Genomic DNA, 121,896 nt, shown 5'->3' with positions numbered 1-121,896 from the left:
ATTACCAGGCACCTCAATCGTCTTTATCCATCATTTCATTGGAATTTTGCTCATCCCCTTTTTAGCATTTACCGTTAGGGTCAATTTTTATACAACTTGTAAGCTGTTGCTTATTCATTCATTTTAACGACATGGTCTAGCCACCGTGATCGTATTCCTGGCAAGCCGTTATTTCTTTGCGAACAGACCACCTCCCTATAATACTCACCATTGACCAACCACCCGATTTCATAACCCCTGAGCGCCAGACGTTTATCAGTCAGAAGAATTCCGATTGGGTCGGATTTAGAGAAGACACCCCCTCAAGTGCGCTAGTTGCCAAGATTTCCACCCGATTTCATAACACCTGAACGCCAGACGTTTATCAATCAGAAGAATTCCGATTGGGTCGGATTTAGAGAAGACACCCCTCAAGTGCGCTGGTTGCCAAGAGGAAATTCCGAGACATCATTAACGCAGCAGCAGATGCTCGCTTTATACCAGCCGATCGAATACCCCAAGTGCCGTCCAAATTCATGGCGCAGGCAGCAGTACTCGCAAGGGAGACTGATGGGATTCGTGGCGCGACACCACTACCCCCAGAATCAGCGAGCTTAGGCATAACCACGGCATTCGATAACGTATTCGTTTTTGCTTCGAACAAATTGTCGATACGAAAAAATCACAGCATTCGATCGAAGCGAATAAGAAACAAAACAAATAGGAATATTTATTTATCGACGGCAGGGAATCAAAAAAAAATATTTCCTTGCTTTGTAAATCTAAATGCAGAAGCTACTTGCCGCTTATCAAAAGAAATCCATCTTGATGACAACAAAGCAATCGAATATTATTTCGAAATAACGAAACTCGTTATCGACTGTCGTGATTCGAAAAATGTTTTAAGTAGTTTTTTAACTTATGTTAGAAAAAGTACGTCTTATGCATAGTGTGATTATTTATAGGCCTGATGGCTTCGCATTGCATGAAATGAAATAAATAAATAAATAAAATTTACAATTCGATTGAAAGATCTCGAACTTGAATGCCGTGATTGGTCCCCTGAATCTAGAAATAAACAGAGGTCTCCTGAATCTAGAAATAAACAGAGGTCAGATCTGTCAGAATGCCGCTCTTCAAATTGCAACGAGATGTCTCCTCAGTTCTCACGTGGACCGACCCCATCATGCTGTCCAAGCAATACCTTCTGGGTTATTATCGGAAAGACCATTCAAAATATTATCTTATGGATAGGTATCCACCGCCCAGAATCTTTAAGGTGGGTCTACATTATCTAGAGCGTGAGGTTCAGATCTGTCGGAAGGTCGGTCTTCGAACTATGGACCACCTCCGTCAGGAGACAAATATCCTACTCGTGCGAAGACATAACTACATGCGGTCCAAGCAATGTCATCTGGGCTGTTATCACAGGAACCATCCAAATCATCATCTTGTGGATAGGTATCAACAGCTCAAAAGCCTTAAGATGGATCTTAATGATCTACAGCGAGGGGTTCAGCGCTACAAAAGAGAACCTCAAGCGGTTCTAGACAACATTCATGCAGACACAGAAACGGTAAAAAGCTATTGTGTACTCTGAACACACCCCGCCTTAGTCGCAGAGTTCCTTGATCTGGATATTCAACAGAACCAAGCAGATGAAAGATGGAACGCAACACTCTGCTACAACAACAGTTAGTTGCTTTTTTTAAGCGACCCAGGGTACCATCCATAATCCAGCCATACACGATTGAACCAGACAAATAGTGTTTACAAGATTCACATAAAAAACACATTAGTAACTAATTATCAGCAAATTGCCTGTTGATGTATTTCAACTGCTATAAAAAGGGATTTTCCCTCTAAATACACAATAAATACCTGAGTCGGATTTCCAGTCTCACCACATTATTATCTTTGTAGGCTTTTCTTTGGTATCAATCGATTATTAAAAGACAGTTTTTAAATACCATTTTCGCAATGTTTATTTGTATTTTATGTATGTTTGTATATGCATTTTAAGAAAGAAAAAATTTACATCATCTTCTTGTACAGAATAGCAACAATTCTAAGATAATTAACTTACTAACGATATTTGTTTTTGTATTACTATATAAGCACAGGTGAAACTTGGTAAGTATTTTGTGTCATACCTCTTTGCATTTGAAACTACCATTCGGCATCACCATTGGATTTTTGAAAGACATAATCTTTTCCGCCTATATTCATGATGCCATCTTTAAGATAGAATTTCCATTTGTTGCGAGAGCGTGTTATCTACGACAATATGAAATGTGAGTATTATATTCAACTTTTGAGTTTTTTTTACTGTCAACAACAAACCTTGTCATATTGACACACTATGACATTATCAGTATCAAACAGATCGGTGGCATCCTCATCGGTAACATCGTCTTCGCTATTCAATGGCTCTTCCTCAGCACCACCCTCATTGTCTATATCGGACTCGTCATCCTTGTCCACATCATCGTTGTCATCGTCATCCATATTACCGTCACTCTCTTCACTCTCATCTTCGTCCGAGGTATCCAAAGCGCCATCCAATTGTTTAGATGTATTAAAATTTTCTATTATAAACAAAAATCGAAACCTCATTTAATATTAGAGAACGAACTCGTAAACAAATTTATTTGGTGTACAAACTTTGCATGTTTGCGTTGACCAGAGCCGCATTCACATGTTGCTGTAGCACTGATGATGCCAGTGTTGTAGGTAAAGACATTATAGACGATATAAGATGGGCAGTCAATATTTGTGTCAGTTGATTTTCTTGTAGTGCTGAAGCTGGCACATGTATGGTCAGAACACGAGATTCAGAGTTCATAGTACCAGGTTGAGCGGGCAAAGTAATCTGAAATGAAACGAATCAACATCAATCATTTTCATTCCCTACATTTATTTTCATTTATCTCATGACTTCACATACACCCACACTTTATAATCTAATTATAAAGAAAAGGCTTTGCCGAAATTGAACAACCGGTGATGTCGACCTATGCCTGTGCGTTCCCCCGGCGATTGGGTGTAGCATCGGAATTACATTGCTTCCCAAAAAGAGCATGCCAAGGATCGCAATCCTACATTCATGTATGTGGCGACAACAACAACAATTGGGCAGGATGTCCATTTCTATTCATACCTGCGCATTAAAACCCCTTCTCTCGATGATAGGTATGAAAAGATATGGAAAAAGTTCGGCCTACAAAATCTTACTAATTTGCTGTACTACCAAAACCAGTATTGTTCAAATACCGTTGGTCCTAAAGGACTGTCGAAAGCTGTTTTGAATTCAACGTACATATAGAAGCGTCCTTCTACTTCTTTTGACCTTTTTCCCAAATATGTGACTTTTGACAAATATGTGGTTTGGGTGGAATGGAGGATAGGTTAAACAGTGCCGGAGATATCATCCCACCTTGGGGAACTCCCTGTATCACTCTACGGTGATTCGACTTATTATCCCTAAATTCCACAAATGATTGGCGACCATACAGATATTTCGTGAACCAGCGTTTCAGGCTAGGGTGGAGTGGCGTGTAAGCGATATCCTCAAATAGTTTTGCATGGTTGACCGTGTCGAATTTCGATAGGTCTAGTGCCATGGGGTGATTGAAACCATGGCAAATGTGTGCGGTGATGGCATGCAAAGCAGTTGTTGTGCTGTGCAATCTTCAGAACCGTGCTAATGCAACAAATAGAATTTCTTAAACCAGGCTTTGGAGGAGTCCCCAAGCGTCTTGGCTATTACCGAGAGAAGGGAAATCGTTCTCTGGGACTCTTCCAAGAGTCCTGCAGCATGTAAACGAACTGGCGATTTGTGTATTCTGTGAAGCCGTCCGCATCAGCCTTCTTCTGATTGATATATGTCCAGCGCTAAAAGGTATGAAATAGAATGGTCGGTCAATGTTAAGAATTATAAAAACGGTGGTCACAATGAAATGACGGCTTGCCAGGAGACGTCTTTTACTAAGTTATGTTGTTGTTGTTTTTGAACCACATTTTTCTATGTGCATAGCTGGTGCCGCCCGGCTTCCGACTGAGACTCTCCACTCAATACCGCTGATTGTTTGAGAATGCAATTGTAGCTACTCCATACACGAAGCATAATGAACACCAAATCGGAGCTTAGAGTTCCAGCCCGTGTAGTGCTCATGACCATCCCGTGCCGGGACTAAACTGACGAGCTGCTGGAATTACCCGTAAATCTGTTGGGTGCGTCCTTAAACAACTCAGAATGCTCTGCCAAAACCATGTGCCTCGGGTCGGTACCTGGAGGGATAACCATAAAGGATGGCGCGCATTAAAGTCCCCTATTACCAAGACAACAAGCTTCTGATGCTGAGCTTATAATCTTGGTGCTAACTGCTAATTGGCGGTATTTACACGTTGTATAGCTCTATCTAGGCATTGTCAGGCCTGATTGCTATCCCCATACATTCCATGTAGGGGACACTAACGTCAGGTGCGGGCGAGATTGGTCTATACTGCACGAAATAGGGTATCAAGAAAGCTGGTTGTTGTTGTAGCAGTTTATTGTGTTCTATCTTTCGTCTCCGTGATTCTGTTGAGTATCAACACCCAAGAACTCTGCGACTAAGATGGGGTGCGTCCACAGGGATCTGGGTCTGGCCGGGCAGTTAAACAGGTGACGTGTATGGTGCGGTCCCTGGTTACAATCGGGACATACATCTTGCACGTCGCCATCAATCCTAGCTCTGTAGGAATTGAGGCGGCTGCATCTGCCGGAACGATTCAAAAAAACCTACTATCTCATCAATCTTGTCTCGAAGACCATTGTAATTAAATAGCAAGAACGACGATTCCCAAGCCCTGGAACGGAATAGTAGCACAACACCTTGCAAAGTAATAAGTATGACTGTACTCCCGAAGTGACGTCAAGCCAGAGCGCGGCACCCAAAAATAAAAATTTTTTACCTGTTTTTGCTGAAATGTGCTACAGTGATAGGAGGACACGGTAACGCAGAGGTTAACATGTCCGCTTAGGACTCTGAATGCCTGGATTCGAATCCTAGCGAGAACATTGGACTAATTTTTCAGCTGTGCTTATCCCCTCTTAACGATGGCGATATTTGTGCGGTACTTTACTATGTACCAAATTCTCCCCAAAGAAAGGCACTGCGGCACGCCGTTCAAAACCGCTATAAAAACGATATCCCTTATCGTTGAGTATAAACTTGAACCGTCCAGTGCTCAATGATATGTAAGAAGTTTGTCCTGTTCCTTAATGGAATGTTCATGGGCAAATTTGCAATATTTTGTTGTTGCAGTGGGTGGCATACGACACTTCAACATATAAGGGGAGTAAGGTCAATATAGAACCATAAAATAGGCATTCATTTTCCGATTTCAGTGAAATTTACGGTTACAGTGTGTTGTAATGAGACATGGCCACCTATGTCAAGTATGGTACATATTAGAATTTTTTTATATAGACCGATATCCCTATTTGAAGTTTTGAGACCTTAAATGGGGCATTTATTACCCGATTTTGTTGAAATTTCCAACAGTGAGTAATTTTTCGACATCCGCCTTGCCAAATATGGTCTGGATTGGAGTATTTTGATATATGGTAGCTGCTATAGTCCGATCTCCCCATATAAGGTATTGAACATATAAAAGGCGCATTTATTACCTGATTTCGTCGAAATGTGGATCAGTGAATTACATTAGACCTCTACATATCCTTGCATTATATGGTCTAGATCAGACAATATATGGGTATAACTGTCATAAAGATCGATTTTCTGCCTTAAGATCTTGGCCCCATAAAACGCGAACCTATTACCCAATTTTTCTCGTAATTTTTGGATATAGCGACTAGTACAGAGACTGATCTTCCGATCTACCAATTTCAAGTTTTCGGCCCGCTATGTAATGTTATGAAAGAAGAAGCCCAGTTTTTTTTTATTAAATATTCATGGGCTAATTTGCATTTGCAGAAAATAATATTTCGATTTATCAAAGATAATTTTCTGAGCTATTAGATATGCGTAGCAAATCCTTTTGCATTTGTTTTCCATATTTCTACTTACATTTACAGGCATAATACGATTCGGATCTAAAGCTGCCACAATAGGTATAGTCGATGATTGTGGTTGATTACTGCCACCAGAACTGTTGCCGGATGGATGTGACTGCTGATTATTGCCACCTCCACCACCAGCAGCACCAATGGCTTGCTGCTGTTGTTTCTGCTGTTGCAGCAGTAGAGCTGAACTCGAAGAGGTAGGGTGTAATGGTGGCGGATGACTTTGAGGTTGCGGTTGTTGTGAAGATGTTTGATGTTGGGGTTCTTGTTTTATTGTGCCATTAATAATGGTGTTTGCCGATGATCCAGCAGCCGCTGATGTGGGTCCATTCACCGCCTGTTGTAATTGAGCAAGGTTTGGCTTAACATCTATCGATGAGTTAGTGGTGTTTGAGGCTGCCCCATTGGTGTTGCTATTTAGCTGTGAAGCAGCCGCTGCTGCCGCCGCTGCTTTTTTGGCCTTAGCTACTTGAGCCTATTTTTGGAAAAAAAAATTATAAAACTATAATTTGGGAAACTATGAACATACGTACCTTTGTTGGCTGATATTTGAATATATTTTCAATGCAATAGTAAAGAGTTTTGCCAGTGCAAATGTCATGGCGAGTAAATTTTTGTGTTTTTAGTGGGACGAAGAAATGTTTATAATTAGCATATTAAGTTTAACTTAAAGTCATATTTTTTTCTTACCTTAGGATTATTTGCAACAATTTGTGGAGGTTGTTCCGTCGGTGGATCTGGATTTACTTCTACTGCTTTACTAGCCAATAATTTGGACCGCCATATCTGTTTCATTTCCTGCAGAACTTGTTCGTCAACACCATCGTCAAGGAAAGCATCACGAACACTGGATATGACATCTTCGATAACTGCATGATAGACTTTTAGCTGAAATGTTCAATTGAAATAAGCTGTAATACATTTATATATATATAAAGGAGTGGAAGTAAATGGAAAACAACTATCTTATATGGGTTTAAGATTAAACAGAGAATTATGATATAGTATTGGCTAGTCCTGTCAAAAGCGATTAAACCATAACCCTTTAACCAAATCCTCTGTGATAACCCAAAAATACGAATTTTGTATAAAGTTTGGGATCAAATCACCTGGGGAAACCTCTACTCTAAGTAAATGGGTAACTTTTCGAGGAATTAATATTTAATTAATTAATATTTGAAACGCACATGCATGTATGTCTCAAATGAAAGGTTTTTGGAAGTGGTATACGAATGAGTTAGCTTGAATGAGCTTGTTTTTCAAGAAAGAAAAAACTCATGAAGAGGTTTTTTCGCTAAGAATATCTCATTCGATCCAGTTTCCTGTTTAAGATTAATCCTTAGTATTTGACCTTGTCTAATATCGAAATCTTTCTGTTGAAGAAACGTGGTGTGTCAAATTGACCCACTTTCTCTTTCTTGTGAGCAGACAGTTTTCAGTCTTCTCTGGAGTCTCAGTGTTAATCCAGAGAAAATTGAAATCCGCCTGTTCACAATGTGGCAATCTCAAACATATTCGTTAGCAACTCTGTAATTGAGTTTGTTGATCGGCATAAGTGTTTGGGGATTATTATTATTGACTCCGAGTTATGCTTTCAATCTCACATTGACGCCTTGACTGGAAGGGTTTGGGCCTGTCTCCGAAAGACGTATTCTTCTGCCATTTTTCTATCTTTTCATGTAAGACGAATTCTTTCTTGATTGTTCGAAAAACACTTAAACGATCTAGCCACGTCTATAGCTGCCATATAGACTGATATCTCGATTTAAGGTCATGGGCTCATAAAAGCCACATTTATTGTCTGATTTTGCAAAAATTAGGGAAAGTGAATTGTGTTATGCCCTTCGAAATCCTTCTTCAATTTGGCCCAGATCGGTCCAGATTTGGATATAGCTGCCATATAGGCCAAGCTCCCGATTTAAGGTTTTGGGCCCATAAAAGCCACATGTATTATCCGATTTTGGTGAAATTTGGAATAGTGAGTTGTGTTAGGATAGTCGACATCTCTCTTCAATTTGGCGCAGATCGGTCCAGATTTGGATATAGCTGCCATATAGACCGATATCTCGATTTAAGATCATGGGCCCATAAATAGCTCATTTATTGTCCCATTTCACCGAAATTTGGGACAGTGAATTGTGTTAGGCCCTTTGACATCTTTTGCGATTTGACCCTAATCGGCCGATGTCTTGAGTTAAATTCTTTGCTCAATAAAAACCGCATTTACAATCCGATTTCGCTGAAATTTGACACTTTTTGACATGTGTTTCAGATCGGTCTATATTTGGATATAACTGCCAAAGAGACCAAAATTTTGAACAGTTGTTGTTAATGTGGCAGTGTGTTGTACAATGAGGCGGCAGCCCTTGCCGATGACGGACTTCATCGGGTCAAACCGGTATATACAACCGGCTGCCATGGGATTGATTTTGAGCCACGACTCAATGTCCGTGCCGAATTGGGTCCAAATCGGACCATGTTTTTATATAGATGCTATGGGGGAGTAAATTGTGCATTTTCAATTGTGCATTTATGAGGTAAGTTGGTTTACCCGTGGTGGTATCCAAAGTTTAGCCCGGCCGAAGTTAATGCATTTTTACTTGTTGATTCTGATTGTTGCTTTTATATCACGGCTTTTTGTGCACTGGGACCAATATTGCAACTCCCGATTTTTCGGCGTCTATATAGTGTTTTGTTTTTGAAATTTTTTAGATGGAAAGTCAATGCCAATAGTTAACTAGGTATTATGTTTTATATTTTGGATTTAGATTTAACTAGACCTTAGAAAGTACTCAGGTTGTGTTATCAATGTAATATAATTATAGGCCTTATAGGCTTCATATTACAAAGAATGATTAATAAAATGAAATAAAATGAAACCTCGGGTCCAGCTAACAAGTCTGATTTTTCAATATTACTTCATTGTGTACTTCGATCTCTCAGCTTCAGTTATATAAAAATGTTATAGCTGCCAATAGAAGGAATTTTTTTAAAAGTTGTATTTAATTTCCCTTATACAAGTTAAAATTCAATTTGAATTGAAAATACATTTTTAGATTATTTTTAATATACCTTTATATGCATATTAATCATTGCTAAAAGGTATTATCACAGCGTTATAATTATTTTACATATTTTTTTTTTCGTTATAAACACTAATTAGGTATAAAGCGAAAAATGTTGTTTATCTATATTCAATCTGTCACGCGGCACATCTTAAATTGAAATATTGGTATGCGGTAAAATTGTGCAATATTTTTTTTCTGTTGATTATTTGCGTCCCATTATCAGAGGGGCGCCGTAGGGAGTTTTTTTTTATACCCACCACCATAGGATGGGGTATACTAAACTAGTCAATCCGTTTGTAACACCTCGAAATATTGATCTAGGGCCGCATTAAGTATATATATTCTTGATCGTCTCGAAATTCTGATCCGAACTAGCAATGTTCGTCCGTCCGTCTGTCGAAATCACGATAGCGGTCAAACGCGTAGAGCTAACCGCTTTAAAATTTTTGTATATTGGTATAGGTCGTTTGTTGTAGAAATACTCCAATCGATATTTACTTGTTTAGTTATTATTCTAATCAAGTATGCTTTTCCTATACATATATTATTTTCAGTCAAAAATAACCCACCTTTGAATTCTGTTCGTTTAATAAATCTTCAAATTAATTTTTACTAAAATAAATTTGTCAATCCCGTGAATTCTTAATTACAAGAGGTTATGGGCGAAATCAAGGAAGTTCATGGAATTCCCCAGTTTAACGGCCAGGGATTTGATGATTGGCAATTTAGAGTGAAAATTCATTTGGACTCTCTGGATCTGTTGGAAGTTCTCACCGGTGACCCTCCAGATGATGCAACTAAAAAAGTTGAGTTCAAGAAAAAGGACAAAAAGGCAATGGACAGAATAGTGAGTTTCCTACATGCGGATTGCATTAGTTTTGTGCGTGACAAAGAAACAGCAAAGGCTATGTGGCAAAGCCTTCAATCTGTTTTCGCGAAGAAGTCTGTAACGAATCAAGTTCTAATCAGAAAACAATTGGCCAAGATGAAAATGAATGATGGAGACTCAATTGTAAGTCATGTAATGGCATTTGAAAATTTAATACGAAAGCTGAAATTGTCCGGAGCTTGTGTGGAAGAAAGTGACGTTTTAGCACAACTGTTCTTGACGTTGCCCGATAAATATGACCCCCTGGTTACAGCTATGCAAAATATGGAAAATGGGCAATTGACATTTAACATCGTGAAAGAGAGACTCATTTCTGAAGAAGCAAAGTTCTTGGATCGTGATCAAGCTAATGTGGAAGAAAAAGCTGCGTTTTCAAGTAAGAAGAATGCTTTTCGAAAAGCCAAACCCCGATTTAATGGAAAATGTTTTAAATGCGACAAGTTTGGGCATAAATCTAAAGACTGTTGGCAAAGAGAAGCACGATCTGCAAAGACAAATACGAAAGCAGTCGCGTTTATGGCGTACAGGAATAGAACCAGAGCAGAGAAAGCTGAAATTGTCTTTAAATTGGATTCTGGTGCGAGTGACCATCTAGCAAAAGATAAAGATATTTTTAGCACAATGTCTAGCCTGGATAATCCAGTTGAAATTAATGTTGCCAAGGACAATGAGTCAATTGTAGCTAAGAATGTTGGTGTTGTGCAAGGTGTGAGTAACAAGGGCATAGATATAACAATGAAAGATGTACTTTATGCCCCAACATTGAGAGATAATTTGTTGTCGGTGAGGAAGTTGACTAAGGCCGGACTTAAGGTAAATTTTGTTAAGAATAAGGCTATGATTCTTAAAGATGGCGAAGAAATAGCATCGGCATACTTGCGTGGCAATCTTTATGAATTAACCTTAACCCACAAAGAAAATGGTGCTTTCATTTGTCATCAAAACAATTTCGAAATTTGGCATAAAAGGCTTGGACATATCGGAACATCAGGTATGAAAAACGTATTACAACAAAATTTGATAAAGGAAAACATAAAGCCAAACGTTTTGGGGTTCTGTGATATATGTACTGAGGCAAAACAGTGTCGTGAACCTTTTGATGGAACTAGGTCTAGATCAACAAGATTACTTGAAAGGATACATTCTGACGTATGTGGGCCAATAACTCCTGTGGCCTGGGATGGTTCCAAATATTTTGTTTCATTCATAGATGACTACAGCCATTTTGCTATGATTTTCTGCATAAAGAAAAAATCAGAAGTCTTTCAGAAATTCAAAGAATATGAGGCCATGGTGACGACAATGTTCCCTAATGTGAAGATATCAAATCTTACAATAGACCAAGGTACCGAATATTTGTCTAAAGCACAGCTAGAATGGTACAAATCAAAAGGAATACAAGTTGAACCCACCATTGCATACACACCGCAGCAGAATGGAGTATCTGAGAGGTTCAATAGAACCGTCACAGAAAAGATAAGAGCCATGATATTGGACAGTGGAGTTCCTAAATTTCTTTGGAACGAAGCAGCTCTTGCCGCCGTGTATGTTATAAACAGAATACCAACAAGGGCTTTAAATGAAATGGTAACACCGGCAGAAAAGTGGTTTGGGAATAAGCCAAATTATGATAAATTAAGAATCTTTGGTACAAAAGCATATGCTTGGATACCAGATAAATGCCGAAAGAAATTGGATTCGAAAAGCAAGAAAACAATTTTTATTGGCTACGCTCCAAATGGATACAGGCTGTGGGATATGCAAGCAAGAAAGGTAATACTGGCTCGAGATGTTAAATTCGACGAAAATTGTTTCCGGTACAAAGGTCTCGTTAATGAATCAAGTGAACCCAAAATAATTTGGAGCATCCACGAGCAAGAGGGGGAAGACGGTAATGATGCTGTGTCTGCTGAAGAGAATAGTGCAAACAACAAAGCGGAATCTGAAGAACCAATTGCACAAATGAATGAACAGAATGAAGTAACGTCTGATGAAGATGATAGCCAAAATTCAGCTGAAGAAAACGACCCGGATATAGGAAAAAGACGCAGCCTAAGAATTAAACAATTTCCAATGAAATTTATGGACTATATAACTGGACATGAGGCGAATGTGGTTCAAAATAATATACCCGAAAGTTTCAACGAAATCTTCAATAGAGATGATACCGATAGCTGGATGCAGGCTGTTAATGACGAATTGAATTCTATGAAGAAAAATCATGTCTGGGATTTGGTTAAGCCTCCAGTAGGTGCAAAAATCTTGAAGACAAAATGGGTCTTTAAACTTAAGGAAGACTGTAATGGGAATCTTACAAAATATAAGGCAAGATTAGTTGCAAAAGGCTTTCTCCAGAAACAACCTATGCCCCCGTTGCTAAGCTAACAACTGTGAGAATTGCATTAGCCATTGGTGTTCGTCACGGTTATCACTTTCACCAACTAGATGTAAAAACAGCTTTTTTACATGGAGATTTAAAGGAGGATATATACATAGAAATTCCCCACGGCGTCAAAGCAGACCCTGGTCTGGTGTGCAAATTGGCAAAATCTTTGTATGGCCTGAAGCAAGCTCCTAAATGCTGGAATGAGAAATTTAACGTGTTTCTTCAATCACTAGGATTTTCAAGATCCAGGCACGATTATTGCCTGTATTTTAAAATGGATACCGATAAAGCCAGTGTTCTTATTCTTATACTATATGTTGACGATGTATTGGTGGTTGGAAATAATATCAATCGAATAATGGACTTAAAAACTCAACTATCAAAACATTTTGAAATGTCAGATTGCGGTCCTTTAAAACATTTTCTAGGTATGAATATGGATTTATGTAATGGAGAATTAAGCATATCGCAAGAAGCAAGCATTTCCAAAATCCTGAATAAGTTTGGGATGACAGAATGTAATCCTGTAAAGTCTCCCATGGAGAAAGGCTTGCAATTGCAAAAAGGTGAATCTCCAACAAACCCGAATCTACCCTATCGGCAACTTTTAGGGAGTTTAATGTATATTATGGTATGCTCTAGACCTGACATTTGTTACCATGTTGGATATTTAGGTCGATTTCAAGAAAACCCAAATGAAATTCACTGGCAACATCTTAAGCGTGTACTGAGATATTTAAAAGGTACAATGAAGATGAAACTGAATTTTAGAAACTACTCTGATGAACCAGTAATTGGATATGCCGACGCTGATTGGGCCACAGATTTGTCAGACAGAAAATCTGTTAGTGGATACATGTTCAAGGTCTATGGATGTACAGTATCATGGTGCAGCAAGAAGCAACAAACAGTGGCAACTTCTTCTTCCGAGGCAGAGTACATAGCTCTAAGCATGGCTAGTACAGAAGCTTTGTGGATACGAGGTGTATTAGAAGATTTAAGGGAAATTAGCGGATATGCAGTAAAAATTTTTGAGGATAATAAAGGCTGCATTGGAATGTCTAACAATCTTGAAAGCAAAAGGGCAAAGCATATTGACATCAAGCACCATTTTGTTAGAGACAACATTATGAATGGAAACATAGTGGTCGAACACATAAGATCAGAAAAACAGTTGGCGGATTTATTTACCAAATCCTTGGATGCCAATAAATTTCAGAAGCTACGAGTTGAAGCTGGAATAATCGATTGAGAGGGGGTGTTGTAGAAATACTCCAATCGATATTTACTTGTTTAGTTATTATTCTAATCAAGTATGCTTTTCCTATACATATATTATTTTCAGTCAAAAATAACCCACCTTTGAATTCTGTTCGTTTAATAAATCTTCAAATTAATTTTTACTAAAATAAATTTGTCAATCCCGTGAATTCTTAATTACAAGATCGTTGGTGATTACAAATGGGCCATATTGGTTCAGGTTTGGACATAGCTCCCATATAAGCCGATCCCCCTATTTGACTTCTTGAACCCATGGAAGCCACAATTTTTGTCCGAGTTGGCTGAAATTTAGCACATGGAGTGTTGTTATAATTCCAACAACTGTGCTAAGTACGGTCCAAATCGGTCAAGAACCTGATATAGCCCCCATATAAACCGATTTCCCAATTTGACTTCTTGAGCCCATGGAAGCCACATTTTTTATCCGTCTTGTACATGGTGTTATGTTATGAATACCAACAACTGTGCCGAGTACGGTTAAAATTGGTCAAGAACATGATATAGCTGTCATATATTTTGGACCATTTATGGTGAGATTTTTGTAGTATAAAAAGTTCAACTCCAAACTCTATTTGTATCTGAATACAAACGGCGAACCAAAAACGGACGCAAATATGTAAAAATGCGCATAATTTTTTGCTAATATTTATGCGTTGAAAAATACACACTTCTTACCAGAACGATTTTTTCCTTTAAAATGTCCGCCCATAGGGCCCATATTTGGTCGAAATATTCTCCTGGAATAATTAATATTAAAAAATACTTACATACAAATGTATGTGTGTTTGTATATTTGCATAAATTTCTTGGTTTGAGCCATGATCTGCCCTGGTCCGAAAAAAACACTGGAGTAACATATGAAAATTAAATAGGAAGCCCCTTCAAACCCTTTTGAAAAAGTCCAAAAACAGTGGAATATGAACTCAAGAGATTTCAGAAAACTAAACGGGATGCATGTGCTACACATAATGTAAACAGTAAAATCATCTCTTAAAAGAAACAACCTACTTCGTTTGTTCCTCTTTGGAAAGTGGTAAATTTTTACTTTTTATTCGAATTTCGCATTTATTAATCATGATCTACCACATTTTATAAAATTTTAGATATATTTTAACAACAGATTGAGAGTTGTGTTTATGTCACTTATATTGATAACAAACTCAGCCAGAATTGTCAATATGTGTGGATGTGCTTTTCATTTTCTTTGTTACAGCAAAATAACCCAGACGGCAGTGGCTAACAAACGTCGGAGTGAGTTGCAGTTTGTTTTTGCAAAAGCACAAGACAACCAAGAAAAAAAAAGAAGCTCTTAAACCACACAATTCAGGCAGTCGTTATAAAATGAACTTTCACTTAATAGTATTCCATCGAACTGCACCGTAGGTTTCTTGATCTTGACAAAATAACACATAAAAGAAACATTTAAAGGTTGCATTTTCTTCATAAAAGTAACGCGTATGAGTCACTCCACACAAAGCGGTGATTTATAATAATAAAAATAAATAAGTAAAAAATTAAGAGACTTTGAAGCGCATCACTATTTATGGCAATCTCTCTAGAAAACGACCACTGGGACCTGGATTTAGCTGAGCAAATAGTTAGATCCACATTTTGCATTTCACCAGGCAGCTCCATTGCTTAAACCGACATGTTACATGACGTATTCTGGCAACCCGTTATTTTCGCGGCGATCAATCCTTTGGACCAGAGCGAGCATATTCACCTATGGAACTTGAAAAGAATACAATAACAACAACACCTCTCTTATATGTACTTTTTGCTAAGAGACATCATTAATGCAGCATCCGCTCTCTTTTTACCACAGGTTAGGAGTATTTCCCGACTGAGAGAACTGAACATTTGAAACACTGCAACTTAAACAGTGTATGTTGTTGTTGCAAAAATGTGTTGTACACTGAGTCGGCAGCCCTTGTCGATGAAGAGCTCCATCGGGTCAATCCGGTACGTACAACCGGCTAACATGGGATTGCAGACGTTGGTATTGGTAAGCAGTGGGCAACAATGAAGTTAACCTCGAACCCCAGCAGATGGGAAGATAGAACCAATATCCTGATGCTGAAGAACCTGCATGTTTCGGGAGACTAGTAGCAGGCAAGAATCTGATCAGTTTCCGGACATTCTTATAGTTTCCCATGTCATTAAAATTGGCCAAGTGATCCTTCTGAAGTCCGTAAAAAACATTTTGGTTTATCTGAATTTGCCTACACTGCATCTCACCCACTATGGGTATCTACATTGTTGTTGTAGGAGTGCGTTGTACACAAGGCTGACTTGATGAACGACTTCATCGGGTCAATCCGGTGCGTACAACGGACTGTCTTTGGATTGGGTGTCTACATTGGCGCTTCATAGTTTATCACCTACTGACCTATTCAATAAATGTAAATATATTTGTATTTAATATGCGGCCATTAGAGCACTTTAAGAAGTTAGTTTATATACATTGAGTCCCTATTGGAAGTTCTATTTTCCTTTATGGCAAAACTTGCAGTTGCCTTAACTTGCCATTATTTTCCATATGGATAGTATTACCGATATGGCCAAACCTTCCTTAAAAGGTTGTACTTAAAACTAACAATCAAAATGTTATAATGCGAAGACCTTCCAAGATTTCAAACATAAATCCGGGGTTCTGATCTTATAGATAGCATATATAAACCGCATAAATCACTTGCGAACCAGACCGACAAATCTCAATTAATTTTCGTAACCAATTTAGGGTTTGGTTTTCATTGCTTACAATAATAGAGGTAATTCACATATGGAAAGTATTTTCCAAATAAGACCTTTCACACAGCAATTATAAAAGACCAACTTAATCTTTGCCTGGTCTAAATTGAAAATAATTTGTACTTTTAAAAATTGTCAAACTGTTTTTGTTTTGTACAACTATAATCATATGTACTTACCACTGAAGATTGGCATAAAGCCTGCACCTTTTTCTCCGCCAGCTTGAGGCTGTTATTCTGAGCAACTTGTGTGGAAAGAAATTAATTTATTATATTTACACGCAGAGAGGCTATGTTGTTTTTGTATTGTTTCTTTGTTTTTGTCTGTCCGTTAGGCAATTTTTGCTCTTGGCAGAGACTTCTTAATTTTCAGTTTTTGATTTAAATATAGCGTTGTCGACGGCGCCGTTTTTCTTAGTGCTGCTGCTCCGTCTGCTACTAATTTGACCGAGATTTTCGGCATGCAACAAGCAACAGAGTCCACCAACCATATGGAAGAGACAATCTAGTGATGTCGGTAGTAAGATTGAATGACGAGTGTTAATTCAAATACAAATTTTAATACAATGCTGCTACTTTGCCCCGAAAAAGGGTGAAGAGACCCGGACAACGACAAAAAAAAATCAAAACACACAGTAACGACGTAAGCAGAGATAATGACGACTACTCAAGTTAAGGTAGTAAGCAAAAAAAAAATGCACAGAAAATTAATAAATGTTAGTTAATTATAATTAACACGTTCACTACCACATATGACATATGTTGTGGGTTCCACAACACCACCACGAATGAGGGTACCACTCTCGTAATTATCGAGTTATTGCCCGATTCCTCGAAAATCCCCGAGTTGTTAACATCCAATAAAATCTCAAAAACTGATATTTTGGAATAATAGTTTTTAACCAAAATTGCAAAATTGCCCAGCTCCGTTGAACAATTTGTCAGCCGCTTTCGTTGACTTCAATCTACGGAATGAATGCAATTTTGTTGTTGTGTTGCGACGATGATTGTAAACGACATCGTTGTATTTTCGAGTAGCATTTTTCGTATCGTTCATCATTGCATGTTTAAAAACAAAGATATAGCAAAACGTGAGGCATCCTTGCCACAAGCATGTAGAAAGAATTCTAATAATTAATTTTTGTGCCGAATTTTGAAGTTTCAAGCTGGAAAAATTAAATTTTAAAATGCTTTAAGTACAGAATTTTACAAACATGTAGTTGTTGTCTCGTCCTCTATCTCTGTCTCTTTTCTGCAAGAACATATATTCAAACTCATTGAGAGTGTGGTCGTGCGAGTTTAGTCACATTGGAGAGAAAATAATAAATAATTTTTACAATATTTAGACTTCTTCCCCAAGCGTATGTACCAAATAAACGAAATTATTAGCACATGGCATGGCCATTTTTGAAACGACCAACACAGACCCCACGTCCTAATAAAATTGCTTTACGAGATCAACGCAAAGCTAGCTGACAATGAAATGAGACTCCTTTTATACATGGCAATCATTTTTATTTGGTTCACATGCACACACACCAACATTAATTTCAATGCATGTGTGTGAGTGTTTTCGGTATACGTGTATGGCAGCTGCGCTGTTCGTGATTTTTATTCCGTTTGTGTTATAAGATAGCAAGAAAAAACTATTTGCAAAGAGACATGTTAAACAAACTGGGGGTTTAAGACGAGGAAAGCATATAAACTTTTTAAATAAAATAGGGTGTTTGTAAATTTTTAGTTTTTGAAATGGAAATTCAACAATAAACTAAGTATTGTGTTGCCACATGAAAACATAATTATAAGAGAACAGTGTTTCCTAACTTTTGGGAAGATGTAATGAAATTGTATAAGAGTTTAAATCCAATCAAAGAGTCAGACTCGTTGTTTTGCATGCATATTATATGTAGTGGAATTCAATTGTTTTAACGAAAAACGTTTAGTTAATGAGCGATAACAGAAAAGTTACGAATTTGGTATTCAGCATGGTTGAATAAACAAGGTTGGCTCACTTGTCCAGCAACAACGAAATCAACTTACAACCCTCTGGTGTTGGTGGCGCAAATTGCCACTAGGCAGTCAAATTTCTGGACACTTCCTAATTGACATTCTAGGTTTTATTTGCGTTATCATGTGTAGCAGCCACATGATCAAAAGATTTATGATTAAAAACGTGTAAATTATAAATTAAAATGTAAAAGAGGAAATGGGGAAAAAATTTAATATCCGAACCAAGCATTTGATGTTCTAGTGGGATTTGAAAACAACTCTGGAGTTGGACAATTTCATCAGCTGGGCAAGTGAGCCAACCTTCTAAATTCAACCATGGTATTCAGTAGTCATTTTGAACCATTATCGACATCGTTAAAATCAGCTGTTTTCGCTAACAATTTCTATTCGTTGACTTAACGACGGACAATTATTTGGTGTTTACTCTAACGAAATAAAGATAAATAATTACGATTTCTTTAGAGTATTTTTCTCTGGTTTTTTCTTAAGTGCATCCTGGGCTTTATGTAAAACATCTGTCGTCAGGATTGACATGATATGTTTTTCACAAAAAGTCTTGGTATTCTATTCTACTTTCGTAACAGTCGCGGAAATTTGTAATTGTTCCACGAGAGGAGTTTGACAGCGATCAAATATTTTTGTTTCCATACCAAACCGCTTCATAAACAGACTTGCACTGGAAACATCGTTTGCGTGGTATTTTTGCTCTTCACGGCTTGTCTATGCAGTACCATGGCGAAACAATTAAATGTGGTCTCATCTGTACAACAACCACAAATCATTAGGTGCAATCCGCCACCAAACTGATCGACGTTTTGCCAACACACATAAAGAAATTTGTGTGCGTGTGTGTATGCGTGTTCGTACATGAGCAGAGAATATGCGAGAAAGGAGAAAACAACAAAGAGAATGCAAACAAAAATCTGTCATCTTAATACCATCAAACCTGGCCAGCTGCAAACAGCTGTTCGCACTAAAATAAAACACCATTTTGTTTTGTTTGAAGAAATACGGATAACCATGATTGGTTACTATTGTCATTATCCGATTAAAAATATTTTTAAGTTGTAAACGTGACATAAGAATACAATTTTTTCGCCCGACGCCAACGTTGTGGCAACCTTTGTAACGCTATATACTTTTTCTACGGCAGAGTTTTTGGAAAAAGAATCTTATTTTTAAGTATTGAAATAAATTAAATACCAATTAAAATAATGATGGTGCCGTCGCGCTTGCTTACACCGCAGCTTTTGAAGCAAGCTTCTTTTAAAAGAATTGGTAAGACTTGCGTAAAAATAAATGATTACAAAACTTGCCTCTGAGTCGCATAATTGCTTATGTTTTGCAGTCACGTTCTCCACAAAGCACTTACACAAGGAGACAGCTAATGCGAACGCTACCAATACAGCCAAACATCCTGGCGGCAATGCAGATTCGCGGAAATCTATTGCCCCAACAACATACCGGTTTATTTATCCAGAATTTTTACCTGACCCCAAAGTGGAATGGCGTAATCCAATAAGGGAAAAACTGGAGCGTATGGATATGATTGATAGACGTACTCAAATAGAAATACCCGAATTTTATGTGGGATCTATACTTGTAGTCACCAGCTCCGATCCACATGCAGCGGGAAAAATTAGTCGCTTTGTTGGTAGGTTGTAATTAAAAATTGCCTTACCGTCATAGTACGTAACATTTCGTTAAAACAGGTATATGTATTCAACGTGAACGCTGTGGACTAAGGGCCCGTTTCATTTTGCGTAACGTTATTGACGAACAAGGTGTTGAAGTCCTTTATGAGATGTATGACCCTACAATACAGAAAATTGAAGTTCTTCGTTTGGAAAAACGTGTCGATGATCATTTATTGTATTTAAGAGATGCATTGCCTGAATATAGCACATTTGATCCAAATATGGAGGCGGAAGTGGTGGAAGATGGTACCCCTGTGCCTATAAATGAAATTCAAGTGCGTCTACGACCACGTCCCTGGCTGGAGCGATGGGAAAGGCAAAATTTAAAAGGTATTTCAAATATTGATGAATATCTTAACGACAAAAGAAGACGAACAGCTTTGGAACACGAAAAACCATGGGAGAAGTTTGATCTTATGAAGCAATATCGTTCTACTATACCTGAAGAGGAACAAAAAGAAATTTATGCTGAAGTATATTCGCAATTGCATCAAATGGAATTACAACGAAAGAAAAACAAACGTAAGAGGTCTTTTGTAAAGCCCACAAAATTGGCATAAAATGTCGTTGTTTGAAAAAAAAAATAAATATAGGAAGAATGTTTGTTGAAAATATTTTCTTGTTACTACATTTGTTGTTGTTTATATAATAGAATTTTTCAAATCGTCGAATGAAGTTAGACATATGTATATATATAGCAGTAAATAAAATATATCGCAGGGTAAGTATATAATGAAACAACATATTACATTTTTCTTTGTGTCTGTAGAAAACGTTACTTTAATACACACGATACTTATAGAAATCTATGAAGGCTACGGTAACATTCCAACTAATAATTAAAGTGATTAAATACAAAAGAAAGATAATGGGCAGAGGAATGAGAATCAGGCGTGTATTCTTTAAGTGTGGAATACCTAAAATAATTATGAAAAACACGTTAGTTACGAATAGGTAGGACTTGCAATAGGCGTTTTACTTACAATTATATCCCAGAAATGTTATATAAACATAGTAGCACAAGGCCAGCAGCCAAAATGTGTTGCCTAAAAAATTCGATAAGAACCACGGTTTGCTAATCAACCAATTGTAAAAGAATAACTGAATGAAGTGCAAGAGCATGAGTGGCGGAAAGAAGGCATTTAAGTGCACATCAAATGCGTAGCCCCACTCCACATCGGGTTCTAAGTTACTGGTTCGTAGATATCGATTGGTAACCAACCATAAAAATGTGGCCACCACAATACCCGCAAAAATGCAGTCCACAAAAACTACATAGAAAATGAATGAGATACTTTGCCAAACATTCAAGCCTAATACCCAGGCAAATCCCAGAGAAGTAACTGAAAATTGAGTTAAGTTATTGAACTGAGATACATTTTCTTTACAAGAGGTAATAAGCAAATTTACCGCATAAACAGACCAGGAATAAAACTAGAAATGCGGGATCGTCTCTCGCAAATTGTGATTTTGTCTCTGCCAATGAAAGGAAAACAATTAGACTAAAAATATTACTTATTTTATTTTTCTTACGCTTTCTATAATTGAAATTTCTGTAGACTTTTTGTGGTGCTATAAACAGATAAATCATTTGCCATAGTGCAAACTCAAAGTCCATCTGATTGAATTTTAAAAGTCTCCTCAAGTATTTGTAGCTTTTTGTTGTAGCCGATAGACAGTTCTTCTTATAGTTGACCGGTGGTGGTAGAGGCGACTGGCCCCTAGAAGCTACATAACTGGACACCACAGAGGGTGTGGGCGATGTCGATTGCTTCATGTTGATATTTTCGTACACCTATTATTTCGCATATGACCTATTTACACGCAATTAACTTAAAACTTGTTCAATCTTGCATTATTTACTCGATTACTTTTATATTTTTTAATACAATTTAATTTTTATGGAGGTTTGCTTTGACACATCACTGATAGATTGTAATCAGCTGTTTTATACAAACCTATAGTTGCCAACAAGAATATTGTGTTCAATAGCATTTTTCGCGTACCTTTTCAGGGAAAATTGGCATTTTTGTTTAGCTAGCGTCATTAGCATGGCGAAACAATTAAAGGTGGTCTCATTTGTACAACAACCACAAATCATATGGTGCAACCCGCCGTCTTACCATCAAGCTGAGCGACCTTTTTGCCAACACACCCAAAGAAATTTGTGTGCGTTTGTGTATTCGTGTGCGAATACACAAAATCCTTAATTGTTTTCCATACCACGCTCCTAAGCTGATTTACCAAGTCAATATTTTTGCCAACACACACAAAGAAATTTGTGTACGAATGTGTACTTGAGCAAAAAATATGTAAATTAGAGAAATTCATTTATTAAAATATTATTAAACCATATCATTACCAATTTCCATCGAAATTAAATTTTGAAATGGCAATGAAAAGCTCATGATATGTATTTCAACCAAAAGAATGTGGGCGCATTAGATTGCTAAAGTACGCATGAGTGCTGCGCTTGGTATTTAATTTCAGCTTAATTTATTAAGCCATGGCTTTAAACCAGTGTCGGGCACACTTTTACAAATTCTTCCAAGCTTGCTTTTGCTCATCACTGATCTACACATACTTTCCGCAAGTTTTTGGTTTTGCTTCGATCCCTGTACGTTGGAAAATGGTTTGGCAACACTTTTTGAATTTCGAAAGGAGTTGTTTTATAAAGGGAGTTCATCAAGCTTTTACAAATAAATTCAATGAAATTGTATTAATTTTATTACAAATCAGTTAAAAAATATTTTCCTGTAAAACTTTAATTGCCATAAAAAAGCGCTCTCTCTTCAATTTTTAGTAATGTTGTATTGTTCTTCTGTTAATAATAAAAAGTTTAAAAGTAAAGATTCCTGACATCACTTGGTATTGATAATCGCTTTGCATTTCTAATTAGATTTGTTTATTTTGCTGACTTTTTTCCATCAAAACCTGCAGACAACTCATACCTGTCGTCCTGTTTCTTTACATTATAAATTGATTAGTTTTGATTGATTCAACAGGTAAAATATAATGACTACAGCTACCATTGCCGATGAAGATCGTTTGCATACTAATTGCATTGGTTTTTTTTCTTTCTGTTTTTTTTGTGCGTATGTGTATTCAACATAAACAAATGTTCACAACTTTTAGATGAGTCAGTTTATCTGAGAAGATGTCTGCTGCCGCAACCAAATCTAAAGGATCAAGTTTGGCTCGTGTACAGCCTTCATTATTTATTTACGATCTACCTTTGTCTAAAACTCAAGAATTATGTGATCATTTGGATGCTTTGGGTGTATGGATGCAATTAGCCAATCGAATGGGATTCGGGGACGACGATATTAAAGTGAGTATTAGTGTGTGTTTGGGTGTTTCTTGGAATTTCGGTGATCAGTGCATAATAATGCAATACAGTTTATTTTCAAGCAAAAGCTATTTTTAGATGAAAAAACAGGATACAAGGAATGCTATTTTTGAAAACAATATAAATACGATAACATTCCATTACACAGGAATATTCACTTTATTTATACCACTTCAAATTTCGACTCTAAAATTGACCAAAAACGCACTTGCAATGCAATTTCGATTCTAATGGGTTTAAAGAGCCCTATTGGTAGTAGCCTCATATTTTAATTTGGATTTAGCCCTTCTGCTAGGTGAATCAGCTCATCCCGTCAGTAGGACCGATCGTCGCAGTAACGTCATAGCCATTGGGCTCCAATAACTCGCCTTGTCAAATCGATCATCATAGTCACTTAGTATTTAAGTAAGAGCTGAGATTCTTGTTATAAAGATGAACACCACACAGATCGAAGCTCAAGTGCCAGCGTGTGTGGTGCTCATAGTTATCCTGTATCGTGCTTATATATTCATACGTCCAGATAGATATACGGTGGGCACATTGATGGCTAATAAAATTTTAATTTTTTTTTTATAGAATATCGGTAGACGGATAAAATCTACTGGTGGATCACCAACTTATGAATTACTCAACATATGGGGAGGCAAATATAACCATAAGGTTCTCGAACTGTATATAGTGTTGCATAGGTAAATGAAATTCATGTACGATTTTCTTTACTTCCAAATGTTAATGTTAAACTTTTGTAGATTAAAAGCATTTCATGGCATGCGTATCATTAAAGACTTTGTGCCGCGCGAATTTCAATTACTGATTCCTGATAGTGGACCAGCCCTTAGTAAAATTTTACCCTCTAATCCAGCTGTAAAGCGAAGCAACAACAACGAGGGATGCACATCGTCTGGTGTTACCTCGACAATAAATACGAATAGTTCCACAATTGTCTCATCCGATGACAATAATATACATCAACAAAGCAATTACAATAATAATTCTTGGAAAAGTCGATCAAATTTGCACCATCCATCGGGACGCGAACCTCACCAATTGCAACCACAATTAAAATCGGTTAAGCAAATTAATAATCATCATGAAACAAGTCTACCGGAACTAGATTATGAAGAAATTACCAATGGTACCGATAATTGGAATGAAAAATTAAAATTGGGTGAAGGTGGTTTCGGTGTGGTCTATCGTGGCGTTTGGAAGCACATCGATGTTGCTATTAAGCTAATGAGCTACAAAGGAAATGTAGGACGTGAGCGTGCTAAAATACAATTGCAACAAAGCCGCAATGAATTGAATTGTTTGTACAGATTTCGTCATGATAATATCTTGCCCATCTATGGTTATTGTGCACAGGGTGAGAAACCATGTTTGGTGTATCAGCTAATGAAAGGAGGCTCTTTGCAGGATCGCTTCAATACGAACAAATATGCTCCGTTGCCAGTGCAAAAGAGAATAGATATATGTTTGGGAACTGCACGGTAAGTAATCAAAGAGAGGGAAGGTAGAAAATAAAAATATATTTTGTAATATCAAAAAGATTCATTTTATCAAGAAACGTTCCTAAACAAAACGATTTCAATATCCGAAAATATCAAATATTTTGAAGTAATCTTGCAGAGGAAACAGAACTGAAAGTGTCACATCGGGGTGCGTACTGACAAGGCTCACAATTATGTAGAATAAGGGCACAATTATGCAGAATAAATGCGGCAAGGGACAGTATGTGTAGGGCATGTTAAGAAGATGATGAGACGTTGCAACATTTCCTAAATCAATGCCAGGCTTTCGCGGCTAAAAGACTTCATTCGGAGACGTCTGGTTTATTGTGTTCGTTCTAGAAAGAAATGTTGTTATTGTAGCCACATTTTCATGTTGAGGTGGCAATACTCGTCGAACTCCTCTAGGTGACCAAGCTCATTCCGGTCCAAAGGACCGATGTCCGTGGGAACATGGTGGCCATAAATTATTTAAATTTGCCAATAACCCGCTCGAAAGAAATGAAATAGCCCAGTGGGAAAAGGCGACTACTTTGGGGCCTGATATCATTCCTTGTTTTGCATCTGCAGGGCCTGAACTCCGAATACATGTTCATACCATGTTGACATTGAACATCTTAACAAATTTTTTTAGAGGTGGTTATCCCCTCCTAATGCCGGCGACATTTGTGAGGTACTATGTCATGTAAAAACTTCTCTCCAAAGTGGTACCGCACTGCCACACGCCGTTCGGACTAGTAGTTAAAAAGGAGTTCCCTTATCATAGAGTTTAAACTTGAATCGGACAGCACTCATTGATATGTGAGAAGTTTGCACCTGTTCCATAATGGGCAAATTTGAACAATGAATGACTTGTCTTTCACGATAAATACATGGACTTACTGCTTAAAAACATCAGAAGTGAAATAGACACTCACATATGTCCCTTATATTTTATGGGGTACTTCAACTTTTAGAAGTTGCAGAGTAATCCTGATGGAAGCTTCATTTTAGAAGGCATATGGTTCTAAGCAGGCCTTACTAGTTTTCGTACTGGTAGTAGAGAAGAAAGAAACGAAAGCCGTTAGAAGAAGATAAAGATAAACGAAAAACCGGCATAGAGACCGAAAGAAGTCTCAGCGAATAGAGGGCCTCGCGTCAATTATGCAAGGCCCTTACAGAAGTCTAGAATGAATCGGGGATCAAATGACTGCATAGAGCTCAGTGAAGACAAGATGTGTTCACTCATAATCCTAAGCTTTCTCTTCGGGGCATTTACAAGCAGATGCTCAACCGTCTCCAACACCTTCTCATCCCTACAGACGTTCAGCGATCTGACATTGCTGTGGCCAGTCAGAACTTCCACCAACAATACAAGGTCTCGCTTCCCCAGATTGAGAACAATCGACGTCCTTGTACCGGAGAACCTCGGCCACAGGGCCTTGGCAATATTGTTTTTACTTTTGGGGGTTGCTTTTGTGGGAGTTGTATGCATTTTTGCAACCAAAGCTCAACGCGCTCATTCTGTTTCGGCCTTTAGAGCAGTCGTCCTCTGTACGGAGAACAGGGATTTCGCTCGGCATGCTGCCTGCAGTGTCTGGACCCATAGAGGAGGATGCTATTGAATTTCCCCATTAAGAGCCTGTGCCAGCTGGGGAGAGGTCCATTTATGTTAGCCATCAGTCGACTGAGTTGCGCCGTTATTGTCGCTCCTTTGTTATCGCTTGCCTTAATTATTCTGCATAGGTTAGCATTGTATACAGTCGGATCCCTAGATAGTTGACCTATCTCTTGGCCTTCGCCAGTATGTCGTCTAAGTGCACATCCACTTCCACTGGGATATTTTTTTCCCGTTATGTGTAGAAACTTGCTCTTCCGCATCACAAGTTGCAAGCCGTGAGAGTCCGGCCAGTCTTTTGTCCTTAGCCTTGCTGTGATGACTGCGGCGACGCCAACAGCATATCCCTCTAAAAAATTTCCGTCTGGTATTTATTTTCGCAGTATTTCATCATAACTGGCAATTCAAAGATCCGATCCAAGTATGGATCATTGCGCCGCTCCTAATATGTTCTTATGTTTCACATACTCGCTCCAACCTGAGAGTTATAGAGAAGTAGCCTGTTATGGATGTAACTTCTCAGTGTTCTTATTAGATGCGCCAGGATAATAAATTCCTCTCTGAGTGCTGGGAGAACGTCAGACTATCTGAGGCTATTAAATGCGTTCATCAAATCCAGCGAGGGCTAGAGTAATGGTTCCTCTGACTAGCCTCCTCTACTATTTCCACCACATCTCTGAGAGCTCCGATCATGGACATTCTTGCCCGTAAGCCATGTTGTCTCATTGAATGTCCACCTCCCTCAATGATGGCGTCCTGAAGCCGTGGCTTTATAAGTTGCTCCAAACGCTTGCAGACCGTATCCAGCATACAGAGTGGCCTGTATGTAGTGTATAAGGATGGGGATGTTGGGTTACCTTTGGCCTTGCATCATCAGCATCAGCTTTTGTCTCTTCCATACCTCCGTAAAACCACACTCAAATAGGCACCGGTTAAACATTCTGAGAAGAAAATCAGGTCTGTTTTCAGCTATCCTATTCCGTCGGGACCGGGCGCTTTTCCGCTTTGGAGGCTGCGGGCTGCATTCTTTAGCTCCCTCTATCGTGAACGGGCTAATGTTGTCAGTGTGCATTTCATAAACTTCATGTTCTCTACGGTCGTGAGGGGGAAGGGTGCTTGGAGTATAATTTTCCATTGTTCTTCCATCCATCACCGCTGTTGGGCTCCGTGTACTGAGTTTTTTCATTGGAATTTTCCATCCGATGCCCCAAAGGCCAAAACAGAATTAGCGTGTTGAGTTTCGGTTTTGAGCGTTGCCTTGGAAAATGCAACTCTGCAACCAAATCCCACAAAAACAGCACGTAAAAGTTAAATAATTTTCAACCTTTACGACTGAAATCGAGTGTTATTCTGTGTTGCCATATGTGAAAAAAGGACCGATCCACGATGAAGTGCAGCTGTCGCTCTCCTGTGTGGCTAAATTGAACTGGAAAATAAAGGAGTGTTTTTAGACGTGACCGTTAAAAATTTGTTTTTGTGGGATTCATTTGCAGAGTTACATTTTTCAAAGCAACGCTCAAAAACAAAGCTCAACGAGCTCATTCTGTTTTGGAATTATGGGTTTCAATTTATATCTTCACTTTATTCCTCACACTTTTCTTTCTTGCTCCTTTCTATTACGCCAGCGATGAACTTTTTTGTCTCCTTGCAAAGAGTGTGTTCTGCCTCCTCCGCACTCCTGCGGCGAGCTCTCGTCTATCTGCATCTTAGTTTAATGCAGTTGTTTCGTGGCTAAGCTGTAGCGTCATTCCATCAGTGGGCTGCGGTTCTTAAGTCCTGGCATTGGTTTGTTACATCCGCTCTCTATGATGCCCATCACTCGTCCCACTGTCGGCAGAACGCATGCACTGACCGCTGGACTTGCCAGTTAATTTCCACTAATAGTTTCGAGGTGTCTAGCTTGTTTATGTTCCCCTTTCGTATACTTGTACTAATTCTCTAATTAGCTGCGTCTCTTCCAGTATTAACGGAAAACAAAATATACTGGTTGTTGTAACGAGGAACAACAAGCTCGTTCCGGTCCAAAGGACCGATCGCCGCGGGTACAGGTCGGCCATTGGTTATTTAAAGTTCCCAATAACTCGCCTTGAGCATCATAGGTACTCATTATTTGTGCAAGAGCCGGTGCCGCCCGACGTCTCGCTGACACTCTCCGCTCGATACCGCCGATTATCCGCGACTGCCGTTGCAGCTACTCCGTTTGGAGCATTCCACTATCCGCAACCTGTGGACGCGCCCGGTAGCATGCAGCTAAGCTTCTTGTGACAGCAATGAACACCACACAGATGGGACCTCAATGTTCCAGCCTGTGTGGTGCTCACAGCTATCCCGTGCCGGGCAAAATATACTGGTGGTCATTTGCTGTGAATGTTTCTAGTAACCTCCACTCTTATCTTCCCATCATTCGTGTGAGTGTACATTGATTCAGTAGCACGATCGGAGATGCCGGAATCCAGCAAAGCCTGAAAGCCATCCCAATGGTGCTAGAAAGCTTTTCGTATCACCTAAGCGGTTTAGAGCCTGCAACGCCGCCTGGCGCCCGTATACCCATAGTCCTTTTGGGTACTCGCCACTACATTGACATCCAGTGCTTTCACAATCGCGAAGACCTCCTTGGGTTATACGTTTGGGCCGTCTAGAAGCCTACGGCCCAAACTTCCTACGAAGTTTCCATTAAGCAACCGGGTGCAAACTGCTCTCATATTAGTGAGTGCTGTACGATTCAAGTTTTTACTCAATGATATGGGAACTCCTTTTAATAGCCAAGTCAGAAGGTGATGTCGCTTACCGACACCTCTTCATAGAGAAGTTTTAAAAGAAGTCAAGCACCGTTGAACAATTTTCTTTCCTTATACCTAGGAACATAATAAATACTCTTATCCGCTGATGCCATCCAATTTGGAGATATACGTGTATTTTAAACAAAGAGTATATCTTCTCTTCGGCTGAATTATTGGCACATTTGTATATGGCTCATTATACAACGATGTGAATCAAGGATACGTCGGCTCTACTCCCAACTTTGCGTTCCTATCATTTATTTTATATATATTTAGAGGATTTATTTATTTATTTATTTTTCAGTGGCATATTTTTTTTACACACCCTTCTACCCAACAAATCTCTTATACACTGTGACATTAAACCCGGCAATATACTTCTCGATCAATGTTTACAACCGAAAATTGGAGACTTTGGTTTAGCCCGTGAAGGCCCCAAGGATAATTCATACATTGAAGTGGCACATGTTTGTGGAACAAGAGCATATCTACCACCGGAATTTGTCAATTTGCGACGGCTGAGTAAACATGTGGACACCTACAGTTTCGGTGTAGTGCTACTTGAAATGTTCACGGGGCTACGTTCAATAGAAAATAAGAATTTACTCACAAATAACATTAAGATTCTGCTGCAAAAAAAGACCACCGAAGATTTGGTGGATCCGCGTATCGAACTGACGCCAGAGGAGAAAAATCTATGCAAAATATGCATTGACTTGGCGATTCAGTGTATAAAAGATGATCCCCTACAAAGACCAAATATGGAAGATGTGGTGACAACGTTGAATAGTTATGCCACCGATGATTAGAATTTGTTACCTATTCACATCACAATAACAAAAATTAAAATTGGCAAAAGTATCTAACATTGTAAAAAAAACCATGATGTACATAAAACAAAAGTGTTTGCACATAGTTATGTAAACAAATATTCCTTTTAAAATTTACAACTATACATTTATATCTTTTGACAAAATCATATTGTTTTTTATATATACATTCCCTACTTGTTAAAATATGCACACATACATATATTTTTTTACAAAATAAAAATAAATTCTTCAAAGACCCTGAAGACAAAAATTTAAGTTTTACCTTAATGTGAAGTCTAGTGAAATAAAACCATTTAATTGTTCCACGCACGCAAATATCAATGCAAAACGACTAACTGAATATTAACACTGTTGTAAGATCTGTGAATGTGAAATTTTGATTTCCGTTTGACAAAATTTTTTATAAATTTAAAAAAAAACTACAATATAAATGAAGAGACCTTCGGTGTACATCAAAATTAGCTCTATTAGCGCAATAAAAACAAGTAAAAAGGCATTAAGTTCGGCCGGGCCGAACTTTGGATACCCACCACCTCGGGTATCTATGTAAACCCCCTTTCGTCACAATCCGGTGAACATTGGTTTAAAACAACTCACTATATCAAATTTCATCGAAATCGGATAATAAATAAAGCTTTTATGTGCTTCAGACACTTCATCGCCATATCGGTCTATATGACAGCTATATTTAAATACAGTCCGATCTTTACCATATTTGAGTCAGATGGCGGGTGGCTCAAAACAACTCACTGATTCAAATTTAAGCGAAATTGGGTAATGCAAATTTTGCCCATGAAAATTCCACTAAGGAGCACGGTCTTACTTCTCACGTCCCCACGTATCAATAAGTGCAGTGCGATGATAAGGGGCCTCCTTTTTATAGCCGAGTCGAAATGGCGTGCCGCAGTGCGACATCTCTTTGGAGAGAAGTTTTTACATGGTATGGTACCTCACAAATGTTGCCAGCATTAGGAGGGGAAAACCACCGCTGAAAAATGTTTTTTTCTGGTGGTCTCGCCAGGATTCGAATCCAGGCGTTCAGCGTCATAGACGGACATGCTAATCTCTGCGCTACGGTGGCCGGTTGAATAATAAATGCAGCTTTTAATGGGTTCTAGATCCTTAAACGGCAGATCGGTCTATATGGCAGCTATATCTAAATATAGTTCGACCTGAAACATATTTGGGTTTAATGTCGGGAGACTTAAAACTACTCACTGCTTCAAATTTCCGCGAAATCGGATAAAAAATAAAGCTTTTTATGGGCTTAGACCCTTTATCGGCAGATCGGTCTATATGGTAGCTATATCTAGCTAAAGTCCGATCTGAACCATATTAAGGTTGGATATCGGTAGGCTCAAAACAACTGACTCTTTAAAATTGCAGCGAAATCGGGCAATAAATAAAGCTTTTATGGGCTTCAGACCCCTCATTGGCAGTTCGGACTATATGGCAACTATATCTAAATATAGTCTGATCTGAACCATACTAACGTCCAATGGCCTCCTAGGCCAAACACTACTTACTGTTTCAAATTTCAGCGAAATCGGTTAGTAAATAAAGATTTTATGGGCTTCAAATCCTTTATCAGGAGATCGGTCTACATGGCAGCTTTAACTAAATATATTGTCCGATCTGGACCATATTTAGTTCGGATGTTGTGAGGCCCAAAACTATTCACTGTTTCAAATTTCAGCGAAATCGGATAAATAATAAAGCCCTTATGGGCTTCAGACCCCTTAGCGGGAGATCGGCCTATATGGCAGCTATATCTAAATATAGTCCGATCTAAACCATGTTAAGGTCAGATGACGAGAGGCTTAAAATAGTTCACTGTTTTAAATTTCAGCGAAATCGGGGAATAAATACAGCTTTTATGGGCTTCAGACCCTTTATTGGAAGGTCGGTCTAATGGCAGCTATACGGCAGCAACATTGTCCAATCTGAAACACATTTGGATCAGAAGTCGGGAGGCCTAAAACTACTCACTGTGATTTGATTGTAGAGAAATTGGAGGTCTTCCACAGGGAGGTCAAGAAGGAACGAAGTATCCTTGTTGTAGGCACATTTTCATGTGGAGGTGGCGATCCTCGTCATGCTCCTGTAGGTCGGCAAGATCGTCCAATGGGCCGATCGCCGCGGCAACAGGTTGGCCATTGGTTATTTAAATGCGCCAATTAATCGCTTTGACATATCAAGCATCATAGGCATTCAGTATTTGTGCAAAAGCCGGTGCCATCCGACCTCTCAATGAGACTCTCCACTCGATACCGCTGATTGTCCGCGACTGCCGTTGCAGCTACAATCCGCAACCTTTCAAATGCGCCAATAAATCGCTTTGACATATCAAGCATTATAGGCACTCAGTATTTGTGCAAAAGCCGGTGCCATCCGACCTCTGAATGAGACTCTCCACTCAATACCGCTGATTGTCCGCGACTGCCGTTGCAGCCACAATCCGCAACCTTTCAAATGCGCCAATAAATCGCTTTGACAGATCAAGCATCATAGGCACTCAGTATTTGTGCAAAAGCCGGTGCCATCCGACCTCTCAATGAGATTCTCCACCCGATACCGCTGATTGTCCGCGACTGCCGTTGCAGCTACAATCCGCAACCTGTGGACGCGCCCGGTGGCTCGCAGCTAAGCTTCTCTCGACAGCAACCAACAACACACAGAACAGACGTCAATGCCAGATTGTGTAGTGCTCATAGCTATCCCGTGCGTGTGTTGTGTTTTATCTTTCGTCTGCTAGATTCTATTGAGTGTTCACATCCAGGAACTCTGCAACTAAGATGAGTTGCATCCAGAGGGATCTGGGTCTGAGTCGAGCGGGTCTGGTTGGGCAATTAAACAGGTGACGTGTGTCGTGTGGTTCCTGGTCACAATCGGGTCATACATCTTGCACGTCGGCATCAATCCATGCTCTGTAGGAGTTGAGGCGGCTGCATTTGCCGGATCGTACGACGACTTAAAAACCGACTCTCTCAATATTGGGAAGACTAGAAGAAGCAAAGATTCTAATACAAAAATATCAGGCAGTGCAGGGACGAGACACTCAACACAGTCTAACTAACACGGACCAGACGATGGAACTATCAACGACTAGGATAGATAAAAAAAAATCGATACATCCTAACAAACAGGGAGCAGACGATGAGACCATCACCTACTCTCAAGAAGCCCATTTACTCAAGATTTAAAAGACTAGACAAAAATCCTAATATTAGAATATCACTATACTTAAAATTATATAGGACTTAGTGGGTCGATAATGGTTGGCAACCCAACTTCAGTTGCTTTGCCAACGGCTTAATTTGTTACAGAAATTTTAATTTTTTTATTAAATTGCGTACTTTTTAGCAATGGCTTAGTAGTTGAACTTTAAAAATACTGATATTGAATGAAATTGACAACAATTTCCAACTTTATACTAATTTTTACTACGTGGTTCTGGTTTTGTTGTAGCAGTGTATTGTACACTGAGGCGGCAGCCCTTACCGATGAAGCACTTCATCGGGTCAATCCGGTACATACAATCGGCTGCTTTGGGATTTACGTGGTTTTGTCTCCTGGCAACGCAACTGTTGTCGAGTTGCAATCCATAATCGATCCATTAAGTTCTGGATAATTTCATGTATAGAGAAATAAAACAATTTAATTGCCGCCGTGGCACAGAGGTCAATGTTTTCTTTAAATTTGCCCACGAATATTCTATACAGAAACAGGGGACACTTCACTTAGATCAAATTGGTTGCTTTAAAACTTTTTTTTTTGTCAAATAGCCTTGAAGTCTTGAGTTCAGACTTTTGTAATCACAATGTCAAAAGGAAAAATAATAAAAAAATAAATAAAAAAATATACATACATATATTAACAGAAAAACATTTATTTTGAATTAGCCAATCCCTTATATTGCAAAAAAAAAGCCAACACAACCATCTTCAGTTGTTGTTAAATCTCTATACAAATCACAACAATATGAATCTTAAAAAGTCAAAATTTTTTAAACGCATTCAGTCACTGCGTCGCATTGCCAAAGAAAAATTAAGTCGAGAAAAGCAAGAACGCCATCGCATCAATGATTCAGACTTAGAAGATATATTTTGTGAACGAAATGGTGGTACTCAATTATGCTGCCAGACAGATAGACGCAATGATAATATCATCACCAATGTAATGAAACAATCATCCATGACAAAGTCAAAGGCTAATGGCCTCGCATCCGATGCAGCAAATACTGTGGAAGGTTTTATTCATATCAATAAAGCATGTTATCGTGTGAAGGTGCCAACTCCTCCAACATTCAAGAAAAAGGAGAATATATATGAGACGATGCCCACAATAAGGTTTGTTGAAAAATATAACGCACAAACTGTTTTCAACAGTTGGTTGTTTGAATTCGGTGTTCCATAGTATGTTATCTTGATAGTTTCGAGTAGTTTAAACTTATAGTGGTATCTTTTGATCACACATCCGTACCAAACTAAATGCACTAGGGGTTGATAAATAAACTTCCTCTATTAACGCCCTATGACAGCAGGCTACACACCAAAGTTAAGCAGTGCATGCTCTGTTACTAAAGTATCCAGAGGATGGTTGCTAGTGTGACTTGGTTCTTATATCTCGATGGTCCTAACAAATTCATATCAGACTGTGTATGTCGGGCGTCCCTTTAGATAGGTATGGTGGTTGGTAGCTGGGTTATAGGAAATTCTGAAGGGGGTTTGAACTTCTTCTTGCCTTGGGCTAGAAGACGATCTTACACAGAAAAAAAATCGGAAAACATTTTTCAATTAAAAATTTAATTAAAAATAAAATCGTTTTTAATTAAAAACGTAATTGATACAATCATTTTTTTACTGAATATGATTTTTTTTTCAATTACAGTCGTGATTGAAATTTTTGCAACTTTCAATTAAAAAATCAATTCATTCAATTAATTTTAAATTAAATCCGAAATTGTTTTCAATCACAAACGCAATTGAACATTTTTTGTAATTTTCAACTAAAAAATTCTTTGATTCAATAATTTTTTAATTGAAACATAAAAAGTTTAAAAGTGGTGCTTAAGTAAATTCAATTAAAGACTATTTTGTCCCCTACAATATAAAGGGAAGAAGATTTTGAAGACCCATACATACGTGTTACAATACCATGGCAGCCGCTCTTACGTGCCGGATAAACCCGATGGAGTCCTTCATAGGCCATAGGCTGCCGTCTCAGTGTACAACACACTGCTACCACAACAACAACAAATCTATAGGGAACTCCTACCCAACACTCGAAATTTTTTGAAGAAATCCGCGGGAAAGTTTTTTTTTGTATATAGGTGCCCACGGACCTTTGCCCAAACAACGCACCTCAAGTTCATGTTCCAGGAGGTAAACATCTGTGTTCCAAATATAGAAATTAATTGGAATTTTAAACAAATTTCAATCATGTTTTAACTGGATCAATAAAAAAAAATTAATGAAAAATTTTAAAAATTTGAATCATTTTGGGTCAATTAAAAAATTAATTGAAAATTTAAAAATTTTCAATCATTTTTTAACTGGATCAATAAAAAACGTCAAAAATTTTTCAATTGATATGCAATTTTTTTTTAATGTAAAATTTTTTAATTACATTTTCGAAAACGGTGATTTTTATTATAATTTTCCTGATTGAAGCAATTTGAATTAAAAAATTAATTCGAACAATTAATTTCGTAATTGAAACCGATTTTTATTTTTTCTGTGTACTTAGTTGATATCTTTTACAAGTCTTGTTGTTGTTGTAGCAGTGTGTTGTACACTGAGGCGGCAGCCCTTGCCGATGAAAGACTCCATTGTGCCCATCCGATACAAACAACCGGCTGGCATGGGATAGCTCACAAGTCTTGCCAAGGTGCTTATGTTGGTTCTAAGAACTACTAAAGCTAACTGATTTTTTTCAATTGATATGCAATTTTTTTTTAATGTAAAATTTTTTAATTACATTTTCGAAAACGGTGATTTTTATTATAATTTTCCTGATTGAAGCAATTTGAATTAAAAAATTAATTCGAACAATTAATTTCGTAATTGAAACCGATTTTTATTTTTTCTGTGTACTTAGTTGATATCTTTTACAAGTCTTGTTGTTGTTGTAGCAGTGTGTTGTACACTGAGGCGGCAGCCCTTGCCGATGAAAGACTCCATTGTGCCCATCCGATACAAACAACCGGCTGGCATGGGATAGCTCACAAGTCTTGCCAAGGTGCTTATGTTGGTTCTAAGAACTACTAAAGCTAACTGATTGTCTATAAAAAAATCTATAACTTGTATGATGCAGCTGCTATGTAGCAAATGCTTCTTATATCCTGTTTATCGCGCAATTCTATTCAGGTGGTTCATGTGCTTGGCATGTTCAAGTGATTCACAGAATACCATGTGCCTTGGCAAAGCCTTTCATGTGCTGCCTAAGTTTAAACTTGTACGAATATGGCCCCCAGGTTTCACTTTGGTGGTAAGTCTTAAATGTCTTTAGCGATTCTACGGCTCAGTTGTCCCCTCGGAGGGTACCTTTTTCGAGTGTTTCTATGGCCACCACTTTTGGTATCCATGTAACTTTTTTAGGCGGAAACAGATTTCTTTGTTATTGTTGTAGCAGTGGATTGTATTCTATCATTCACCAGCTTTGTTCTGTTGAATATCCAGATCCAGAAATTCTGCGACTAAGGTGAGGTGCGTACATAGCGATGTGGATCTGAGTCGAGTAGGTCTGGCTGCGCATTTAAACAGGTGAGGTGTATCGTGTGGTACCAGGTCACAATCGGGACACACATCCTGTCCGTTAGCTGTATGTGCCGGAACGTAGAGCCAGACTCACTCTGGTTTACCGTGGGAGTTCAATTTCTTCAGGAGCGATTGGTGGCGGTCGTTCTCTAAGGACCACGTTCACACAGTAAAGATCTGAATATAGTTCCTCTTCGTGTCACATACGTAGTCAACAAGGTTTCTTTGTCAGCACTCCAAGTTGTTGTTGTTGTTGTTGTAGCCACATTTACATGTGGAGGTCACGATCCTCGTCAAGCTCCTGTAGGTGAGCAAGCTTGTTCCGGTCCAAAGGACAGACCGCCGCCGGAACAGGCTGACCATTGGTTATTTAAAGCCGCCAATAACCTGCCTTGTCATATCGAGCATCATAGGCACTCGGCTCGATACCGCTGATTGTCCGCGACTGCCTTTGCAGCTACTCCGTTTCGAGCATTCCACTATCCGCAACTTGTGGACGGAAGGAAGCTATATCAGGTAATGAGCCGATGCGAACGATACTTGAAATAATCAACAAGAAGACGATTGAAAATTGGAGGATTGGGATACGTTCTCGATCGGATTGCTAATTTTTATTCAATTTTGCAAATAGTGAAACTTTGCAGATAGTATCGCTAGGAAAAAGATCATAAGATATTCATCCAAACACTTAAATATCGATAGTATTGATAGTGCCATCGATATTTTGCCACCCCTTCAAGGAGACAGCGGATGGCTCTCCTCCTTGTCTAACTCTCGGTGATTTCCAGTAGGGCTATATTGTCTATTGCAAAAATGGTCTAAAAATGCAAATATGCCGAACAACGCATAAAGGCAAACAGAGGAATTTCTCTGTGTGCTGCCCTTTTCAAGTTTCATTCCTCAAGCATAACTGATCTCCTTTTATGGGTAAGCCGGAGCAGCGGACTGTTGCTCTACCCATCTTCGTAGAGAAGTTTTACAGGGCTAAAAGCCTCTAAAAAATAATTAGCAACAATGAGGGAATAGCCAACGTTAAATTTCTTCGAACCTAGGAAGACATGCTAAACTTTGTGCCACGACGGCCTCTTCCTAGTTCCATTTATTTCGTTGTTAGTTTTTTAAGCAATTTCTAAATTTTGACTTTATCAGCTCGATTAAAGGGAGCATATGTATTTCGAGCTCTCGCTATTCTATGATTGGATCTGTGGCCAAATCATTGGGGTTTAAAGTTGTGAAGGAAGACAAATTATGGAATATATTGTGGAGCGATTCGTTGCCAGGAGTGGAACTCTATAAGAATATGAAACGTTTTCAACAAATCAATCACTTTCCCGGTATGATGGAAATATGTCGCAAAGATCTTTTGTCAAGAAATCTCAATCGAATGTTGAAAATGTATCCCAAGGACTATAAAATTTTTCCAAAAACTTGGATCTTTCCAGCAGAGTAAGTGATTGGGTGGATGGTGTTGAGAAAATATTCCTCATATCTATGGCTGAGTTGCAATTTCAGCTTTGGCGATGCCATGAACTATGCCAACAGTAACAACAAATTGAAGACTTTTATTATAAAACCTGATGCCGGAGCTCGAGGTCGAGGCATATGGTTGACCAACAATTTAAAAAACATCAATCCCGGCAATCGCATGATTTGCCAGACTTATATAGGCAGGCCACTGCTCATCGATGGCTATAAATTTGATTTACGCATCTATGCGTTGATAACTTCCGTAGATCCCTTACGCATATTCATCTACAATGAGGGTCTGGTTCGCTTTGCCACCAGTAAGTATGTGGAACCCTCTGCGCAAAATAACAGCGATCTGTACATGCATTTGACCAACTATTCGCTCAATAAACGAAATTCTCAATATGAGCTTTGCGACTCGGATGACTGTGGCAGTAAGCGGAAATTTAGCTCCATAAACAATTGGTTGCGTCTGCGCAATTACAATGTTCCAGAGTTTTGGTCGAAAATCGATGATATCATCATCAAAACAGTTCTAAGTGCTTGGCCCATGTTGAAACACAATTATCATGCCTGCTTTCCTTGCCATGATAAAATTCAGGCCTGCTTTGAGATTTTGGGCTTCGATATACTGGTGGACTCGAAGTTGAGGCCCTATATATTGGAGGTCAACCACTCGCCCAGTTTTCATACAAACGAATCGGTGGATTGCCAGGTGAAAAAACCTTTGATAAGGGACACTCTTATGCTGGTGAGTACGGCTTTGGCGGATAAAAAGCAAATACTACGCGAGGATCGTAAGAGAATAAGGCGACGCTTGTTGAAGCTTAAACAACAAGTAAATGGGTAAGTGTTTTTATTTTTTTTACATTGATATTTTTATGAAAAACAAATTTTAAAATTTCTTAGAGCCGCCGCTGTAACGGCCACCAGTGCAAAGGACAACTCCTCAGCCATTGGCTCGGAAAGTAGCTGTCCCCTTAGTGCTTTGGCTCAACAAATTGCCTGGGAGGAGAGTCATATGGGTAATTTCAGACGCATCATGCCACCAAAAGATTCAAGACTCTTAAACTATTACTGTCAATTCTATGGCCAAGAAAACCAGGCTTCCATTTTTGCCGAAACTGCAGCAAGTAAAAAACGGGAGGAAGCTTCAAAAAAACTTCGTCTACAGCTGGAGGAGAAAAGACGCAAGCAAAATGACATTCTTCATCGTAAATCTCCCAGGAAATTTGATGAGCGTCGTCGAAAACGATCTACTCTGCCGCGTGAGCTAGTTGAAAGGCAGAGACAAATAACGCTACACAATCAGGCCCATTGGGCACCAGGCTTCATATCAGCAGCCGAGGAACGCCTACGTCTTAGTCATATGCAAATGAGAATGGATCTTTTGAATGAAAGGAAAATCTTTCAAATGGTTTGAACAACAGCTGTAGAAATTAAAACAAATTTTATTTTTTATTTTGATTTCCTAGATATATGCTAATCTTTATAAAGCGGGTACATTAAGTCATTCCGATATCATCAAATTCCCTGAATTGTATAGAAACTTGGAAAATGGATGTGACATCATCTCAATGCAATTGTAATGACATGCAAATAATTGGATTCCTACAAATGTAATACCTAAAAAGCTAAATTAAATTTCTGGTCCGAAAACCCAACCAAATACAAATTCTGGTTTCTTAAAAGAAATTCAACTTTTCGATACACTATACGACAAACAATACACTACACTACTCTACATGAGCTTGACGAGGATGGCCATCTCTACATGAAAATGTGGTACAGCAACAACAACAACAGGAATATCGGAAAGCCATTCCTTCAGCAGCAAATCGTAGCGGGGGCTTAAAATGTATTCTATAGGAAGAATACATTTATGGGAATGCCATTAGTGCGAGCGTAACGGGGCATTCAAAGAAGTTTAATTAATCAATGGCCAACCTGTTCCCGCGGCGATCGGTCCTTTGGACCGGAACGAACTTGCTCACATACATAAGCTTGACGAGGATGGCCAACTCTACATGAAAATGTGGTACAGCAACAACAACAACAGGAATATCGGAAAGCCATGCCTTCAGCAGCAAATCGTAGCGGGGGTTTAAAATGTATTCTATAGGAAGAATACATTTATGGGAATGCCATTAGTGCGAGCGTAACGGGGCATTCAAAGAAGTTTAAAATGTATATCAAACCAGTAAGAAAAGGCAAAAGTCGGGCGGTGCAGACTTTATAATGCTCGCTCATACAACGAGCCCATAAGTACAAAGTGGGAGCTATATCTTTTTCTGAACCAATTTTGATGGACCTCGCCGGATATTTTCAGATGGATTATTATACAATCCGTAACGCATTTCGAGCAAATATGTTCAAAGTGTAATAACTAGGGTTGACAAATAACAACACTATGGCAATATTTCTCAAAATCGGGCGAACATATATGATAATTATATTAAAATCTGAACCGATTTCGACCCAACTTCTGAGATAATGTGGTAGTCGTCGAGGAAAGCGTTGTGCAAAATTTTGGCAAGATTGGTCAATAAATGCGCTAGCAGTGGCTCAAGAATTTAAAATCGGGCGATATATTGAGTTGCCCAAAAAGTAATTGCGGAATTTTTAAAAGAAAGTAAATGCATTTTTAATAAAACTTAGAATGAACTTGAATCAAATATACTTTTTTTACAATTTTTTTCTAAAGCAAGCTAAAAGTAACAGCTGATAACTGACAGAAGAAAGAATGCAATTACAGAGTCACAAGCTGTGAAAAAATTTGTCAACGCCGACTATATGAAAAATCCGCAATTACTTTTTGGGCAACCCAATATATTGGGAGTAATATACTAATCCGATCTGGCAATGTTAGAAGAAAATAATGTAAAAGATTTTGAAATAAGTAAATAAAAGGGATTATAAAGGCTCTAGAAGTGAAAAAATGTCTGCTATATTTATATGTGCACCGATTTCTATTAAATATTTGTTTCGTAAATTAAAGCAATAGCACCTACTAAAAATTGTTCGCGGAGTTTGCACGATGAAAGAAGAGGAACCAGTAAGGAAAGACTAAAGTCGGGCGCAGCCGATTATATAAGGATCACTATTTCGATTAGCTACCAACTAAATGATGAAGTGATAATATCCCCAATGGGTAGGTTTCAATAGTTGCAAATGAAAATATTCTTATACACATTCTAGATTTAGCTCAATAAAAAGGGCATCCTTTTATAGCAGAGTCTGAACTACGTGCAGCTGAGCGAAAGAAAATCGTAGAAAATTTCTTGAGGGGAGTACCATCTCCGGATAATATTTTAGATGCTTACGCCAGGATTGCAATATATGGCCACAGATTTTTCTGGAAAAGATAGCAAAGAAATTTTTGAAAAGTGGCACAGAAGTTTCGAAAATTTAAAAATGCATTTACTTTCTTTTAAAAAATCCGCAATTACTTTTTGGGCAACCCAATACCATCGTCGAAAAAAGTGTCAAATTTGATACTAAAGTGGCTCAACGGTTACGCTGCTGGTAAACCAAACTCGCTATCAACTCAGCTACAAAAGGCGCCTCAAGTAAGCAATTTTGAATTTCTTGCAAAAAAAAATGGTAATGCTGATACAAGATTTTTATAGTGAAGAACAATTTGTGTTTTTTTTGTATTGAAATGAAAATTAAAAAAACAACCTTTATTTTTACAAATATATTTTTAATTCAGTTATATGACAATACTATATGTATATGTGTGTGTGTTTTTTTTTTCTTCTATATATTTGTTTTTGTTTAATTTTTCTCTTTGCTTGAAATTGTTATGTTCTGCTTATGTTTGTGTAATAAAACTTAACCAACCATATATATATATATTTATTTAAATATATATAAATTTTTTTCGGTTTTTTTCACATTATAATAAAATTTAACTATTGTTTTTGAGACACATGCAAATACCATGATTTCCAAGAGAGAGAAATCAAGGCAAATGTAAGGGCAAAAATCGACAGACGGACAGACTGGGAGTGTGTGTGTATGTGTTGTGTATGTGTGTGACTGCGATAGGGATAGAAAAGGTGAGTTATTTGTTATCCAAGGTCGGAAAAATTATAGCCAAAAGAAATGGAGTTTCTCTAATTTGGGTGGTTTTTGTTTTGTTTTTAGAAATAAAAATTCTGGGTTTGTTTTTATTGTTAATCGTTTTTCTTTATAATATAACTATTGTTGTAAATAAGTTGTTGTTGTAGTTGGGTGTATGTGTGTGTGTGTGTACTCTTATGGTTATTTCGGGTTTGTTGTTTTGTTTTCCTTTAATTTAGTTCTTAAACATGATATAAATTGTTGTTGTTGTTGTTATTTTAATCCGTCAATTGCTTAAAATTATAGCTTACTTTTTGTTTGTTTGTTTTTTTTTCTCATTTTATTTTCCTTTTCTTTTTGTTTTATAATAATAATATTTCAAAATTTCTATACAATTCTTTTTGTTTTGTTTCACTTTCTTTTCCTAATGTTAGTGTTATTTTATACTCTTATATTCATATATTCATGAATGATGTGTTGTGGTGTTTTAGTTGATGATTTCCGTTTCCGTTGATAATTTCTTTTTTCCCATATTGTTCTTTATAGTCGGATGTGTGGGTCAATGGTTTATTGGCTCTGTGCTTTAATTTGGCGGCGGCGGTGGTGGGGTTTGTCTGGAGGTGGAGTTGGAGATGGTGGCTGTGGTGTAGTGCTGTTGGTTTGGTATTTTGTAATCGTTGTTATAATCTAAGTATTTTCAATACAGTAACATGTTTGTTTTTTTGAATTTTCTTCTCTGATGTTTTGTGTGTGTGTGTGGAGGGGTATCATTTTTTTATATTTTCTTTATTTTTTATATATATATATTTATATATATATATATATAAATATATTATTTTTATACAATCAAGAGGCAGTCCTTTTTTTGTTATAGATTCAGTTGCTTATGTGTACTGCGACAGGCAGAGTAGAGTTAGGGGCTTATTTTCTTCTTTATTTTTGTAGATTTTTTTTTTATTTCGTTATATATCACTCATTGTCTCTGTTTTTATGTTTTTTTTTTATTTTTTTATTTTTGTTAACAACCAACACATTGCATTTAGTTAAATTTCGTTGCATCGAATTATGTGACACAAGGATAGACCAATGCTGTATAGCTCTTGTTTTGCTTTTGCTTTAGTTTTTATTTTTGTCTTATGCATGTTTGTTCTTTTCTATTCATTGTTGTTGTCGTTGGGGTGTTTAACATTTAAATTTGACCATTGGTATGTTTTTGGTTGATAAACACTTGTCACAGCACCATTCAGCGAAAACTTCTTTCGTTAGCATTTTAAAGGCAGCCTCCGTCAAACCCACACATGTCCTAGAAAAAAAGGAAATTATATTATTATATGCCTTAGGAAAATATTTTTGTATTAATATTCAAATATGGAATATTTAAGAGCTGAATACGAGTAACTAAGAAAAGTCCAAACACACAAGTTAGTAAATTTGGCCTAATATCATTATAAATGTGGAAAAAGTTTCGTTAATCATTTGGTAGTTCATATCCTTCGCAAGTCGCCTAAAAGGAACAGAAGTTATGTTCCACAACTTAATCAACATAGTAACAGAAGATGGGGATCACAGACACTGGATATTGAAGTCCCCTAAAAGGAACAGAAGTTATGTTCTACAACTTAATCTACAGGGTAACAGAAATTTGGCCTAATATCATTAAAAATAAATTTGGCCTACTGTCATTATAAATGTGGAGAAAGGAACAGAAGTTATGTTCTACAACTTAACCTACAGGGTAACAGAAGATGGGGGTCACAGACTCTGGATATTGAAGAAATTAATTGACGTTTAATGAGAAACTATACTATACACTCTATAAAACTAGATGATAGGTACTTTATGCTCCCAAAATGAATAAGTTATGCTCAAACAAATAACTATGGACTAAAGTCGAGCTACACCTAAAGCGCATATTGAATTTGAGACAGCGAGACTCGTAGAATAATTTCCCTTCTCTCGTCAGAAGCTAAGATCTTTGAGGCACTACTTTTTCCGAGCTTACTACTACTACTAAATTTTCCGCAATCCCATGGCAGCCGGTTGTACGTACCGGTTTGACCCAATAAAGTCCTTCTTTGGTCCTCCTTCCAAGGACTGCCGCCTCAGTGTACAACATGCTGCTACAACAACAACTAAATTTTCCGTGAACATTCCATTAAGGAACAGGGGATACTTCTCTCATATCAATAAGTGCAGACCAATAAAAGTTTGAGCTCAATGATTAAGAACCTTCTTTTTTATGCCACGCCCGAACGGCGCACAGTGTTGCCCCGGTGCACCCGGCCAGGCGGGTTCTCGAGGCAAAAAGTCAAATTTTTAAGTGAAGAATTTTAACAGCATAATAACGGAATTCTATTATCAACACTCTGAATCACTAAAAAATAAAAAACAAATCAATCTGGTAACACCTCACAACGGTATACTGAGCTGTCAAAGGTGACATATTTCTTTACATCTTCTTCTGACATTCAATATAAATAAACTGTGTATTTAGAAGCCAAACAGTAAATATAATTATTTCAATTATTGTTTTAAAATGGAAAACCCTTGTATAGGTATGTAAAATAAGATAGTATATTATCAAGTAATAAAAGTGTTCAATGTGGTAAATATATTTTTGATTTAATATGTGATATCTTTTTTGGTGTAGTTTGTCTTGTTGTCCGTGTGTTGTTTGAAGTAGAACTTTCGGTATCGGGGTGTAACCGTACTTTCATTCTGTGAAAAAATTACAATTGCCCATGGGCAACTTTTCATAAAAACTTGATTTCAGACTGCGTAAAACTTAAAAATTTAGATATTTTTATGTTTTGGCTAAAGAACAGGGTACTACATTTTTTGATATCAGAAAGACCCTCTCCCTTACCCTAATTTTCAGAGACGCCAGATCTCGGAAATGGGTGGTGCGATTTAAGCAAAATTTTCTCTTATAGTAACCTAAAAACAAAAATTTGTGTCCAAATTTCAGATGAGCCAAATATACATATATATGTATATATAAACCAATCGCGTCAATATGGGACTCAAATAAAAGGTATTCAAGATGAGAAAACGTATCTGATATCCAATTGTCGGACGAAACACCCCTAAATCAGACATATTTAACTACCATGGCAATATGGGACTCAAATGAAAGGTATTTGCAAGTAAAATACGAATCTGATATCCAAATGTCGGACTAAGTTTCTCGGGACCCACAGCTTACCCAAAACACCCCCCAAACAGGATTTGTTTACTGATCATGGCAATATGGGACTTACGGGCTGCCCCTGCCCCAAAAACATCTCCCAAAGAGGACAAATTTACGACCATAGCGATATGGGGCACGAATCTGAAATAAATAAATTTACGAAGTGGTCTATGAAAAGTCTTTGGGAGTAAAGGCACGAATCTGAAATAAATATTGGGGAAAAAGTGTCTATGAGGTCAACCAGGGGCCAAGTGTTTGGCGGCCCGCCCCACCCCAAAAATATCCCCCAAAGAGGACAAATTTACGAAGTGGTCTATGAAAAGTCTTTGGGAGTAAAACACGAATCTGATATAAATATTCGGCAAAAAGTGTATATGGTATTTTAGAGTAGAACACGAATCTGATATATATTTTCAAGGCCAAGTCACTGAGTGGCCGCCCATTCCCCAAAACACCCCCCAGACCGGTCATATTTGCCGACTATGGGAAAATTGGGCTCAAATGAAAGGTATTTAGGAGTAGACTTGGAATCTGATATCAACATTCTAGAACAACTGTCTCGGGCACGTCCCACCACCAAAGCAACCCCCAAATAGGACGTATTTGCTCACCAAAACAGTTTGGGTTTTCAAGACAGTGGAGTACGACATTGACAGCTTTTTAGGGCCCATACCCCAAACCGGAAATATTTGCTGACTTTTACAATAAGATGTTTGAGATTGGAAAAAATTGATATCCAATTTCGAGGCCAATGGCAATATGAGGTTCACGATGCTGTATATTCTCAGGGTTAAGGGTTTGGGGGACCTCACCCCCGAAAACACCCCTAAATCGGACATCATGAGAAAATCGGAATCAAATTTGTGTGCGCCTTTAAGTGGCTTAAAATGGCAAGAAAAAAGTCGTTTCCTAAAAAACGAAAGAGTGTAGTTACCTACTGAGACCGTCTTTAAACTATTTAAAAGATAGCGATGTTGTAAGGAAAAGAGGTCATCCATAAATTGATTATAACGAGGATGTGAGCGACAAAAGGGAAAGATTGCTTCGGAAGTGTCGTAGGAATATGGACACAATACCCAGCTTTTGATTCATGCTACTTCTGTTGCGTCCAATATATATAGGGACTATAAAGATCGGACTGAAATTGTGGCTTCTACAGCTTCAAAAGTCTATTCGAATGAATGATATATATGGGAGCTATAACTAAATCTTAACCGATTTTAATAAAATTTTGCACAGATTCAAATAAAACATTTCATGCAACATTTTATAAAGATCGGACCAAAATTGTGGCTACTACAGCTTTAAAAGTCTATTCGGAAGCTTTAAAAGTATATTCTTTATCTGAACCGAAATGAAGCAAATTTGGTAGATTTAGTTCTAGGCCCATTAGAAACTTCTGTACAGAATTTTGAAGGTCTAACTAGCTCAAGTGATTTGTTGGCGGTGGACAAAAATGCAAAAATCGAAAATTATGATGACATTTTTTCTAATTTTTTAAAAAACACTTCACATAAAAATAGTTTAAAACAAAATATTAACATTTGAGGTTCCCCTTCCATTATTCGGTGCTTTGGTACGAAGTTTTTTTTTAACAAATCAATGCTACATATTTTTTCCCAAAAAACAAAACAAAAAAAAACAAATATTTTTTTTTTGATTGGGGCACCAAAATATAGCAATAACTGTCAACATTTTAATTTTCAACAGAGTGGATCTGAAAAGTCTGACTTGGGCCACCCTAATTCTTGTTCAGTATTCTTCGGCGAAGTGTCCCGAATCAAAAAAGCTAAATTTCAGCTGTACAAACTTGCACCATTTGTATATTTTGAAACAAAAATCGTTTTCGACCAATTTTTAGAAATAGGGTTAACAACTCCTTCGAAATGGGATTCTAGCGTATCGAAATATTCTCAAAATGTTCGCCGGGAAATTCTACTGTAGTCCCCTGAATGCACCCAAATCCAAAACTTAATATGAACGCCGGAAATCAGTCAAACAGAAAACATAATTCATAGATAAAGTCGTACGACAAAGTAAACGCCTTCTATAGGATTACGAATTTAAATCAAGAGATTGGTTTAAATGGGAGTCTGATATATTTATACCGATTTGGTCCAAACTTGGCAGAGCTCTTAAGAATCACAGTCATTGTGCAAAATTTCAGACAAATGGGATAAGAATTGCACCCTATGAAGGCTCCAGATCTTAAATCGGAAGATCGGTCTAAATGGGAGCTAGATAAGGTTAAAGACTAAAGTTGAGACTTGTAACAGAAGGCATCATGCAAAATTTCAGACAAATCTGTTAATAATTGCGATTTGGACTATACTCCATTTTTATACCCTCCACCTTAGGATGGGGGTATACTAATTTCGTCATTCTGTTTGTAACTCCTCGAAATATTCGTCTAAGACCCCACGAAGTATATATATTCTTGATCGTCATTACATTCTAAGTCGAACTAGCCATGTCCGTCTGCCGTCCGTCTGTCTGTCGAAAGCACGCTAACTTTCGAAGGAGTAAAGATAGCCGCCTGAAATTTTACACAATTACTTCTTGGGATTGTAAATGGGCAATATCGGTCCACGTTTTGATATAGCTGCCATAAAACCCTATCTGGGATCTTCACTTCTTGAAATATTGCATGACGTATTTTGTTATAACTTCCAACAACTGTATTAAGAATGATTCAAATCGGTCCATAACCTGATATAGCTGCCATATAAAACGATTTGGGGTCTTTACTTCTTGAGCCAGTAGAGGGCGAAATTATTATCCGATTTAGCTGAAATTTTGCATGAGGTGTTTTGTTATGACTTTCAACAACTGTGCTAAAAATATTTAAAATCGGTTCGTAACCTGATATAGCTGCCATATAAACCGATATGGGATCTTGACTTCTTCAGCATCTAAAGGGCGCAAGTATTATCCGATTTGGCTGAAATTTTGTACAACGGTTTCTCACATGACCTTTAACATACGTGTCGAATATGGCATGAATCAGTTTATAGCCTAATGCAGCTCCCCTATAAACCGATCTCCCTATTTTACTTCTTCGGCCCCTAAAGTGCGCAATTCTTACTAGATTTGGCTGAAATTTTACACAATGACTTCTACTGTAGTCTTTAATATTCAGTTCAATTATGGTCCGAAATGAACCATAACTTGATATTGTTCCAATAACATAGCAATTCTTTTTTATCTTTTGTTTGCCTATAAACCGATCTCCCTACTTTACTTCTTCGGCCCCTAAAGTGCGCAATTCTTACTAGATTTGGCTGAAATTTTACACAATGACTTCTACTGTGGTCTTTAATATTCAGTTCAATTATGGTCCGAAATGAACCATAACTTGATATTGTTCCAATAACATAGCAATTCTTTTTTATCTTTTGTTTGCCTAAAAAGAGATTCCGTGGAAAGAGCTAGACAAATGCGATCCTGGTAGAGGGTATATAAGATTCGGCCCGGCCGAACTAAGCAAGCTTTACTTGTTTCTATATTGCACTCAAATATGTCACAATGCAAAATTTTGGAGCTCAAGAGGCAGCACTGAGCGGCGTGTCGCATGGCGACACTACGTGGTAGAGAAGTTTTAATATGGCAGCATACCTCACAAAAGTAGCCAGCATTAGTAAGGGAATAACCAGCGTAGAAAAATTTCTGATGTTCCCGCCGGGAATTGAACCGTCTTTTGACGTCATAGGCGGGCATGCTCACTACTGCGCCAGGGCGGCCTCCTACAGAATTTCCGAGCCTTTCATAAAATTTCAATGATGAGGGGCCTAATTTTTTAAACTGAGCCGAAGAGCGACACCTCTTTCTGGAGAAGTTTTAACATATCAGGATAGATACCTCACAAATGTAAGCAGCATTATTAAGGGAATAACCACCGCTGATCCATTGATCCGAATCGTTAGAGAGGACTAGGCTATTACTGAAAGGAAGTAAGAAAGAGGTCCGTATAGCTTTTGGTGTCATAACGGGACAAATAGGACTACGAGCTCAAGTATGCAAAATAGGTGCAGCAAGTGATAGTAGCGGGTAGTGCTAACCTCTGCGCAACGGGGTCCTCCTATAGAATTTTCGAACTTGTCTATAGAATTTCTATGACATGAGTTATCAGCATGGATTTTGTCGTTTGCGTACAACTACGGCAACTTTGCAAGTCAACTCTGGCAGTTGTTGCATTCCTAACCTAAGACAAATTCTAACAAGTTTTGTTCAAGAAACTGTGGTTTAAAAACACAATCAAGCTTCTAGACTTTAACGACATAATCGGAAGTTTCATTAAGTTGTTTAGTTAATATCTGGGAGCTCGTTTTTGGAGTTCCTCAAGGTGTGGTGATATCTCCGGCATTGGTTAATCTCTGCCTTTCTCTTATTCTGCCCCTGTCCGTATCATATGCAGACGAAGTAATTGGCAAAATCGAAAAGGTGACATATTAATTAACGCAGATGTTATCAACGTGGGCCAGAAGCCACGATCGTACGGCTTCTTGATCCGAAGTTGATGATATCTTTAACGACAAAATCGAAATTTTGTCGATTTATTGGTCCAAAAATAAAAGTTGTTTTAGTTAAAATCCGGAAGCTCGTTTTTGGAGTTTCTTAAGGTAGGTTGATAACTCCGGCACTGGTTAATCTTTACCTTTTGCCCCCATCAAAAGGCAGGGAGATCGTATCATATGCGGACGAAGTAATCGGCAAAATCGAAAAGGTGGCATATAAGTTTTCGAGATGTCATCAACGACCGTACGTCTTCAAATCCAACATTTTGGAGAGGGCATGAAAGGCAACTATTGCCCTATCCACTTGCAAGAGAGCCATTGGCAAAAATTAGAGGTTTAAACCGCGTGTCATGAACTGAGTATATACCGCAGTTGTCAGACCTATAATGCTATATGATGTTGTGGTCTGGTGGACGACGCTTCAAAAGTCCACCTGGACGGTTAGGGTAAGTTTCTTAGCTCTCATAGATATATACTTTAGGAAGTTCTACGTGAGTCAGCGAAGTGGGCTACCGAAAGTAGTCTAGGCGTAAATCCTGGGTGTTTTGCTGGACAGGAAATTGAACTTCAATTCTAAAATTTTGGAGAGGGTACGAAAGGCAACTTTTGGCAAAAGTTGGCATCACAGCCGCACAGAGGACGACACTATCTTATGCTCTCCTTCCAAAGGGAAAGTTTCCTTTCCCTTTGGTCATGCGGCGGCTGCGGACACTGTGTTATTCTTGACCCAATGCCCGATGTTCCAAGCAGTGTGGATTACACGCTGCCTGAGCCGTTATTTGATAAAAAGCACTGTACCACTATTCCTGATAGAACCGATTGGAACTACAATATGCCTGGTAAAGAAGTTACATAGACTTCTATACGGATGGTTACAAACTAGGCGACCAGGTGGGCTTTGGGGTGTACTCTGAAGAACTAGGACTAATCATAATGAGAAAGTTACCCGACCACTGTAGTGTGTATCAAGCGGAGATTCTTGCGATTAAAGAAGTTGGGAAATGGCTTACATATAATATCATAACGACAACTGGCATAAATATCTTCTCAGATAGCCAAGCAGCCATTACATCCCTGGAGAACGTATTTCTGAATTCAAAAACCGCCCACAACTGTCGGAGATCTCTGAACGAGATGGCTGAACCGTTTCAAATTCATTTGTTCTGGGCGCCTGGTCACAGAGATATTACAGGGAATTGTAGAGCGGACGAGCTTGCAAAACTAGAAAATACCTTGAACATCCCAGGGGAACTGGAATATGTGGGTATGCATCTAGCGACATGTATGCTAGGTTTTCATGATCAGGCCCGAAGGGCAACGAATGACAGATGGTCACAAAGGGGGGATTTTGAACACTCCAAAATTATGTGGCCTGATCTAAAATTGAATAAGTCTACCGCTTTGCAGTCGCTGTCTAGAACAGACGTCTCAGTCATATTGTCATGACAGGTCACTGTCTGATCGAAGAACTTTGCCGAAACTGTGAAGGACGTCGAAGAAGAAGAGACTAGAACATCTGCTGTGTCTGTGTCCCGCAATGACAGCCAGATGGAATTCCATTTTAGGTTCTCATTCCTTTAAGAACATGCCTGATTTAGCGGATCTGAATATTCGCAAGTTGTTGGGCTTTTTAAAGCGATCTGGATGGTTCAACGGCAGGAACTAGATGGCATATTCTGATCCTGTGGTATCACAATGGACGAAAACGTATAAGTGAGTCTGATGTCAGACTGGCACTTAAACCTAACCTAAAAACAATTTTCTCCAAAACCAATGAGTTCATCATCGCGCAAAAAATTACAAAATTTGATGGTAAGCGGACAAAAATGCCACCTGTACTTTGACTAGAACAATTTATGGACCATGTTGGGTTTATAGAGAGGGAATCGGGTAGAAAGCTGTGGAGTGCGGAATGAAATAGGTGGTTCTTTGTATCGATGTCTGGAGTGATAGTGTGATAGAGATTCGGGTAAAAAGCTGCGGAGTACGGAATGAAATAGGTGGTGCTTTGTATCGATGTCCGGAGTGATTGTTAGCTTTTTGTTTTACTTTATAATACAGTTAAACATAGGTATGCACAAACCTGTAAACTTATCGTCCAATACTTTAACTTTGGCTACCCGAGTCTTTCTAGCCTACTAGTGATTAATCTCAAATAAGCTTTTATTAAATTCAAATTTCAAAGTAACACTTTTGTTTGGAGTATCATCAGTAAGCAATGAAGTGTATCTAGTCTATTGTATTTTCAATTATTTTTAGTTAGTAAGTAAAAAATAGTAGATTTCAAATTATTATCGACATTTTAAGTATTTTGAGAGTATGATATCAATGGAAGATTTTGATTTAAATTTATTAAAAAAAGGCTCTAAATTTTACAACTAATTTATTTTCTTTTTTGCGGTAACATAAAATTCTAGTACAAGCGATTTTATTTTCTTACGTTTTGTGTACCTTTTGGTGCCTGTGCGTTAGTGATTCGTGTAGGTTAGTTAAGAGTAGTAGTTAGGAGAAAGAATGTGAATATGTATGTATGTATTGGCAGATGGATGAATGGATGGATGTAGGGTTGGATGAGTAGTAGTGGTGGTTTTCAAGATCAAGTATTTGTTCTTTATGCATTGGTACTCTTCTTCTTCCAGTTCAGATGGTGCATTCACTTACCTATGAAAAAAGAAATTACAACCAGATTCACAGAAGACGGCTTCGTCATTATCATTGACTTCTTTGTGGCACATACCGCATGGATAGATTGGTGGCGCATTGGGATTTTGTGGATTGAAGACCATTGGTTGTCCAGGTGGATACATTTTGCCGGCACCCATTGTCATTGGTTTTGGAGGACCGCCGCCAGGACCCATTGGATTGCCATGGCCCATGGGGCCGCCGGGGCCCATTGGACCGCCGGGTCCCATTGGACCACCAGGACCCATTGGGCCACTTAGACCCATTGGACCCCCGTGACCCATTGGACCTCCGGGACCCATTGGACCACCGGGACCCATAGGACCGCCAGGACCCATGGGACCCATAGGACCACCAGGACCCATTGGACCGCCGGGACCCATTGGACCTCCAGGACCCATGTGCCCGCCCATGTGACCCATTGGGCCGCCAAACATTCCAGGTGGGCCGGCACCGCCCATAGCATTGTGATGATGATGAGGTGGCATACCGCCGTGAGGACCATGCGGGCCGTGGGGACCATGTGGCCCATGCTGATGTGGTCCATTCATGCCGCTGGGGCCCATACTGGGGCCAGGACCCATGCTGCCCATGTGAGAATTCGGAGGACCCTGACCCATATGTGGACTTCCGCCTGGTCCCATGTGAGGACTACCGCCAGGACCCATCATGTGATGTGGGGGACCACCGCCACCCATGTGATTTGGAGGCCCAGAGCCCATACCCATTGGGGGCCCACCACCAGGTCCGTGCATCATATGTGGCGATGGCATGCCACCACTGGGGCCGGGACTTGGACCGTGGCCGGGACCTTGATTCATGTTTTGCGAAAGCGGTGGAGCATTGAGGTGTGGTGAAGGTTGTTGTGGTGGCAACATTTGATTTGGTCCACCACCGCCACCACCCATTGAACTAGGACCGCTGCCTGTTGAGCCCCCACTCCCAAGGGGTACATGGGCATGTGGCGATTGTTGTGGCTGCTGCATAGGAACATTAGGATTCATTTGTTGTTGCATTGGTCCGCTTCCAATGCCGCCGCTTGCACCGGTATTGGGACCGTTGTTGCTATTGTTGTTGTTGGGTCCACAACCTAGTGGTGATGTTACAGCACTCGAGGGGCCATTGTTGTTGTGAGGACTAGCACCGCCCATGTTGGTCATGGAGTTATTACCAGCTGCATTGTTACTACTGTTATTGTTGTTGCTTGGATTTCCAGGATGCGCCGGAGAGGCCAAAGGACTTCGTCCCGGGCCAACAGACATATTGTTCACTCCACCTGGACCAGGACTAGGTCCCGGTCTAGGTCCGCTTCCGCACATTGGATGATGTGGAGACATTGCAGGAGGCCCGTTCCCAGGCGCTGGTGAAGATATAGGCACTGACGTCGACGCTGTGGTCGTCGTTGTCGCAGAATTCGATGAGGACGTACAGGAAGATGGTGTTGATGAGGATGGCAGGGGCCCGTTCGGTGTTATACTGGCAGATGGTGAATGTGGTATACCAAGCCTTAACGCCGCAGGCGAGAGCATAGGGTTTTGTTGACTTTGATTGCTGTTGTTGTTGCCGCTACTATTGATTGAATTATTGCTATTAACACCGCCACTTACATTTGAGGCCATACTATGGGCAGGAGAGATACCACCTTGTTGATTCGGAACCATACCGGGAGGAGGCTGCAACTGTCCACCAGGTCCGGGTCCCGGCCCTGGACCACCAGACATATGATTTTGTGGCGCTGGACCGTTGCCAAGGGGACTATGCATCGGAGGCGGGCCCATTTGGCCGTTGTTCATGTGAGGCGGAGGAAGTTGCGATTGATTTTGCGGGTGAGGTGGACCTGGTTGCGACGTTGGTGGGCCTAGAGGACTACCCATTGCTGCACTCATCGGTGAACCCATAGGCATCGAATTCATGGGTGAACACTGGCCGGGTCCGGGACCTGAACCACCTGGACCCCCTGGCATGGGGGAACTCATGCCGCGAGGACCATTTGGAACAGGACCGCCCATTGGACTGAGACCACCCATTCCCATGTGGTGCGGTGATATACTGGGACCACCCATACCTCCCATAGGACTCATGCCGCCCATTGACGCTAAGCTGCCCATTGGACTTCCCATTGGTGGGCCACCTGGTCCTTGTCGTCCATGCCCCATATGAGGAGGCATACCCATAGGGCCGGGACCCATTGGATGACCGGGTCCTCCGGGACCACCCATCGGACTTCCCATGCCCATAGGACTCATACCACGCATTGGTGGACCACCCATTGGATGATGTGGATGTGGAGGACCGCCAGGATGATGAGGATGCATGTGCGGATGCATATGTGGAGGGCCATGAGGACCACCCATACCCATGTGGGGACCAGGTCCAGGACCAAAATGACCTGGAGGGCCACCCATATGACTCATGGAGGACATCGAGCTGGACATTGAAGGCGGAGTGTCGTCAAAAGGATTCGAAGCTACAATAGTATCACCATAGCCGCCCATTGGCGGTGGGGGCAGTAGATCTTGTGGTGTTGGTGGTGCTTGGGATTGCTGCATTGAATTTGCCGCCGCAGCGGCCGCTGCTGCTGCTGCTGCAGCAGCAGCCGCGGAGTTTGCATTTGTCTTTCGACGCTTTTTCGGATTACTCGGCGCCGAGATTATATCCGTTGGAGGTGGTGGCTTAAAATCAGGCGGACATAGGCCACCTGCTGGACCCGGCATACGATATGGCGCCATACCGAGATTATGGGTCATGTTGTTGGTATTTTTCTTCCGAATGGTGGCAGCTTTTAATTCAAACGATCGGAAAGAAATATGTAAAAATGGCCTGCCGCGGCAGCAGGCAATGAAAAGAAGCAGGGATGACGATGATAACACTGAGGACTTAGCACCTCAACTATAGCCAATCAGTTATACGCCAGCAGAAGAAGAAATATATATCCAATTTTGATCTTCGTGCAAGTAAAGCTAATTAGCAATGTCTCAACGGCATATTTCTGGAAATAAGAAAGAGAAAAAATCAATAACGAAATCACAGATTGACCATGCCACAACAAAATTGTAAGCTATCTTACTTTTAATTTGTTTATTTGTACAATGATCCAAATATCCGGTGGTGTCCTTAGCCGTTGACGTGGAGAATTGGCTTAGCAATCTTGCACATTTTGACCATCTGCAACACGTTTGGTCAAGTGGTGGCGGCTATGGTGGACACCTAACAGCTTCCCGCTGTTTTAAATATTATCTTGTCTGCTCGACTCCTTCCTATCGTAGTTGCACTATATATGGGCAATAGCAACAAAAATTTCAACGGCGAATTCGGTATCGTTATTCGATTGAGATGCTAAATGCTTTTAAAATTCTTTTGCTTTTTTCATGCGACTTTCTTCTTTTGCTATGCGCTACTGCTGCTTCTTCTTGTTCAAAATATTTTTTGTTCTTTTATTCCTTTTTTCGCACCACCGCTCACTTTCTTTGACAAATTTTTTTTTCTTATGGTTTACTTTTACACGATTTGCTTGCTCATTTTCGATTTATCTTGCAATACTATTTTGGATGAGACACAATTTTTATTCGGAACAATAGAACGACAGCGACGCGGAGGAGTTTCAATAAAGTTTTGGTTATTGCTGCTGCAGTTTTTTTCTCTCCACTTCTTTTTTGATCAAATACGCCGTCGTTCTCCACTGTGTCGTCAGTTTCGTTGCAAAAAAAAATTTTACTACCACTCTCTGCTAAGTTAAGCGTACCGCATTTATTCGCTTATTCAGCCGTTTGAGGCGTGTATTTTGCAATTTGCGTTTGACTTTTGTGTTGTTTAGTTAGTTTTTATTCGATTTCAGGAAATATTGATTGATATTCCACAAAAAATTTAATAAATTTGTCGTCAAATTCCATCTTTTACTTGTACACAAACACACGCCAACCCGCAGAGTTGTATTGGCTATGGGCTCGCAGAGTTGTATTGCCAATCGTGAGTATTGTGATTACTTTGGTTACTTTCATAAATCTCTAATTACTCTCAGGGTATACTAAAAAAAGGTAAGGCCACTTGCATAAATACCACATATATTAACGATACAACCCTGTAGTTGATGGCAGAGCGGACTACATGGTACATTTATAAATGGTAACGTTAAGCTGACTTGCAACTAATTGTTTTTTAAATATTGCTCCTCTCTTTCTGCCATTATAGTGTCAGAACACACGATACAATAATGAAGAATAAAGTTTACTGCCATGGCCAAATAATTCTTCAGCAGGGCTGAAGTGACTGGACATAAAAAAATATATTAGATTTACACTGATCAATAAAAGATTTTTTAATATGTAGTAATTATCTGCTATCCCTTTATAAAATCAGTTGACGTGGGCCATAAACCCGCATTTAATGAGCAGTGTAAAAGTACGTTTGTATTAACACAAGTTTTAAGGACCATTGTCAACGCGACGCTAAAAACCTCAATGTGCTCATTCCGTTTTGGTCTTAAAGGTGGAGTTACATACTGCATCTGCAAATAAATCCCATAAAAGTAGTGTACGTGTTCGTCCTTTTTTCCTCATGGGGGAGGCACATCCCGGAGTGCCTTCTCCTCACGATTCTGGTCCGTGCTGGGATTGTAAAGAACCCCGGACCCGGAATCTGTTCGGTTTGCCAGAACCGCCTCCACTTGTCGATCTGTGTCGGTGAGATGTAACCGGTGCGTGGAGTGGGTACATTTCCGATCTTGCTCCGGCCTTACATCACTACGTCATACTGGATATGTTGCAAGGTGCTGTGCGAACATAGACAGCAGTGGGTCACAAGTGTCGTCGTCGCCTTCTGCGTCCACGTCGACCCCCCGACCTCTCCCGTGTGGCAATATATGCAACAGCAGCATCCCAGCCCCAATATTGTCAGCCCAGTCCCGGAAAGTGTATCATTTTGCAATTGAATTGCAACTGTCTCCGTGGCAAGATCGACGAGTATGAGGATTTTATGAGTCGGAAGAACATATTGGTTGCCGCGATCAAGGAGACAAAGCTGATCGACACCTGCAGCTTGCACAGTTGTCACGGATAGAATGTGCTACGTAAGGATCGCTTAGGGAATGGAAGTGGGGGATTGACCTTCGTGATGCCCCATTTCGTGCAGTATAGATCCATCTCGCTTGCGTCTGGCGCTAGTGACCCCTACATGGGGTTAGTAGTCAGGTCCGGTATTGCCGAGATAGAGCTATACAACGTGTACATACCACCGGTTGGTAGCTGTGTCCCAATTAATGGCCAAGCTTACAAACCCGACATAAGTGGGTTACTGGTTATCTGGCCGCAATGGGCATCACATTTCATTGCATTCTTCCCTAGGTAACGACAAACGGGGCATAGCGTTGGCAGAGCAGATTGAAGGCTCCACGTTTTGCACGGTGAATGAGAATAATACTTCCCTTACGGGAATACTTCCCTTACGGGAATACTTCCCTTACGGGAATACTTCCCTTACGGGAATACTTCCCTTTTGGGACTACTTCCCTTGCGGGACTACTTCTCTTGCGGGACTACTTCCCTTGCGGGACTACTTCCCTTGCGGGACTACTTTCCTTGCGGGACTACTTCCCCTGCGGGACTACTTCCGTTGCGGGACTACTTCCCTTACGGGACTACTTTCCTTGCGGGACTACTTCCCTTACGGGACTACTTTCCTTGCGGGACTACTTCCCTTACGGGACTACTTCCCTTGCGGGACTACTTCCCCTGCGGGACTACTTCCGTTGCGGGACTACTTCCCTTGCGGGACTACTTCCCTTACGGGACTACTTCCCTTTTGGGACTACTTCTCTTGCGGGACTACTTCCCTTGCGGGACTACTTCCCTTGCGGGACTACTTCCCTTTTGGGACTACTTCCCTTTTGGGACTACTTCCCTTTTGGGACTACTTCCCTTTTGGGACTACTTCCCTTTTGGGACTACTTCCCTTTTGGGACTACTTCCCTTTTGGGACTACTTCCCTTGCGGGACTACTTCCCTTTTGGGACTACTTCTCTTGCGGGACTACTTCCCTTGCGGGACTACTTCCCTGGCGGGACTACTTCCCTTGCGGGACTACTTCCCCTGCGGGACTACTTCCGTTGCGGGACTACTTTCCTTGCGGGACTACTTCCCTTACGGGACTACTTCCCTTGCGGGACTACTTCCCCTGCGGGACTACTTCCGTTGCGGGACTATTTCCCTTGCGGGACTACTTTCCTTGCGGGACTACTTCCCTTACGGGACTACTTCCCCTGCGGGACTACATCCTTGCGGGAATGGCTAGATTTGTATATCCCCATCCTATGGTGGTGGTTATAAAAATAAATAAAGGCCGTTTCTCTGAGTGTAAATAAAACAAACCCTATATAGGGTCGAAAAGGAATATATCGATGTATTGCAAATGGAATGACTAAGTGAATACCCCCTACCCTATGGTGGTTGGTGTAAAACTCCGAAGGTGTTATGATCTCAATTTAAGCAAGAGTAAAGAATTAATAAACAACAATTAATCGGCCCTGACAGCAACATAATTATAAATGTCAACGATACCCAAAATCACTAAAAAAATAACACAAATTTGATGCCAGAAGATATACGTACGATCGATTTGAAGTTAACGAAAAGCAAAAAAAAGAGTGCTCGACTCTGTCAAATTGCTGTTTGATACACGTTGAGATCATTTGTGGTTTGTAATTTATTTTCTTTGCTGTTGGCATTACTTATGGATTAATATCGTGTTGTTATGTTTATTTAACCCAAATTGTGTTAACAAAATGATTGAAACTTCACCTACATTTTAATAGACATTTATGATATATTAAACCCTCATAATGAAATCAAACTTTGGTTTTTTTCATTGAAAACAAAAATCGATATTTTTCAATTGTTGATGAATGGCTACCATTGTTAAAATATTTATAACAACACTATGCAACGTTGTTTTTTTTGTTCGTGACTAAAAACAATTTTCTTGCGTTGATTGAAGCATAAAAATCAAAACCACAAGTTTTTATCCCCCTACACTATAGGATGGGTACGTACTATCTTCGTCACTCCTTTTGTAACATCTGCAAATGCGGATTTTTGACCACATAACCTTTGATTGGAGTCAATGGACTGTCATCAGTATACTCCGATGTTCTTGCGGAATTTCCTAGGCCTCCTCCAGTTTGTGACGATGCAGGCTGGTATCGGGGCCGATCACCGCTCAAATGTATCGTTCTGCGCTAAAAGAGATTGGTTAGATCTGGCTAGGTGCAGCACTAGATTAAGTCAAGGAAGAAGATATTCCTTCTCGACCAATGGCGCATGCTTGGATACTAAGCATGCGCGTTAGATCGTGAATCCATACATGGAAGACTAAGAGAATGTAATCCCAATCTTTCAACCACCGACTGGAAGATTGTTAGGTTGGATGAAGCTGATGGTGACCGAAGACATGCAATATTCATATCTAACTCCGGCCGTATCGCAGACCTCAACAAGTTCGAAGGAGTTGTATCCGACGGATTCAACAATTTGAAACTGAAGGTCTATAGAAGCGGTGGGGTTGGGGAAACAGGAGATGACTCAGCAGTTGTTGCTGAACTCTTGACTGAGGAACTATCGACCAAATCGCTAAGGTCTAGCAGATTGCAGGAGACTGAAAATCCCCCTGCCATAATCGAGATAATAGGGGAAAGCTTCGAAACGGGATTATCCGGTTGGACTGGGCTCAAGGTATGCGCCCGTGGGAAAGGGCGGAACTCAAAAAGTACTTCGACAGCAGCAGCTAGTGAAGCATCTAAGGATGAACCGTCCACACCGCAAGTGTCCAGTGGAAGAGTGGTTCCACTACTTTATCACCTGCCCCTAGAGGCGTGCGGAGTATCGCATCATGGCAAGATCTAACGAATCTTGTGAGGATGAACTCCTAGCGAAATAAGAAGACGAGGCTAACGCAACAGTGGTGGAAGTTCTGAATTCTGACTATGGTCCGGTTTCTGTTTCATATATGTAAATCTCCACCATTGTAAGGCCGCCTCGGTGGCACAAAAGGTCCTTCTGATGACAGGGGATTTGACGTGGTTCTTATCCTGGAACCAAGGATGTGTGGAGGAATGGTTCGTGGACTAAGAATTCCGGTATTTAAACTACCCAAGAGTACGGGGAATGGGAGACCCAGAGCATGTATTCTTGCCAAGTGTAAATGTTTTTCTTCTTCCGTCGCTAAGCACTAAAGATGCAGTGGTAGCCAGCCTTTAGTTAGTCTCATTGCTGGCTGCCTTCTCTATACATGGCACACGATTCAGAGATGCCGTCTTTAAACCAAAAGTTGCTAATGCAAATCACCAGATATGTGTAGATCTACATGATCTAGAGCGTTAAGTTCAGCGCTACAAGAGAGAACTTCTAGATCAAGCGGCATATCAAGCAGGTCTAGACAACATTCATGCAGACATGGTAGGAGATACGGTAAACAGCTATCGGGTGAATGTAGTCCATTGCACCTGAAAAAATTGACCTCCCCCGGCAAACCAAAGTAGTTCTGGCTGAATTACGTTCCGGCAGATGCAGCCGCCTCAACTCCTACAGAGCACGGATGGATGCCGACGTGCAAGATGTATGTTCCGATTGTAACCAGCCAGACCCACTCGACTTAGACCCAGATCCTTGTGGACGCACCCTATCTTAGTCGCAGAGTTCCTGGGTCTTGTCACTCAACAGAATCAAGTCGACGAAAGATAGAACACAACAAACAACAACAATCAGATATGGGTACGTTCGGATGTCGACGAAAGGGGTGAGCAGCTTATCGAATATATTGTAAGTTGCAATCTTGCCATTTGTAATAAAGGGAACCAAAGGGAACACCATTCTTTATTACCTGGAACAAGCAGGAGGTACAAGATATTGTTTTTGTATCGAAAGATATAACTGGGAGAATATGCGACAGGGAAGTGTTGGACGACCACAGCTACTCTGATCATCGTTGGAGAAAATACTGCAGAAGTGGTCCCTCGGCTAACCAAAAGAGAGGCGGATTGGGATAAATTTCGGCACAAATTCTGCACATCTATCCCTTCTAGGCCGGCAAATGAAGTGACAACTGCGGAGAATATAGTTATAATAGTCAAGCGGAACACGAAGGCCCTGAATGACTTGCTTGTGTCAGCATGTCCTAGTGCCAAGCCAAGGGGCAAACAGCAACCGCCATGGTGGAGCCCTGAAATGGTTGGTCTAAGGAAGGGTTGCAGAAAATTCTTCAACAGAGCGAAACCAACACACGATTGGGACATCTATAAGGCTGAGTTAAGAAAATATAAGGGCGAGCTGAGAAAGGCTTAGAACAAATCCTGGGTGGAATTCTGTAGCTAAGTGGAGGATACATCTGAGGCCTCTAGGCTAAGGAAGATTCTGTCCTCGAGACCTATTACGGTGGGGTATATTCAGAAGTTAGAGAATGTATGGACAATGTCTAGTGAGGAAACACTAGAACTACTAGTTGATACACATTTCCCGGCAAATTCTCTAACAGACAACGTAGCGCCAGAAGAGGCTGGTATGCATTCGACGGAGGTTATTAGGGAAATTGTGTCTGAGCCGAAAATCCTTTGGGCGATAATAAGTTTCGACTCCTTTAAGGCCCTGATGATCTATAACCGGATGAATTTCAAGCTGTGTCTGATAGACTGGTTCCTTGGCTTAGGGAGATATACTCTGTTTGTATCAGCATGTCATATATACCTGTGGGATGGAGGGACACGAAGGTCATTTTCGTTCCGAAAGCAGGAAAAACCTTACCAAACGAAGCCGAAAGATATTCGTCCTATTAGTCTGTCATACTTTATGCTGAAGACTCTTGAGAGGTTGATAGAAAGATATCTAAGAGCCAAGATCCCTGGAGATCGCCTGTCACGGCGGCGGCATGCATATGGTAAAGGCAAACAGCCCTTCACCAACTAGTCCGCTACATAGAGGTTTCTCCCGCTGTCAAGGTATATACAATGGTAGCATTTCTTGACATTGAAAGTGCTTTCAATAATGGAAAAACGACGGAAATCATGACGGAGTTGGAGTTTATAGGTATCAACCATATCATAAGAAAGTTTATGAATAACTTATTTAACAAAAGATGCATTGAGGCAAGCTTTGGATATGTGGATCTAAAAAAATGGGTCAGAAGAGAAAAGCCTCAAGGAGGTGTACTATCTAATCGACAATGGAATATAGTCATTAACAATATATTATTGTCTCTGGAAGAAAAAGGTGTAAAAGTGGTCGCGTATGCTGATGACGTGGCAATTGGGGCTAGGGGAAAGTTTCCCAGCACTAACTTCACTACTACTTTCGGAAGCTCCATGTTCAACAGCGAAGTGGGCTACCGAAATTGGTCTAGGTGCAAATCCATTCAAGACAGAAGTAGTTCTCTTTAGCAGGAGATAAAAGTTGCCTACAGTTGAATCTGTCTCCTTTGGAGGAGAGAATGTTCCATTTACAGAAAGCGCAAAATTCCTGGGTGTTTTGCTGGACAGGAAATTGAACATTTTGAAAAGGGCAAGAAACGCACCTCTTGCTCTATACAACTGCAAGATAACCATTGGCAAACTCGTGGAGCTTTGACGGCGTGCCATGCATTGTGTATAAACTGCAGTTGTCGGACCTATAATGCTATATGGTGTTGTGGTCTGGTGGACGGCGCTTCAAAAGTCCCCTTTTTTTGTGCATCACAGCCGCACTGAAAACGACACCATTTGAAGACACGCACTGAATTTAATGCTACATCTAATGCCTCTGGACATTGTGGCTAGACAAATTGCTGCGACCATTGCCACGGATGGATCAAAGCTAGAGGACAGAGTGGGCCTAGGGGTCTATTGTACATTGAGAATCCAGGAACTAAGATCTGTTTTAGACTGCCTGACCATAATACGGTCCTGCGGGCGGATATCCGGGCGATCACGGAATGTGTGAAAAGGTGTGGTGCTAATGCGAGGACATCGAGTGTGAACATCTTTACGGACAGTAAACAGGCCATAAGGGCAGTAACAACCAGTACAGTAAGGTCACGAACAGTTTTGCACTGTAAAAAGGAGATTAACGCATTCTCTGAGGATGGAAAATCCGTATCGTTTGGGTGCCGGGCCATAAGTGAGTAAGGGGAAATGAAAGGGCAGACTATTTGGTAGTGAAGGCCAGAGGACTGCCGTCAATAAACTTGGTTGAACCGAAGCCTCTCGGGTCGACGCAGTCCGAGTTAAGGGAGATGGCGCCGAATTCGCATGCAACATTGTGGAACTGCGAAACGATCGCTAGGACGCTGAAAATCCTATGGGGGGATCCAGATCGTGAGAAGACGAGGCTGTTACTGAATGTAAGTTAGAAGGAGGTCATTATAGCTATTGGTATCATAACGGGACACATAGGACTACGAGCTCACTTATGTAAAATCGGTGCGGCAAGTGATAGTATGTGTAGGGCATGTAGGGAAGATGATGAGACGATGGAGGGGACTTTGAGCATTCCAAAACTATGTAGCCTAATCTAGACTGGAAGAGGTCTAACGCTTTGGTGTCACTGAATACAACAGACGTCTCGGTCATTGTGTCCATCATGATAGGTCACTGTCTAATCGGAAAATATACTGACAGACTGAAGGTTGCCAGTAAGGACTTTTGCAGAAGCTATGAGGACATCGAATAAGAAGAGGCTATAGAACACCTTCTGTGTATGTGTCCCGCACTGTCAATCAGAAGGAGTTCCACTTTACGTTCTCATTTCTTTATGAACCTGTCTGATTTAGCGGATGTGAACATTCGCAGGTTGTTGGGCGATCTGGATAGTTTAACGGTAGGAACTAGAAGGCATCTTCCTTCTTCTGTTCCTATTATATCACAATGGACGAAAGCGTCTAAGTGAGACTGATGGCAGACTGCCACTTAAACCTAACCTAACCTTTGATTGTCAAGACAATGTAAGTCAAGTTGGTGAAGTCTGTTTGTCTTTTGAAAACATAATATCCTCCGGTCGAATAATGCTGACCGCCCAAATTTTGCACAAACATTGCTTACTGATCAAGGCGAATTTAAAAAGGTGATCTCACGCGAACAGCAGTTAACAGCTGGCCAGGTTTGACGGTATTAAGATGTCAAATTTTCGTTTGCATTCTCTTTGTTGTCATCTTCTTTCTCGCATATTCTCTCCTCATGTACGCACACGTATACACTCATGCACACGAATTTTTTTGTATGTATTGGCGAAACGTCGATCAGATGGAAAGATGGCGGATTGCACCATACAATTTGTGGTTGTTGTACAAATGAGCCCACCTTTTAATGTGTCGTCATGCTTACTGATATGCTCGTATCTTCCTAAATAGGCATATTTTTCATCATTCCGTTTGTAGGATGCCAAAATGTTGAACTTTAACCTTGCAAACTTTGGATGCCATAGTTTTATAAATCGATCGGGCGATATCCCAAAATTGATACGACATTGCTGAAGACATGTTACTCAGTTTGAATAGAGGAGAACATCTCAATACCAAACAATGTTTCACAATGTCTAATGGGAGAAGATTACACGAGATGCAGTTGTGTATCATTAAAATTTTCTTCAAACATAGAAATTTCGAAAATTTGATTTTCCTAGTAAATGTGGTAATACTGTCGTCACTGCCTCCCGCAAGGTTACCCATTTGGCGTTCCTTAAAAATAGGCCATCTTCAAACGCTCATTGATAGCATGAATTTGCTTTGGCACTCTATCCATTTGAGTGGATAAGAAATCATAACGTCTCATACAAAAGTCTACACAATGTATTTTAGCGTAATTTATATTTTGTTTTAGCTTTTTCTTCAATTTTCATTGAATGGTCTCTACTCGACGACGATAGTGGATCAGCGGGCATAAGTAATTAAATATTTAATTATTTATTTCGGTGCGCAATGCGGCACGTACTGAAGCAAAACAACACTGTGTTTGCCAATGTTCGTTATCTTCCATTCGCACATCGTCTGGTTTCAAAACTACCAATTTAGGTATATTTTATTTTATTAAATGATCTTTCATATAGAAACCCCCAAAGTATTCAAATTGTTAGGCGAAGTGTTGTGGTTCATTTTGTTGATCAGCAGCTACGACTACTGTCAGCAATTTTGTTGGTGGTCGGTCAGTGTTGAAGTTACTGACCTAGACTACTACGTGCCAACGATTGTTGTTGTGGGTTGTTGAGACAATTAATTTTGTATTCATGTGGTTGTTGTTGTCATTACGAACCGGCAAAGGGGGTTCAAAATTGTTAACAGCTGTTCGAGTGTAAGAAGAAGTCATCATATACCGTTTTAAGTGCTTAAATGTGTGTTAAGCATATTAAGAAGTTGAATTGTGAAATCAGTTTATACTTCTATTTTTTTTATGGATTTATATGAACCGTGAGGGTCTTTGCCCAAAGCTCTACCTCCCTCAAACGACAACCTCTATAATAAACTTCATCCTTTACAGGATCCTTTTATTTTAGTACTATATAGTGCAAATCACGATTAATCGTTCCTAATTATGTGTCATTGCATGTTATCGATAATTTACCAGTACAACTTTGCGCTGATATTTTATACAGAAAATCTGAATTGCACTTGCACTAGGAGTAAAATAAAAAACAGCATTTGTTAATGCCCCACAGATCCCAATTTCTACAGCTTCAATGTCACCCCCTGTCTCAATGATGAAGCTGGTTTTAGTTTCCAGTGCGCTGGTTCCGTCGATTTCCTTGAGTGTGCAGCGACTGTGAAGTCTAACGCTGTTGGATCGGATGGTATAGATCCTAGATTTATAAGACTCTTGCTCCCGCTTATTATTCCTCATATTACCTATGTTTTAAATTAGATTTTGAGCACAAATTATTTTCCATTATCGTGGAAGCATGCCAAGATCATCCCACTTCCTAAGAATTCCAAGGAAAATAGACCAATTGCGATCCTTTGTTACTTGTCGAAAGTTCTTGAGAAATTTTTGTATTTGCAAATGTAAAATCTTGTCAACCAGAACTCTTTGTTGTATGTGAGACAATTCGGGTTCCGTCCTAGTTACAGCTGCATAACTGCCTTAGCAGAGATCACTCAGAGAATGAGAGTCAATTTGGAGAAAGACAAGATTAATTTTCATGTTCTTCTTGACCATTCTAAGGCTTTTGACACTGTGAATTATTTCTTGTTGTCTGCTATGATCAAGCATCTTTACAATTTTGTCGAACTTGTCATACCGCAATCAGTCCGTCAGTTATAAGTCTTTTGTATTGTCATCTTTGCCTGTTTTTAAGGATGTTCCTCAGGGATCAATTCTGGGCCCTCTTTTCTTTGTATAGTAATAATTTGGCAGATCAGTTGTCTTATCTTGAAGTTCATATGGACGCTGACCACATACAGATACATATTGGCAGTCTGAGAGATGAGGTACAAAGAAATCGTACTTCCCTTACGGGACTACTTCCCTTACGGGTCAACATCGCGTACTTTTCCTAGGGGACAACTTTCTTTGCGGACTACTTAAGTTATGGGACTAGTTTTCTTAAAGGTCTTCTTTCCTTATGGAATTATGAGTTAATCAATTTTAGACATTTGCAGCATGCATGAAACGTACCATAAAGTTTGCAGAAGTTTTGTATGTGTGTTTTGTACGATCAACAAACTTTAGCCACCACGTTGAGCAAAAATAATAAAACAAATAAATAATGAACAAAATTTTACAATGAAATTATGTAGAAAAATTCAAACGAATAAAGACCGTTACTGCCAAAGATCCACCTAAAACAAAAATTTCTTACACACAAGAAAATATGAACAACATTTTTAATGGCATAAAAAACATAAAATAAAACTAATTCAGCATGGGAACTTAAGCCAACATAAGGAGGAGGCACATTAAGTCTGTAATTATTTTGGCTTACAATTTGGACGTGAGTGGTTGGCTCAGTACTGCTGGTGAATTCACGTGTACGTTTCTTCATTCATGTGTAGATGCTCCAAAAATTTGTAATGGTTTCAGCATAATAAACCTCGCGTTGATACGGTAATTAGGAAAAATATTCCAATTATAAATGGATTGTTTATGCAAGAAATGGGAGCTTTGCTGCCAAAGGTTGGTGTAGGTCAGTTTCATTACTTTGTTTTCGCCTATTGTGGGAGAAATATGAAGCTAGTAAAGAAATTCGTTTTACAAGGTAATCATAAAATATAGTAAATCTTATTAATCCGAAAGCAGCCGTTGGAGGGTTATTTGGGATTACTTCCCTCGTTACTTTCGTTGGGGACTACTTTCGTTATTGGACTAATTTCGTTATGGGACTGTTTCCATTACGGGACTACTTCCCTTAAGGGACTACTTCCCTTACGGGACTACTTCCCTTACGGGAATACTTCCCTTGCGGGACTACTTCCCTTACGGGACTACTTCCCTTACGGGACTACTTCCCTTACGGGACTACTTCCCTTACGGGACTACTTCCCTTACGGGACTTCTTCCCTTACGGGACTACTTCCCTTACGGGACTACTTCCCTTACGGGACTACTTCCCTTACGGGACTACTTCCCTTACGGGACTACAAGGTAAGCATAAAATATAGTAAATCTTATTAATCCGAAAGGAGCCGTTGGAGGGTTATTTGGGATTACTTGCCTCGTTACTTTCGTTGGGGACTACTTTCGTTATTGGACTAATTTCGTTATGGGACTGTTTCCATTACGGGACTACTTCCCTTAAGGGACTACTTCCCTTACGGGACTACTTCCCTTACGGGACTACTTCCCTTACGGGAATACTTCCCTTGCGGGAATACTTCCCTTACGGGACTACTTCCCTTACGGGACTACTTCCCTTACGGGACTACTTCCCTTACGGGACTTCTTCCCTTACGGGACTACTTCCCTTACGGGACTACTTCCCTTACGGGACTACTTCCCTTACGGGACTACTTCCCTTACGGGACTACTTCCCTTACGGGACTACTTCCCTTACGGGACTACTTCCCTTACGGGACTACTTCCCTTACGGGAATACTTCCCTTACGGGAATACTTCCCTTACGGGAATACTTCCCTTACGGGAATACTTCCCTTACGGGAATACTTCCCTTACGGGAATACTTCCCTTACGGGAATACTTCCCTTACGGGAATACTTCCCTTACGGGAATACTTCCCTTACGGGAATACTTCCCTTACGGGAATACTTCCCTTACGGGAATACTTCCCTTACGGGAATACTTCCCTTACGGGAATACTTCCCTTACGGGAATACTTCCCTTACGGGAATACTTCCCTTACGGGAATACTTCCCTTACGGGAATACTTCCCTTACGGGAATACTTCCCTTACGGGACTACTTCCCTTACGGGACTACTTCCCTTACGGGACTACTTCCCTTACGGGACTACTTCCCTTACGGGACTACTTCCCTTACGGGACTACTTCCCTTACGGGACTACTTCCCTTACGGCATTACTTCCCTTACGGGACTACTTCCCTTACGGGAATAACACCCTTACAGGTCTACTTTTTCTGATGTTCACGCGGGGATTTCAATCCAAGTGTACGGCGTCATAGGTGGACATGCTTATGCGACACAGTGGCCTCCGACCCTAAAAAGTACATATATTCTAGATCATCATAAAAATCTAAGATGTTCTGGCCATGTCCGTCCTTTCGTCAGTCCGTCTGTTTGTTGAAATCACGCTACAGTATTTAACTAGTAAAAGAGTGCTAAGTTCGGCCGGGCTGAATCTTATACCAGTATGCCCTCGGCTATGGTTCGCATATGTCAAGTCCTTTGCGTGGTATTTCTCTATAGGCAAACAAAGGATAATGTATAAAAATTGCTAGCTGTATCAGGTTATTTATCAATTCGGGCCATACTTGGATTGGACGTCAGACACCATAGTAAAGGGTGATTTTTTTGAGGTTAGGATTTTCATGCATTAGTATTTGACAGATCACGTGGGATTTCAGACATGGTGTCAAAGAGAAAGATGCTCAGTATGCTTTGACATTTCATCATGAATAGACTTACTAACGAGCAACGCTTGCAAATCATTGAATTTTATTACAAAAATCAGTGTTCGGTTCGAAATGTGTTCATTCACCGTAACGTTGCGTCCAACAGCATCTTTGAAAAAATACGATCCAATGATTCCACCAGCGTACAAACCACACCAAACAGTGCATTTTTCGGGATGCATGGGCAGTTCTTGAACGGCTTCTGGTTGCTCTTCACTCCAAATGCGGCAATTTTGCTTATTTACGTAGCCATTCAACCAGAAATGAGCCTCATCGCTGAACAAAATTTGTCAAAATTTGAACACATTTCGAACCGAACACTGATTTTGGTAATAAAATTCAATGATTTGCAAGCGTTGCTCGTTAGTAAGTCTATTCATGATGAAATGTCAAAGCATACTGAGCATCTTTCTCTTTGACACCATGTCTGAAATCCCACGTGATCTGTCAAATACTAATGCATGAAAATCATAACCTCAAAAAAATCACCCTTTAGAAGCCATTGTGTAAACTTTCAGTCAAATCGGAGAAGAATTGCGTTTATACGAAAGCTAGTTTATACGGGAGCTACATCGGGTTATGAACCGATTTAGACCATACTTAGCATAGTTGTTAGAATTAAAAAAAAAAACACTTCATGCTAAATTTCGCGCAAATCGCATAAGAATTGCGCCCTCTAGAGGCTTAAGAATTAAGATCCGAGATCGGTTTATATGGCAGCTATATCAAAACATGGACCGACTTGCCCCAATACAATCCCAACAGAACTGCTCTGATAGGAAGTTAAAAAAAATTTTTACCCATGAACATTCCACTAAGGAACAGGGGCAAACTTCTCACATATTAATGTGTTCAAGTTTTAAGCTCAATGATAAGGGGCCTCCTTTTAATGGCCGAGTCCGAACGGCGTGCAGCATTGGAGAGACGTTTTTATACGGCATAGTACATCACAAATGTTGCCAGCATTAGGAGGGGAAAACCACCGCTGTTTTCTTTTGATGGATTCGCCAGGATTCGAACCCAGGCGTTCAGCGTCATTGGCGCATATGCTAACCTCTGCACTACGGTGGCCTCCACATTAATTAGAAGTATCTCTGCAAAATTTCGTGCAGCTAGCTCTACCCGTTCGACCGCTGTCGTGATTTCCACAGACGGACGGACAGAAGGACGGACGGACGGACATGGCTAAATCGACATAGAATGTAAGAATATATATACTTTATGGGGTCGCAGATCAATATTTCGAGGTGTTACAAACGGAATGACTATATTAGTATACCCTTCATCGTATGATGGTGGGTACAAAAATATGTTTTTGATCAATGATTTATGTATCTAATGCGGAACTAAACTCAAAGTCCATTACAATTCATTCCACGCCCTGATTGTCTTCAAATTATGGTACAATAGAAAATCTAGTTAACACCTTGTTTGATATGAAAAGAAGGCAAAGAGAGTGAATCAAATGACAACAATTGATAAAGTGGCTTAAATTTTCTACATACACACACAAACCTCTAAACTATGACCATACATTTGAAATGATGGGCAATTGTAGCCAAGTTAACAAGCATTAAAGTTAGGTTCATGTTCAATCAACATGGATGTACGAGTACATACCCACCTACCTTTCCAGCTTCTCGCAAAGATTGCTGGTGTTGCTTTTTTTTCTCTAAATAGTCGAAAAAAATGCATGAGAAATAGCCACCATCCAAATCCAAACAGTCGTTCGTTGGTCGTCTGCTCACATCAGAAAAAAGCCCATCTATAAATTGTAGTCATGCTTGGCAGTGACGCCATGAACCCAGTTACAATGGCTACATTCTCCCTGCCGGCTGGCTGCCTGATGATGGTAAAGTTGGTGATGATGATGTGAAGAGTAACCCTCCAAAAAAAAAAAACTTCACTGAAAGTACTACAACTCCAACAACAGCGTAAAGTTTCTGCGACCATTTGCCCGTCCGTCGGTCTGTAACTACAAGTTGACGGTAATAATGATGAGCTTGCAGTTTTAATAGTAAAAAAACTATTACGTAATGTCCTCACGGTTTACAGATATGCTGGCGGTGGCGGTGATGCACTAAGAGAAAATTTAAATCTAAATTTTTAACGGATGTTCGTAAGGACATACACTGATTGTAAATGAAGAGTGTTCCTTCTTCTTCATGGAAATGGCAGAGTGAAAGGGTAATAGTAGTCCCTTCAAGAAAGTGTAGCTCTCGGTGCCCTGTTCCGAATCGGCCATTATTAGCAGGTTTATTTAAATTATTATAGTGTGATATCCAGAGCTGGCAAACTATCGATAATCGCAACATTCGATATTTCTAAAAAAAAATAAATATCGACATTATTGTTAATTTCCCATCACCTATATGTCAAACGGAAATGACAAAATACATCATGCAAAACTTCAGCCAAATCGGATTAGAACTGCGCTTACTGGAGGCTTAAGAAGTTAAGATCCCTGATTGGTTTACATGACAGCTACATGAGATTATGAACCGATTTGAATCATACAAGCACAGTTGTTGAAAGTCATAAATGATTTCATGCAAAATTTCAGCCAAATCGGAAAGGAATTGCGCCCTCTAGCGGCTCAGGAAGTCAAGATCAAATATCGGTTTATATGACAGCTATATCAGGTTTTGAACCGATTTGAACCATTCTAAGCACATAACATAACAGCTAAATCGGATAAGAATTGCTCCCTCTTGTGGCTCAAAAAGTCAAGATCCAAGATGTGTTTATATGGCAGTTATATGAAAACATGGACCGATATGGTCCATTTAAAATCCCAACCGACCTACACTGATAAGAAGTATTTGTGCAAAAGCGCCCAGCTTTACTCCTTCGAAAGTTAGCGTGCTTTCGACAGACAGACGGACGGACATAGCTAAATTGACTTAAAATGTCATGACGATCGTGTATATATATACTTTATGTGGTCTTAGATGATTTTTCGAGGAGTTACAAACGGAATGGCGAAATTAGTATACCCGTTACGTTAAGTTAAGTTCGGCAGTGCGGAACTTTGGATACCCACCATTTCGGGTATATATGTAAACCACCTTTCGTCATAATCCGGTGAAAAATGTATAATTTTGCCCCCATAGCAGCTATATCGAAATATGGTCCGATTTGTACCAAATTCGGCACGGACATTGAGTGGTTTAATAAGTACAAGTCATTGTTCAATTTTGTAGCATAAAATATAAGTATATTTTGTTGCTATAACCAAATATAGACCGATCTGAACCATATAAAACACGGATGTCGAAAACCCTAATGTTAGTCACTGTGTCAAATTTCTGTAAAATCGGATTATAAATGCGCCTTTTATGGGGCCAAGACTTTAAATCGAGATATCGGTCTATATAGAAACTATATCCAAATCTGGACCGATTTGAGCCAAGTTTCATAAAAATGTCGAAGATCCTATCACAACTCACCGTCCCAAACTTCGGCGAAATCGGACATAAATGCGCCTTTTATTGCCTCAAAACCTTAAATCGAGAGGTCGGTCTATATGGCAGCTATATCCAAATCTGCACCGATCTGAGCTAAATTGAAGAAGAATGTCGAAGGGCTTAACACAACTCACTGTCTCAAACTTCGGCGAAATCGGACAATAAATGCGCCTTTTATTGCCCCAAAACCTTAAATCGAGAGATCGGTCTATATGGCAGCTATATCCAAATCTGGACCGATCTGAGCCAAATTGAAGAAGAATGTCGAAGGGCCTAACACAACTCACTGTCCCAAATTTCGCCGACATCGGACAATAAATGTGCCTTTTATTGCCCCATAACCTTAAATGGAAAGATCGGTCTATATGGCAGCTATATTCTAATCTGGACCGATCTGGGCCAAATTGAGGAAGGATGTCGAAGGCCTAACACAACTCACTGTCTCAAATTTCGGCGACATCGGACAATAAATGCGCCTTTTATGGGCCCAAAACCTTAAATGGAGAGATCGGTCTATATGACAGCTATATGCAAATCTTGATCGATCTAGGCCAAATTTCAGATATATGTAGATGTAACTCATTGTCCCAAATTTCAGCAAAATCAGATAATATGTGTTGCTTTTATGCGCCAAAGACCCTTAATCGGCAGATCGGTCTATATGGGGGCTATATCAAGATATAGTCCGATACAGCCCATCTTTGAACTTTACCTGCTTATGGACAAAAAAAGAATCTGTGCAAAGTTTCAGCTCAATATCTCTATTATTAAAGACCGTAGCGTGATTTCAACAGACAGACGGACGGACATGGTTAGATCGTCTTAGATTTTAACGCTGATCAAGATTATATATATTTTACAGGGTCGGAAATGGATATTTCAATGTGTTGGAAACGGAATGACAAAATGAATATACCCCCATCCTTCGGTGGTGGGTATAATTATTTGAAAAGATTTTTTTGGGTTATTAGGTGGTGGAATAACCAATAATCATTTGGTACTCTAAACCAATAACGGCTTGGTGCTGAAACCTATAACAGATTGGTATTAAAACCAATACCAGTTCGATAATAAGGCTAGTACCAAACGGTACTAACTATTTTATGTTTCATCCATGCCATCCGGTATTGTTTTTGTGTCACGCGGTGTTACTTTACTATCAATACTGAAATGAGCACGTTTGGTATCAACATTTCTTTGGATGTAGGAGTTTCCTTTTGTGGAAGAAAAAGATATTTCGTTGTTTTGCTTATTTTAATGCCCTCTATCATATGATATGATGAGTAAAATCTTTCATGCCGCTCCCCGAAATATCAGACTTCCGCCATAAATTTGGAATGCGAAGTGATACCCCGATTGGAATGAATCCATGGTGGTGGTAATCCAATATTCGGTCCGGCCAAAGGTATTTTGTTACTTGAATTTTTTTTTCAAAGTGTATTATACATTTGGTAGAAAATTATCAGCTATATTTCATCCACTCTCCAGATATCGAAAAAGAAACCTAAAAATCTACAACAAAAAACATTCGACCGACGAAGGAAAAAAAGAAGAAGAAGAATTGAATATGCATGCATTTCCTTGTTACTTTGGCACTTTTGGTGGATGAGCCTCCAAGCCAAAGAAAAAAAAAACGACAAAAAAAACATTAACAACATTAGCAGTTGCAGCCACTATGGAATACCAAAAGACATGACATGGAATATTGGCACAGTAAAGTAACAGGTTTTCGCATCATGACTGCATCATCATCTTCATTCAGGTTATGCAGAGGACAACGGTTTGAAAAAAGACCGTCATCGTAACAAGAAAGGGAGAAATTAGCAATTTCGGTACAATGTGTATCCATGGATGTTTTGGAATGTGGCTGAGACATACAAATTCCTGTTCTTGTACAATGTATACTTGTTTACGTACAAACACTTGCCCTGACAAAAAAACTGATTTATATCATGAGCAGTTTATGTGCGGATCAAGTGCCCCCAAAAAATCTCCAAGAGTCAGCTACAAATTACCTAGTATTACGGGAGAGATGTTTGCCATGACATATATACTCTGAATTTCCTTGAAAATTTAAAAATTTTCTTGAAATACAAATTTGGCACCTTTTTATACCCTCCGCTATAGAATGGGGGTATGCTAATTTCGTGTTTTTTTGGCTCGAAATCCGATTTGTATTGGGTTGCCCAAAAAGTAATTGTCGGTAATATAGTATTGGGTGGCTCAAAAAGTAATTGCGGATTTTTCATATAGTCGGCGTTGATAAATTTTTTCACAGCTTGTGACTCTGTAATTGCATTCTTTCTTCTGTCAGTTATCAGCTGTTACTTTTAGCTTGCTTTAGAAAAAAAGTGTAAAAAAAGTATATTTGATTAAAGTTCATTCTAAGTTTTTTTAAAAATGCATTTACTTTCTTTTAAAAAAATCCGCAATTACTTTTTGGGCAACCCAATAGTAATATAGTCGGCGTTGACAAATTTTTTCAACGGCTTGTGACTCTGTAATTGCATTCTTTCTTCTGTCAGTTATCAGCTGTTACTTTTAGCTTGCTTTAGAAAAAAAGTGTGCGAAATTTTGGTTACATTTGTTTGTTTAGCGTCAATTTTAATATGAGTACCACATGTATTGAAAGAAATTCATTTAACAAACCGAATCAACGCTTGTGATATGCACCTTAAACGCAATGAATTCGATCCGTTTTTAAAACGAATCATAACTGGAGATGAAAACTGGATTGTTTACAACAACGTTAGTCGAAAATGATCATGGTCCAAGCATGGTGAACCAGCTCAAACCTCTTCAAAGGCTGATATCCACCAAAAGAAGGTTATGCTGTCTGTTTGGTGGGATTGGAAGGGTGTGGTATATTTTTAGCTGCTTTCAAGGAATCAAACGATTAATTCGGATGTTTACTGTCAACAATTGGACAAATTGAATACAGCCGTCAAGGAGAAGCGACGAGAATTGGTCAATCGTAAAGGTGTCATATTCCACCAGGACAACGCTAGACCGCACACATCTTTGGTCACTCGCCAAAAACTGAGTGAGCTTGGCTGGGAACTTTTGATGCATCCACCATATAGCCCTGACCTTGCACCATCAGACTACCATTTATTTCGATTTTTGCAGAACTCCTTAAATGGTAAAACTTTCGGCAATGATGAGGCTATAAAATCGCACTTGGTTCAGTTTTTTGCAGATAAAGGCCAGAAGTTCTATGAGCGTGGAATACTAAATTTGCCAGGAAGATGGCAAAGGGTATCGAACAAAATGGCAATTATATATTTGATTAAAGTTCATTCAAAGTTTTATTAAAAATGCATTTACTTTCTTTTAAAAAATCCGCAATTACTTTTTGGGCAACCCAATATATATAATCAACTGCAGAACACAATTCTTATATCATTTGGTTTGATAATTTTGCAAGTAATGTTCCGTTTTGGCAGCCAACATGGAATTGAGAGATATCCATACCATATAATTGTCGTTTTCCAAATGGATTCATTTTGAACATTACTGTGTTTCTACTGAACATACCCAACCATAGGCCACCTACGATTGTTTTTGAGACTTTTTGGCATTTTTCTCTAATTGAATTTTGTGCAAATCATTTTATGATGAATAAAAATTTGTGCCAATGGTTTAATGATGTGTTTTTTTTAGTTTGTTTTGCTCCATTCATTTTTATGGTTTATCACAATGCCCGCCTCAACTACATTGACAATTCAAAGTGCAACAATACTTTTAGTTACATTTTATTTGGTGTTTTAGTGCTGTTGTCATTTTGTTTTTAGTTTTCTTTTTGCTTGATCACCGATGGGCGCACATCGTCGCGTCTTTTACACATTCATCATTTGCAATTTCATGGGAACACACATTTGCAATGATAATTGCAATTAGTCCATCAATTTGCTGAAACAAAAATGCAGATTTGCACAAAATTTAACTTGTAACTCGTATGCGGAATGTTAATTAATCTAACGGTGTGTTGCGTTATTGGTGTAAATACAAAGGAGTTCGAGGTAAGCGCTTATCTTGCAGTACGTACTATGTATGCCTAATGTTGGTGTAAGAGTTTGAATTTATGTCTTGAACAACAATGTCGAAACAAAAATCAACCAGATTTCAATGAGAATTTTTAACATCAGGTTAAATGAATGATAATGTTATGTTGGCAAGTAGGTCTCTAAAACATGACTCCGAAAAAACTCTTTAATATGAGAGAAGCATTCCAGCTGTTCCTTGTGAAATGTTTGGGGAATATTTGCAAATAAAAGTATTCCTAAAACACTATGTCTGAGTGTAGAATTTTTAAGCTTTCGTCTGGGGAATTCGTACTGCAAATGAAGATGTGACCAGGGTAGGCAACCTAGGGCCTTGAAATTTTCCATATTATCTCGATAAAACCTCAAATGGTATATATTTTACTAGTTTTTTTTTTTCGATTCTATCCCACGGTGCAATGGTGGATTTACCCAGTCTAAAGACGCATTAAGAGAGCCCAATTATCTCGTATAAATGTCAGGACTTTAATCTTTTTGATAGTTCGCTCGAGAGTATTTTCTATGCGATGGAAAGGAGACTTATAGGCACATTCGTTCTCATCTCCTTTCTTGTGTACAACACATAGTATGCCTGGGTTCTAATCATCGGGTATGCATAGAGATGGGTTTCTACCGGGTAAATACCCAATGGCAAAAAAAGGTAGTTATTAGGTATTTATACAATAAATACCTTTTTTGGGTATTTATACAATAAATATCTTTTTTGGGTATTTATAAGTTTTCAGATATTTTGGTACTAAAATCATTTTCCAAAAAATTTTTGTTGATTTCGTATACAAAGAGTATATGAACCTGATCTTCTGATCTCATAAAATCGATACTTAGCTATATAAAGACCGATCTCCAGCCTTAAAGACTTGAGACAATAAATAGGTCATCCCTATTTCGATGAAATTTGGCACAGTAAGTTCTGGCAGAACCCTACCCATTTCTGTGAAGTGTGGTCTAGATCGGACCATATTTGGTTATTACAAAAATGTGCAGAGGTCTATTAAAACTCACTGTTTAAAATTTCATCAAAATCGAATGAAAAATGCTCCTTTTCTAGGCTCAATACTCCATATCGAGAGATCGGTCTGTATGGCAGCTATACCCAAATATGGTCCAATCTGGACGATATTCAACAGAAATATAGTAACAAAACTCATTGTTCAAAATTTTATCAAAATTGCAAGAAAAATCCTCCTTTTATAGGGTCAATATTTTATATCGGGAAATCGGTCTGTATGGCAGCTATATCCAAATATGGTCCGATCTGGACCACATTCTACAAATAAGTGTGGAGGTCTACTAGAACTCAATGTGCTAAATTGCATAGAAATCGGATGAAAAAATACTCCTTTTATAGGCTCAATACTCCATTATCGGTAGATGGGTTTATATGGCAGTTAAATCCAAATATGGTACGATGTGGACCACATTTGATAGGAATAGGTAGAGGTCTGCCAGAACTCACTGGGCCAATTTTCATCGAAATCGGGTGGAAATTGGGCAATTAATTGTCTCAAGATTTTAAGTCTTGAGATTTGTATAAATAGCGGCTATATATAACAAAATTCCGATTTTACGGTATCAGATGGTCAGGTTTATATACAAAGAATGCAAAATCATCAAAAATTCATTGAAAAATGTTTTCATACCCAAAATATCTGAAAACTTATAAAAACCCAACATTTGGGTATAAAAAGGTAAATACCCGGGTATTTAACCATCGGCATCTCTAGGTATGCGCTCTTCTTGCTGGATCACAACCATAAGTCTGAAATAGGCCAACTGCTAACCCATCGGCCCCTGCTGCCTTTTTGTCACATTCGGGTCACTGCTACCAGGACCTCATTACGAATAGGTGGTATTTATTCTATACCATCATTAGGGATTGGTACTGTGTTATTTTCTTCGCTTTCACTATCGGCGGTGGCAGATTGGTTTCTTGTGTACGGGATATAGTATGCCTAGGTCCCAATCTTCGGGTATGCACATTCTTCTAGTCAAATTGAGCAGACGAGCTGATGCATATGCGCTATTAGCGTGTCATCTCCGGCCTTTAATAGTTCAGCGGGTAGCTCAACGGTTCATGCTGCCTTGTTATACCCACCACCATAGGAGGGGGTTATGCTAATCTAGTCATTCCGTTTGTAACACCTCGAAATATTGATCTAGGATCCCATAAAGTATATATTGTTGATCGTCTCGACATTCTGAGTCGATCTAACCATCTCCGTCTGTCCGTAGTTTGAAATTACAATAGCGGTCGAACGCGTAAAGTTAGCTGCTTGAAATTTTGCACAGTTACTTAATATTGATGTAGGTCATTGTAGATTGCAAATAGGCAGTATCGGTTCGGATTTGGATATAGCTCCCATATAAACGGATCTCATGATTTGACTTCTTGAGCCCCTGGAAGCTTCAATTGTCATTTGATTTGGCTGTAATTTGCACCTAGTGTTCTGTTATGACTTTCAAAAGCTGTGCCAAGTACGGTTCAAATCGGTTAAGAACCTGATATAGCTCCTATATGAATCGATCGCACAATTTTGACTTCTTGAGCCCTTACAAGCTGCAATTTTTGTCCGATTTGGCTGAAATTTTGCACGTGGTGTTCTAGTGTAGGGTACGAATCGGTCAAGAAACTTATATAACTCCTATATAAACCGATCTCCCGATTTGACTTTTTGAGCCCCTGGAAGCCGCAACTTTTGTCCCATTTGGCTGAAATTGAGCGTGTAGTGTTTTGTTCCAATAACTGTGCCAAGTATGGTTCAAATCGGTAAATAATGATATAACTCTCATATTAACTGATCTACCGATTTGACGTCTTGAGCCCCTGGAAATCGCAATTTTTGTCCGATTTGGCCGAAATTTTGCACATAGTGTTCTATTATAAACTTCAAAAACTGTGGTCCAAATCGGTAAAGAACCTTGTAAAGCTCTCATATAAAGCGATCTCCCATTTTGACTTCTTGAGCCCCCTGGCTGCCGCAATTTTTGTCCGATTTGGCTAAAATTTTGTTTATAGTGTTCTGTTATGACTTCCAACAAATTTATCAAGTACAGTCCAAATCGGTCAAGAACATGATATAGCTCCCACATAAACCGATCTCCGAATTTGACTTCTTGAGCCCCTGGAAGCTGCAATTTTTGTCCGATTTGGCTGAAATTTTACACATAATGTTCTGCTATGACTTCTAACAAATGTGACATTCTGAGTTGATTTAGCCATGTTCCATGCTATTTAAAACGATCTTGGACATTGACTTCAGAGAGGCTACAATTATTATCCAATTTCGCAGAAATTTTGTATGAGGTATTTTGTAATGACTTGCAACAACTGTGCTAGGTATGGTCTAAATCGGTTCATAACCTGATATAACTGCCATATAAACCGATATCGGATCTTGACTTCTTGAGCCTCTAGAGGGAGCTATTATTATCCGATTTGGCTGAAATTAAGCATGAAGCCTTTTGTTGCAACTTCCAACAATTATCCCAAGTATGGTCTTCGCACCCATATAAACCGATCTCCCGTTTTATCTCCTCAAGCCCCTATAGGGTGAAATTTTTTCCGATTTATTTTTTTTATCAGAAATATTTCTGATATAGCTACAATATCATGGCAATTTTTATCTATTATATTGGGTTGCCCAAAAAGTAATTCATATAGTCGGCGTTGACAAATTTTTTCACAGCTTGTGACTCTGTAATTGCATTCTTTCTTCTGTCAGTCATCAGCTGTTACTTTTAGCTTGCTTTAGAAAAAAAGTGTAAAAAAAGTATATTTGATTAAAGTTCATTCTAAGTTTTATTAAAAATGCATTTACTTTCTTTTAAAAAATCCGCAATTACTTTTTGGGCAACCCAATACTTTGTTTGCCTTTAAAGGGATACCGGTCAAAGAACTTGACATATGCGATCCATGGTGAAGGGTATATAAGATTCGACCCAACCGATCTTAAACGATTGTATTCTCTCTCTGGGCGCATGTAGAAAATATCTTTGGTCTGCTCGTCCTTGTCTTCTGTCGGGGCATAGACAAAAATAAGGCTGATATAGATGAATTTGGCTTTTATACATACTGTGTTTAGCTTCTCATCCATCGGAGCAAACTTGGAGATAAGATGTTTCAGTCTCGTACAGTCAAATTTATGACTCGCCGTCATGGCAGCTATAGTAAAGTCCGCCATCGTTTGGTGTTGTTGTGAACCCATTCTTGGTTCTCCAATACATCCGCCAGTGCATATACAGCACCATCTATATAAAGAGTTGCAGATACGCAGATCATGGTCTTATTTTCGTTTGCGTGGGTCGTCTTCGTTAGGGGAATCAGTTTTTACTACAGTTTTTTTTGTTTCTCAGAGTAATTCTAATAGTCTTCCGGTGCAGTTTACTGGCCCAGCACCCCAACCGGATGAGTTATGTGGGATCTCACATGTATCCCTCGATGGTACGAACCGCTTGCTCAAAGATGCGACGCTCGCCTGCAGCCGCCCCTAACCTGGAAACAGACCTTGATGTTGGCAATAGGTGATTTAAAGGTGTCAATAACTCGCCTTTAAATTGAGAATCATAGGCTACAGAGTGCCACTTGACCCCTCACTAAGACTCTCCTCTGCAAAATATGATCACAATTCAAAAAATTTATAACAAAAATTTGCATAAAACATAAAAAATATAAATCGCTTTCAAATTTTAATTTTAATGAATAATTAAAAATAAATAAGAAAAAAATTAAAAAAATTACTAATAAGTATAAAAAAATAATTTTCTTAAAAAACATAATAATAAAAAACTTCAAATGCAAAAATTTTAAACAAATTTCCACAAATTAAAAATTAATTTAAAATCAGTAAATCTTACTTGTTAGCCCACCAATGTCATTTGAAAATTGATAGACTTATTCACACTAATTTTTCTATACCACCACCAGCTAAATGGATTAATCACTAACCTATGTGGCCAACACCAATGGTAGATGAAATTTGCGATTTTAAAACTGGATTCCTGCTGCACCCATTTATTTCTTAGTCCAAACACATTTTGCATTTTGTAAACGAGTCATTTCAAGTAAGTTTATGCTTTAAAAAAAATACAAAGTACTTTTCCTTAAAATCTTGTGTTTGTTGCATCCTTTGTGGTGTTTCATCCTGGTATGGTCATTACATAACTCACAACAATATGCTTCTTATGGATATGTTGGTCAAAAACCTGTTGATCGCCACACCTGTTCTGTTGATTTGTTGACTCTCTCAAAGAATCTTCATGTAAAACTAGGTCAAACTTTTTCTACACTCAACCACTTGCTTGCCACGATGAGTAAAAAAACCGGAAAAACGAATGAACCCTTTTTACAACAAAGTAACCAGATTTCAAGTTTATCACAACATTGCAAACGTCATTGAAGTCAAGTGTCAAGTTTACCATTTAATAATACCCATTTAGATCGCGCGCCATAAAAATATTATCATGGCTTACCCCACCACACACACACACACACACTTACAGCGAAAACAAACCAAACGAAAATAATGTTTAAGCTGATTTATAGCAGTCGGTACGTGGCGTGTAGCTGTTGTTGGGGCAAGTAACCAAGTCCTTCATCTTAAGTATGGTAAGCGAGCAAACCCAAACCCAAATTGAAACTGACCTCGCCCTTAAATGTATAAGCGAAAATACCAAAATCTCACTGCCAGCTAGCTAAAGGCAGATCTTGCCATCATCATTAGCGGCGGTGGTGGTATGGTACAACAAATTAATACCTCAATGCGATTATGTGTTATGAAAGAGATGCTTAAAAGGTCTTAGCGAATGCATGGGATATGTAATGATATCCAAGCAAGCTTGACTTTGTTAAGCTAGGCAATATCGTAGAGTAGGTTTGTGATGTTGAAGACTTTTGCGGAAAGTGAGTGAAACTTAAGGTTATATCTATGTGAAGGGTATATTAAAAATTATTTTTTAAAGTAACAAAACTTTCTCCTTGGGTATAAGATATCCTTAATAGGTGGGGTCTTTCAGAAGGAAGAACGGTCGCAATAAACTCCACTGGTTTTAAGAGTTCTGCTTAATAGAAAATATGGAAAATAAGCGGTATAAGTGCTGAAGAGTGATTTTTTTACGTTTGTTTCTCTTTTGTGACGAGTTTTTTTGCAATGGAAAAAGAAAGCAAGCAACCATAATACACCATCCACTATGGGACGCATTTCGTCTTTGGTTAGGAGATTTTTCACCCACATAAGGTGTAGAAGCTTCAAGGGCCATACATTGGTAGGTGGTACCTTATTCGTTATCGTAGGTCGTACTTCTACCAATGTATGACCCTTGAAGCCCTCCCCCTTACCCTAATTTTCAGAAACGCCAGATCTCGGAGATGGATGGTGCGATTAAAGCAAAATTTTTTGTGCTTTCTTAAACTAACCAAAAAACAAAAATTTGGTATCCAAATTTCGGATAAGGTACCTAGTGGGGCCGCTCCACCCCCAAAACCTACTAAATATATATATATTGACCAAACACGACAATATGGGACTCAAAAGAAGTTATTTAAGAGTAAAAAACAGTTCTGATATCCAATTATCGGACCCAAAACACCCCTAAATCGGACATATTTTCCGACAATGACAATATGGGACTCAAATTAATAGTATTTGCGAGTAGATTACGAATTTAATATCCAAATGTGGGACCAAGTTTCTGGGGGTCCACCCTTTACCCAAAACATTCCCCAAAGGGGACAAATTTACGACCATAGCAATATGGGGCTCAAATGAAAAGTCTTTGGGAGTAAAGCACAAATCTGATATCAATATTCCGGAAAAAAGTATTTATGGGTCACTCCACACCCATAAAACCACCCAAATAGGACGTATTTGCGGACCATTGCAATATGGGGCTCAAATATCAGGTATTTTAGAGTAGAAAACATCCATAAAACCACCCAAATAGGACCATTGCAATATGGGACTCAAATATTTTAGAGTAGAAAAAGAATCTGATACTAGGTGTTTGGACGACTACCTCATACCACAAAACACCCCTAAACCGGACATATTTACCGTCAATGTGGGGTCAAATGAAAGGTATTGGGGAATAGGGACCAATTTTCTGGGTGTCTACCCTTTGCCCATCGCCATCACCATCGCCATATGGGGCCAAATGAAGGTATTTGGGAGTATAATACGAATTTACCGATCATGGTAATATGTGGCACAAATGAAAGGTATTTAAGATTTGAAAACTAATTTAATAAACAATTTTGGGGCCAAGTGTTTGGGGGATGCCTCATCCCATAAACTCCCCTTAGACCAAGGGCAATACGGGGTTTAAAAAATGGTTTTTGAAGGTAGAGCAAAATGCTGATCCTGCAATGGAATCTCAACAGGTAGAGCACGCTGCTAATATTTTTTTTTTGGGCTAAGTATCTGGGGGACCACCTCACCCTAGAAAACATCCCTAAATTGGACATGCATAATTACCGATCTTGGGACTCAAATGAAAGACCACGTTTCTGTAAATATTCAAAGGACAATTTTGTTCCATATAAAGTAAAAGAAGGAGCGGGCCCTGTCTGGCTAGTATTCTATACGACTACATAGCTTTCAATGGGAAGATCAAGTTGTGGGAGACACCTCCAAACTTGTTGTCAGAGATTTTAGAATGAGCGCAGAAGACCGAGGCGCTTGGAACGCTTTTCTACTATTCTGTCATAGCCAATTAAAGTAAGTGAAGTACATAGCTTCCTTGGTATAGTTATTGGGTTGCCCAAAAAGTAATTGCGGATTTTTTAAAAGAAAGTAAATGCATTTTTAATAAAACTTAGAATGAACTTTAATCAAATATATTTTTTTTTAAATTTTTTTCTAAAGCAAGCTAAAAGTAACAGCTGATAACTGACAGAAGAAAGAATGCAATTACAGAGTCACAAGCTGTGAAAAAATTTGTCAACGCCGACTATATGAAAAATCCGCAATTACTTTTTGGGCAACCCAATATATTTTGTCGGGGTGGCAGCATTGATTGAAATTAGTGCCCAAACGTCATCTGTGAAAGTGAACAGTGTTCAATATACTCTGCCATTTCATTGTAGAGAAACTCAAAAACGTGCAACGGCTGCAAATTTATTATCAAAATCAAAATCAAAATAAATAAGCAAAACTATCGCATCTGGGGTGAAGAACAGCTACATGCCGTGCAATAGTTACCGATGCATGCCATAGTTTAGTGTGATTTATGGGCAGATAACATTATCGGTCAATTTTTCTCTTTAGACGACCGTGGAAAAATGGCGAACAATTTTCAGCCCTGCTACCCGATTTTTTGCCCCAATTTGCTGAGTTGGATTTTTCGTTCGTTCTTACGCCACTTACATCCGCCCTTGCCTACCGAGGGGGCCACCTCCCATTACAATTTGTTATATACATCACACAAAGAGCGAAACGGATTGCTTAATTCGTAATTAGATCTCATTAAAGGTAGTTTAAGAAGTATGTAATGCCGAGTATTTCGGAGAGGAATATTAAAATTTAATTCTACAGTTAGGAATTGGGAATCACTCTTATCACGCGATAATTTCACAATAAATACGGCCCTAAACATCAAGCTCCTCCTTTAGAGCGTTGGTAAGTCAATAAGTTTCAAGTGGTTTTCGTAGGGGGGAAGATATTTAGCCGAATTCTATTGTAAGCCCCTAAGCGCAAAAAGAAGAACTTATACCTGGACTCATTCAATCCAATCTGAGTAGTACTTGTAAAATGGATTTCAAAGCACATAACCGTATTGCAATGTAGATCGGATTAAGCTTGTAAACAAACGCTTGGTCACATAAGGATCATCAAACACCTTGGACCACCGTTTTATAAAACCCAACAACGGCTTTGCCTTATTCATGCACGAGTCAATATGCAAATTAAAACGTAGCCTGCCATCCAAAATAACACAAAGATCAGTAAAACGTTATCCCATTTATAAGAACCTACATAATAGTCACCTAGAATAGGTCTTACCCTGAAAAGAGATAACTTCTTGCACTCTTACGATTAAGCGACATGCGATTAACAATGCACCAGTCCTCCAGAGAGTGCAGATCGCTCTGCAAGCACAGTGACCAATCTGGAGAATCAAAATTACAAAACAGCTTCACATCATCTGCGAACATTCAAATCTTGCATACTGAATAACTGATGAAGATCATTCAAGTAAAGAACGAACAGCAATGGACCTAAATGGCTGCTCTGTGGAACACCAGAATAAGCAGCTATATCCTTGTAAATAATATTATTAAAGTAAACTTTCTGTGTAAGGTCTAGTAAATAAGAAGGTATCCAATTAAAAAGAACAGATGGGTAACCCATCATGTCATGTTTAAACAGTAATAAATCATGGAACACAGTATCGAAAGCTTTACTAAAATCAGTGTAAATTACATCTGTTTGAAATCTGTTTACAAAACCATCATATGCATGACACGTCAGTTGTAAGTTTAAACAACTTTGGTATTGCACTTAATTTTGCAATACCCCTATAATTTTAAATAAAGGAATTATATAAAGGAATGTAAAGGAATTATATAACTTGACTTCCAGGAATAAGGAGAATATCCTGAAAAAAAAATGAATCAGTGAATATGGCCATAAGTGGCCTATATAACTCGTAGGCACAAAATTTAAGAATATTCGCCGGCACACCATGCAGCCCTGTTGGAACTCTTTAATGACTTTAAACCATTCAGCACCTCTTCCTCAGAAAGAATAATCCGTTGGAAATAATTCAACCTATTAATTTCATAAGCAAATTTGGAACAGGAAGACAATTTAGTATAACTACAATATCCTTTACTGGAATATCTTTCATTAAACCACGCCGCAACTGAACATCAACAGACAAATTCGGATGGTATCCATCCTCAGGTTCCGTAAATCGCAAATATCTACATAAACAAACGTCTACGATCGAGGTAAACACCAGGTCCAAAATCCTATCCGTTACATTACGAATGTTGTTAATTTCAATCAAGCACTGGTCAAAAAATGTTCTCTCAGAATGTATCCATACAAATTGGAGAGACCATTGATGAAACAGACACATAGCCAAAGACGTTCTCTTTCGAGAACCACGATATCGGGGGTAAGTCGAGGTGACCGAATCAAATAAGTTTGGAATCTGCATGCAGATTCGATGCATCCCTTATCAATTCTGAATACCACAGGTAGATATATATCTCCGAATTCGGTGCAATATAGGAATACGTTAAAATGAGAATCTGGCCAAATATTTTTTCTTGACGCACAAAATCTCAATATCATCATAATCCATAAGGGTAGCCAATTTAGATGCCACCACATATGTAAACTTGGTATTGATCAGAAAAAAGTTCACTATTACTGATGCCAAATTGCCGTAAAAACGAATATCTTGAAGTCACTACCGAAAGACTTCAAATATATGTCTCTAAGTTTAGGTATTCAGGCCTCTAACAATTCTGGTAAAGTATGGACAAAGACTGACTTAGTTTTTTGAAACAAAAGAGGCAGAAGGAATAAGAAGAAGAAAATACAACATGACTTACCCCTGCATCCGAGGTAGGGCACTGATAGTTATTGGAGGCACCGAAGGTGCAACGATTTGTTTGATTCCGGCCGACACGGGATAACTTTGAGGACCACATGGGCTGGAACTTTGAGCTGCGATTTTTGTGGTGTTCATCATTATAACGGGATGCTTAGCTATCGGGTGCGTCCACAGATATTGCAAATATTGGAAAGCTTTGTGTTTATGCGGAGTAGCTAAAAATGCGGCGCGGGCAGTCAGCGATTTCGAGAGACTTTTAAGATTGGTAAGAACTGTCGTATGTTTTGTCAGACGATGTGTAGACATGTCGGATGTCAGACAAAGTCGGATCATATTGTTAACTGGGCGATAACTATTGGGGTTCGGGTGTGTGGGGGTGTGATGTTAGTGGTCCTATTTCGTGTTCTTTGTCATGAGGGCCAGATAGTAGCTTAAGCCAAGGATGATAATCTTGATTCTTTCGTACTTTTTAAAGCTCGAATGTACCACGGTACCCCCGCGAGCAATTTAGTACATTTTCCAAAGTTAAAGTTATTGAAATTTTAAAAAAAGATAATATCGAGGTTTCTGGGTTTTAAGAAAAACTTTCTTTTGTTTAAACACAAACAAGAGCTGTTTGTCTAACTGCTTGGCCCAAATCAAGTAACCAAATGTGTTACCACGTATGACCTTTTTTTTTAATTCCTACATTTAGGTACAAAAAGTACCTAATAGTTCGAAATACGCCTGGTCCGAACGGTAAAAGATAGCATTCTAAAATTTAACATTAACGACAGTGCCCGTGTTATAAAGGAGTTAAATTCTATTCTTGATTCGTGTTAAAAGTGGGAGAAAACATAAGTTTAGTGCTACTATTGGCACCATTTGGTGCTTTCTTTACGGATTGAGATAGAGCTTTAGGTATAACTTGATAGGATATACGTAGATACCAAAAATACAAAATAGTTACTTACTTTACCAGCTATGAACATGAGAGAGTTAGAATTTTTGAATTTGACACAATTGACGGGCGTTTTCGAATCGAAAAATTTTGAACCCAGGTCTTTGAACCAGAAGTCCGTTTTGGGGCTAAAGACCCGAAGACACTTTAGCGACCAAAAAAATCGCTCGAAAATTTTTGTAACTTAAAGTCTCTTAGAATTAAAATTAATTTTTGTTTGCGTACTTATAATCTTCTCCTTTATACATCGGGATATATACATAGAAGTATCCCGTGTCAAGATGTCGGTCTTTTTTTGCATATTCGTAAACTTGCAAATACCTCGCGTTTGACTCCGATATTGGCTAGGTTAAGGGGGGGGGGGGGGGGGGGGGTCAAAATTAGGCGGGGTGCAAAAAATTTCAAAAAAGGGGGGTAGGCCCAATAAAGAGCATTTTTGTCCTATCACATCGACAACAATGGACTCCAGTGTGGATTCCTATACTTCAGCAAAAATTATACTTTTTGGCAGTAAAAGGTACTATTTTTAATATGTTGACAACGGTTAAATACAACTTTGGCAACGCACTTATTTTAACATTGAAGTAAACATTAAAAGGAGTCATTGTAACTAGTTGTTTGGCTGTACTATGCACTTAGTGAATGAAATAGTTGGCGGAGAGTTAAAACTAGTAATGGAAAGAGTGTGCAATATTTTTGCTTACATTATGTGATGGGTCCCATATTTTTTAAGGTACAACATCAATATCTTTTTGTATTTTTCTATGTTCGTACAGACTTAAATTTACATTTACTTGCAATATTCAGATAGTCTAAAATGATCATGTGATGAAAAAAGTGCACTTTATATTTCAGTATCAGAAGGGCTTTCTGTGCCTTGCAACTAAGCAACGATCTGCCTGAACCTGAGTCTGACATAAAAATATGACGTCATGAGTTTGGGGATCATCCTTTTTTCTTAAACCACCTATCATGACAATAAGGGTTTTACAAGTAGAGTACGAAACTAACTTTGAAATATGGATTTAACTTTTAAAGACTTGTACCCCTTTCGGGGTACGGACATTCAACGGACATTCTTTTAACTTACAATTTAGCCATTAAGATCCATTTTTGTTTAGCCAAATAACTAAAAGTAAGCCATATTTTTCCTTATTATCTTATGCAAAGCAGTTAAGCTACCTGGTTTACGTGGTGGATAAGAGTTGACATACTTACAAGTAAGATCCACCAGCAATAAATTTTATATGTGTAATGTAAGTCTTTTTCGGGGATACCTAACGCAAACATTTTTCCCACCTGATTTGGCAGATGTAGTAGTCAAGCAAATTGCATAAGACATTGCAAATTATCCAAATGACATATAATATCTATGGCAACAACACCAAAAGCAAAAGTGGCTTCTTTACAATATCCAATTGTAAAGCTTCAAGTCGCACATTTTTCGTTGGCATTTTATACGGGCACAGGTGTAGAGAGTCAGACACCTTCTCCTGTTGCCACATACCAACCGCCCAGCCAACCATCATACATCCATACATCCATTGTGGAAAAAGGCAGTTTTATATCTTATTTATTGTGTTCAGCCAGCCGCCAAAGAAACCACCGCTAGGCAACTACAGTTGGTATCATCATTGTTAGTAATGGCATCTGGCTGTTGACTGCTGTTTGCTGCCCGGTGCCTTGAGAAGTAACCCATCTATAAGTAAAAGTAGTTGTTTTATTTAATGTGTCTAATTTTTTCTTTTTTTCACATTATTTTTGTTACTTGTGCTTATTATATAAAGAAAAATAATCATAAATTATAAGATGTAGCACCTTAGAGCAATGTTTGTTACAGTACCGTTGTACCATTGAACTGGAGGTCTCTTAACATTTTAGTGGAATGAATCTAAGCCAAAACAAACTGAGCAAAGACTTGTACAACAACATTTGTAAAGAAAAATTTCTGCAATAATTTGTTTTGAAAACAAATTTTATTATTACATTCTTTTTTTTGAAAAATACTTTTGGAAAATTTTTCAAAAAAAAAAAAATGTGTAGAAAATTTGTCGGACAATTTTTTTTTTTTGAAAATTTGTCAGACAATTTTTTTATAGAAAATTTGTCGGACAATTTTTTTATAGAAAATTTGTCGGACATTTTTTTTTTTTTGAAAATTTGTCGGACAATTTTTTTTTTTTGAAAATTTGTCGGACATTTTTTTTTTTTGAAAATTTGTCGGACAATTTTTTTCTAGAAAATTTGTCGGACAATTTTTTTATAGAAAACTAGCCGAACCGGATCCGCTCCGCTGAGCCTTCTTCACCTCTCTAATATCTCTTTATGTTGGGGACACTTTGCTCTGAATGTGGATATCCAATTCGCGCCACTGTAGTGGCTGAACTCTGAACGCTTGTGTTCGAATCCTGGCGAGAACATCGGACAAAATTTAAAGCGATGGTTATCCCCTCTTACTGCGTTGTCGCACTGCGGCACACCATTCGACTTGTCTTATATTAGCACTTTGGTAAATATTTTCTGTTTACGGGGTTTTTCGGGGGCGGGTGGCCACCCAGATACTTGGTCCTTAAAGTAAATATAAGCTTCGTGCTCCACTTTCAAATAGATTTCATGTGAGCACCATATTGGCATGATCGGTAAATAAGTTCTGTTTGAGGGTGGAGTGGATCCCAAGGTCTTTGTCGCAAAATGAGTATCAATTTCGTACTCTACTGCCAAATAGCTTTCATATAAGGCAAATATTGTAATGGTCGGTAAATACGTCCGATTAGGAAGATATTTTTGGATGGGGCGACCCTAAAAACATGGCTCTTCAATTGGATATCAAATTCGTCCTTTTCTTTCAAGCAACAAAAGAAACCATGTCTTGTTTTTGGTGACAGTGAGAGTGCAAAAAGATTTCGAACGAATCACTTTACCAATCTCCGAGATCTGGTGTTTTTGAAAGTAAGGGAAAGGAAAGGGGTTTTTTTATGGGAGGGGTGGGTGGCCCCTCAGACATTTCGACTCAAATGTGGTTTCGTGCTCCACTTCCAAATCCCTTTAATTTGAGCCCCATATTGCCATGGTCGGTAAACGTGAATGAATGAAATTCGTATCCTACACCTGAAGTCCCATTTTGTCCCGATCGGTACACTTTAATTTTTGTGTAGTACGTTTGGGGTAAGGGGGAGGGTCCGCCCCCCTTTCGATACCAAAAAATTATATAGTTTATGTTTCCTTCCAGACTATCGTGCACAATCTGTGAAAATTTTAAGGTGATGGGTTGAGTTGAGTCGGTTAAGTTTGAGTCTATACGGAACAAACAAATAGACAAATTTTTTTATAGAAAATTTGTCAGACAAATTTCTTCATAGAAAATTTGTAGCACAAATTTGTTTATATATAATTTGTGGCACAATTTTTTTTATAGAAAATTTGTCAGACAAATTTATTTAAAAAAAATTCTCAGACAATTTTTTATAGAAAATTTGTCAGACAAAAATATTTGCCAGACAATTTTTTTTATAAAATATTTTCGTCTGAAAAAATTTCTATAAAAATTATGTTGTACAAATTATTTATAGAAAATTTATCTTTGAAGAATGTTCTATAGAAATTTTCTTACTAACTGAATTTCCAATTACTCGCATGCTTTTTTGTATGCCACATTAAACCAACAAAATGTATGCTTTCCCACCGACACAACAAGTTTTTATCATAAGCTATATGAAAATGTCATTTATCTTTGCGATGGTTATGTGACCAAGTGTAGATCATGAATTTGTTGATGGCTTTCAGCTGGTCGCATAAAAATAAAAAGTCAGTCTGTCAAGACAGCCACACAGACAGGCCAATGAAACAGGAAATGATCCCTTGATGCTAGTTTTTCTCATTTCCTTTGTTTTGCTCAGTTATATGTCAGGGTTCAGTTTCCAAAATAGATGTTAATGATTACAACACGACACGATTGGAAAAATTGAAATCAAATATTGACACTGCATAAGAGGGAATGAATACCTACCTACCCAAACTACCTAAAAAATTGTTGTGTCTCCTTTAGCATGCCAGCTGCCTCTATTGCTGTTGTTGAGTGGACTGGAGTGTAGTGAAAAACACTTCCTATACGTTTTGGTAAAATAAAATAAGAAAAAAGCGAATCCATTGATGCAAATAAGTTTTGTTAAGGACGTGTGTGTGTGTTTTTCTCCCACCAAGAGAGAGAAAAAATACCATAAGAGTAGTAATGGAACTTTTATTTGGCCAAAAATGTTGCCCGCAGGTAAAGGGGGTGTTTGTAAAATGTAATCTTACCCCAAAAGAAATAAAAAAAAGCTTGAAACAAAAACAATAAAAATCCCCCTAAACAACAACTTCATCACCTTCATCATGGCTATTACGATAAAGATCATCAGGCTACTGACGAATGGCTCCTCAAGTACAAATTTAAAGCCAAAGAAGATGAACAAAATGGAATGACACAAAAAAAATAAAGTTAAATAAAAAAAAAAAAAACATTACGCACGCATACTGAGTGAGTGCTCCTCTTTAGAGCTTCGTAATGAAAACAAAAACGAAAGACTTAAGACACAAACTCGCCAAGCAAACAACTGCATAGCCAACATTCAAGCAAAAGATTTTAAAGCTGAGAAAAAATATATCCAAAATAAAAATACACGAAACAATTACCAGTTTTGTAAGCCAACTGTGAGAATATACAAAATATTTTGGCAAGAAGAGCGTATTAAAGCTGAATGTTGTTTGGCCAATATAAGGGATAGGGAAATTGTTTGTAGTAGGGATTTTGCACAGACCTTGTTTTGGTTCTTTGTTTCTTTTTGCCTTACTTTACTTTTGATTTACTTAATATTTTTCGAATTACTTCTGTGTTTGGCTTTATGAGTTTTAATGGTTACATGCAGACAGCGTCTGTTTGTTTCAGAGCTCTGTTCGTCCATCCCTCTGTCCGATTGCTTGCAGTTTGTGAGTGCCTTGGTTTGGTCTCTTCTATGGATGAGTTAGTGATTTTCTTGAGGCGAGTGGATGAGTTTTCGTCGCCATCACCTCGAAGACGTTGGCGACGACGACGACGACGTCGACGACGTCGACTACTATAAAGAGGGCTGCTGTTGCCTTTCGTTGGCATTCAATCGTTGATTCCCTACTTGAAAGCAACTAAATTATAACTTTAAGTTTTTACTCTTTCCCCCTCATACACACACACACAAGACTCACAACTATGAACTCCTTCTCCGTGGTAAGTATTTACGTGGCCTTCACAAAAAAAAAAAAACAAAACCCTAAGGATTATCTAACCACAACACTACAAGGATGTCTACTGATACTGGATTTATTATTTCTTGTCTTCTCTGCAGTTCTTAGTGTTGGCTTTGGCCGCACTAACCGTAGCAGAACCTCCATCGGGTTATAATTATCCACGCGGCGGAGGTGGCGGTGGTGGTGGCTTCGGTGGCGGCGGTTTCGGTGGTAGCAGCTTTGGAGGCAGCAGTTTTGGTGGCGGCGGTGGTGGAGGCTATCAAGCCGTTAGCGGTGGCTTCCAAACCAATGAAGGTCAAAATGTTGATCCCCAGCTCTTGGAGCAAGTGCGCCAAATCCTCTTGCAAGAAGAAAGCAAATCTGGTGGTGGTGGCGGCGGCGGTGGTGGTGGCTATCCCAGCTCACCATCTGGCTCCTATGGACCCCCTTCATCGCAATACGGCGCACCCTTTGGCGGTGGTGGTGGTGGCCGCGTTGTTGGCATTGATTTGGAAGGTGTTCGTCAGGCCATCCAAGTGGCCCAATTCGCCCAACAAAGCACACAAGCTGGCGGCGGTGGTGGTGGCGGCTTCGGTGGCTACCCCAGTGCTCCTTCGGGCTCTTATGGTGCTCCATCAAGACCCAGCGGCAGCTATGGTGCCCCCTTCTAAGCCCCAAACCGAGTTTAGCTTTTTAGCATAATGTAGTTAACAAATCAATCAAAAATGAAACAAGTTCAACAAAAACAACAACATCAATGAAATGCTGCCAAATATTCGAAGAATTAGACAGACCATAAAGCGCCGATTGAGAAAAGAAAAGCACACTCACCACAAATCCCACAGACAAAACGAATGGATTACAAAAGAAAACCCCCCGCCCCACCCAAAGCCATGGATTTCAATGCAATGCCACCAGCTAGACACCACAGAGGATTTGCAGAAAATATCGCCTACGGAGAAGTGATGTTCAAGTCGAAACAAACGGATACAGCCGAAGAATGCACCTACACTATCCCAATAACAAAAAAAAAAAAAAAGTGGATACAGCCATGACCCGGAAGTTAACGTTTGTTTGTAGCTGGTGTTTGTGATGATTTTGTTGTGTTGTTAATCCATTTGTTAAGAAAAACAAAAAACCAAAAGAAAACCCTTGCCTTTAATAGGTCAAGGTTGTTCTTTTAAATTTCCGTTTTTCCAGACAAATTGAAAAATTGTCTCCTCTCTCTCTCTCTAAAAGCCTTGATAAAGGGTTTGAGAAAAAGCGAGAATTTTCAGTTTGTCATTTCATTTTCATTTTTCCATTTTTCGTGGTCCCCTGTCCTCTTCTTCTTCTTCGTCGTCGTTGTCGTAACTCAGACACAGACATAACTCAGTGGACTATCTCTAATGCCCGCTCTCGCTGTTCTCGCCCCAGTGTCCTCTTTTATATCCCCATGAATAGATGTTAGTGTTTTTTTCATTTTTCACATTTTCACACAACAGCGAGGGCATAATTGTTATTTTATTGTAAATAGTTTTTCTCTCTTAAAAAACAAAAATACAAAAATAACACATTTTTGTTAGTTATTAAGTGATGATTTTAATTTTTTAATGTGTAAAAACTATGAAACAAACAAAGAAAAGAAAAGAAACAACAAAAAAATCATAAAAAATAATAAAAAAATAGTAAATTTTGTCACCGTTAAAAAAAATCCAGTCTTTTTCTATCTAAACAACAAGCACAAAAAGGGGGTAAAACCATAAAATCTTCATTCTTATGCGTCAAAGGCAGCATCTATGATGCCATGTCAGAGAGAAGTAGATTCCTTTTAGCACTTGAGTAATCTTCATCAGTTTTTGCACCAAGCTTCAAGATGTCATACTCCACTGCCATTCAAGTTGTGGTCTTTCCTGTTGGCGTAACTCATCTAATGTTTAAGGGTGGGTTTATGCTCATTTCTTCTTTATATTTTAAGACCTCGAAATATTGATCTAAGCTTTTAAAAAAATTATTTGTATGTTCTTTCGAAAGCATCTTTTAATGGAATAATCATAGCTATTCCCAGTTTTACACAAATTGATGTTGTTTGGTTGGGATTGGGGTCCGCTCTACCCCCCTCCCAAAAAAAAACAGCCCAAAAGTGACATATTTACCGATTGGGGCAATATGGGTATCAAATAAATCGGGCAAAAATCGGCACGGACATTGAGTGCTCTAATATGTACAAGCCATTGTTCAATTTTGTAGAACAAAATATTGGTCTTTTTGGTAGCCATATCCAAACATAGACTGAACAGAACCATATACGACATGGATGTCAAAATCGGATTATAAAAGTGCCTTTTATGGGGCCAAGATCGGCAGTTATATCCAAATCTGGACCGATCTGAGCCAAATTGCAGAAAGATGTCGAGGAGCCTAACATAATTCACTGTCCCAAATTTCGGCGAAATCGGACAATAAATGCACTTTTTAATAGCCCTAAACCTTAAATCGAGAGATCGGTCTGTGTGGCAGCTATATCGAAATCTGGACCGATTTGGGCCAAATTCAAGAAGATTGTCGAAGGGCCTAACACAACTCACTGTCTCAAGTTTCGTCCAAATCGGACATTAAATGCGCTTCTTATGGACCCAAAACCTTAAATCGAGAGATCGGTCTATAGTCAAATCTAAACCAATGTAGACAAAATTGCAGATAGATGTCGAGGGGCCTAACACAACTCACTCAAATTTCGTCGAAATCGGATAATAAATGCTCCTTTTATGGGCCCAAGACCTTAAATCGAGCGATCGGTCTATATGACAGATATATCGAAATCTGGACCGATCTGTGCCACATTGCAGCAAGATGTCGAGGAGCCTAACACAACTCACTGTCCTAAATTTCGGCGAAATCGGACAATAAATGGCCCTTAACCTTAAATTGAGAGATCGGTCTATATGGCAGCTATATTTAAATCTGGACCTATCTGGGCCAAATTGAAGAAGAATGTCGAAGGGCCTAACACAACTCACTGTCCCAAAATTTCGCCGACATCGGAACATTAACAATACACCGTTTATGGGCCCAAAACATTAAATGGAGAGATCGGTCTATATGGCAGCTATATTCAAATCTGGACCGATCTGGGCCAAACTGGGGAAGGATGTCGAAGGCCTAACACAACTCACTGTCTCAAACTTCGGCGAAATCAGACAATAAATGCGCCTTTTATTGCCCCAAAACCTTAAATCGAGAGATCGGTCTATATGGCAGCTATATCCAAATCTGGACCGATCTGAGCCAAATTGAAGAACAAAGTAGAAGGGCCTAACACAACCCGACAACGGACAATAAATACGCCTTTTATGGGCCCAAAACATTAAATGGAAAGATCGGTCTATATGGCAGCTATATTCAAATCTGGACCGATCTAGGCCAAATTGAGGAAGGATGTCGAAGGCCTAACACAACTCACTGTCTCAAATTTCGCCGACATCGGATGCTTGCTTTTATGCGCCTAAGATCCTTAATCGGCAGATCGGTCTATATGGGGGCTATATCAAGATATAGTCCGATATAGCCCATCTTCGAACTTAACTGCGTATGGACAAAAAAGAATCTGTCCAAAGTTTCAGCTTAAAATCTCTTTTTTTAAAGACTGTAGCGTGATTTCAACAGACAGACGGACGGACATGACTAGATCGTCTTGGATTTTTACGACGATCAAGAATATATGTAAACTCTATAGGGTCGCAAATGGATATGTTGCTAACGGAATGACAAAATGAATATACCCCCATCCTTTGGGGGTGGGTATAAAATGAAAACACATGATGCCCTCAAATTTGGGTTGACCCAGGAAGGATCTGTGGATTTTCGAAAATGTTGTATTCCATGTGGTAGCTTTGTAGTACGACTTTGAAAGTGGATAACCAATAAAATAAACAAATACACACACTAAAGAAATGTTTGTCCTAATACAAAAGAATTTTTTCGTAATATTGAGGAAGCGATTTTGTCTTAATTCCTAATATAATCCTAATATAAAAGAATTTTTTTCGTAACATTGAGGAAGCGATTTTTGTCTTACATAACAAATAAAAGGTTCTAATTTGTACGATCTTACGCTTAGTTTTTAAACACAAATATGTATTAACCTTAAGAATAGTATGTGTGCCTAGCTTTAAGCTAAATTTTACGGGGCTATATTGCAATATATTAAGTTGAAGATAAAGAAATTACCTTTAAATTGAAGGAAACACCACGACATTAATTAAAAGTCAAAAATAGCATAATAAGAAACTATATTTTTAAGATTAAAACACATTTCACAAAAGTCAAGTTTTTATTAAATTTTATAGTATTATCCTTATGAAGCATATTTCCAAATTTAATAAATATGGATATTCGGAGTGTAATCCCAATATTGATCAATAGAAATTTTTTTGTGTTCAAGAATTCTTATATAGAGATAGGTTTCCATAATTTGTTTATCAACAAATTTAACGTTGCTGGGCACAGTGCACCTTAAGTTCAAATTTCCAATCAAATCACATAGGCTTCTAGGAGCTTAAAAGTTAAAACTGTAGATCGATTTGATAGCGTTATTCAAATCAACCGATTCGCATGGATGGTGCATAATATAAAAAGGTGATTTGTCTGTCACGTCGCTAAGATCTGCATCTTAGCAGATCTTAGCGATGCCAAAAATGTATTGAATGGCGTTCAATCGTAGAAAGTGGTGAATCAAAATAAACAAATTGGTAACATCGGTAAAGCAAAGTATGAAGGCATCATGTCTTGGGCTTTGATGTCTTGGCGAATTTCTTATGTAGGAGAGTTTAGCAACTAAACATTTCGGAAGTATTGTAAAAAACAAAAAAATAAATAGTTGAGAATACACCATATCAGAGATTTACCAATTCAAATTTGCTTAAGGATTAAAAATGACCTGAAATCCCTAGTTACAAAAAAGAAAGAATTTGAAAGTTTTATGATGATCTTACCATTTTTTTCAAACGTTCATTTGACGCCATGAAATTTCAGGTAAATTACATCCTTTAGGTTTTCTTTTATTTCTCTCCAATGTCGATTTTATGACGTAGAATAGCAGGAAAAAGCGTCATTTGGATTTCTTTCATTTCGCTCAAATGATTTCGTTTTAGGGTTAACGGGGGCATAGCATTATAAACAACAAGTAAAAGCGTTCTTAATTCCGCCGGGCCATGGATTCTTGGGAACCCATCACCATGGATTCTGCTAAAAATATACACAAACTAAATTAAGTTGAAGGAGGCCACCGTAGCGCAGAGGTTAGCATGTCCACCTATGACGCTGAACGCCTGGGTTCGAGTCAGAAAATATTTTCAGCGATGGTTTTCCTTTCTTTATGCTGGCAACATTTGTGAGGAACTATGCCATGTAAAACTTCTCTCCAAAGAGGTGCCACACTGTGGCACGCCGTTCTGACTTGGCTATAAAAAGGAGGCCCCTTATCATTAAGCTTAAATTTGAATCGGATTTTACTCATTGATAGGTGAGATGTTTGCCCCTGTTCCTTAGTGGTTTGTTCATGGGCAAAATTTGCAAATTAAGTAGATGGGCATAATTTTATTCCCCATACCAAACTTCTGTCAAAGCAACACAAATTAAAACTTCTAGGAACCGAACAAGGATAATCGAGAAAACAGATTTAGATCGTACTTGGCACAGTTGTTGCCAAGTACGGTCTATGCAAAATTTCAGCCAAATTGTGGCTTGTAAGTACTCAATAAGTAAATCGGGAGATTTGTTTATATGGGAGCTATATCACTTTACAAACCGATTCGGACCGTACTTGGTACAGTTGCTGGAAGTCTTAACAAAGCACTACGTGCTTAATTTCAGCCAAAACGGACAAAAATGGTGGATTGTAAGGGCTCACGCAGTTGAATCGTGAGATCAGTTTATATGGGATCTGTATCAGTTTATAGACTGATTTGGACCATACTTAGCACAGTTATTGGAAGTCAAAACACTATGTGCAAAAATTGAGCCCAATCGGACAAAAATTATGGCTACCAGGAGCTCAAGAAGTCAAATCGGGAGATCGGTTTATACGGTTTATATGGGAGCTATATAGACCGATTTGGACCGTACTTGGCACAGTTGTTGAAAGTCATAACAGAACACTATTTGCAAAATTGAAGTCAAATCGGAAAAAATGTTGGCTTCCGGGGGCCCAAGAAGTCAAATTGGGAAATCGGTTTATATGGGAGCCATATCCAAATCTGAACCGATATGACCCATTTGCAATCCCCAACGACCTACATCAAAAAGTATCTGTGCAAATTTTCAAGCGGCTAGCTTAACGCGTTCGGTCACTATCGGACATGGCTAGATCGACTCAGAATGTCGAGACGATCAAGAAAATATATATATTTTATTCGGTCTTAGATCAATATTTCGAGATGTTACAAACGTAATGACTAGATTAGTATGCCTCCATCCTATGGTTATATGCCATTTGAGAACGTAAATTTGAAATAGTTAAAGCTAAGTTGTTGTCGAGATCGTGGGGAAAATTTCAAGGCCCCTGGTGTTCCAGCAGCCTCTTAGCGGGCGTCTACAATATCTCCACTGGGGTGGAAACGTATTTAAGAGTACTGTACAATTTGATATAAAAATTTAACTCCCAAGTGGTGGGAGGCCCGCCCCACACCCAAAAACCCAAAATTACATGTTTACCGATTGGGGCAATGTGAGTATCAAATGAAAGATAATTCGAAGAGAAATATGAAACTTATTAAAAAATAAAGGGGACTATTCCCAGGCGGGTCGCCCCACCCCAAAAGTCACCCCGAATATGTAGGCCGATCGGGACAATAAGGGAGTCAAACAAAAGGTACTTAATTGTCGAATACGAAACTTAAATAAAAGTTTCGTACGTATTCCCAGGCAGGTCGCTCCACCCCAAAGATTATGCCCCAAATGGACATGTACACTGAACGGAACCAGATGAGACTCGAACGAAAGGTATTTGAGAGTAGAATACGAAAATTATATACAAATTTGGGTCAATTCGCGGGGAGTCGCCCAACCCCAAAATTATGCCGCAAATGGACATGTATACCAAACTGGACAATATGCGATTGTAATGAAATTTTTTGAGAGTTAAATACAAAAATACACCTATTACTATTTTTAAATTTTCCATAAACATTCTATTAAGGAACTTCTCTCATTTCAATGAGTGCAGCCCAGTCTCCTGTTTTATGCCGAGTCCGAACGGGGGTGCCGCATAGCAACGCCACTTGGTAGAGAAGTTTTAACATGACAGGATACCTTAGAAAGGGGATAGCCACCGCTGAAAATTTTTCTGATGTTTACGCCCGGATTTTAACCCAGACATTCGATGTCATAGGCGCACATGCTATCCTCCGTGCCATGGTGGCCTCCACTACAAGTTTTAAATAATTTTTCTCAATCTTAAGAAAACTGGACACATATACGTTTGTTGTGTTTTCCACACAAATTTTTATACCCTACACCACCACAGTGGTACAGTGTATTATGAGTTTGTGCAACGCTAAGAAAAGCCAACCCATTGATGAGTAAACCGATCGACTCAGACTCACTTTCTAATTCGATTAAGCCATCTCTGTCTGTCCGTCTGTAAGTCCATGTATTCTTGTAATCAAGGTACAGGTCGTGTTTGTTGTCCAGCCGTTACGAAATTTTGCACATGTCACTTTTTTGGCTCAAGGACAAACGCTATTTTTGGTAAAAATCGGTTCAGATTTAGACATAGCTCCCATATATATGTATCGCCCGATTTGCACTTAGATGGCCGTAGTAACCACAATTTTCAACCGATCTGCATAAAATTGGGTATGGATTGTTTCGTTGCAGATCTTTATATACCGACAAGATTCCATCAAAATCGGTTCAGATTTAGATATAGATCTATATATATTTATCGCCCGATTTGCACTTTAATGTCTGTAGTAACTACAACTTTCAACCGATCTATACAAAGTTTGGCATGGACTGTTTTGCTACTGATCTCAACATATTAGAAAGATTTCATCAAAATCGGTTCAGATTTAGATATAGCTTCCATATATACGTATCGCCCGAATTGCACTTTAATGGCTGAAGAACCTACAATTTTCAACCGATCTGCACAAAGTTTGGTATGGATTGTTCTATTACCGACCTTATCATATCTACAAGATTTCCTCAAAATCGGTTCAGATGTAGATATAACTCCCATATATATGTATAGCCCGATTTCCACTTAAATGGCCGTAGTTACTAAAATTTTTAACCGATCTGCATTAATTTTGGCATGGATTGATTTGCTACTGATCTCAACATTTCTGCAATATCAACATATCATCAAAATCGGTTCAGATTCAGATATACCTCCCATATATATGTATCGTCCGATTTGCACTTAAGTGGCCGTAGTAGATAAAATTTTCAGCCGATTTGCACAAAATTTGGCACGAATTGTTTTTTTACTGATCCTAACATATCTGAAAGATTTCATGAATATTGGTTCAGATATATTTATCGCCGGATTTTCACTTATGTGGCCGTAGTAACAACAATTTTCAAACGATCTGTTCGTAAAAAGTCGTTTCAGTTTTATATATGCAAATTGCAAATTTGGCCCATGAACATTCCACTAAGGAACAGGGGCAAACTTCTCACATGTCATTGAGTGGAGTCCGATTGAAGTTTTAAGCTCAATGATAAGGGTCTCCATATTATATCCGAGTCCGAACGGCGTGCCACAGTGCGACACCTCTTTGGAGAGAAGTTTTACATGGCATAGTACCTCACAAATGTTACCAGCATTAGGAGGGGAAAACCACCGATGAAATTTTTTTCTGATGGTCTCGCCAGGATTCGAACCCAGGCGTTCAGCGTCATAGGCGGACATGCTAACCTTTGCGCTATAGTCGGCTCCATCCGATTTTTGCCTTTCCTTACTGGTTTTTTAATTTTTTTATCTTTTTCCAATTATACCCACTGTGAAGTAGGAAGGCATTTCCTGATTTTTGGTGTATTTATTTAAAAAAAAAATGTGTATTTTTTTAATAAAAAAACAAAAATCCTATTAATCTCCAAAATTTTGCCTTCTCATTGGTGGATGTAACTCCTACATCGAATTGCTGACAAATTATCATACAAGGAAAATTTAAATTTTTTTCATCTTTCCACTTGGATGGGCTTTGCAATTTATCATAAAGATGAAAATACCTCTCTGAGGCTTGCATTTTAATTGAAATGCTACAATGATTGCCGCATGATGATCCAAGCTCTGGTAGACGTTTGATCTCTAGCTGAACAATTATTTTTTGGATAATTTGAAAAAAAACCAAAAAAAAAAAACACACACACACACACTTTGGCCTAATGCGTGTCTGTATGTGTGAGTGTGAAAAATTAAAACAATATTTTCCAAATCAAGATTTTATGGATTTGTGTATGTTTTGTGTTTTTTTCTTCTTCTTTCTATTTCATTTGTGGTGGCGGCGAGTTTAGGTGTGCGTTGTATTTTCCTTGAAGAGGAGGCTCTGTGTATGATGTGCACAAAATGTCCAAGAGTGCGCCTGCGCAAACGTCATGTCACGACGCTTAACTTTTGCTAATGGAGACGGGTTTGCAATGGGGGTCTATCCGTTTGGCCTAACTCTGTGGCCGGCCTCCTCCCCGGTAGTAGATCTACGTGTTGTTGGTGTCTTCGGCCAATAGTTATTGCATTTGGGTTTTTTCTTCTCATCGTCTTTACTGCATCGACTATAAAGAGGGCCGCTGTGGCCTACCATTGGCATTCAGTCGTTGGTTGCCTACTGGAAAGCAACTCCATTGCATTTTAATTTAAGTTTTTTTTCTTTTCTCCCCTCATTTACACACACACGACTCACAACTATGAACTCCTTCTCCGTGGTAAGTAGAAATGGTAAAGGGGATGTGTGAGCTGAGCTCCTTTTGTTAATATATTTTTTCTTTTACAACAGTTTGTAGTGCTGACTTTGGCAGTACTGGCGGTTGCAGAACCTCCATCGGGATATAATTATCAACGCGGAGGCGGTGGTGGAGGTTTTGGAGGATTTGGTGGTGGTGGCGGCGGCTTTGGCGGTGGTGGCTTTGGCGGTGGTGGCTTTGGAGGTGGTGGTGGTGGTGGCTATCGCCAAGTAGGCTTTGGTGGTCAGACCAGCGAGGGCCAAAACGTAGACTCCCAGCTGCTGGAACAAGTGCGCCAAATCCTATTGCAGGAGGAAAGCAAATCTGGAGGTGGTGGCGGCGGAGGCGGTGGCTATCCCAGCTCTCCCTCTGGTTCATATGGTCCTCCCTCTTCGCAATATGGCGCCCCCTTCGGAGGTGGCGGTGGTGGCCGTGTTGTTGGCATTGATTTGCAGGGTGTGCGTCAAGCCATACAGGTGGCCCAATATCTTCAACAAAGCACCCAAGCTGGCGGCGGTGGTGGTGGTTTTGGCGGTTATCCCTCAAGACCCAGTGGCAGCTATGGTGCTCCCTTTTAGAAGATGTTCTAGCATAATGTAGTTAACAAATCAATCAAGGATACAAAATACAATTCAACCAACCACGAAATGCAGCCAAATAATTGAACCATACCAACAAAGAGAGCCGATCGAAACCAGCCAAAACGGATGAAATTACTTTGCAATACAAAAAGGACTAATAATACCAGAGAACCATTGAACAGTCACCATTTCCATGCCAACCATTCATTCCATCTCCAGTTAGCAGACAAACATCTCCCAGAACAAGAATAAAGAAGATTCAAAGGGAGACTAGAAGTGATGTTCGCATACCCATGAATCGACACTCAAACTCATGAGATCACCCTTTCAACTGTATGGGGGTAGATTTTGACAACCGTTTAAACAGAAGTTAGTGTTTTGTTTATCCATTTTGAGTTTGTGTTGCCAATCCATTTTTGTTAAAAAGTAGCAAAAACTTCCGTTATTTTCAACAAACAAAATTCTCTAACAAACTCTCTGTAAGAGAGCAAAATGAAATGGCTCCATTCAACTTCCATGCATTAGGGAATTTTGTTTGTTTTTCATTTTCATTTTCTTCTTTCCATTTTCATAGACACCTAATTAAGGGAACTACTCCCCCACTTTCTAACAGCCATAGACTCTCGTTGATCTCTGAGCTTAAACCTCTAACTTTCATTTCTTCTCATTTCCATTCAGCGAGAGTAGATGTTTGTTATATTGTAAATAGATTTTTTTTTAATTTTTTTATTTTTAGTTTTTTTTTGCTTAATAAGTGATAATGATGATTTTAATATATATGTACATATTAAAATAACAAAAACAATGAAACAAACAAAAGAAAGAAACAAGAAAAAATTTAAAAAAAATAATAAAAAAAAATAGTAAATTTTGTCACCGTTAAATATGCAGTTTTTCTTTTCCGATTTTTATCAAACAAGTAAAAAAGGTGCTAAGTTCGGCCCAGCCGAATCTCGTGAGGCTACATATATCCTCCACCATTTATCGTATTTATCGAGTTCTTTGTACGGTTTCTCTTTATAGGCAGAAACTACAATGGGAGGTAAAGAAATAAATGGATAAAAAAGACTTCCTAAAAAAGGTGCTAAGTTCGGCCCAACCGAATCTCGTGAGGCTACATATATCCTCCACCATTTATCGTATTTATCAAGTTCTTTGCACGGTTTCTCTTTATAGCCCGAAACTACAATGGGAGGTAAAGCAATAAATGGATAAGAAAGACTTCCTCAAGAAATCAAATCAAAAGTTTGCTTTATATGGGAGCTATGTCAGGTTATTAAACGTTGCAGAGCATGCTTGGCATGTATGTTGGATTTCGTGGTAGAAGTCGTTGTGAGAAATTTCAATCACATCGTATAAGAATTACGCCATCTAGGGTCTCAAAAAGTATAATGGCGAGATCGGTCTATATGGGAGCTATGTCAGCTTTTGAACCGATTCAGACCATACTTGCCATGAATGTTAAAGGTTAAAGTAGAAGGCAATGTGCAAAATCTTAACCAAATTGGATAAGAATTGCGCCCTCCAGGAGCTCAAGAAATATAATCGGGAGATCGGTGTATATGGGTGCTACCGATTATGGACCGATTCAGATCATACTTGGCATGTATTTCGAATGTCATGTTATGAGAAGTAATTTTGCAACATTTTAACCAAATCAGATAAAAGTTGCGCCCTCGGGGGTCTTAAGAAGTCACTTTGATGGTTCGGTTTTTATAAGAGCCATATATAAATTTAAACCGTTATGGCCAATTGTTAATCGCCAACTACCTATTAAGAACTATCTGCGGACAATTTAAATCGGATATATTTATGCATTTGGCCGCTTTAGTGATTTCCACAGATGGACGGACATGACTAGATCGACTCAGATTATCAAGAATTTATATATATATATTGGGTTGCCCAAAAAGTAATCGCGGATTTTTTAAAAGAAAGTAAATGCATTTTTGATAAAACTTAGAATGAACTTTGATCAAATATACTTTTTTTACACTTTTTTTCTAAAGCAAGCTAAAAGTAACAGATGATAACTGACAGTAGAAAGAATGCAATTACAGAGTCACAAGCTGTGAAAAAATTTGTCAACGCCGAATATATGAAAAATCCGCAATTACATCTTATTGGGTTGCAGATCAATATTTCGACATGTTACAAATAGAATGATTAGACTAGTATACACCCATCCTATGGGAAAGGGCATAAACATCACTTGATATAGCCCTTACTTCCGCCAAACATCCGATGATAGTCCGATCTCCCGATATAGCTTCTTGAGACCATTAAAGCACATATAAGCACAGCTATGGAAAGATTTTAAAAAAGAGGGAACACATTAAATTCAAGAAAACGCCCGGAAACTTTATTTGAATCGATAGTACGGCCCATATGATTTAATGTTTGAAGACTCAAATGGTACATCCGCTTAATCAATTTTTGGCATACTCTTTCCAACATTTCGGCCGGTATCTCACGAATAAATGCTTCAATATTGTCTTCCAATGCGTCAGTTGATGCGGGCTTGTCTGTATAGACATGAGCTTTAACACAGCCCCACAAAAAATAGTCTAAAGGCGATATAAGCGGTCAATTGACCGGTCCCGAACGTGAAATAAAATGTTCACCGAACTCGCCTCTCAATAAGTCCGTTGTTATGCGTGCTATGTGGCACGTCTTGTTGAATCCACATGTCATGCCAGTAAAGCTCTTGCATTTTGGGCTAAAAACAGTTGGATATCATCTCACGGTAGTGCTCACCATTTACAGTTACGTTATGATTCGCATCATCTTTGAAGTAGTACGGTCCAATGATGCCACCAGCCTATAAACTAAACCAAACTGTGACTTTTTCTGGATGCACTGGTAGCTCTCGCAATGCTTCTAGCTGATCTTCACTCAGAAATCGAAAATTCTGCTTATTTACGTACGCATTGAGCCAAAATTGAGCTTCGTCGTAAAATGGAAGAAGCGAGCTATGAACTTTCTTTCTGGACAGAGCACGCATTTTGATAATAAAATTCAATAATTTGCAAGCGTTGTTCGTTTGTAAGACGATTCGGGGTTAAATTATAAATGTTTGATAGTGAAACAAAACACGAAACATGCGTGAGCTGTTTAAACCAGTGTCACCAAAAATATTGTAGATAAAAAAATCACCCTTTATTACCGATGTAGCTCAAATTTGTAACAAGTATGGTCCAGATCGGACCATTTTGCTGAAATTAGACTTGCAAAAGACCCCCGACATTCGAGCTGAACATGATTCAGATAGAAATCCACAAGATTTTATAATAAACTTTTAAAACATGGTTGAGGCGCTCAGTCAGTCACCAGCCCATATAATAGAAAATACCTTGGTCAAAAACCTTTTTGGTTAGACCTTTTATTGGTACCTTTTTAATACCATAATTCATTATGATATAAAATTTTGTAAATAACAAATAAATATAGAAAATACCGAACATTCTGAAAAACAAAAAGTAAAATGAACGTACTCCCTTAATTTTGGCATGTTCAGAAAAGATGCTCAAAGGTCTGCGCCTCACATCGTCCATACCTCTCGGCCCTACGATCTATGGCACAGTGGCCCGTAATAAGTCATCTAATGGTACTCAGTAACCTCTCATCAATGGCCAACTTTCGTCCGCCCACTATCGACGGTAGGTCAAAGTGTCCTGGCAGTTATTTTCTTAAAAATTTCATTGCACAAACACAGCTAATGTCACCGATGGGGATTTATGGAAGACCCAGCAGGTCCTGAGGGTATTGCGATATCTTCATCGAGGACCTTCTTACCTTTTACAGTTCCCTGGTTGCCCTTGTTGTAAGTTCCGTCATCTTTTCCCAGAGAGCTCGACACTTTGCCCAACTTAAATGCCTCTTCACAGAACTTTCTCTTTCTTCTTCTCGTCTACTTCTTTAACACCTTTGCTGCACTCAACGAAATTTGTTATTCCAAATAGCAAAATTTTTTGCCAAAACAACAGTTTTTATCGGCTTAAAAAGGGCAAAGCAGCCATTACTGCTGTTTCAGCAATAATCGGGCTGCTGTTTAGGCAAAAATGTCGCATGCTATTTCAAATAACAAATATGAAATATTTGTATCATATCAAAACATGGACCGATATGGCCTAATTTCAATCATAACTAACCCACACTTAAGGGATGTATTTTTGCAAGAGCCTAGTCCTACTACTACAAAAGTTAACTCGACTTTGAATGTCAAGAGCTATATAAGGTAAAGGACCGATTTAGACCCTACTTGCCACAGCCGTTGGAGGTCATAGTAAAATATCATGTGCAAAATTTCAGCTAAATCGAATAAGAATATCAGATCAGGTAAGAATTGCACCTTCTAGAGGCTATAGAAGTTAAGATCCAAGATCAGTTTATATGACAGGTACATATAACAGAACAGAATTGAGTCACTAATTGTGTCATATTATACCCTTCCCCCATAGAATGGGAGTATAACCGATTTCCCGATTTCACTTCTTGAGCCACTGGAGAGCGCAATTCTCTCAATCTCACTCCCTAAGATATACCTCCATGCTATGGCGAAGGTTAGATTTTTCGATAAATTGAGTCACGAATTGTGTCATATTATACCATTCTTCCATAGAATGGGAATATAACTGATTTCCCGATTTCACTTCTTGAGCCACTAGAGAGCGCAATTCTCAATCGATTTGACTGAACTTTTGCACGTAATGTTCTGCTATTACCTCCAACAACGGTACCAAGAAGGGTCAAAATCGATGCATTTCCTGAAATGGCTCCCATATAAACCGATATCTCAATTTAATTTCTTGAGCCTTTAGAGGGCGCAATTATTATCCGATTTAGCTGAAAAATTTCCAGTAGAGTTTTGTTTCGACTTTCAAACTACAGGCTAAATATATTCTCAATCAGTTCATAATCTGATGTAGCTTCCATATAAACCGATCACCCATTTGGACTTCTGCGACCTCTAGAAGCTGCAATTTTTACTTGAATTTGCAGAAATTTGCTATGGAAAGGATAACATTTCCATTCAACCCACCAGAATCCGGGGTGGTGAGTTCCCAAGATATTGGGTTGCCCAAAAAGTAATTGCGGATTTTTCATATAGTCGGCGTTGACAAATTTTTTCAACGGCTTGTGACTCTGTAATTGCATTCTTTCTTCTGTCAGTTATCATCTGTTACTTTTAGCTTACTTTAGAAAAAAAGTGTAAAAAAAGTATATATGGTTAAAGTTCATTCTAAGTTATATTAAAAATTCATTTACTTTCTTTTAAATAGAACATTTTTACTTGTTTTGCTTAAATTTAGTATATTGTCATTCGAATCATTGACCCCATTGTCATTTTTACCTACTTCAACACTTCAATATATCTGTATCTTATTTTTGATCGGTCAATCCCAATAACTGCCGAAAAATATGCCAGTTGTCGTTGGCGTTTCTTTTACATGTAGACGATAATCACCCAAGTGCTTGAAAATTATGTAGTCGTACAACAATTGTAGCCTTCCCTCCCCCCCCCCCCCCCCCCCCCCCCTGTGCCCAAGCAAAACAGTAACAACGTTTTTATTTTCAGCTATGCCTTTCTTCTTCTTCGCATTTGTTTATATGCTTGATGCCTTAGTTATTAAACTATTTTGTTGATGTTGGCTTTGGGGGGATTACATAAAACACTAGAAAAAAAAACAGTACGAAGAAGTAACTTCATGATCTACACTTGATCGTAGTTGCCACCATCATATCATCATATATCAAGTGATCTCAGCGAGGTCGGTCTTCTCTTCCCGGTAAGTTTCTCATAATTATTTTAGATACCTTTAAGTACTCGTACATATGGACTAAGTCTTAATGTGCTGGTATGAATGTAGTACAAGTACAGTGGTTTGAATAGTTGGAGAATTGTTATCTTAGAGACTGGTAATTGGTAGTTCAGTAGCATGGGGTTGATCGAGCAAATATATTATTGATTTGAATATGTCACAAACTAAAAGTCAGATTTTATAGGCGACTTTGTTGAAATTTTCACAGATTGCGTGAGATCGGAAATGGAACGTGCCATTTCCCTTACCCCCCAAAAAAACACCACCCAAATTGAAAATTAGACCGATCGAGATAATATTGGACTCAAATGAAAGGTATTTGAGAGTGGTATATGAATTTTGTCAATATATGAGCTACACCCAGAAAAATTAGTCTGCTGATATCGACAAACGTTGCCTGTTGATATTTAATTAAAAATATTGATCCTTTGGAACAATCGAAACAAATTTTTGAACTTTTAAATAACAATTGAGGCTATTTGCTATATATTTATAATAAAGTTTGCCAATTTTAGGAGTTATTTTTGTTTAAAAGCCTATATATAACAGTAGAAGCTATCTGCTGTTATTTAAATCCGTTCAAAAAAATTAAAAGATAAGGTGGAACATAAACATTTTTTAAATATTTATAATATTGGGTTGCCCAAAAAGTAATTGCAGATTTTTTTATATAGTCGGCGTTGACAAATTTTTTCACAGCTTGTGACTCTGTAATTACATTCTTTCTTCTGTCAGTTATCAGCTGTTACTTTTAACTTGCTTTAGAAAAAAAAGTGTAAAAAAAGTATATTTGATTAAAGTTCATTCTAAGTTTTATTAAAAATGCATTTACTTTCTTTAAAAAATCCGCAATTACTTTTTGGGCAACCCAATATTATTGCTATTCCATTTTTAGTAGACTTTCTGCTTTCAGAGCAAACATTTTTGATATTTTAAATAACAAATTTCTCAAATTCTTAATGATGAATAAAATTCGACGATTCTTTAAATTTGGAAAAAATTTTATTTTTTTTTTTTTAATTTTTATTTTTTTTTAATTTTTAATTTTTTTTTTTTTTAATTTTTATACTCCCCACATAGGATGGGAATATACTAATTTCGTCATTATGTTTGTAAGACCTCGAAATATTCATCTAAGATTCCATAAAGTCGATATATTCTTGATAGTCATGACATTTCGATCTAGTCGATCTAGCCAGGTCCGTCCGTCTGTCTGTCGAGAGAACGTTAACTTTCGAGGTGCCGCTTGAAATTTTGTACAAATACTACTTATTAGTGTAGGTCAGTTGGGACTGTAAATGTTTTGATATAGCTGCCATATATACCGATCTTGGATCTTGACTTCTGGAGCCACTGGAGTGGGCAATGCTTATTCGATTTGGTTGAAATGAGGTGTTTTGTTCTAGTTTTCTAAAACTGTGTTAAGTATGGTTTAAATCGGTCCATAACCTGATAAAGCTGTCATATAAACCGATCTGGTGTCTTGACTTCTTGAGCCTCTAGAGGGCGCAATTCCTATCCGATTTGGTTGAAATTTTGCATATTGAAATAGGGCGCAATTGTTATCTGAAATTTTGCATAACGTGTTTTGTAATGACTTCCAACAACTGTGCCAAATATGGTTCAAATCGGTCCATAATCTGATATATTTAGCTGTCATATAAACCGACTTCCCGGTTACACTTCAAGATCCGAAATCGGATAAAAATTGCGCCCTCCAGCGGCTCAAGAGGTCAAGATCCAAAATCGGTTTATATGCGGGCTATATCAGGTTATGAACCGACTCAGGCCATATTTAATACGTATGTTAAATGTCATACAAGAAGTCGTTGTACAAAATTTCAGCCAAATCGGCCAAAATTTGCTCCCTCTGGAGGCTCAAGAATTATAATCGAGAGATCGGTTTATATTGGAGCTATATCAGGTTGTGAACCGATTTAAACCATACTTGGCGCATATGTTAGAAGTTAGAACAAACCACTTCACGAAAAATTGCAGCCAAATTGGATAATAATTGCGCCCTCTATCGGCTCAAGAGTCCAGATCCGAGATCTGTTTATATGGCAGCTATATAAAGTCATTAACCGACTTGGACCATACAAGGCACAGTTGTTGGAAGTCTTAACAGAACACTACATGGAAAATCGGCCAAAAATTGCAGCTACCAGGGCTCAAGAAGTAAATTCGGGAGAACGGTTTATATGGGAGCTATACCTAAATCTGAACCGATATGGCCCCTTTGCAATCCCCCACATCAATATTAAGTATCTGTGCAAAATTTCAAGAACGTCGAGACGATTAGGTTTATGTATACTTTATGGGGCCTTTGACGAATATTTCGAGGTGTTACAAACCGAATGACTAGATTAGTATACCCCCATTCTATGGTGGTGGGTATAAAAAGGTCAACCATAGACAACAGCAATAAAAGGTTTTATCTAAATTTTCTATGAAAATCTTATTTCAAAGCTATTTTTATTTTCTATCAAAATCAAAGTGTTGTTTTTAATTGACTGTCTGGTACTCTTAGTCCACAGTATTAAATTTTCCTAGTGTTTTCCACTTAGGAGTTTTCATCTACTTGTTCATAATGAACTTTTTTAGAGACTACTTTCGTTTTCTTTTGTCGACAACACCAAACTGTTTTAAAAGCAAAGCGGCCAAGAGTTGCCTGTCTTTATTGATGGTATATTTCTCTGGGGGTTCCATGACTTCATCACTGTATTTAATGTTAAGTTAGGTTATTATTTTTTTTTTTTTGGACTTTAATCGAAATGGCAGAGTACGACTCTATATGCCAGGTTGTACTTCCGAAGTTGGTGTCCCCACCAACTGTAAATTAAAACACGTGTATTAAAAATACAGAATTAAAACCAATGTACAGTTATAACTGTACTGTGTATAACGATGACTAAGCATCGAATCCCGAAGCGTCCGCTTCAGACGAATTCTAAATGCAAAGTGAAGTTAGGTTATGATCGTTGTCGAATGTGGGCTGTGCACTCATTGACTTGAAATGAGTTCAGTTGAGTTAGTGGTTAGTAGGTCGTTGATACGTTAAATGTAATGCAGCAAATGATATGTCAAGTCACGTAGTAATAATGTGGAGCAAGAGGTGTATACAAGTGGATTTTTCTGAAGGGAAGCCAGGAGATCTTAATCAAGTAATAGGGTGCTATGTCCGACCGGGCCGAATCTTGGGGAACCCACCACCATGGATTCTGCAAAAAATTTATACAAAATAAATTCAGTTGTAGGGCATAATTTTATTCTGCATACCAAATTTCTGTCAAACCAGTAAAAATTTTAGCTTCTAGGAACCGAGCAAGTATGATCGAGAGACCGGTTTACATGGGAGCTACATCAAGTTTCAGACTGATTTTGGACGTGTTTGGCACAGTTTTTGGAAGTCGTAACAAAACATCGCATGCAAAATGTCAGCCTAATCGGACAAAAATTGCGGCTTGTACATACTCAAGAAGTAAAATCGGGAGATCAGTTTTTATGGGATTATATCAGGTTAAAGACCGATCTGAACCATACACTACATGAAAAAAAGGCAAATCGGCCAAATTACGGCTTGTAAGGGCTCAATAAATCAAATCGGGCGATCGAAACTTTATTAGGTTATAAACCGATTTGAACCGTATTTGGCAAAGTTGTTGGAAGTCAAAAAATAACAATATCTGCAAAATTTCATCCAAATCGGACAAAAATTGCGGCTTCCAGGGGCTAAAGATGTAAAATCGGTAGATCGGTATATATGGGAGATATATCACGTATTTGAACGATTTGAACCGTACTCGGCCCAGTTGTTGGAAGTCATAACGAAAATCACATGCAAAATTTCAATCAAATCGGACAAAAATTGCGGCATCCAGGGGCTCAAGAAGTCAAATGTGGAGATCGGTTTATATGGGAGCCATATCAGGTTATAGACCGATTTGGACCGTATTCTACACAGTTGTTGAAAGTCGTAACGGAACGCTTTATGCTAAATTTCAGCCAAATCGGAAAAAAATTGCGGCTTCCAGGGTCTCAAGATTTCAAATCGGGAGATCGTTTTATATGGGAGCTATATCTAAATCTGAACCGATATAGCCAATTTGCAATCCCCAATGACATACATCAATAGGAAGTATCTTTGCAAAATTGCATGCGCCTAGCATTACGCGTTCGACCGCGTGATTTCGACAGACGGACATGACTAGATCTACTCAGAATGACGAGAAGACTAAGGATATATATTCTCCATGGGGTCCTAGATCAATATTTCAAGGTGTTACAAACGGAATAATAAGATTAGTTTACCATAATCCTATGAAAAATAGCGCGAAATTTCGCTTAGAGGGTAAATGATACAACCCTACTATCCTCCTGGCATCGGGAATATTCGACTCTTAATTTTTATACCCAAATAATATTTCCTCGAAATATTTATATTTTCGACCCCATAAAGTATATTAAGTCGAGCCGATCTAGTCATGTCCGTCCGTCCCTCCGTCTTTCGAAATCACGATAGCGGTCGAAGGCGAAAGCTAACTGCTTGTTATTAATGTAGGTCGTTTGAGATTGCAAATGGGCCATATCAGATTTGGGTATAGCCTCTATATAAATTGATCCCCGGTTTTGATTTCTTCAAACCGAAGAAGCCTCATTTTTTGTCCGATTTGGCTAAAATTTGGCAGAAAGACCTGTTCTGGCTTCCAACATCTGTACATAACCCCACACAAAAATAGTCTAAAAGCGTTAAATCACACGATCTAGACGGCCAATTGAGCGGTCCCGAACGCGAAATAAGTTGTTCCCGGAACTCACCCCTCAATAAGTCCATTGTTCCGCGTGCTGTGTGGCATATGGCACCGTGCATGAGCTGTTTAAAACAGTGTTGGCAAAAAATTAATAGCCAAAAAAAAAAACACCCTTTATAAGAGTGAAAACAAAACTTTGCTTGAATCCCACCACACATCTCCCAGATCTGGTGTTTTTAAAAACTGGGGTTCAGATATCGAAAAATGTAGTACCTGTTTTAACCACGAGTCCATTATACACAGTTTTTTGAAATTTTCAAGAAAACCGGTTTAGTCGCATAATGTAATGTAGACCCCCATGTCCATTCTGTCCCCTAGCTTTGCTCTATCCATGTAGCATGAACTTGCAGATGGCAATACCAGAGTTCTGCCGAAACCTCTATATTCCTTCTAGTTTTTCTATCGTCGCCTCAATTATACCGCTCCTGTCCTATATACATTCTTCCATCGCCTTGACTTTCATAACCGCAGTGGTTGCCTCAAATTTATTCTGTGTGTCTATGTGCTCTAGTGGGCGTGGTCGGAAACGCCTCACATATGCCAAGACAACATGTTCTCTGAACTTATTGTGTTATCGCTACGTTGCCCTTTTTCGCCATAGCAGTCCACCAAACTTGTCTCATCACGCAACTGCAGAGCTATTAAAATAACCTCGGATTCAGCCTATTTCAAGCCTAAGGCACGTCCACATAGTGCCCAACATCTGTGAGTCTTTTCGGTGCTCTCCCAAATATGACACTTCCACTTTAGTTTTATCTTCACGATTAGTCCTCAATATTTGACATTGTCGGATTTTCCTCGAGAACAGGCAGTTTTCAGACCCTTTTGCCTTTTCTGCATACTCGTAGCTGATTCGGGTTCCTACCATTTTGAAGTATTATAACATCGTTTGCGTTGCAGACGGGTTCAAATAGTTTCTCAGCCAGCATCCGTAATAGGTTATTAATGGTAGTCACACATACGAGTGGCAATAAAATATTCTCCTGTGGCGTGCCCTGTCCCACTTTCTGTTTTATCTTAATTTAATGGAACCTACAATTTATCCACCTGTTTCTTAACATATGGTTTATTCAATCTCTCAGTGAAGAAGAGGTATCGGGAGAGAGAAGAAACATCTATTCTCCAGAAAAAAAGGGAAGGAAATGGAAAGGCGTGAGTGTGAGCGAATCGATATGTATAGAAGTCAGAATGGAGTTCGGAAAATTTAAAAGAAAGAATTAAACATGCAACCGGGAAGGCCACCGTATCGCAGAGGTTAGCATATTCACCTATGTCGCTGAACGCCTAGGTTCGAATCCTGGTGAGAACATCAGAAAATTTTTCAGCGGTGTTTATCCCCTCCTAATGCTGGCGAAATTTGTGGGGTACTATGCCATGTAAAAACTTCTCCCCAAAGAGATGTCGCATTGCGGCACGCCGTTCGGACTCGGCTATAAAAAGGAGGCCCAATGAGGTTAAAATTTGAATCGGACAGCACTCAGTTCCTTAGTAGAATGTTCATGGGTAAATGTGTAATTTGCAAACGTGAAACCGATAACTTTGGCTTTGGCGACAGATACAGATAGAATGCTTGGGATATGGAAGGAATATTTTCCCCACTAGCTGGTATCGAAAAGTGGCGGCAACGTAGATACCACAGAATCAATCCCTGATGATGGTATGGAATATATACCGCCTAATCTGAATGAGTTTCATGCAGCAATTACCCGACTGAGAACAATAAGGCAGCAGGAGCCGATGGGGTGCTCTTTTAACTATTTCATCCACCGCTGTAAAACCATATGCATACTTTGTTCAGTCTCTGATCAATATTTCTAGAGGTTACAAACGGAATGACTAGACCTGAATCAGGCAGCACTTATTTTCATGGGAGAAGTCTTCCCGTTATACCTAGGCAAATATTCAGTTTACAAAGTTGCACGAGTATTGGCATTTAAAAACAACAATCCTTTTCAATACAAAAATGAAATCATAAAAACTATTCTAAAGTTAGGTTCAGATTTGTCAAATATTTGATTAATCTGAACGTACCATAAGTTAATCACCTCAAACACTAGAAAAGTTAAAAGCGCTTGCAATCATATTTCAGTCCCAAAATAGTACTCAATAAAGCCTCTTAAGTTTCCAAGCAGAGTACATTCTCGTAAAAATCATCTATTTTTTTGCCATAATTCATAATGGAACTGGTTAATTAATATACAGAAATCTATAAATACGCAATAGTGGCAATGATGACACTATTACGTCCACTAAAAAAAAGAGATCCCAAAACTAGTTTTAGTTTTTGGTTTTTTTTTTTTTTGATTTTTAGCTGTTGTGGTCATAGTAACCTTAAGTGGTGGCCACAAAAATCCTTTCACTTTTTCCGTTGTTGCATCTTTGGTTTAGTTCAAATCACTTGTGATGCGATGCCTAGCATACGACATTTTTGTGTGGTCCGTCTCCAAACATCTGTTCATATGTCCGCCAAATACAATGTGGCGGCAACCATTCGATGATGATCGATTGTACAGTGGGACCAAAAATAAATCGAATAAAGTCTTATAGAAATCCAATTATCTTTTAAAGCCTAACTTTACCTCCGGTATGAAAGTCCAAATCCTCTACAACGAGGAAAGAGGAGAAACTAATTTTTCTAAAGTTCATGGCTGTACTCCATTGTAACTTCAACAACAACCCTCTCCCTCCTCTAAGACGAGGGTAGGAGTACAGGGTGGCTGATGAATATTGCTACAATGATGAATATTGCTACATTTTTTTTCGGTGTATGGAATACATTTTTCTTTTATTCATGTTAAATTAAATTATTAAATTAATTATTAAATTATTATTAATTAAATTAATTAATTAATTAATTAAATTAATTATTAAATTATTATTATTAAATAGAAAAAAAGTTATTAAATTTTTTTTTGGTAGCGGCTTTCATCAGCCACCCTGTATGAAATAAGACGATGTACCTGTGATGTCAATCAGAAAGCACCTATGGTTAGGACGGAACCCGGATTGTCTCACATACAACAAAGAGTTCTCGTTGATAAAAGATGACATCTGCAAATACAACAATACAATAGAAAGCCATGTCCGTCTGTCCGTGTATCCTTTCTATATAGTTTGTTCGTCTGCCGTTTTTTACCATCAGGTTGGAGATCGCATTTTTCATCCATTCAATTTTCCCATATCACTTTTATAGCTCTAAGACAAATGCTATGCATTTTGGTAGAAATCGTGCAGATTTAGATATAGCTCACATGCGTATAAATTTTCCGATTTTCAAATAAAAGGATGTTTGGTACAATTTTCAACTGATTTGCACAAAATTTGATATGGCATGCTTCATTAGTCAACTGAGGGCCTCTGCTAAATCGTTACAAATAATCCATGTTTGGTTTATCGTGGTTTTACTCTATGATATAAAAGCCTTTTCTATAAGAACATTGAGTGCATTCGGTTTCTTTTTTTCAATTTTGGGCTGCTTCCCATCTTGCCTGTAGGCTCGAAATTATTGGTCAAATTTTTTTTACTAAGACAAAATTATGTCCGTCTTTCTGTCGAAAGCGTAAAGCAAGGTGCTTGAAATTTCTCAAGTACTCAAGTACTTCTTATAAGTGAAGGTCGGTTGGGATTGTAAATGGGCCAAATCGGTCCGTGTTTTGATATATATATGCCATACAAACCGATTTTGGGTCTTGACTTCTTGATCCTTTAGAGAGAGCAATTCTCATCCAATTTGGCTGCAATTTTACACGAGGAATTTTGGCAGGACTTGTAATAATTATGTCAAGTATGGTTCAAATCGGTTTATAACCTGATATAGCGGTCATATAAACCGATCTCCCGATTAAACTTCTTGAGCTCCTATAGGGCGCAATTCTTATCTAATTTTGTTGAAATTTTGCACATGTTGCTTTGTTATGACTTACAACAACTGTGCTAAGTATGTTTTAAATCAATCTATAACCTGATTAAGCTGCCATATAAAACGATTTCCCAATTTGACTTCTTGAGACTCTAGAGGGCGCAATTCTTATCCAATTTGGCTGAAATTTTGTACATATGATTTCCAACAACTGTTCCAATTATGGTCCAAATCAGTCTATAACCCGATATAGCTGCCATATTAACCCATCTCCTGATTCGAATTCTTGAGCTCCTAAAGGACGCAATTCTTATCCAAATTTGCTGAAATTTTGCATCTGTCGTTTTGGTATTGGAATTCTAACAACTGCGCCGAGCATGGTCTAAATCGATTCACAACTTAATTTAGCTGCCATATAAACCGATCTCCCAATTAGACTTTCTGAGCCTTTGTAGGGCGCAATTATTACTTCTAATGGCTATGCCAAGTACGGTCCATATCGGTCAATAACATGATACAGTTAATGTATTTTTGAGAAAGTCATTCAAAGATCTTGACATATCCTAGCTTTACGCTATCCTGTGGAGGGTATGTAAGATTCGGCCCAGCCGAACTTAGAACGATTTCACTTGTTTTCAAAATCGGAAGGTTTGAAATACCAAATTGCAACAAAATTTTTCTATGGGAATTGAATGTTCGGAATAATTCCTGAATATCAATCTAACATCTAACCAGTAGCAATGTTTCCATAGATGACTGTAAGTCAAATCTCCATGCAATTGCAGACAGTGGTCTATTATTGGTTAAGCTGGTGTTGGTGATGATCATCAGATTAAACAAAAAAAAACTCCACAGCAGATGCAACATCGTTGGTAGCAAAAATTTATAAGAAAACGTATTGCTGCGGCATTAGTGCTCACATAAATCTCACTGAAATCGTCGTCTCTAGTTTGATTAGGCAACCCACAGCTGCACTTAAAGTCACCGGTATTCAGCAATGATTGCAGCAGCAGGCTCTGAAATTGCAGTAGTCGATCAGAGTCGACGATAATTATGCGTACAAATGAAATCCCAAGAAGCGCAAATTATGCGTTCGCAATTGTTTTTTTGGAAGATTCACAGTAATAGAACAGAGTTGCCAGATTTAAAAGGTTTTATTAGGTTTAAATAAATATATTAAGATGTATATCATAAAGGGCAAAGATGTCAAGGCAGGATTTACTAAATAAGTTGGGGAAGGCTGAGAGCCGACATAAAAAGTTTTGAAATTGTCATTGAGGATGTCAACTTGTTCTCTTTTAACATTCCTTCTTTGTATACGTTTGCTCTTATTTGCGCCATTTTCAATCGGAACATTATGACATCCTTAATGTTCATGGTGCCTTTACACATTCTGTTTTCGGCAAGTGACTTAACAGACATGGTATCGAGGGGTTCAGAACAATTTACCTTTTGGAATTTGGACGATAGGGCATAATTAGCAAGTAAGGATGGGCTAAAGTCACGCAAAGCCGATCTTTCGATACCCTACACCACATGGGTATGCAGGATGAGTCATCGGAGCTAAAATTTGCTTAAATGTAGCATTTCTATCAAAATCCGTACAAATTGTAGGAGTCATAAAAAAATGTGAAATTTTAATAATTCTGTTTATTTTACGAATCGTCTTCGAATTTCGAACTGCGGAATGCTAGAAAATATTCGAAATTCGAAAAAATGAAGGAGTTACAGCGTTGTTGGTCTTGAAAACGACTTTGAATTTTTACGCCCAAAATAAATTGGTTTTTGCTATTTTTTCCATAGGAACCTTTACAGTATCGCGGGATTTTTGTCACGAATCTAACGGTGTCTGAAAAATTGTAAAGTTTGCCAAAATAGGGAAGTTACAGCAATTGCAAACTCAAGTTGGTTTTTTTTTTTAATTTTTGGGATATGAATTATGCAATTTTGATGCAATACACTGAAGATTTCAAGGAAATGGGAAAGAGTATTGCTTCGTCCAGCACCACTACGAAAAGAGATTTTCTTCACGAATTTAACGGTGTCCTCAGAATGTTGAAGTTCGCAAAACTAACGAAGTTACAGCAATTTCAAACTCACCTCGACTTTGTTAGCATTTTTCGGATATTAATTATGCGATTTTGAGCTTGTTTCTTGATGAAAAAACACAGGAGTTGCGCTAAACCGATTTTTTTGCCACAATCTTCAATACTCTGTACTCAACTCGAAAATTTTTTTCGCATCAAAAATTGAAAATTTTCATAAGGGGTTAGCCTTTGCTAAAAAAATGCAAAAAAAATAAAATGTGAAATTTTAAGTTATTCTGTTTATTTTACGAATCGTCTTCGAATTTCGAACTGCGGAATGCTAGAAAATATTCGAAATTCGAAAAAATGAAGGAGTTACAGCGTTGTTGGCCTTGAAAACGACATTGAATTTTTACGCCCAAAATAAATTGGTTTTTGCTATTTTTTCCATAGCAACCTTTACAGTATCGCTTCATGTAGCACCTCTACATAAAGGGATTTTTGTCACGAATCTAACGGTGTCTGAAAAATTGTAAAGTTTGCCAAAATAGGGAAGTTACAGCAATTGCAAACTCAAGTTGTTTTTTTTTTTAATTTTTGGGATATGAATTATGCAATTTTGATGCAATACACTGAAGATTTCGTCTTCGAATTTCGAACTGCGGAATGCTAGAAAATATTCGAAATTCGAAAAAATGAAGGAGTT

General features: G+C 38.7%; 8 protein-coding genes across 9 annotated transcripts; 5 read left to right on the top strand and 3 right to left on the bottom strand.

Moving 5' to 3' along the window:
* Positions 1 to 1,981: 1,981 nt before the first annotated feature.
* On the bottom strand, positions 1,982 to 17,156 carry LOC106083618 (transcription initiation factor IIA subunit 1). The gene is made up of 7 exons (XM_013246762.2): positions 16,604 to 17,156; positions 6,740 to 6,937; positions 6,583 to 6,591; positions 6,054 to 6,524; positions 2,644 to 2,851; positions 2,323 to 2,567; positions 1,982 to 2,256 (listed from the first exon to the last, which is right to left on the bottom strand). The coding sequence occupies exons 2-7, from the start codon at positions 6,842 to 6,844 to the stop codon at positions 2,149 to 2,151; spliced, it is 1,146 nt and encodes a 381-aa protein (XP_013102216.2). The 5' UTR covers positions 6,845 to 6,937; positions 16,604 to 17,156; the 3' UTR covers positions 1,982 to 2,148.
* A 2,355-nt stretch (positions 17,157 to 19,511) lies between these two features.
* Positions 19,512 to 20,760, top strand: LOC106083625 (large ribosomal subunit protein bL19m). The gene is made up of 3 exons (XM_013246772.2): positions 19,512 to 19,711; positions 19,782 to 20,087; positions 20,146 to 20,760. Exons 1-3 carry the CDS (start codon positions 19,648 to 19,650, stop codon positions 20,688 to 20,690), a joined length of 915 nt encoding a protein of 304 aa, XP_013102226.2. The 5' UTR covers positions 19,512 to 19,647; the 3' UTR covers positions 20,691 to 20,760.
* Positions 20,761 to 20,875: 115 nt separating this feature from the next.
* LOC106083626 (protein unc-50 homolog) lies at positions 20,876 to 22,078 on the bottom strand. Its single transcript, XM_013246773.1, has 4 exons — positions 21,664 to 22,078; positions 21,541 to 21,606; positions 21,114 to 21,473; positions 20,876 to 21,047 (listed from the first exon to the last, which is right to left on the bottom strand). The coding sequence occupies exons 1-4, from the start codon at positions 21,905 to 21,907 to the stop codon at positions 20,911 to 20,913; spliced, it is 807 nt and encodes a 268-aa protein (XP_013102227.1). The 5' UTR covers positions 21,908 to 22,078; the 3' UTR covers positions 20,876 to 20,910.
* A 944-nt stretch (positions 22,079 to 23,022) lies between these two features.
* Positions 23,023 to 30,414, top strand: LOC106083619 (serine/threonine-protein kinase pelle). The gene is made up of 5 exons (XM_013246763.2): positions 23,023 to 23,135; positions 23,266 to 23,461; positions 24,056 to 24,168; positions 24,229 to 24,966; positions 29,666 to 30,414. The coding sequence occupies exons 2-5, from the start codon at positions 23,288 to 23,290 to the stop codon at positions 30,168 to 30,170; spliced, it is 1,530 nt and encodes a 509-aa protein (XP_013102217.2). The 5' UTR covers positions 23,023 to 23,135; positions 23,266 to 23,287; the 3' UTR covers positions 30,171 to 30,414.
* A 3,634-nt stretch (positions 30,415 to 34,048) lies between these two features.
* Positions 34,049 to 40,114, top strand: LOC106083583 (tubulin polyglutamylase TTLL13). Its single transcript, XM_013246701.2, has 5 exons — positions 34,049 to 34,543; positions 38,102 to 38,398; positions 38,465 to 39,265; positions 39,329 to 39,836; positions 39,895 to 40,114. Exons 1-5 carry the CDS (start codon positions 34,176 to 34,178, stop codon positions 40,006 to 40,008), a joined length of 2,088 nt encoding a protein of 695 aa, XP_013102155.2. The 5' UTR covers positions 34,049 to 34,175; the 3' UTR covers positions 40,009 to 40,114.
* Positions 40,115 to 42,805: 2,691 nt separating this feature from the next.
* Positions 42,806 to 56,791, bottom strand: LOC106083610 (protein pygopus). 2 transcript variants are annotated; one of them, XR_009397097.1, is made up of 4 exons: positions 55,938 to 56,791; positions 52,926 to 55,859; positions 52,640 to 52,849; positions 43,765 to 43,787 (listed from the first exon to the last, which is right to left on the bottom strand). XR_009397097.1 is itself a non-coding variant. In XM_013246747.2 (3 exons), exons 2-3 carry the CDS (start codon positions 55,615 to 55,617, stop codon positions 43,667 to 43,669), a joined length of 2,889 nt encoding a protein of 962 aa, XP_013102201.1. In that variant the 5' UTR covers positions 55,618 to 55,859; positions 55,938 to 56,791; the 3' UTR covers positions 42,806 to 43,666. The 2 variants fall into 2 exon arrangements, 1 of the variants encoding a protein (XP_013102201.1); XM_013246747.2 differs by lacking the exon at positions 52,640 to 52,849 and having other exon boundaries at positions 42,806 to 43,787; positions 52,850 to 55,859.
* Positions 56,792 to 94,075: 37,284 nt separating this feature from the next.
* On the top strand, positions 94,076 to 95,394 carry LOC106083587 (keratin, type II cytoskeletal 1-like). Its single transcript, XM_013246706.2, has 2 exons — positions 94,076 to 94,167; positions 94,286 to 95,394. Exons 1-2 carry the CDS (start codon positions 94,150 to 94,152, stop codon positions 94,835 to 94,837), a joined length of 570 nt encoding a protein of 189 aa, XP_013102160.1. The 5' UTR covers positions 94,076 to 94,149; the 3' UTR covers positions 94,838 to 95,394.
* Positions 95,395 to 104,054: 8,660 nt separating this feature from the next.
* LOC106083598 (keratin, type II cytoskeletal 1-like) lies at positions 104,055 to 105,164 on the top strand. Its single transcript, XM_013246728.2, has 2 exons — positions 104,055 to 104,072; positions 104,144 to 105,164. Exons 1-2 carry the CDS (start codon positions 104,055 to 104,057, stop codon positions 104,666 to 104,668), a joined length of 543 nt encoding a protein of 180 aa, XP_013102182.1. The 3' UTR covers positions 104,669 to 105,164.
* Positions 105,165 to 121,896: the final 16,732 nt, after the last annotated feature.

Source organism: Stomoxys calcitrans, chromosome 2, assembly GCF_963082655.1.
Source record: "Stomoxys calcitrans chromosome 2, idStoCalc2.1, whole genome shotgun sequence".
Classification (NCBI taxonomy): domain Eukaryota; kingdom Metazoa; phylum Arthropoda; class Insecta; order Diptera; family Muscidae; genus Stomoxys; species Stomoxys calcitrans.
This window is presented reverse-complemented; position numbering and strand designations above follow the sequence as displayed.

Excerpts from the sequence above, each read along its gene's own strand:
- LOC106083618 (XM_013246762.2), bottom strand. The coding sequence starts at position 6,844 with ATGAAACAGATATGGCGGTCCAAATTATTGGCTAGTAAAGCAGTAGAA. Across the intron at positions 2,568-2,643 it reads GGTCAACGCAAACATGCAAA|AAAATTTTAATACATCTAAA; the intron begins GTTTGTACACCA and ends TGTTTATAATAG. Across the intron at positions 2,257-2,322 it reads TAGTGTGTCAATATGACAAG|ATAACACGCTCTCGCAACAA; the intron begins GTTTGTTGTTGA and ends ATATTGTCGTAG.
- LOC106083625 (XM_013246772.2), top strand. The coding sequence starts at position 19,648 with ATGATGGTGCCGTCGCGCTTGCTTACACCGCAGCTTTTGAAGCAAGCT. Across the intron at positions 19,712-19,781 it reads AGCTTCTTTTAAAAGAATTG|TCACGTTCTCCACAAAGCAC; the intron begins GTAAGACTTGCG and ends TATGTTTTGCAG. Across the intron at positions 20,088-20,145 it reads AAAAATTAGTCGCTTTGTTG|GTATATGTATTCAACGTGAA; the intron begins GTAGGTTGTAAT and ends TCGTTAAAACAG.
- LOC106083626 (XM_013246773.1), bottom strand. The coding sequence starts at position 21,907 with ATGAAGCAATCGACATCGCCCACACCCTCTGTGGTGTCCAGTTATGTA. Across the intron at positions 21,474-21,540 it reads ATTCCTGGTCTGTTTATGCG|TTACTTCTCTGGGATTTGCC; the intron begins GTAAATTTGCTT and ends CTCAATTTTCAG. Across the intron at positions 21,048-21,113 it reads AACATTTCTGGGATATAATT|GTATTCCACACTTAAAGAAT; the intron begins GTAAGTAAAACG and ends TAATTATTTTAG.
- LOC106083619 (XM_013246763.2), top strand. The coding sequence starts at position 23,288 with ATGTCTGCTGCCGCAACCAAATCTAAAGGATCAAGTTTGGCTCGTGTA. Across the intron at positions 24,169-24,228 it reads CTGTATATAGTGTTGCATAG|ATTAAAAGCATTTCATGGCA; the intron begins GTAAATGAAATT and ends AAACTTTTGTAG. Across the intron at positions 24,967-29,665 it reads ATATGTTTGGGAACTGCACG|TGGCATATTTTTTTTACACA; the intron begins GTAAGTAATCAA and ends TTTATTTTTCAG.
- LOC106083583 (XM_013246701.2), top strand. The coding sequence starts at position 34,176 with ATGAATCTTAAAAAGTCAAAATTTTTTAAACGCATTCAGTCACTGCGT. Across the intron at positions 34,544-38,101 it reads GAGACGATGCCCACAATAAG|CTCGATTAAAGGGAGCATAT; the intron begins GTTTGTTGAAAA and ends TGACTTTATCAG. Across the intron at positions 39,266-39,328 it reads CTTAAACAACAAGTAAATGG|AGCCGCCGCTGTAACGGCCA; the intron begins GTAAGTGTTTTT and ends AAAATTTCTTAG.
- LOC106083610 (XM_013246747.2), bottom strand. The coding sequence starts at position 55,617 with ATGACCCATAATCTCGGTATGGCGCCATATCGTATGCCGGGTCCAGCA. Across the intron at positions 43,788-52,849 it reads TGTAATTTCTTTTTTCATAG|GACATGTGTGGGTTTGACGG; the intron begins GTAAGTGAATGC and ends CTTTTTTTCTAG.